The sequence below is a fragment of the Phyllobates terribilis genome, unplaced genomic scaffold, assembly GCF_046119375.1.
Source record: "Phyllobates terribilis strain yellow unplaced genomic scaffold, ASM4611937v1 Scaffold_10__3_contigs__length_209671492, whole genome shotgun sequence".
NCBI classification, from domain to species: domain Eukaryota; kingdom Metazoa; phylum Chordata; class Amphibia; order Anura; family Dendrobatidae; genus Phyllobates; species Phyllobates terribilis.
The window spans coordinates 179,154,122-179,291,471 of NW_027362770.1; the positions used below are offsets into that span (position 1 = coordinate 179,154,122).

The following is a 137,350-nucleotide window of genomic DNA, read 5'->3' on the forward strand; positions in this document are numbered from 1 at the left end:
GCTGTCGTATGTGTACAAGAGGACTAAAACCATTTCTGGCCATTATTTCACTTGTTTTCTGCATTTTTCACCTGTTTCCCCTCTGTAACCTCTAGCTCTAATTTTTCAGTTATCTTTGAGCTCACACATCATACACAGTCACACAGCCATGAGGGATCCCTGCTCTCCTGCCTATATGTATCAAATGTTATAAAGAAGCAGCAGCATGGAGGACATTATACAGCAGTACTGAGCATTGTGGCTGTGAATCCAGCTCTGGAGGACATTATACAGCAGTACTGAGCATTGTGACTGTGAATCCAGCTCTGGAGGACATTATACAGCAGTACTGAGCATTGTGACTGTGAATCCAGCTCTGGAGGACATTATACAGCAGTACTGAGCATTGTGGCTGTGAATCCAGCTCTGGAGGACATTATACAGCAGTACTGAGCAGTGTGGCTGTGAATCCAGCTCTGGAGGACATTATACAGCAGTACTGAGCATTGTGGCTGTGAATCCAGCTCTGGAGGACATTATACAGCAGTACTGAGCATTGTGGCTGTGAATCCAGCTCTGGAGGACATTATACAGCAGTACTGAGCATTGTGACTGTGAATCCAGCTCTGGAGGACATTATACAGCAGTACTGAGCATTGTGGCTGTGAATCCAGCTCTGGAGGACATTATACAGCAGTACTGAGCATTGTGGCTGTGAATCCAGCTCTGGAGGACATTATACAGCAGTACTGAGCATTGTGACTGTGAATCCAGCTCTGGAGGACATTATACAGCAGTACTGAGCAGTGTAGCTGTGAATCCAGATAGCAGCAGCATGGAAATCATTGTACAGGAGTACTGAGCAGTGTAGCTGTGAATCCAGTACAGAGGTGAGATACAACACATACAATCTATCTATCTCTGTATCTATTATCTATCTATCATCTATCTATCATCTATTATCTATCATCTATCTATCATCTATTATCTATCTATTATCTCTCTATTATCTATTATCTATCTATTATCTATTATCTATTATCTATCTATCATCTATCTATTATCCATCTATTATCTATCTATTATCTATATTATCTATCATCTATTATCTATCTATCTATTATCTATCTATTATCTATCATCTATATATCATATATCTATTACCTATCTATCATACAGTATATCTAATATCTATCTATTATCTATCTATTATCTATCTATTATCTATCTATCTATCTATTATCTATCTATCTATTATCTATCATCTATCTATTATCTATCTATTATCTATCTATCATTTATCTATTATCTAATAGTTGATCGCTTTATCTTTAGTGACCCTTTGCTCTTTCTCCTCTCTTATAGTAACTCACATATCCTGGAGACTATAAGCTCTTTGCACAGATCCTACTTTATGTTTCCTTTTTATGTAACATAAGAGCAGAATAAAGGGTTTCCACCATATCTGCCATATTTGAATGATATTGTGCTGCAATACCCGACACAACCACATTGACAAGGGGGGCGCTGTTCTAATAAATAACTGAAATAAAGGCATAAATCAGCCATTCTGAAACACGCCTCCAAAATAATATAGGTGTGACTTATCCTTTCATTAACGCACCTCCCAAGTAGCCCAGAAGTCCACATCATCATAGACATAAGGTTTATCTCGGTTGCTGGGGTCCTCGGCTCCTGTGGGCTAAAGAGCAAAAACGTCCAATCATTTCCCTTTCTTCTAGTCAGTACTTAATTTTACCTGTTTTTCCACATATAACCTGTAGGTGTCACTATTCTCAATTCTGTCAGTAAATGGGGATTTGACCCCTTACCTTCAGGGAGAAAGGAAAGTGCATGATGAACAGGTCCAGGTAATCCAGCTGGAGATCTTGCAAAGATTTTTCTAGACCCTTGCGGACGAGTTCAGGTGAAAAGAAAGTACACCAGAGCTATAGAAAAAAAAAAAAGTAATTAATTAATTATTAGAAAGATGAACGAATACATAAATATACGGAAAAGAAACACAAATGAATGAATGAAGCAATAAAAAGATAAAAATAAATCAAATAATTCTGCAATAAATAAATAAATGATAAAACATGAATGAATGAACTAACGAATGAATGCATGATTTATTTAAAAGATAAATGAGTGATCGCATGAGTAAAGGAACAAACGAAAAATAACAATAAATAACTAAATTGAAAAAAAGCAGGAATGTATGAAATGAATGAATGAATGATTTAATTATGAGAGGAATGATTTAATACATCAATGTATGAACGAGAAAAATTAGTAAATGAAAAGGACATGAATGAATGAATATAAGAATGAATTAATAAGCATTGTTTAAGTAAAAGATAAATGAATAATTAAATAAATAGAGGATCCAAAAAAAAAGGTAAAAACAAAGGAATTGATGAAATGAATGAGAAAATGAAAGATTAAATGAATGAATGTTTGACTTTACTAAAAGATAAATGACTGATTGTGATTACATAAATATAGAGGCAAAGAAAAAAATGAATAGTGAAATGAAAGAGACATAAATGAATAAATGAATGAATCAATAAATAAATGAAGCCATTAATGTAAATTATCATTAAATTTATGAAAAAATGAATGAATGAATGAATGAATGAATAAATAAATAAATCAAATAAAATATTTAAAGGCAACGTATTATCAGATTCAGCCATGAATCCAGGAGGCACAGAGTTAAGCCTGAGAACTCAGCTTACCACCGATCAGAGCCGGTGTTTCCAGCCCTGTCACCCAGATGACACGTGGGAAACGCCGGATGTTAAGGCCCCCCATTCATTTGAATAGGGTCCAAGTTCGAATTCGAATTTGGGTGCCACTCTGGTATTTGAACAAAACTTTTTTCAATTTTTGGCCAAACATGACGAGCCCAAACATCCACGGGACAGCTCATCATTATTAACCATGCATCAATGGAACATGCAAATAATCAGTGGCATACCCACCATAAAAGCAGACATAAAGGCATACAACTGCATTTACATAGTATTAAAATTCTGTTTACTCTCAGCCATCACTAGGGGGAGCTCACTGTATACAGAGATGCATGATAAGATTCAGTCTGCATCCGCCACTAGGGGGAAATCCCTGTATACGGAGATACATGATAAGATTCTGTCTGCAGCCACCACTAGGGGGAGCTCCCAGTATACAGAGATACATGATATGATTCTGTCTGCAGCCACCACTAGGGGGAGCGCCCTGTATACAGAGATACATGATAAGATCCTGTCTGCAGTCACCACTAGGGGGAGCTCCCTGTATACAGAGATACATGATAAGATCCTGTCTGCAGCCACCACTAGGGGGAGCTCCCTGTATACAGAGATACATGATAAGATCCTGTCTGCAGTCACCACTAGGGGGAGCTCCCTGTATACAGAGATACATGATAATATTTTTTCTGCAGCCACCACTAGGGGGAGCTCCCTGTAAACAGAGATGCATGATAAGATCCCATCAGCAGCCACCACTAGGGGGAGCTCCCTGTATACAGAGATACATGATATGATTCTGTCTGTAGCCACCACTAGGGGGAGCTCCCTGTATACAGAGATACATGATATGATTCTGTCTGTAGCCACCACTAGGGGGAGCTCCCTGTATACAGAGGTACATGAAAATATTTTTTCTGCAGCCACCACTAGGGGGAGCTCTGTATACAGAGATATTGTACATGGGAAGGTTCTGTTTACTTTCATTCACTACTATGGGGAGCTCAAATCAGCTATGTTTTTCTAGTTCTGGAAATTCTTATAAAAATCCAGTATTTTTGGCAGACCATAATGGCATAGTCACATGCTACGCTATCCCCCAATCTCTACTATTACTATTATGACTAAGAGTCATCACATGAGAAAACATCATACAAAGTGACTTATTCAGTAATAAAACCATAAAGTGATGGACTCTGCACACAACAGGCGACAGTACGGTATGTATGGGAGCAAGAATATCTGTCCTGCAGAGCAATGATAACAGAGAAATGTGCAAGGTCACATTCACAGATATTTCGAGAAATTCTGTAATCTACATAAACACTGGATGATCTGATTCGGTCGACAGGGTAGGGGTACTCTGATACCGGGATGGATGGGCTACTTCGGTGGGGATCACGGTTGGTCGGTTCCCGGTTCCGTGCCCTGGACCCTCAGTGAAGTGATGGGGGTGAGGATGATGGGAGTATTGTGTCCTGACGCCTCCTGTGGTCACTGGTAAAATCGGTTACCAGCGCTGTGAATGGTCACTGAGGTGATCGGCATACGGCTTGTATGAACACTATAGGTAATAATCACAAAGTAGGCACACACACACATTAAGTCTTTGTTTCAGTACCTTTCTTTTACTGATGTCCGGTAACAGGTACAATTCAGGAGGGTAACCAGGTTTTCGGTGCAGGTAGAGTTGGGGATTTGTGAGGCCTCCTCTAACACTGTGTGCGTTGTTTGGGGTCAGTCCTGCCTTAAGCTGAACCTGCCACCTTGACTTTCTTTGGGGTCCTTCTCCACAACTGACAATGAGGACCTTTCCTTGGGGCTACCAATTCTCTTTCTGGGAATATATTTGGTCTAGTTTGGCGACTCTTTCCCCTTCTTCTTCAGGGGGAGTAGATCCTCCTGATCTGTCCGGGTTTTCTATGCTATTCCTGAATTAATAGCAATCTCGGACTCCGGTGTCCGGGTGAGATAAAGGGATAATCGTTTTATCTCTTTCTTTCTCCTTCTAGTCTCCGTCCCTCTCTCTAGGGCACTTTCACAACACAGACCTGTTTCCTAGTTCAGGGCTTAACTGCTCCCCGGCCAACAGCTCTCTTCTTCATCCTTCCTTCACCCCGTTTTCCAGACTAACTGCCGCTTTGCTGTCTCCCTGGAAACTGCCTCCTCCCCTCAGACCTATGGTGGAAGGTGTTGTGTGTGCCCAAGCGTACATCTCCCCCTGCACCTATGGATCCTGTGGTAATCCCCCGCAGGGGTGCCACATTCCCCCCTAGTTAACTTTAGTCCTCCGGGACTGAAACATTTTTTTTTTTTTAACAAAGATAACATAACATTAACATTTGTAATTTGAACAGAGTCTCAAAAATAAAATTTACAATAACCAAGGAAAATGGGAAAAACGGATAACCAGTCCATACAACGCTAGTCGATCTGCTGCCGGCTGTTAAAGGGAAAGTGTTTATGCCACCACCAGTCCTGTGGCTTCGGTCCATTCTTAAAAATTTGCAAAAAGTTTCAGACGTCCAAACAGGTAAAGTCTCTTTAGGCTTAAAGATTCAAATAGACTTAATAATTCGCAATACTCAATAAAATATTTACTACGTGTGCCTCGGCGCAAGAGTCCTAGGTACTGCAGGGGCCTCTACTGGTCATAAGCACTGCAGGCCTTTTGGCCCTGGGGTCGCCTATTGGCCAAGATTTTGCTCTCCCTAGACAGCTTCTTACACCCACTCTACTCACCCCTTTTTTTATGTTGTGTACCAGTGTGTAACCTGTTTTGGTCTACTCGTCACCCTTCTATATACTGACTTTAACCACATATTTACATTTTTGAACCTATTTACATTTCCCACTTGTTATGGTTTACCCCCTGTATCTGAGTGGTGGGTGTCCAAAATTAATATGTGATGACCTGCGTAAAACTGGTATCCCACTGGTGCGTAAGCCTGGTGTGGAGTGAACACTACTTACTGACTCATGTGTTGGTCTACGTTGCACAGGTATGCCGGAGTGCCTTCCCACTCCCCTAGTGGGAATGGCAGGTACTCCGATTGCAGGATTCCCTAGCTCGGCTGCAGCAGGTGATTCTTCTGCTCTTGATCCTTCTACTGGTTGTGGGAATGTCAACATGGGAATTAAATATGCTCTTTCTATTTGAGGCCAATCTGCAGGTAACTCTCCTAAGATTGTCTTAATTATCCTTGGCGTCTCTTCTACTGGTATGGGACAAGGGATATATTCTTTTTGTTGTAAGGGTTGAGGACACTGTTGCTGTTGTTTTTCCGTTATCCTTGCTGATTAGACAGGTTTTCTGGTTGTCAAAATTGGCTGGTATTACAGTGTATGGTTCTTCTTCCCACTGATTATCTAGCTTATGAAGTCTCTTTTTCCTTTTCAAAACCAATTCTCTGGGGGTTAACTGGATTCCTTGTGCGTTTTTATTGAAATTGGTTTCTTGTCTTTCTCTGGATTTTGCTAGACTTTTCTCAACATACTCCTGTATTTTCTTGTATTGTTCTGTTCTTCTAGTATCCCAATCTGCACTTGAGGGTTCTTCCTCAGGACATACAATGCCCATTTCAAAGTCCACTGGCAATTTTCCTGGTCTCGCTCTCATCAAGTATGCCGGGGTACAATTAGTTGAGCTTATAGATGTCAATAAGATGTGGTAATTTCTCTGGCCATCTGTTTCTGTCTTCCAAGGGTAGAGTCTTCAGCAGTTCTATTACCACGTGATTCATTTTTTCGCACATTCCGTTAGTTTGGGGATGGTAAGGCGTGGTACGAATTTTCTTGCATCCATACAGGCTACAGAACTCTTGAAATATTTCCGCTTCAAAGGCAGGACCCTGATCTGTCAATACCTGTTCTGGATATCCATGTGGCCTGCAGAAATAAGCTTGAAAGGTTCTTGCAGCTGTCTTAGCTGTCAAATCCTTCACAGGAGCTACCACTAGGAATCTGGAATAGTGGTCCACCATGGTAAGAGCATAAGTATAGCCTGATCTACTGGGTGTGAGTTTGACATGATCCAAGGCTACTAGTTCCAAGGGCTGTTTGGTTATGATAGGCTGGAGTGGTGCTTTCTGGTTGTTACGATCTCCTCTTCTTAATGAGCATGGGCCACAATTTTTACACCATTTTTCTATGGAAGACCTTATGCCAATCCAATAAAATCTCTCACGTAACAGTATTTCCAGTTTTCTCCATCCAAAGTGTCCTGCTCCATTATGGTACACTTCCAATACCATTTGGACGTCTCTCTTTGGAACCACAACTTGCCATACCATTTCATGTGTCCTTGGATTGATATACCGTCTGCACAATTGGTTTTTATAGATAAATAACCTGCTTCTTTCTTTCCACAGGTATTGGGCCTCTGGGGGAGCATCCTTCTCAAGTTTGGAATCCGGTTGGGTTACCAGCCTCTTCACTAGACTCACTGCCAGATCACTATCTTGGGTCTCTTTCCATCCATAATGAGGCAGCGGGTTTAGTGCAACATCCTGACGGTTCTGGTAGATATGGGTTTCTGTCATTTTCCATTTTCTACTTTTATGGAAAGCTGGAAGCTCTATTTCCTCCAAGTCATCTGCTTCTTCTTCAAACCCTTGCAAATGTACTTGAGGGTTTCTGGAGAGGGCATCAGCATTTGCATTTCCACGGCCTGCTCGGTACTTGATGGTAAAGTCGTAATTCGATAGCCGGGCCATCCAGCGCTGCTCCAATGCACTAAATTTTGCAGTATCCAAGTGTGTTAGCGGATTGTTGTCGGTAAAGATGGTAACTTTTGAAGCTGCTAAGCAATGCTTGAACCTCTCTGTGACTGCCCAGACCAAGGCCAGAAACTCCAACTTAAAAGAGCTGTAATTTTCCCGGTTCCTCTCGGTAGGTCGAAGTCTTCTACTGGCATAGGCAATTACTCTTTCCTTGCCTTCTTGTATTTGGGACAGTACTGCTCCCAGGTCTACATTACTTGCATCCGTGTAGAGGACAAATGGTAGGTTATAATCTGGGTACGCCAAGATTCCTCACCGGTCAGGGCCTCTTGTTTCTTTCCCCTTTCCAACGGCGGCTCTGAAGACCTTCTCTTCTTAGCTTGACCTACTAGAAGATCTTGTAGGGGCGCTGCCATCTTCGTGTAGCCCTTAATAAATCTTCTGTAATACCCGACCAAACCTAAGAACTGATGTAACTCTCTGACGGTGGTCGGCCTCTGCCAGTCCTGGATAGCTGTCACTTTTTCCGGATCTGGCGCTACGCCATCCGCGCTGACCACATGCCCTAGGTATTGGACTTTTGGCTTCAGCAGGTAACATTTAGATGGTTTGAGTTTCATTCCATACTTTGTTAGAGCTGTAAATACCTCTACCAGGTGTTCCAGATGTTCTTCATAGGTTTTGGAATACACAATGACGTCATCCAGGTATAAAAGTACCGTCTCAAAATTCCGGTGTCCCAGGCAGCACTCCATGAGTCTCTGAAACGTCCCCGGTGCATTGCATAACCCAAATGGCATGCTATTGAATTCGCATAGACCCATTGGTGTTGTGAATGCTGTTTTCTCCTGGTCTTCTTCTGCAATGGAGACCTGCCAATACCCACTAGTGAGATCTAATGTGGAGAAATACTTAGCAGTCTTTAATGCAGGAAGAGACTCCTCTATCCGGGGTAATGGGTAAGCATCTTTGTGAGTGATCTTATTGACCTCCCTGTAATCCACACACATCCTCATAGTGCCATCTTTTTTTCTGACTAAGACTAAGGGGGCTGCCCAGGGACTACAGCTATATCTTATAAACCCGGCCTCCTTCATGTCCTGCAGCATCTCTTTAGCACACTGGTAGGGGTTTGGTGGGATGGGTCTATGTCTCATTTTAATCGGGGGATGATCTCCTGTGGGTATGTGATGGCGTACCCCTTTTATCCTCCCAAAATCTAATGGATGCTTACTGAATACTTGGCTAAACTCTTGTACCACCCAGTAAACTCCTTGCTTCTGGTGGTCGGGAGTGGCATCCATACCTATGTGCAACTGCTGACACCACTCCTCCAGCTGTCCCTTGGGGTTGTTGTCCTCCGCCTGACTTGACGGGGGCAAGGGCTCTAGTGTCTGTATGTTGTTATTACTGACAGTTTACAGCTTTGCTACAGTAGCATACCGGGGTAGTTTCACTTCTTCCTCACCACAATTCAACACACGGATTGGTACTCTTCCCCTGCGTACATCCACCACCCCTCTAGCTGTCAGCAGTGTAGGTCTATGCTCTGAATATATTGGTTCTACAACTGCCTGATATTCCTTTCTTCTGATACCCATAGCTGCTCGACACCATATCATCATTTCACTGTTTGGTGGTAATACAATGGGAAACGGGTCTGTTACCCGCGCACTGCTAATCTCCACCCCAGACAGATTTACCTGTTGCTTGTGAATTAAGGCACGGATTTCTCTTTGAAAGACTCTCCTCCGCCCAATGCCAGCAGTCTCTGTAATCTGTTGGAGTAAAAACATCACTTCTTCAAGGCAGTTTTCAATCACATTAGTACCAAGCACCATGTAAGGATATTTGTTATTGGGGTCATCTTCTACCACACATAACCCTTGGTCCCTCAACTCCACCCTCCCCAGCTTTATTGTCACTTCTCTAAACCCCACCTGATTCAGTGGTCGACCATTAGCTGCTAAAATGACAAGACTAGAGTCTGGGGGGCTAAGATCAGCATCAGACCAAAATTGCTTGTAAAGGATATGTGGGATAGTGATGACTTGTGACCCAGTGTCCAATAGGGCCGATGTGGGGATTCCTTCTAGCGTAATGTTGAGGTATGGGCGGCCTCCCACATACCGACTACGCCAGTCATATGGGCCCTGCCGTTTTATTCCTGGGGGTTGGCCCTGGGACCCAGGAATCTCGGGTTTAAACGACATCCTCTTGCAAAGTGGCCCGGTTTGTTGCAACAAAGGCAAACGGGTTGGCCTGAAGAATCCGTGTGGTCGGTGGCTCTGCGTCGGAATGGTGCGTTGGTCCTCTGAACGGGCGACTTGTTGATCTCCCCCACGGACGACATGGCTCTGCGTCGGAATGGTGCGTTGGTCCCCTGCACAGGCGACATGAGCTTTCTCCTCATCCACAGAACATCCTCAGGGGATTCAGCTAACTGGATTTTGCTTGGTGGCTGTGCCTCCGGTCTGGCTTGCAAGAGTTTTAACACGTAGTCCATGTTTTTAGTTGTAACACCTGATTATGTAGGTCATCAGCAGATTCGGGTGCGACAGCTTGTCCTACCGCTTCTACAGAGTTTTTAAGGGTAGGCTCTAAGTTCATGTGAGAGGTATTAACCTGCCAGGCTGGGAATGCAGGTTTTGCAGGTAACGGGTCTCGTAGTACAGTTATAGCACGGTCCTTTAAGGTATTAAAATCCACATCTGGATGATCTAGGACCCACATGTGCACCTGCTGACGGTGAAAGTCTGATCTCAACCCATTCATAAACTGTTCTGCAAGCAATTTATCTTCATCTTGCACACTTGCTGGATCTACCTGTTTTATGGACCGGAGTGCCGCTTGTAACCATAGGGCAAAGTCTCTGATGGTATCTTGCTGTCTCTGCTTGCATTGGTAGAATAGTATCCTTAGTTCAGACTGTGTGTGTTTTTCAAAAGCGTCTTTGAGCTTATCAAACACATTTTACATAGAGTCTCCATCAGCATCGCTCCAAGTCTCAGCTTCTAGCTCCGCTGCACCTATTAATTGTCCCTGCAAAACGGAGGCTCGCTGCTTTCCTGTCATCGCATACATGTCCAGCACCGCACACATTTTACGTTTGAAAGCTGCTAAGGTACCGGGTTTACCTTCATACGTCTGTAATCACTTGGCTCCCGGTACATAGGGCGAGGCAATTGGTATTATCGTGGCCATTGCTCCAGATGCTGCGGCTCCCTCACCAGCTGAGGAACTGGCTGCTGCTGCGTCTTGGGCATCCCCTCCCTCAAGGTCTCGGATATTGTTAGCTTCACTCATGACGGTGCCCCCCAGTTAACCGTTGCCGGCCGCTACGATCAACTCCTTCGGTAACCGGTGACTCTAAAAACGGCGGGGCTATCCTCGTGCTCCTTTAGCCATGCCCCGGCGACTCTCCCCGCTCTGTGACGCAGTTTAATTTCTCTATGGCGCAGTAATGACGGCCCTTTTTTTTTTTACAGTACACAAATGTAGCACCCCGAGGGCTCGGCTGCTACAGGGGTAATGCACCTCAAACCAGAGGTGTGATATTCCACTCCCGGGTAAGGATGGAGTGTGGACCAGGACTCGTTAGGCTGCATGCACCAAACACACCACACACACCCCATTTCCGAGGGACAGCTCAACGGTGCTCCCACAAGAATAGAAGTGCAGGCACGACAGCATCTGTCCCTGGCTGGAGTGGGGAGGGGAAAGTACACCCAGTGGTGTAGGAGCAGATAGGGGTGGGTCTCTGGGCATAGGTAGGAGCCCATTGGTTGCTAGTCACCTGGGCTCGGGTGTTAGAAGGAGGTATAAAAGGGGGGCACCATCTTAGATCAGGGTTCAGTTCAGAGAGGAGTTCAGCCAGAGAGGGCTGACAGGGAGCTGTGGCTCAGTCTGGGCCCAGCTCCAGAGGCAGGCCTGGACTGGAGGCCAGAAACAGCAGAAAGAGAGAGGAGAAGGAACAGAAAGGAAAGTAAGAAAGGAACTGGAACAGAGGAGAAAGGAAGCAAGGAACACAGAGAAAGGCCCAGAGACACGAGGACAGAAGGAACCCCATATGCCCAGGAGATACAGGGTGAAGGGTTGGCAGAGCATGGTACCGGAACCCAAATTGGTGGAGGCAACTAATCCTCAGCCAAAACCGGAGGTTGTGACCACATCTTGGTGCGACCCCTCACTACATCCACCAGGAAAGCATACCACATAGGGTCAGGGAAACCGGAGAGAGGTTTCGCCAACAGAAGGCCCGAGGAAGCTGGACAAAGGTGGGTCACTGGTGGGGACGGCCAGAGAAAGGAAAGGAAGGGAGCCCTGTGCCACGCTCTGGAATTGCCTGGGAGTTGGTCGAGCCCCTTGCCTGGTGAACGCAGCACGGCTCAGGCGGTCCTTCATGTGCACAAGTGACCTGGATGAGAACTGTGAGTAAAGCATTGGAAACTGCACCACACGTCTCTGTGTTTCATCGCTGCACCAGCACCATTAGTACTGGGACTCTCACACCATCACTACCATCTTCCACATTAGCTGCCCTGAGGCAATACTTCTCCCGTGGGGAGTTATCCCATTCTTGGCTGCGCATATAACATCAGCCTCAGCGGTCTGCAGCGCAGCGGCGGTCCCCACTGACCGCAATCCACGGGTGGCGTAGTCGGACAATTACAATACAAATAGACTGCCACTGGTTTAACCACCCTGGGCACGGACCGGGTCACTGCCACACGGAGACTACAACCCCCAGCGATCCGGCTCCGGGTATCCCCTGCACAGCACAGGCCCAGGGGCCGCGTCACAAGCATTCAATAAAGTCCAATTTAAGCACACAGTACCCGGTTCTTCTGGGCCCGGTATCCTGTTCGTGACGCCACTCTGATTCGGTCGACAGGGTAGGGGTACTCGGATACCGGGATGGATGGGCTACTTCGGTGGGGATTACGGTTGGTCGGTTCCCAGTTCCGTGCCCTGGACCCTCAGTGAAGTGATGGGGGTGAGGTGGTAACTGGTAAAATCGGTTACCAGCGCTGTGAATGGTCGCTGAGGTGATCGGCATACGGCTTGTCCTGCCACCTTGACTTTCTTTGGGGTCCTTCTCCACAACTGACAATGAGGAGCTTTCCTTGGGGCTACCAATTCTCTTTCTGGGCCCCTGGTCCTATACTTGGTCTAGTTTGGCGACTCTTTCCCCTTCTTCTTCAGGGGGAGTAGATCCTCCTGATCTGTCCGGGTTTTCTATGCTATTCCTGAATTAATAGCAATCTCGGACTCCGGTGTCCGGGTGAGATAAAGGGATAATCGTTATATCTCTTTCTTTCTCCTTCTAGTCTCCGTCCCTCTCTCTAGGGCACTTTCACAACACAGACCTGTTTCCTAATTCAGGGCTTAACTGCTCCCCGGCCAACAGCTCTCTCTCTGTTTCTCTCCTCCTTCACCCGTCTCTAGACTAACTGCCGCTGTGCTGTCTCCTTGGAAACTGACTCCTCCCCTCAGACCTGTGGTGGAAGGTGTTGTGTGTGCCCAAGCGTACATCTCCCCCTGCACCTATGGATCCTGTGGTAATCCCCCGCAGGGGTGCCACAGAACCCTTAATCCCTCTATACAAGATGGGCATCAGCCGAACTAATGCCTCTCTGGGTTTCTATATCGGAGAGCCGCTGCCTCATGTTTGGGAGACAATATGATTGGCAGTCCAGAGCTGCACTCATTATTCTGCTGGTGGAGTCACTGTATACATACATTACATTACTGATCCTGAGTTACATCCTGTATTATACTCCAGAGCTGCACTCACTATTCTGCTGGTGTAGTCACTGTGTACATACATTACATTACTGATCCTGAGTTACATCCTGTATTATACTCCAGAGCTGCACTCACTATTCTGCTGGAGCAGTCACTGTGTACATACATTACATTACTGATCCTGGGTTACATCCTGTATTATACTCCAGAGCTGCACTCACTATTCTGCTGGTGCAGTCACTGTGTACATACATTACATTACTGATCCTGAGTTACATCCTGTATTATACTCCAGAGCTGCACTCATTATTCTGCTGGTGGAGTCACTGTGTACATACATTACATTACTGATCCTGAGTTACATCCTGTATTATACTCCAGAGCTGCACTCACTATTCTGCTGGTGCAGTCACTGTATACATACATTACATTACTAATCCTGAGTTACATCCTGTATTATACCCCAGAGCTGCACTCACTATTCTGCTGGTGCAGTCACTGTGTACATACATTACATTACTGATCCTGAGTTACATCCAGTATTATACTCCAGAGCTTCACTCACTATTCTGCTGGTGCAGTCACTGTGTACATACATTACATTACTGATCCTGAGTTACATCCTGTATTATCCTCCAGAGCTGCACTCACTATTCTGCTGGTGCAGTTACTGTGTACATACATTACATTACTGATCCTGAGTTACCTCCTGTATTATACTCCAGAGCTGCGCTCACTATTCTGCTGGTGCAGTCACTGTGTACATACATTACATTACTGATCCTGAGTTACATCCTGTATTATCCTCCAGAGCTGCACTCACTATTCTGCTGGTGCAGTTACTGTGTACATACATTACATTACTGATCCTGAGTTACATCCTGTATTATACTCCAGAGCTGCACTCACTATTCTGCTGGTGCAGTCACTGTGTACATACATTACATTACTGATCCTGAGTTACATCCTGTATTATGCTCCAGAGCTGCACTCACTATTCTGCTGGTGCAGTCACTGTGTACATACATTACATTACTGATCCTGAGTTACATCCTGTATTATACCCCAGAGCTGCACTCACTATTCTGCTGGTGCAGTCACTGTGTACATACATTACATTACTGATCCTGAGTTACATCCTGTATTATACTCCAGAGCTGCACTCACTATTCTGCTGGTGCAGTCACTGTGTACATACATTACATTACTGATCCTGAGTTACATCCTGTATTATACTCCAGAGCTGCACTCACTATTCTGCTGGTGCAGTCACTGTGTACATACTTTACATTACTGATCCTGAGTTACATCCTGTATTATACTCCAGAGCTGCACTCACTATTCTGCTGGTGCAGTCACTGTGTACAGACATTACATTACTGATCCTCTACTGATCCTGAGTTACATCCTGTATTATACTCCAGAGCTGCACTCAATATTCTGCTGGTGCAGTCACTGTGTACATACATTACATTACTGATCCTGAATTACCTCCTGTATTTTACTCCAGAGATGCAATCACTATTCTGCTGGTGCAGTCACTGTGTACATACATTGCATTACTGATCCTGAGTTACATCCTGTATTATACTCCAGAGCTGCTCTCAATATTCTGCTGGTGCAGTCACTGTGTACATACATTACATTACTGATCCTGAGTTACATCCTGTATTATACCCCAGAGCTGCACTCACTATTCTGCTGGAGCAGTCACTGTGTACATACATTACATTACTGATCCTGGGTTACATCCTGTATTATACTCCAGAGCTGCACTCACTATTCTGCTGGTGCAGTCACTGTGTACATACATTACATTACTGATCCTGAGTTACATCCTGTATTATACTCCAGAGCTGCACTCACTATTGTGCTGGTGCAGTCACTGTGTACATACATTACATTACTGATCCTGAGTTACATCCTGTATTATACCCCAGAGCTGCACTCACTATTCTGCTGGTGCAGTCACTGTGTACATACATTACATTACTGATCCTGAGTTACCTCCTGTATTATACTCCAGAGCTGCACTCACTATTCTGCTGGTGCAGTCACTGTGTACATACATTACATTACTGATCCTGAGTTACCTCCTGTATTTTACTCCAGAGCTGCAATCACTATTCTGCTGGTGCAGTCACTGTGTACATACATTACATTACTGATCCTGAGTTACATCCTGTATTATACTCCAGAGCTGCAATCACTATTCTGCTGGTGCAGTCACTGTGTACATACATTACATTATTCATCCTGTGTTATATCCTGTATTATACTCCAGAGCTGCACTCACTATTCTGCTGGTGCAGTCACTGTGTACATACATTACATTACTGATCCTGAGTTACCTCCTGTATTATACCCCAGAGCTGCACTCACTATTCTGCTGGTGCAGTCACTGTGTACATACATTACATTACTGATCCTGAGTTACATCCTGTATTATACTCCAGAGCTGCACTCACTATTCTGCTGCTGCAGTCACTGTGTACATACATTACATTACTGATCCTGAGTTACATCCTGTATTATACTCCAGAGCTGCACTCACTATTCTGCTGGTGCAGTCACTGTGTACATACATTACATTACTGATCCTGAGTTACATCCTGTATTATACTCCAGAGCTGCAATCACTATTCTGCTGGTGCAGTCACTGTGTACATACATTACATTATTCATCCTGTGTTATATCCTGTATTATACTCCAGAGCTGCACTCACTATTCTGCTGGTGCAGTCACTGTGTACATACATTACATTACTGATCCTGAGTTACATCCTGTATTATACTCCAGAGCTGCAATCACTATTCTGCTGGTGCAGTCACTGTGTACATACATTACATTATTCATCCTGTGTTATATCCTGTATTATACTCCAGAGCTGCACTCACTATTCTGCTGGTGCAGTCACTGTGTACATACATTACTGATCCGGAGTTACATCCTGTATTATACTCCAGAGCTGCACTCACTATTCTGCTGGTGCAGTCACTGTGTACATACATTACATTACTGATCCTGAGTTACATCCTGTATTATACTCCAGAGCTGCACTCACTATTCTGCTGCTGCAGTCACTGTGTACATACATTACATCACTGTCAATCGTGTTCAGTTGAAAGTTGAAACAAAAGTCAGTTTTCCTGACAATAAAACATTAAAGTGTGTTTTGCTGGTAGAGGATATGTTCCTATATAAATGTGTAAAAAATGAATAAAAAATTATAATTATTAGTAATATTGTAATATTAATAAATTAAATTTAAAGTTCTGTATTCCATATTCCTCTGGTATGATGCCGCAAAACAAAAATAGGAAAATGAGATTTTTTTCATTTATTTTTTTATTAATTTATTAGTCTTATCTTAGAAGCTATGAGTTTGAATTTAATATACAGCATAGAATTGGTTAAAAAAACTGCTGTTGTAACCAGACACTCGCTCCTCAGTATTCGTCATGGAATGGATATTCAGGGTGTTCCTTCATTCTGGAGAAATAAAAAACAACGTAAAATAAATAAATAAAAAACATAAATCATCATTATAAAAATAATCTAGTTCTGCCTTCCAATAGTTTTGTTAGTTGCAGTCTGTCATGGAAGATTTGTCCTGTTCTCTAGGACCCCCTAAGGGACCACTTACTCTTTAAAAAGTCCATAACGTAGGTTTTTATCCAGCTCTTCTAGTGTTTTCATGTCTTCAGACGTCAGTTCAAAATCAAAAACCTGAAGAAGAGAAGACGTCCGGTTAGTGTACAGGCGGGACAGTGGGGGAAAGGTGCTTTATGGCAGCTGCAATGAATTGGAAATAATGGACTGAAAAATGCCCATAGATTTATAGGAAAAAATAGAGCCCCATTATGCTGGGAAAGGTGAGATGACTCTAGTGACCCTACCATCTCATGATAATGACTTGATGATGATATGACTCTGCTGATCTTGTCCACTAATGATAGCAAGATGTCTCTGCTGATCCTGTCCTCTAATGATAACGAGATAACTCTGCTGACCTCACTCTCTAATAATAATGAGAAGACTGCTGAACTCACCATCTAACAATAATGAGATGACTCCGCTGAGCCCGTCCTCTAATAATAATGAGATGACCCTGCTGACCCCACCCTCTAACAATAACGAGATGACTCTGGTTATGACACCCTCTAATAATAATGAGAAGACTTTGCTGATGTCACCCTCTAATAATAATGAGATGACCCTGCTGACGTCACCCTCTAATAATAATGAGATGACTCTGCTTACCCCACCCTCTGATAATAATGAGATGACTCTGCTGAGCTTACCCTCTAATAATAATAATGAGATGACTCTGCTGACCCCACACTCTAATAATAATGAGATGACTCTGATGACCCCAATCTCTGTTAATAATGAGATGACTCTGCTTATTCTGCCCCCAATAATAAGATAACTTGACTGACCCCACCCTCTAATAATAATGAGATGACTCTGCTGACCCCACCCTCTAATAATAATGAGATGACTCTGCTGACCACACCCTCTAATAATAATGAGAAGACTTTGCTGTCATCACCCTCTAATAATAATGAGATGACTCTACTGATGACTCTACTGACCCCACCCTCTAATAATAATGAGATTACTCTGCTGACTCCACCCCCTGTAATAATGAGATGACTCTGCTGACTGTGCCCCCAATAATAAGATAACCCTACTGACCCCACCCTCTAAGATTTCCACCTGTTAACTTCCTCTGCAGCATTATTCTATCTACAGCTACCGGCTCTCTGCCCGTCGCTTCCACCGGAGAGGAAATTGCATTGGACCCTCACTTGGAGTTGTCTTTCCAATACCGTCCTTACTGAATGCTCCACATTGCCGTATTCTCCTCAGGTAGGACCCATTCCTTCGAATTAGTAGCCACACTGTAGCACAACCCATTATCAGTTTTTAGACTACTAGCCCTGTCTATAAATAATGACATGACTCTACTGAACCCATCTCTCTAATGATAAAGAAAGAAATCCCTTGACAACACCCTCTAATAGTAAGATCACTCTGCTGACCCCCCACCCACCCCCACATCAAAAAATTATCAGAAGTATTGATCTACCCTGCCCTTTGATAGAGATGACCTTTGTTTTTCAGTGACATTGAAATGACCGTGATAGTTTTTGCTTTTAAAGATAGAGATGAATCTGCTGACTCTGTCCCATTCTACACAGCAAAGCTGAACATTTTGTTTTTAAAGATAGAGATGAATCTGCTGACTCTGTCCCATTCTACACAGCAAAGCTGAACATTTTGTTTTTAAAGATAGAGATGAATCTGCTGACTCTGTCCCATTCTACACAGCAAAGATGAAAATTTTGCTTTTAAAGATAGAGATGAATCTGCTGACTCTGTCCCATTCTACACAGCAAAGCTGAAAATTCTGCTTTTAAAGATAGAGATGAATCTGCTGACTCTGTCCCATTCTACAGAGCAAAGCTGAAAATTTTGCTTTTAAAGATAGAGATGAATCTGCTGACTCTGTCCCATTCTACACAGCAAAGCTGAAAATTTTGCTTTTAAAGATAGAGATGAATCTGCTGACTCTGTCCCATTCTACACAGCAAAGCTGAAAATTTTGCTTTTAAAGATAGAGATGAATCTGCTGACTCTGGCACATTCTACACAGCAAAACTGAAAATTTTGTTTTTAAAGATAGAGATGAATCTGCTGACTCTGTCCCATTCTACACAGCAAAGCTGACAATTAAACCACCTGCGCTGTACTAATAGTACAGGTTATGTTATTTTGTGTGCTCCACTGGTTAAGTTAAAATTGGAATATTTCAGTATTTTTCTTAAGATTTAGTCACATAAAAAAACAATGAAATAAAATAAACACCAAAATATACTTTTTTGATCATACATTTCCTATAGGTTTCCTGACAATATAGCGGGATATTGAGTATATAGGATGTGGTAGTTACCCCAAGGTTTTGCTTTAGGCGGGCTGCAGTGAAACTTTTGGCCAATACCACAATGCCCTTCTGGAGGATGAAGCGCATAGCGACCTCTGCTGGAGAACGGTTGTACTTTGCTGCCACATTGGCCAGGACTGGGTCTTCAAGCAGCACAGGGGAGCTCAGGTCCACCCTATAGAGGACACCAATGTCAGCAATGATACAAGGTGAAAGGATGATATGTACGCCATGACACTTACCAGTTCTTGTCTCGGTGGGACCCTAGCACACTGTACCCCACCAGGACGATATCTTTGGATTTACAGTACGCCAGCAGCTTGCTCTGACTCAAATATACGTGACACTCCACCTGTCATCCACAGGACAATATTATAAGTACTGGTCCTAATTATCAGTCCAATTCCTGCACCCCTCTCTATATGTAGCATGCATGGAGGTGATTATATAGCAGTACTGAGCAGTGTAGTTGTGAATCCAGCACGTGGGTGAAATAAAACACCTACTAGAAAGCAGCATCACTTTTTCATTTTGTGTTTGTGCCTCTGTTTTTGACACTCTTCTATCTGTTTATAATTCTGGGAGATGCAGTGAGCTGAGAACTATGATAACAGATAGTGATTAAGTAATGCATGATAAAGAATATATCATATATATAATGTGTGAGGCTGCGGATATCAGTCACAGCTATGGTTATGGCTGCACAGGGGATCTCAGTGCTGGCACATTTAAAAGAAAAGATTGTATAAAACAAACAGTCTGGTTACTTATGAGTAATTATTAGCATTAATCATTAAGCTGCAAAGTTATCAAATGTTCTAAGTGCAAAAATACACAAAAGGCAACGTGTGGCTATAGAGAGCAGAGCGTATATGTATACAGAGCAGAGCGTATATGTATACAGAGCAGAGCGTATATGTATACAGAGCAGAGTGTATATGTATATGACGCACCCCCTGGGCCATGTGCAAGGGATACCCGGAGCCGGATCTGGATAGGGGTAGTAGTCCTTGTGGCGGTGACCCGGTCCGTGCCCAGGGTGTCAAACTAAGTGGCAGTCTATGGCAGTAGATGTTAACTTGATTGTCGACTACGCCACCCGTTGAGTGCGGCTTTGACGCCGCCGCTGCAGAGCAGTCCGCTGAGGCCGGTGGTATATGTGCAGCAGTGATGGTATAACCCCCAACGGGAGGGGTATGGCCTCAGGGCAGCAGGTGTGGATGATGGGGGTTGTGATGATGCAGAAAGAAGACTCAGAGTCAGGAGATGCAGTTCAGGGTTTTTACTTACTGGTGTTCTTTTGGTCACTCTGGCCTTGAGTGACCACCCGAGCCGTGCTGCGTCCACCAGGTCCTGGACTCGGCTAACCCCCAGGCGATTCCGGAGCGTGGTCCTGAGCTCCCTTCTGACTCTCTCTCTCTCTCTGGCCGTTCCCACCAGGGATCCACCTGTGTCCGGCTCTCTCGGGTCTCTTGTTGGTTGAACCTTCCCTGGCTTCCCTGACCCTATGCTCGGTGTGCCATTCTGGTGGATTTGGTGAGGGTCGTGGCAGATCCTGCCCACGACCTCCGGTTCCTGGCTAAGGTTTGTTTTGGCCTCTGCCAGCTTGGGATCCGGTACCCTTGTCCGCCAACCCTTCACCCTTTTGTCTTTATTCTGGGGTCTTGGGGTTCCCTTCTTGTCTTTCTCTCTGGGTCCTTCTTTTCTCCTCTCTCCCTCTGCAGGCTTGGCTCTGGAGCTGGGCCCAGCCGGAGCCACAGCTCCCTGTCAGCCCTCCTGGCTGAGCTCCTCTGCTCTGCTCCTCAGGCTAAAAAGACTGAACTCACCCTGTTCTAAGATGGTGCCCACCTTATATACTCCCTCTATGTGTGAGCTCAGGTGACCAGCACCCAATGAGCTCCTATCTTTACCCAGACTACTCCCCCTATCTGCCCCTACACTACTGGGATGTTCCACCCCCCTCCCACTCCAGCCAGGGACAGACGCTGTCGTACCTGCACATATACTGGTGGGAGTACCGTTGATCTGTCCCCCGGAAATGGGATGTATGTAGTGCATGCAGCCTACTGAGCTCAGTTCCACACTCCATCCTTACCCGGGAGTGGAATACCACACCTCTGGCTCGAGGTGTAATACCCCTGTAGCAGCCGAATCCTCAGGGTGCTACATATACAGAGCAGAGCGTATATGTATACAGAGCAGAGTGTATATGTATACAGAGAAGAGCGTATATGTATACAGAGCAGAGCGTATATGTATACAGAGCAGAGTGTATATGTATACAGAGCAGAGTGTATATGTATACAGATCAGAGCGTATATGTATACAGAGCAGAGTGTATATGTATACAGAGCAGAGCGTATATGTATACAGAGCAGAGTGTATATGTATACAGAGCAGAGCGTATATGTATATGTAGCACCCCGAGGACTCGGCTGCTACAGGGGTATTGCACCTCGAACCAGAGGTGTGATATTCCACTCCCGGGTAAGGATGGAGTGTGGGACTGAGCTCAGCTAGCTGCATGCACTACACTCATCCCATTTCCGGGGGACAGAACAACGGTACTCCCACCAGATAGATGTGCAGGTACGACAGCGTCTGTCCCTGGCTGGAGTGGGAGGGGGGGAGGAACATCCCAGTAGTGTAGGGGCAGATAGGGGAGGGACTCTGGGCATAGAGGTAGGAGCCCATTGGGTGCTAGTCACCTGGGCTCACACATAGAGGGAGTATATATGGTGGGCACCATCGAGAGACAGGGTTGAGTTCAGAGGAGGAGCAGAGCAGAGGAGCTCAGCCAGGAGGGCTGACAGGGAGCTGTGGCTCCGGCTGGGCCCAGCTCCAGGGCCAGGCCTGTAGTGGAGAGGAGGAGGAAGAAAGGCCCAGAGACGCAGGACAAGAGGGAACCCTGAGATCCCACAAGTTAACGGGTGAAGGGTTGGCAGATCAGGGTACCGGATCCCAAACTGGTGGAGGCTAATGATCCTCAACCAGGAACCGGAGGTCGTGGTCAAGCTTTGTCACGACCCTCACCACATCCACCAGGAAGGCATACCACGAATAGGGTCAGGAAAGCCAGAGAAGGTTTTACCACCAAGAGGCCCGAGGGAGCCGGACAAAGGTGGATCCCTGGTGGGAATGGCCAGTAGAAAGGAAGAGAGGGGAGCTCAGGACCACGCTCTGGACTGCCTGGGAGTTGGCCGAGTCCCACACCTGGTGGATGCAGCACGGCTCGGGTGGTCACTCAAGGCCGGAGTGACCGGAGCAACACCTGTGAGTAAAAACCCTGAAACTGCATCACCTGTCTCTGAGCTTCCTTGCTGCACCATCACAACCACCATCTTCCACATCTGCTGCCCTGAGGCCATACCCCTCCCGTTGGGGGTTATACCATCCTTGCTGTACAATCCTACCACCGGCCTCAGCGGTCTGCTCTGCAGCGGCGGCCTCATAGCCGCAATCAACGGGTGGCGTAGTCGACACTTAAACAACATCTACAAAGACTGCCACGCACTTAGTTTGACCACCCTGGGCACGGACCGGGTCACCGCCACAAGGACTACTACCCCTATCCAGATCCGGCTCCGGGTATCCCTTGAACATGGCCCAGGGGGCGCGTCAACTTTGGCGTAGACGGCAGGATTACGTGCCCGCAACCACCGGGTACTGCGTGCCTGAAGAAAAGTTCACATTTACCGTAAGAAGAAGTCTCCCGCCAGTTCCGGAGGGTCCCCGCCATCGGACGTCGTCCGGAGTCGTTTCCCGCCGTTTGCCCGCCATCTGCAGCCTTTTCCCGCCATCCACGGAGTTTCCCGCCATAAAGAGACAATTCCCGCCATCTGAGACGATTTCCCGCCCTGGCAGAGCGGACGCCATTGTGGGCGTGCCAGAGGGTGGCAAGAGGCCACCTCCCATCGTGGGCCAGGTCCAAGAATGGCGCCAAAAGCGGAAACCGCCCCCACCAGCAGAGACTGCAATGATAGAGATGTCCATCAGAGTGGGGGGTCTGCCCCTGGAACTGACAATCACCAAGTTGCCCCAGGACCGCCCTCAGTATGGGCGGATCAAGAACAAAAGAGAGAGGATGGGTGCAGCCTGGAGGAGTCTGGAAAGATCGCACCCGGAGATGGAGGGAGAGTCAGGCAGCACCGACCCTATGGTCAGGAGCCTGTTGCAGGCCGCCACCCCAGAAGGCCTGGTGGAGATCCTGGCACAGCTCCCCAGAGATCGGGAGCATGCACAGACCGCGCTGGAGGGCCTGGCTCGGAAGATGGCCCGAGTGCAGCAAGAAGTGCTGGCCGAGTGGAGCAGAGAAATGGCCCTGCAGGCTGGAACCCGCCAGCAAAGGACGCCACCCGGGACGAGGAGTCTGTCCGCCTCTGAGGATGGTGCAGGAGGGATGAAGGCCGGAGACGACGCCGTGAAAGGAGCTGAAGAGATGGAAGCAGGTAAAGGGGACGTCACCACCCCAAGCCTAGTAGCCGTAAGCCTGCCCCAGCTCCCCGTCGCAGAGCCCGAAATCCCACCGACCGTGCCCGTTGCTGCACCGCCACCGCTCCAAACTAGGCCTCAAGCGGCAGGAGCCGCGACCACGCCCCCTGTGACGTCACGCGCCTTAACCCTGAGCGCGGCCAAGCAGGAAACGCCACCGGCCTGGTCGCAGGGCCGAGTACCCCCGGGCGCCGCCGTCTCCACAGTGCCCTTCACCTTTAAAGTGCCACCGGCCTGGTCGCAAGGCCTGGTGAATCCAGGCGCCGCTACCACCACCGCGCCCTCAACCTCCACAGTGCTGCCCCTAGGCGAAGACCTATTTGCGCAACATACTTGCCCGGATGGGCAGCCCTTTGAGTGGCCACCGGAATACCTCAATCCCCGATTCCGGAAGGAATGGCCCCTGTGTGAGCCCCTGATCCCGGCTCCGGCACCCGCCAAGATCACCCCACTCCCGTTGGAGGAGGCGCAGTTCGCATGGGACCCCACCGGTGAAAACCTCATGGGGTTCACCCAAGAGACCCGGGCGGCCGCAGCCCAGCGTGCGGAGTGCTGCCGACAACAACTGGAGGTCTTCAACAAAGAACGGCGAGAGAGGCGGATCCGCGAGGAGCGGCTGCAGGTCCAGAGTGCGGAGCAGAAAAGCCGGACCCGGAGAAACCCCCGTGCAGCCCACGGTCCCCGCGCCACCGGGACTGTAATCAAGTTCCAACTGGAGCACGGTTGGGGCTTTATCAGGGATCACAAAACCCCCGGCGACGTCTTCGTTACCCGCAGGGATGTCGAGTCCCACTTGCCAGAGGGACACCGTGGACGTGACCTTTACCTGGGTGATGAGGTCACCTTCACCCGGCATCAGTGTGCCAAAGGACCGTACGCCCTTCATGTGCACCGGCTGACGGAGGAAGAGCTGCGGTATGAGGAGGAACAAGAGGACCCGGACGGGTTTGAAGATTACCCTCAGGAAGGAGCAGGAGGGCATCGTTATCACTGAACGGTAAAGAGAACTGTATAAAGTTACCCGTCGGGGTACAAGAACTGTTGCCAATTTAAGAGTGGTCCCCGTTGGGACTAGTGTGAACTGTTACCTGTGTGCCCCTATCCCTGACCAGGCTGAGGACTGTGAGCAGCCATCCCTTATCCCCACAGGCTGAGGACTGTGAACAGCCATTCCCCTATTCCCACTGACCGAGGACTGAGAGCGGTCGTTCTTTCCCTTTACCTGGCCGAGGACTGAGAGCGGCCATACCCTGTACATAGTTGCGCTTGCTAAGGCGCCCCCTACCGGTTTTATAGGAAAACTGCTGTTTTCTTCCAGTGACTGTGGCACTTTACCTGGTCACAATTTGCACCGTGGCCAGAAGATTAAGAACATTTTATATGAAAAAGTTTTATATCAAAAGTTATACTGATAGAATAATATATAAGAAGTTACCTGTCATATTATATTTTCTGATAATGTTTATGATGTTTTACCTGTTAGTGTATGTTTTAAAAAGTTTGTATGTTTTAGTATGTTTTATTCTTTTACAGCCCGAGGACGTGCTGTGATTTACCAGGGGGGAATGTAGCACCCCGAGGACTCGGCTGCTACAGGGGTATTGCACCTCGAACCAGAGGTGTGGTATTCCACTCCCGGGTAAGGATGGAGTGTGGGACTGAGCTCAGCTAGCTGCATGCACTACACTCATCCCATTTCCGGGGGACAGAACAACGGTACTCCCACCAGATAGATGTTCAGGTACGACAGCGTCTGTCCCTGGCTGGAGTGGGAGGGGGGGAGGAACATCCCAGTAGTGTAGGGGCAGATAGGGGAGGGACTCTGGGCATAGAGGTAGGAGCCCATTGGGTGCTAGTCACCTGGGCTCACACATAGAGGGAGTATATATGGTGGGCACCATCGAGAGACAGGGTCGAGTTCAGAGGAGGAGCAGAGCAGAGGAGCTCAGCCAGGAGGGATGACAGGGAGCTGTGGCTCCGGCTGGGCCCAGCTCCAGGGCCAGGCCTGTAGTGGAGAGGAGGAGGAAGAAAGGCCCAGAGACGCAGGACAAGAGGGAACCCTGAGATCCCACAAGTTAACGGGTGAAGGGTTGGCAGATCAGGGTACCGGATCCCAAACTGGTGGAGGCTAATGATCCTCAGCCAGGAACCGGAGGTCGTGGTCAAGCTTTGTCACGACCCTCACCACATCCACCAGGAAGGCATACCACGAATAGGGTCAGGAAAGCCAGAGAAGGTTTTACCACCAAGAGGCCCGAGGGAGCCGGACAAAGGTGGATCCCTGGTGGGAACGGCCAGTAGAAAGGAAGAGAGGGGAGCTCAGGACCACGCTCTGGACTGCCTGGGAGTTGGCCGAGTCCCACACCTGGTGGACGCAGCACGGCTCGGGTGGTCACTCAAGGCCGGAGTGACCGGAGCAACACCTGTGAGTAAAAACCCTGAAACTGCATCACCTGTCTCTGAGCTTCCTTGCTGCACCATCACAACCACCATCTTCCACATCTGCTGCCCTGAGGCCATACCCCTCCCGTTGGGGGTTATACCATCCTTGCTGTACAATCCTACCACCGGCCTCAGCGGTCTGCTCTGCAGCGGCGGCCTCATAGCCGCAATCAACGGGTGGCGTAGTCGACACTTAAACAACATCTACAAAGACTGCCACGCACTTAGTTTGACCACCCTGGGCACGGACCGGGTCACCGCCACAAGGACTACTACCCCTATCCAGATCCGGCTCCGGGTATCCCTTGAACATGGCCCAGGGGGCGCGTCATATACAGAGCAGAGCGTATATGTATACAGAGAAGAGCGTATATGTATACAGAGCAGAGCGTATATGTATACAGAGCAGAGTGTATATGTATACAGAGCAGAGTGTATATGTATACGGAGCGGACCGTATATGTATACAGAGAAGAGCGTATATGTATACAGAATATACAGGATTATGTCTTTATCCTGTACCCCGAGTGTCAGCGTCATCATCCTGTACCCCAGTGTCATTATCCTGTACCCCGAGTGTCAGGGTCATTATCCTGTACCCCAAGTGTCATTATCCTGTACCCCAGTGTCAGTGTCATTATCCTGCAACCCCAAGTGTCATTATCCTGTACCCCGAGTGTCAGTGTCATTATCCTGTACCCCAAGTGTCAGTGTCATTATCCTGTACCCCGAGTGTCAGTGTCATTATCCTGTACCCCAAGTGTCAGTGTCATTACCTTGTACCCCAAGTGTCAGTGTTATTATCCTGTACCCCGAGTGTCATTATCCTGTACCCCGAGTGTCAGTGTCATTATCCTGTACCCCAAGTGTCAGTGTCATTATCCTGTACCCCGAGTGTCAGTGTCATTATCCTGTACCCCAAGTGTCAGTGTCATTACCTTGTACCCCAAGTGTCAGTGTCATTATCCTGTACCCCAAGTGTCAGCGTCATTATCCTGTACCCCGAGTGTCAGTGTCATTATCCTGTACCCCGAGTGTCAGTGTCATTATCCTGTACCCCGAGTATTAGTGTCATTATCCTGTACCCCAGTGTTATTATCCTGTACCCCGAGTGTCAGTGTCATTATCCTGTACCTCCAGTGTCAGTGTCATTATCCTGTACCCCGAGTGTCAGTGTCATTATCCTGTACCCCGAGTGTCAGTGTCATTATCCTGTACCCCGAGTGTCATTATCTTTTACCTCCAGTGTCAGTGTCATTATCCTGTACTCCGAGTGTCAGTGTCATTATCCTGTACCCCGAGTGTCATTATCCTGTACCTCCAGTGTCAGTGTCATTATCCTGTACCCCGAGTGTCAGGGTCATTATCCTGTACCCCGAGTGTCATTATCCTCTACCCCGAGTGTCATTATCTTTTACCTCCAGTGTCAGTGTCATTATCCTGTACCCCGAGTGTCATTATCCTGTACCCCGAGTGTCATTATCCTGTACCCCCAGTGTCAGTGTCCTTCTTCTTTGCATCTTACCTGGTTACAGACTGGTTTGTGCTTCAGTCCCGGTTTGCTCAGGAGACGTTCCAGTTGCCTCTTGTTGAAGTTGGACACCCCGATGGACTTCACCAGACCGGCCTCCTTGCATGTCTCCAGGACCTACGGTCAGATCAGAATTAATTGGGGTAAGTGTCGTCTGTCATATGGATGCTGCTTTCTTTACTATATTAAATATGTTGCCACATAGGGGCAGGACGCACTACAAACATACTGTCACACAAGGTGTGGGAAACACAAGTAGTGCAACACAAAGGGAAGAGGGAAAGGGAGCCCAGACACTAGGGAAAGGGGGGAAGTGGAGACCTCCTAGGTTGATCTATCATCACTGTGTCTCCCCTAACATCCCTATATTGGCTCTTCACCAATTGCCGCATGCGTAACTCGCCCTGACTTACCCTGGAATTTGGCTCAGGTTAGGGAAGGGAGAAGATGAACACTAGTCGACCTTCACTAAACACTATAGACAACAAGGAAGGACAAACAGAGCGAAATAGCTTAGCTGTAGATGACTCCAGACAAATGTGCACACGTCCTCAAGCTCCAGAGTGGACAAAGTACTGCTCTTGTTAAAGCCTTCACAAGTAGTAATGAATATCACCGGCACCTCCCTCTAGAACACACAGCAGGTATTTATACACCCAGGCCAGGGAGTTAATTAGTCAGAGGAAGGTAGCCGCTGGGTCCTAGAGAATGCCTCTAATAAGTTGTCTGTGATGCCAAATGTAGAGATCTCCTGCAACCAACTGCAGGGCAACTGTCTGTCACTTCTGACACACCCGTGACACATACAATACAGAACAAAAGTTTGGACACACCTTCTCATTTAAATATTTTTCTGTTTTTTCATGACTATGAAAATTGTACATTCACACTGAAGGCATCAAAACTATGAATTAACACATGTGGAATTATATACTTAACAAAAAAGTGTGAAACAACTGAAAATATGTCTTATATTCTAGGTTTCTCAAAGTAGCCACCTTTGATGACTGCTTTGCACACTCTTGGCATTCTCTTGATGAGCTTCAAGAGGTAGTCACCGGAAATGGTCTTCCAACAATCTTGAAGGTGTTCCCAGAGATGCTTAGTGTAGCGTCGGCGTCCCTGCCTCCTGCTAGGCAGAGACGCCGTTCCCCTCACCTCTCCGCTCTGTGCCCGGCGTCTTCCTCCCGCTCTGCTGGCAGCGCGCGCTGCTTCCCGGCCACTGTGTTTAGGGCGCGCGCGCTCCCCTCCTCTTAAAGGGGCCGCGCGCGCCGTCCTAAGGAGTCCCCGGCCAATGGCCAGAGGACCTCACCATATATAAGGCACCTCCTCCAAAATGGAGGTGCCCGAGCAATGTTGTTGCAAAGCCTGTCAACTCTGCTTCAGCCCTCAGGTCCCGTTACCAGATACCTGTCAGTTTCCTGCCAGATTCCTGCTTGATACCTGCCTGATACCTGTCTATCTGCTTGCATTCCTGTGGTCCGACAGTCTGCCTACCAGCACCTGCCAGTCTGTCTATGGATCAGTCTGCCCGCTCACCTGGGAGCGTTCACCTGCTACCTGCCTGCTAGCCTACCTGGAGGCTCGGCCGTCACTTGCCGTGACCACCTGCCTGTCCAGAGACTCTTGCCCGCTCACCTGGGAGCGCTCACCTGCTACCTGCCTACTAGCCTACCTGGAGGCTCGGCCGTCACTTGCCGTGACCACCTGCCTGTCCAGAGACTCTTGCCCGCTCACCTGGGAGCGCTCACCTGCTACCTGCCTGCTAGTCTACCTGGAGGCTCTGCCGTCACTTGCCGTGACCACCTGCCTGTGACGCGCCCCTGGGCCTGCTGTGCCGTGCGGCATCGCGCACACGGGGGCTTACCCGGAGCCGGATCAGATGGGGGTAGTAGTCTCGTGGCGGTGACCCGGTCCGTGCCCAGGGAGTCAGACTAAGTGGCGGGAAAATAGCAGTGGATGTTGGATGACTACGCCACCCGTTGAATGCAGCTTTGGAGCTGCCGCTGCAGGGCAGACCGCTGAGGCCGGTGGAAGGATGGTGCAGCGGGGATGGTATAACCCCCAACGGGAGGGGTATGGCCTCAGGGCAGCCGACGTGGATGATGGGGGTAGCAGGAACCACTCAGAGACGATGCGTGTAGTTCAGGGTCTTTACTGGTGACAAAGATAGACCCTCCCGGAGTACTTGCTAGCGATCGGGGCCTGGTCAGTCCTTGAGCAGATGGGATCTCCCCTGGCCAGGCGGAGTTGTAGGCCTTCCCAGCTAACTGTACTCTTCTGGCTACCTTGCTAGAGGCGGGTAAAAGTAGCCCACGTCCCTGAGTGTACCGTGTGGTGCTCACCCGTATGGCCGGTGACTCGGGGCCTTCTAATGGCTTCCGCTCCACGATGGCGGTGCTGGTCCCACGCGTGTGACCGTGCCTTCGGGTTTCTGGGCCAGAGGACCTGCAATCCCCTGCCGGTCGGTTTCTGCTGCTGGGTAAGGATTAGTCCCCACAGCCTCGGACTCCGGGTCCGGTGATAACTTCTCAGTCAGGGCGAGCTCTGCAGCTGCCAGCCCCTGACTCCTTGTAGCACTGCTCCCACAGAGCTCCTGTTGTTTCTTCCTATGCTGCTTCTCTTCTCTACTCTTGTTCTCTCTCTCTCTTCTCACTAACCCTGCCTCAGCTCCAGGTTTATATAGGGGAAGTTCTCCCAGGACTGGGCAGGAGGTGTGGCATGCATAAGATCCCTGACCAAGAGACCTCCCACCTGCTCTCAGACATAATATTGCTATTATTGTGGAGACCAGACCCCTGGGGTGCCACATTCCCCCCTAGTGAAATTTAGTACTCCGGGACTAAACATATTTTACAAAAACATAACAGGGTGTAACAACAACAATAAAATACAATAAGGAAACACATAAAGTTGGTCACGGTGTGTCCGCAACCGGGTGCAGTCTTTGAAGAAAACAAAGGTGTCCATTTCACCAAAACAGGGAGACGTAACCAGGTAGGGGTCTGTCCTGCCCCGAGTCCTTAACAGTCTTTTAGTCCGTCCTGGGTTACGCTCCAACTATACACAAAGGATTCCCGGTAAATCCACCAAAGACTCCTGTAAATAACTAGAAACACAAAATTATACACAAGCAACAATAACAGATAAACATTAATAAAATAACTTAAACACTTAGATCCTCCACCGTACGGGCAACTGGCCTCTAGTGACCCTAGTGGACCTACGAAGCTGGTTGACTGGTCCTGAGCTACAGGGTATAGGAGCTGTCAAGGGTAAACTGGGTAGCCGTCTACGGACCCTTTGGCTCACTAGGGGTATGGCAGGCTCACTATAAGCAGAGGGTTGATCCTCCTGATCTGCTTGTGTGGAGTCTTCTGCCTCCTGGACCGGCTGTTCTTCCAGCTCTACCGGTTGCTCTGTAAGTACTCGGGATGCTGGTTGGAGGAACGTGAGGACGGGTACCACAACTGCACCATTGACTTGAGTCCAGGACCGAGGGAAGTCTCCGAGCACAGTACTAACCATATCTTTCCCTTCCTCTACGGGTCGAGGGTCTTCTTGTTCCTCTTCAGGGTTCCGTAGCTGTTCGGGACACTTCTTCAGGTGATCCCGGGATACAATGGTTGTGGTTTCCCCTCCGTCTTTGCTGATGGTACAGACCTTCGGGTTGTCGTGGCTCGAGGGCAGTACGGTGTACGGGTCCTTCTCCCACTGGTCGTCCAACTTATGGAGCCGTCTTTTCCTCTTCAAGACCGGGCACCAGGGGAACAGCGGGAGCATACTGGTTGTAAGTTTTCTCTTGTCTTTCCCTAGCTTGACAGAGACTACGCTCCACGCTCTCCTGTACTTTCCGGTACTGCTGCTGCCTCTCTGTGTCCCAGTCTGCTTCTGGTGAAGTGTCCTCGGGTGTCAGGACTCCCATCTCCAGGTCAACAGGTAGCTTACCAGGTCTTGCCCTCATCAGGTAAGCCGGGGTACAGTTAGTGGAACCTACCGGGATGTGGTTGTATAGGTCCACTAGGTCGGGCAGCCTCTCGGGCCACAGACTGCGTTCTTCCAGGGGCAATGTTTTTAGAAGATCTATCACCACCTGGTTCATTTTCTCACAAAGTCCATTAGTTTGCGGATGATAGGGTGTCGTCCTTATTTTCCGGCAACCATACAGAGTGCAGAATTCTTGGAAGACCTCCGCTTCAAAGGCAGGTCCCTGATCCGTCAACACTTGGTCCGGGTACCCGTGTGGACGGCAGAAATGCTGCTGGAAGGCTCTAGCTGCTGTTCGAGCTGTTAAGTCCTTGACGGGGACGACAACCAAGAACCGGGAGTAGTGATCCACGATGGTTAGTGCGTAGACGTAGCCACTTCTGCTTGGGGTCAGTTTTACATGATCCAAGGCTACCAGTTCCAACGGCTGCCGGGTGACGATGGACTGCAGGGGAGTCTTCTGGCTGGCACGGTCCTTCCTTCTTAAGTTGCACGGGCCACAGTCTCTGCACCACCTCTCGATGGTTCCTCTCATGCCCACCCAATGGAACCGCCCGCGCAGCAGGAACTCCAGCTTCTTCCATCTGAAGTGCCCAGCTCCGTCGTGGTATGCCTCCATCACCATAGCTGCGTCTCTTCTTGGCACCACTACTTGCCAGATTAGTTCATGCGTCCGGGAGTTAACCATTCTGCGGCACAACTTCCCCTTGTAAAGGAACAGTCGACTCTTCTCAGCCCACAGTTGTTTGGCTTCCTCCGGAGCGTCTGGGTCAAGGCGTGCATCTGGCCGAGTCAGCATCTCCTTTACCAGTCGGACGGCAGGGTCACTGTCTTGCGTCTCTGCCCAGTTGTAATGAGGTAAAGGGTTGAACGTAGCGGATTTACTCCTTACACGGTGGGAATACTGGATAGTCCCATGACGGTGGAATGCGGGGAGTTCCACTTCTTCCAGTCCCTCTGAGTCTTCCCCTACGTCCGGTAGGTTTGGCATCCTGGACAGGGCGTCTGCGTTGGTGTTGGAGCGTCCTGCCCGGTATTTGATTGTGAACTCATAGTTGGACAAGCGGGCCATCCATCTCTGCTCTAGGGCACCGAGTCTTGCTGTGTCCAGGTGTGTCAACGGGTTGTTATCCGTGTACACGGTGAACCGGGAAGAAGCGAGGTAGTGCTCAAAGCGTTCGGTGACTGCCCACACCACTGCCAGGAACTCTAGCTTAAATGAGCTGTAATTTTCAGGGTTTCTTTCGGTGGGTCGCAGTTTTCGGCTGGCGTGAGCAATTACCCGTTCTTTCCCCTGCTGAATCTGGGACAGTACGGCTCCTAGCCCGATGTTACTGGCATCGGTGTAGAGGATAAAGGGTTGGCTATAATCAGGGTATGCCAGGATTTCATCCCCCGTGAGGGCCATCTTCAGCTGGCGGAAGGACTCTTCTTCCAGCTTCTCCCATCTGAAGGGCGGCTTCTGGTTCTTGGCCTTCCGGGACTGGCCTATCAGGAGGTCCTGCATAGGAGCTGCCTTTTTGGTGAAACCGGGTATGAACCTTCGGTAGTAGCCTACCAACCCGAGGAACTGCCTCACTTCCTTTACGCTGGAGGGGCTTGGCCATTCCTTAATTGCGGTGATCTTATCAGGGTCGGGAGCCACTCCGTCAGCACTCACCACGTGTCCCAGGTACTGCACCTTTGGCTTCAGGAGGTGACACTTAGAGGGTTTCACCTTCAGGCCATAACTTGCCAGGGCTTCGAACACTTCCGCCAGGTGTTTCAGGTGGTCCTCATAAGTCTTGGAATATACGATGACATCGTCCAGGTACAGCAGGACCGTCTCGAAGTTTCTGTGTCCCAGACAGCACTCCATTAATCGTTGGAAGGTTCCTGGTGCATTGCAGAGTCCGAACGGCATACAAGTAAACTCGCTAAGTCCCATCGGGGTAGTGAATGCGGTCTTCTCCTGGTCCGCCTCTGCTACAGGAACCTGCCAGTACCCGCTAGTGAGATCCAAGGTAGAGAAGAAGTTAGCAGATTTTAAAGCAGCCAAAGACTCCTCTATCCTTGGTAAGGGGTACGCATCCTTGTGTGTGATTCGGTTGATTTTCCGGTAATCTACACACATTCTCATGGTGTTGTCTTTCTTTTTGACTAAGACTAGTGGGGCTGCCCAGGGGCTACAGCTATCCTTGATTACCCCAGCATCCTTCATGTCTATAAGCATCCCCTTGGCGTGTTGGTAGTGTGCAGGGGGTACGGGTCGATACCTCTCTTTTATGGGAGGATGGTCTCCCGTGGGGATGTGGTGTTCCACCCCCTTGACTCGCCCGAAGTCTAACGGGTGTTTACTAAACACTCTCTCATACTCTTGAACCACCCGATAGACTCCCTGTTTCTGATGGGAGGGAGTGGAGTCAGTACCCAAATGTAGTTGCTGACACCAATCCTCCATTATCTTCTTAGAGCCGTTACCTTCCTCCGGGTGAGATGGAGGCAAGGGTTCCACAGACTGTATAGAATTTTGGTTGATGGTGTATAATTTGGCTAGCGTGGCATACCGGGGTAGGTACACTTCCCTCTTCCCGATATTTATTATGCGAACGGGCACCCTCCCATGGCGTACATCAACCACCCCCCGGGCTGTCAAAATGGTGGGCCTACTGTCTGAATAGGCTGGTTCTACCATTGCTTGGTAATCTCTACCTCTCAGACCAATAGCTGCCCGGCACCAAATCATCATTTCACTTTTCGGGGGTATGGCAATAGGGAAAGGGTCACACATTCTTACGCTACCAATCTCACCGCCGGAGAGTTCCACTTGTTGCCGTCGCATCAGTGCCCGGATCTCTTTCTGGAGCACTCGCAGCTGGCCGGTGCTGGCGTTCTTGGCAACCTGCTGTAAAATGAAAATCACCTCTGCAAGACAATTTTCAATCACATTAGTTCCTAGAGTTATCTTTGGGTGACTCTCACGCTTGTCAATGTCTACAATGATCAGTCCCTGTGCTGCCAGTTCGACTCTACCGATTTTAATGGTCATTTCTTTAAATCCGATCTGCGGCACGGGTTGACCATTGCTGGCAATGATACTCAAGTCGTCGTCAGGGTAGCGGGTTATATCCGAGTCATTCCAGTACTGCTTGAAGAGCACGTACGGGATGGTGGTGACCTGTGACCCGGTGTCCAGTAGGGCACTCATGGGAATGCCATCCAGTACCACAGGCAAGACTGGACGTCCTCCCACATATTTGTCGCGCCAGCTCGATGGGCCTGGTGATCTTTTTCCTGGGGGTTGGCCCTCTACCCCAGGTTGTGCCAGTTTAAAGGACAGTACCTTGCCATATGTCCGGGTTGATTGCAGCGGCGGCAGATGGGTTGTCCGTCCTCGTTGTATCGGTCGCTGGGTCTTCCTCTGGCCGGTGGGGTCCTCCTTGGTCGGCGCCACGGGATGTCCTCCGGTCCGGATGCCAGCTGGATCTTCCCTGGAGTGGAAACCTGTAAAGACTGCACAGTTCGGGTTAGCGCAGCAACGCTTTTAGCTAGCTCTTGGACCTGATGGTGCAGGTCTGGAGCCGGGTCGTTGTTCAAAGCCTGCGCATCAGCCCCCACAGGCCCTGCCGACAAGGGCGCCGCCTCCTGGTGGTAAGTGATAGCTGGGCGCCTGTGGGTCACAACGCCACCCGGTGCCGGTTCTCGGAGCACCCGGATAGCTCTGTCCTTGAACTGTGCAAAGTCCAGATGAGGATCCTGTAAGGCTATGGCCCGCAACTGGGTTCGGTGGTCATTGCAATATAGTCCCTCTATAAATTGTTCAGTTAACAGCCTGTCCTCGTTTCCCACGCTGTCGGGGTCGGTCTGCTTAATGGCTCTCAGGGCCTCTTGTAGGTTTAGTGCATAGTCCCTTATACTCTCATGTGCTCGCTGCTTGCACCCGTAGAATCTAAGCTTGATCTCGGCTGAGGTATGGGTATCAAAGGTGTCCCTCAGCCGGGTTAGTATCCCTGCGACAGTCCTCCTCCCAGGTGGCCAGGACTTTACCTCCCTTTGGGCTACCCCAGTTAGTTGGGCCACCAGGATGCTCACTTTTTGCTCTTCTGTGAGGGGGTACACCTGGAAGAGGCTATCCAGCTTTTCTCTAAAGTCATTCAGGGTATGTGACTCCCCTGAGTATTGGGGTAGCCAGGCTGCTCCCGGGATATAGGGCATGGTAAAAGGCATGACTGCAGCAGCGCTGGCGCTGGCGGGGGTTGAGGCAGTGAAGCTCTCCTCCGTATCCGACATCTTCCTCCCCCCTAGTGGACCGTGGCCTACCTTGCGATGATCCTCTTCTGTAGGCCGCGGCTCCGCAGTGGATCGTCAGGGTCGAGGACCTTCCGTCGCGCTCCTGTAACGTCAGCGTCTGCTGGGCTCCTTCCAGGACCTTACGCGACGTCTGGACGTGAGGCGGGGCTTCAGTTCTCGCGCGCTTTTGGAGTCCACGCCCCTCTTCTTCCCCCGCGGCGTCTTCAAGATGGCGTCCAACGGCGGGAAAACTCCACGGAAGGCGGGAAGAAGGCTGAAAATGGCGCCGGATGGCGGGAATCTTCACCGATGGCGGGAAGAAGGCTGAAGATGGCGCCGGATGGCGGGAATCTTCACCACAGGTAAGTTTGAACAGTCTTTTTCAGGCACGCAGTACCCGGTGGTTGCGGGCACGAAATCCTGCCGACTACGCCAAAATTTGACGCGCCCCTGGGCCTGCTGTGCCGTGCGGCATCGCGCGCACGGGGGCTTACCCGGAGCCGGATCAGATGGGGGTAGTAGTCTCGTGGCGGTGACCCGGTCCGTGCCCAGGGAGTCAGACTAAGTGGCGGGAAAATAGCAGTGGATGTTGGATGACTACGCCACCCGTTGAATGCAGCTTTGGAGCTGCCGCTGCAGGGCAGACCGCTGAGGCCGGTGGAAGGATGGTGCAGCGGGGATGGTATAACCCCCAACGGGAGGGGTATGGCCTCAGGGCAGCCGACGTGGATGATGGGGGTAGCAGGAACCACTCAGAGACGATGCGTGTAGTTCAGGGTCTTTACTGGTGACAAAGATAGACCCTCCCGGAGTACTTGCTAGCGATCGGGGCCTGGTCAGTCCTTGAGCAGATGGGATCTCCCCTGGCCAGGCGGAGTTGTAGGCCTTCCCAGCTAACTGTACTCTTCTGGCTACCTTGCTAGAGGCGGGTAAAAGTAGCCCACGTCCCTGAGTGTACCGTGTGGTGCTCACCCGTATGGCCGGTGACTCGGGGCCTTCTAATGGCTTCCGCTCCACGATGGCGGTGCTGGTCCCACGCGTGTGACCGTGCCTTCGGGTTTCTGGGCCAGAGGACCTGCAATCCCCTGCCGGTCGGTTTCTGCTGCTGGGTAAGGATTAGTCCCCACAGCCTCGGACTCCGGGTCCGGTGATAACTTCTCAGTCAGGGCGAGCTCTGCAGCTGCCAGCCCCTGACTCCTTGTAGCACTGCTCCCACAGAGCTCCTGTTGTTTCTTCCTATGCTGCTTCTCTTCTCTACTCTTGTTTTCTCTCTCTCTTCTCACTAACCCTGCCTCAGCTCCAGGTTTATATAGGGGAAGTTCTTCCCCTCCCAGGACTGGGCAGGAGGTGTGGCATGCATAAGATCCCTGACCAAGAGACCTCCCACCTGCTCTCAGACATAATATTGCTATTATTGTGGAGACCAGACCCCTGGGGTGCCACACCTGTCCAGAGACTCCTGCCCGCTCACCTGGGAGCGCCCACCTGCTACCTACCTGCTAGTCTACCTGGAGGCTCTGCTGTCACTTGCCGTGACCACCTGCCTGTCTAGAGACTCTTATCCTGCTGTCACTTGCCGTGACCACCTGCCTGTCTAGAGACTCTTACCCTGCTGTCACTTGCCGTGACCACCCGCCTGTCAAGAGACTGTCCCCGTCACTTGCCGTGACCTCCTGCCCTTCTACCCAGAGACTGTCCCTGTCACTTGCCGTGACTACCTGCCCGCCTTACCTGGGAGCCACCCGCTTCCTTACAAGGACTGCCCCTTTGTATAGTTGCTCAGAGATTCCACCTCCCAGACCCGTTACAGTTTGCTCGGGCCATGGAACCCGGTGGCACCCAAGCTCCCTCGCTCTCGGACCTATGTCATGAACTTTCCCGTCAGAGGTCCCAACAGGACTCCATCCTGAGTCACCTGCGTAGTGTTAACTCCCGCCTGGACACATTGACTGCCTCATCGGGAGCGGCATCCACTCGCACACTTACTACCCCGGCACTGCCGCTGCCCATCAATACCATGGCATCTCTTCCCGGTCCCCGCCTCTCCTCCCCGCCTCGTTTTGGCGGAGATCCCGGCCAGGCACGGGGCTTCATTAACCAGTGCACTCTGCACTTCGAACTGTTGGCACACCAGTTTTCCACCGACCGAGCTAAAGTAGCCTTCAACATGTCCCATCTCACGGGGGAGGCGCTGGCTTGGCTAAATCCTCTATGGGAGAGAGGAGACCCCCTGATGTCCAACCTGTCAGCCTTTTTCACGGCTTTCCGGAAAGTCTTCGACGAACCAGGACGGAAGACCTCATCCGCCTCATCTCGGCTACGCCTCCGTCAAGGAAATCTCACCGTGGGCCAATATGCCATACGGTTCCGTACCCTTGCTTCGGAGCTTGCCTGGGATAACGACGCCCTGGTGTCCGTCTTCTGGGAAGGTCTATCCGGTCGTATTAAAGATGAACTCGCCGGTCGGGACATTCCTACCACTCTCGACGACTTAATAACACTTGCCACCCGGATTGACATCCGGTTCCAGGAGCGCACCAAAGAGGTCACCCGTGAGAGGAGGTTTCCACGCCTTGCCCCTACCTTCCAGAAACCCGTCACTTCCTCCGTTACTCCCCAGGCGCACTCACCCGAGCCTATGCAGGTCGACCAGACCAAGATGGTCAAAACCCGTCAAGAATTACGCCGTGCCGAGGGGAGCTGCTTCTACTGTGGCAATAAGGAGCACCGGATCCGTTCCTGCCCGGAGAGGTCGGGAAACGCCTGTGTCTAGGATCGCTCAGAGAGGTCACCCTAGACAAGAGTAAACCCTCTCCATCTCTGATGCTGTCGGTCTCTATCATCTGCGGGGAGAACCGTTATTTTGAACTGGCTCAACTTGACTCTGGAGCTGCCGGAAATCTCATTTCTCAGTCCCTGGTAGAGAAATACCGCATTCCCACCAAACCTCTAGCTGTACCCTTATCTGTCGCCGCCGTGGATGGGGGCCTCTTACCACATCCCATCCAACTCATTACCGAATCCATAACTCTGCAGGTGGGAATGCTGCACTCTGAGAGCATCTTCTTTCATGTTCTGCCTGGACTCTCTCACGCCCTCTTGCTAGGCCTACCTTGGCTTCAGAAACATGCACCCGTGCTTGATTGGCAGACCGGAGAAGTCCTTCGCTGGGGACAGGACTGCCATAAGACTTGTTTAACTCCCGTTCATCCTGCCCGTCCTTCTCCTACCCCAGCCAATCTACCCGGTCTACCGGTTCCCTATTGGTCTTATGCGGACGTCTTTAATAAAAAAGAAGCAGAGACATTACCCTCTCATAGACCATACGACTGCCCAATCGACCTGATACCCGGCGCTACTCCTCCCCGTGGGCGTATTTACCCTTTGTCCGCTGCTGAGACCCGGTCCATGTCTGAATATATTGCGGAAAATCTGGCACGGGGATTTATCCGGAAATCTACCTCCCCGGTGGGAGCAGGCTTCTTCTTCGTCAAAAAGAAGGACGGCTCACTCCGTCCCTGTATAGACTATAGAGGCCTTAACCAGATCACGGTGAAAAATAAATACCCCCTCCCGCTCATTCCTGAATTATTTGACCGTCTGAGGGGGGCTAGAATCTTCACCAAGCTGGACCTCCGTGGGGCGTATAACCTGGTCCGTATCCGTCAGGGGGATGAATGGAAGACGGCATTCAACACCCGGGACGGCCACTATGAATACCTTGTAATGCCCTTCGGTCTCTGTAACGCTCCCGCCGTCTTTCAAGAGTTGGTCAATGACATCTTCCGTGACCTTCTCTACTCCTGCGTGGTGGTGTACCTGGACGACATCTTGGTCTTCTCTCTGGATCTTCTCACTCACCGGAAGGATGTTCGTCAGGTCCTGCTCAGGCTCAGGCAGAACCACCTCTACACTAAATATGAGAAGTGCCTCTTTGAGCAGACCTAGCTTCCGTTTCTGGGCTACATAATCTCTCAGACCGGCCTACGAATGGATCCTGAGAAACTGTCTGCCATCCAGAAATGGCCCCGACCAGAGGGGTTGAAGGCTATTCAGCGGTTCCTGGGCTTCGCCAACTACTACCGCCTCTTCATTCTGCACTTCTCTTCCCGGACTGCCCCTATCTCGGCGCTCACCCGTAAGGTCGCTAATCCCAGAGAATGGCCGCCCGAAGCAGAGGAGGCCTTCCTTTCCTTAAAACAAGCTTTCTCCTCCGCCCCTGTGCTGCATCGTCCGGACGGCAACAAACAATTCTTCCTGGAAGTTGACGCCTCCTCCTCTGGAGCCGGAGCGGTACTTACCCAAAAGTCGTCTTCCAGAAGAATGGTAACCTGCGGCTTCTTCTCCAAACTCTTCTCCTCTTCTGAGCGCAACTATTCTATAGGAGACCGAGAGTTATTGGCCATTAAGCTGGCACTGGAGGAGTGGCGTTACCTGCTCGAGGGGGGTCTTCACCCGGTAATAATTTACACGGACCACAAGAACTTGGCTTACCTCCAGAGTGCCCAGAGACTTAACCCGCGCCAAGCCCGGTGGTCCTTGTTCTTCGCCCGCTTTGATTTCATTCTTCATTTTTGCCCGGCTGACAAAAACATCAAAGCTGATGCCTTGTCCCGATCCTTTTTGGTCTCTAATCTTGAGGAGAAGCCTAAACACATCATCGACCCCGCCAAAGTAATGCAGGTGGCCCCCGTGAATCTAAATCGTCTTCCACCCGGTAAGACGTTCGTAACTGTACCTGATCGTGAGAAGGTCCTACACTGGTGACACTCGTCCAAGCTAGCTGGCCACGCTGGTCAGAAAAAGACCCTCCAGCTTATTACCCGGCATTACTACCCTGCACAAGGACGTAATAGACTTTCATTCAGCCTGTGTGTCCTGCGCCCGCAACAAGGTTCCAAGACACCTGCCAGCCGGCCGTCTCCTTCCTCTTCTTGTACCTGCTGCCCCGTGGCAGCATATAGCTATGGACTTTATAACGGACCTCCCTGTCTCAGCCGGTTGTACGGTCATTTGGGTGGTCGCTGACCACTTTTCCAAGATGGCCCACTTCATTCCCCTACCGGGTCTCCCGTCTGCATCTGAGTTAGCTAAATACTTTATCCATCATGTTTTCCGTCTTCATGGTCTTCCTCTCCACATTGTATCTGACCGAGGGGTTCAGGTCACCTTGGATTTTTCTTCTGCTTATCACCCACAGTCCAATGGCCAAGTAGAGCGGATCAACGAAATTTTAACCAGTTTCCTCCGACACTTTGTTAATGCTCACCATTCCGACTGGGTGGATCTCTTACCGTGGGCCGAATTTTCCTACAATAATCAAGAGAGCGAATCTTCCTCCAAATCCCTGTTTTTTGTAGTCTTCGGTCAGCATCCTCGGATCCCGTTTCCCGTCTCCACCTCGGTGGACAATCCAGCTGCGGAATCTCTCGTTAGCGAATTTTCCTCCATTTGGGAGAGTACCAGATCCGCACTTCTTCGCTCATCCGAGCGGATGAAAAAACAGGCTGACAAAAGACGTCTGGATCCACCACAATTCCATCCTGGAGATAAGGTCTGGCTCTCGTCCAAATATGTCCGGCTCAAGATTCCTTCCTACAAGTTAGGGCCTCGGTTCATCGGTCCACTGGAAGTTATCAAACAAATCAACCCAGTGGCCTATAAATTGAAACTCCCGGCTAACTTGCGGATTCCTAACTCCTTCCATGTATCTCTACTCAAACCCGTGGTACTTAATTCTTTTTCCAAGTCTACAGGTACGCCTCCTGCTCTGGTTTCCGCTGAAAACGAGTTTGAGGTAGAGAACATTCTGGGCACCAAAAGGGTAAGAGGAAAGTCCTTTTTTCTAGTCTGGTCCTGAGGAGAGAACGTGGGAGCCCCGGGAGAACATCCATGCCCCTCTCATCCTTGATAAATTTCTCTCTGGCCTAAAAAAAGGGGGGGCCTAAAGGGGGGGGTACTGTAGCGTCGGCGTCCCTGCCTCCTGCTAGGCAGAGACGCCGTTCCCCTCACCTCTCCGCTCTGTGCCCGGCGTCTTCTTCCCGCTCTGCTGGCAGCGCGCGCTGCTTCCCGGCCACTGTGCTTAGGGCGCGCGCGCGCTCCCCTCCTCTTAAAGGGGCCGCGCGCGCCGTCCTAAGGAGTCCCCGGCCAATGGCCGGAGGACCTCACCATATATAAGGCACCTCCTCCAAAATGGAGGTGCCCGAGCAATGTTGTTGCAAAGCCTGTCAACTCTGCTTCAGCCCTCAGGTCCCGTTACCAGATACCTGTCAGTTTCCTGTCAGATTCCTGCTTGATACCTGCCTGATACCTGTCTATCTGCTTGCATTCCTGTGGTCCGACAGGCAGCCTACCAGCACCTGCCAGTCTGTCTATGGATCAGTCTGCCTGCTCACCTGGGAGCGCTCACCTGCTACCTGCCTGCTAGCCTACCTGGAGGCTCGGCCGTCACTTGCCGTGACCACCTGCCTGTCCAGAGACTCTTGCCCGCTCACCTGGGAGCGCTCACCTGCTACCTGCTTGCTAGTCTACCTGGAGGCTCTGCCGTCATTTGCCGTGACCACCTGCCTGTCTAGAGAATCTTATCCTGCTGTCACTTGCCGTGACCACCTGCCTGTCTAGAGACTCTTACCCTGCTATCACTTGCCGTGACCACCCGCCTGTCAAGAGACTGTACCCGTCACTTGCCGTGACCTCCTGCCCTTCTACCCAGAGACTGTCCCTGTCACTTGCCGTGACAACCTGCCCACCTTCCCTGGGAGCCACCCGCTTCCTTACAAGGACTGCCCCTTTGTATAGTTGCTCAGACGTCCCACCTCCCAGACCCGTTACACTTAGCACTTGTTAGCCCTTTTGCCTTCACTCTGCGGTCCAGCTCACCCCAAACCATCTCGATTGGGTTCAGGTCTGGTGACTGTGGAGGCCAGGTCATCTGACGTAGCACCCCATCACTCTCCTTCTTGGTCAAATAGCCCTTACACAGCCTGGAGGTGTGTTTGGGGTCATTGTCCTGTTGAAAAATAAATGATGGTCTAACTAAAAGCAAACCGGATGGAATAGCATGCCGCTGCAAGATGCTGTGGTAGCCATGCTGGTTCAGTATGCCTTCAATTTTGAATAAATCCCCAACAGTGTCACCAGCAAAGCACCCCCACACCATCACACCTCCTCCTCCATGCTTCACGGTGGGAACCAGGCATGTAGAGTCCATCCGTTCACCTTTTCTGCGTCGCACAAAGACACGGTGGTTGGAACCAAAGATCTCAAATTTGGACTCATCAGACCAAAGCACAGATTTCCACTGGTCTAATGTCCATTCCTTGTGTTCTTTAGCCCAAACAAGTCTCTTCTGCTTGTTGCCTGTCCTTAGCAGTGGTTTCCTAGCAGCTATTTTACCATGAAGGCCTGCTGCACAAAGTCTCCTCTTAAGAGTTGTTGTAGAGATGTGTCTGCTGCTAGAACTCTGTGTGGCATTGACCTGGTCTCTAATCTGAGCTGCTGTTAACCTGCGATTTCTGAGGCTGGTGACTCAGATAAACTTATCCTCAGAAGCAGAGGTGACTCTTGGTCTTCCTTTCCTGGGGCGGTCCTCATGTGAGCCAGTTTCTTTGTAGTGCTTGATGGTTTTTTGCAACTGCACTTGGGGACACTTTCAAAGTTTGCCCAATTTTTCGGACTGACTGACCTTCATTTCTTAAAGTAATGATGGGCACTCGTTTTTCTTTACTTAGCTGCTTTTTTCTTGCCATAATACAAATTCTAACAGTCTATTCGTTAGGACTATCAGCTGTGTATCCTCCAGACTTCTGCACAACACAACTGATGGTCCCAACCCCATTTATAAGGCAAGAAACCCCACTTATTAAACCTGACAGGGCACACCTGTGAAGTGAAAACCATTTCCGGTGACTACCTCTTGAAGCTCATCAAGAGAATGCCAAGAGTGTGCAAAGCAGTCATCAAAGCAAAAGGTGGCTACTTTGAAGAACCTAGAATATAAGACATATTTTCAGTTGTTTCACACTTTTTTGTTAAGTATATAATTCCACATGTGTTAATTCATAGTTTTGATGCCTTCAGTGTGAATGTACAATTTTCATAGTCATGAAAATACAGAAAAATCTTTAAATGAGGTGTGTCCAAACTTTTGGTCTGTACTGTACATCTAAGTAACAATAATAAATCTATACAGTGACATTTCAGAATAAGCTGTCATGTGTGTGTACATTAGGAGTATCACTATTTTTGACCATTTTTCACCATTTTTCCTCTCTGCAGGGTCTGTCTCTAATTTTCAGTTGTCTCTGAGCTGGTGGGTAGAGACTAACCGCTATGATATCTCTCATATGCAGCGCACACACAGACATAAGAGATTTCTGCTGTCCTGGGTCTATCTAGCACATGCTCAGAAGCAGCAGCTGTATGAAGGACAATACATAGCAGTACTGAGCAGTGTAGCCGTGAATCCAGTTCTGAAGTGCGACGAAACACTTACTAGAAAGCAGCGGCACCTTTTCTGTTTGTGCTTGTACCTCCCTTTTTCTCACTCTTAAGTTTGAAAATCTACGAGTTAATAAGAAATCTTTGACTCTTACTTCCTATTTTCTCATATATATTATGCGCTTTGTCTGTAGGCTTTAATAGTTAATCATTTAACTTAAGTGACCCTTGGCCTTTCTCTTCACACATAGTAACTCACTTATCATGTAGACTTTAAGCTCTTCCACCCTATGTCTGAATGATATTGTGCTGCAATACCCGACTCAATCATACATACAGGGGTGGCGCTGTCCTAAATAATATGTGATATAAAGGTTTCAATCAATGCAGCACCTCCCAAGTAGCCCAGAAGTCCACATCATCATAGGCAAAAGGTGTATCCTGGTTGCTGGGGTCCTCGGCTCCTGTGGGCTGAAGAGCAAAAACGTCCAATCATTTCCCTTTCTTCTAGTCATTACTTGATTTTACCTGTTTTTCCACATATAACCTGTAGGTGTCACTATTCTCAATTCTGTCAATAAATGAGGATTTGACCCCTTACCTTCAGGGAGAAAGGAAAGTGCATGATGAACAGGTCCAGGTAATCCAGCTGGAGATCTTGCAAAGATTTTTCTAGACCCTTGCAGACGAGTTCAGGTGAAAAGAAAGTACACCAGAGCTATAGAAAAAAAATTAAAAAAATATTAATATACAAATAAAAAACACTAATGAATTAAAGATGAAAAATACAACATAAATACATAAAATAAATATAATATACATAAAAATACATAAATAAATAAAAAGAAATAATTCAGCAATAAATACATGGTAACGAATATATAAATGAATGAATGAATGTATAATTTAATTAAAAGCTGAATGATTTATTATGTGAATATACAAAAAAGTAGCAAAAAAGTAAAAGTGAAAAAAATATAAAAAAAGTTAAAATAAATAAGTAAAAAAGTAAAGAAAAAGACACTATGAATGAAGGAGTGAATGAAACAGTTAATGAAAGAACTAATTATTGAATATGTGATTTAAAAAATGAATAATGAATTAAACAAAAATAGAAACAAAATAAAAAAATATTAATATATGGATAAAAAACATGAATGAAGTAAAGATGAGAAATACAACATAATTACATAAAATAAATAAATAAATATAAAATACATAAATAAAGAATACAATTAAATTCAGTAATAAATAAATGGTAACGCATATTTAAATGAATGAATGTATAATTTAATTAAAAGCTGAATGATTGATTATGTGAATATACGAGCATAGTAAAAAAAAAAAAGTAAAAGTAAAAAATAAATAAATAAATAAATAAAAGTAAAAAAAAAAATAAGTAAAAAAGTAACGGAAAAGACACTATGAATGAAGGAGTGAATGAATCAGTAAATGAAAGAACTAATGAATGAATATGAGATTTTAAAAATGAATAATAAATTAAATAGAAATAGAAACAAAATTAAAAAAAATAATATATAGATAAAAAACACGAATGAAGTAAAGATGAAAATACAACATAAATACATAAAATGAATAAATCTAAAAAATACATAAATAAAAAATAAAACTAAATAATTTAGAAATAACTAAATGGTAGCAAATATATAAATCAATGAATGAATGCATAATTTAATTAAAAGCTGAATGACTGATTACATGAATAAATGAGCATAGTAAAAAAAAATATAAACGTAAAAAATGAAGTAAAAAAAATGAAAAAATAAAGTAAAAAGGTAAAGGAAAAGACACTATGAATGAAGGAATGAATGAGTGAATGAAAGAAATTAATGAATGAATATGTGATTTTAAAAATGAATAATGAATTAATAATATAAACAAAGGAAGAACAATAACTTGCTGAATGAATAAACAAATGAGCAAATGAATGAATGAATGAATGAATACATTAATGTATAAATGTATAAATATATGTATGATTAAAAATAAATATGAAAAAAAATAATGAATAAATGATTCATTTAAATAAATGATTGAAGTACGAATGAACGATTACATGAATAGGAACAAAGAAACATGAAAAAAAGAAAAAGGTAAAAGTAAAAATGAACGGCTAAATAAAAAGATAGGAATGAAAGAATTAATGAATGAATGAAAGAGTGATTTCATTAGAAGATACATGTTAATCTCATATAAGACAATTAGGTGATTATATGAATAAAAGGAACAAAAGAAAAAGTAGAAATGAATAATTTACTGAAAAAAAAGTAAGAAAATAAAAAGTAAAGAAAAGTAGAACAATTATAAATTATAAACAGATATATATATATATGTAAATGATCTGATGTCTCATTCCTTCACCTTCCCGGTATAGAACACGTCCTCCCTCCTGATGGCTCCGTCAGCTATTTTGGCACGAATGGCATTCCCGATCTGAACTTCATTTCCGTAGAGGTAAGCGCAATCAATGTGCCGGTAGCCAAGATCGATGGCGGCTTTTGTGGCCTCTTCCCCGAGACTTTTTGGGACCTAAACAAAAAAAAACATGAAAAAATAAAATAATTGAAAAAAAGTAAAAAAAATAAGAAAAAATAAATAAAAAATAATTAAATTAAAAATTAACAATAAATTAATTATAAATAAATAAACAAAAAAATGAAAAAATAAATAAATCAAATATCAGAGCGCAGCCATATTGGTACTGCTGGGGACAATCCTAGAAGTTGTCATATAAAGTTACACATCTCAGACTTGTCACCTTCTTCTGCTTTCACTTAACTTCCCCTTTAATTTTTACATAAAATAAGCTGCCAAATCGTTCCACACATACAGACGCCACCCTCCGATCAGATACAAACTGTGATAGGAAGTAACTTACATCCGGAGCAGCGTAGGTGCCCAGTCCTATGATGGGCATGGTGTTGCCATCATTCAGGGGGACGCGGGTGTCCTTTGTCAGGGCCATGCTGTCAGTGACGGGAAGCCTCACCTCACCTGGATTTATAGGAACGGCTGTGTGTACTGTCAACTGTGGGAGTGGATTGCATATGATACGCTGAACCCTGACTGACCGAGAAGAAAAATGTACTGAAACTGCAAAATCAACTAGAAGTACATAGGTAAAGAGGAGAAACCAGCGCCATAAAAAGAGCAGATTATCAGAGATCCAATGTATACATCAATGGGACTGATTCAATAACATAAAATTATCATTGTCATACCTACCAGCACTAAACAGCTTTCTTATATGATTAAAATTCTATTTACCTGCAGCCACCACTAGGGGGAGCTCCCTGTATACAGAGATACATGATAAGATCCTGTCTGCAGCCACCACTAGGGGGAGCTCCCTGTATACAGAGATGCATGATAAGATTCTGTCTGCAGCCACCACTAGGGGGAGCTCCCTGTATACAGAGATACATGATAAGATCCTGTCTGCAGTCACCACTAGGGAGAGCTCCCTGTATATAGAGATACATGATAAGATCCTGTCTGCAGCCACCACTAGGGGGAGCTCCTTGTATACAGAGATACATGATAAGATTCTGTCTGCAGCCACCACTGGGGGGCGCTCCCTGTATACAGAGATGAATGGTAAGATTGTGTCTGCAGTCACCACTAGGGGGAGCTCTCTGTATATTGTAATACATGATTAGATTCTGTCTGCAGCCACCACTAGGGGGAGCTCCCTGTATACAGAGATACATGATAAGATCCTGTCTCCAGACACCACTAGGGTGATCTGTATTTTTACAGGGATACTCCAGAGCTGCACTCACTATTCTGCTGGTGCAGTCACTGTGTACATACATTACATTACTGATCATGAGCTACCTCCTGTATTATAATCCAAGAGCTGCACTCACTATTCTGCTGGTGCAGTCTCTGTGCACATACATTACATTACTGATCCTTCCTGAGTTACATCCTGTATTATGCCCCAGAGCTGCACTCACTATTCTGCTGGTGCAATCACTGTGTACATACATTACATTACTGATCCTGAGTTACATCCTGTATTATACTCCAGAGCTGCACTCACTATTCTGCTGGTGCAGTCACTGTGTACATACATTACATTACTGATCCTGAGTTATATCCTGTATTATACTCCAGAGCTGCACTCACTATTCTGCTGGTGCAGTCACTGTGTACATAGATTACATTACTGATCCTGATTTACAACCTATATTACACTCCAGAGCTGCACTCACTATTCTGCTGGTGCAGTCACTGTGTACATACATTACATTACTGATCTTGAGTTACATCCTTTATTATACTCCAGAGCTGCACTCACTATTCTGCTGGTGCAGTCACTGTGTACATACATTACATTACTGATCCTGAGTTACATCCTGTATTATACTCCAGAGCTGCACTCACTATTCTGCTGGTGCAGTCACTGTGTACATACATTACATTACTGATCCTGAGTTACATCCTGTATTACACTCCAGAGCTGCACTCACTATTCTGCTAGTGCAGTCACTGTGTACATACATTACATTACTGATCCTGAGTTATATCCTGTATTATACTCCAGAGCTGCACTCACTATTCTGCTGGTGCAGTCACTGTGTACATAGATTACATTACTGATCCTGATTTACAACCTATATTACACTCCAGAGCTGCACTCACTATTCTGCTGGTGCAGTCACTGTGTACATACATTACATTACTGATCTTGAGTTACATCCTTTATTATACTCCAGAGCTGCACTCACTATTCTGCTGGTGCAGTCACTGTGTACATACATTACATTACTGATCCTGAGTTACATCCTGTATTATACTCCAGAGCTGCACTCACTATTCTGCTGGTGCAGTCACTGTGTACATACATTACATTACTGATACTGAGTTACATCCTGTATTATACCCCAGAGCTGCACTCACTATTCTGCTGGTGCAGTCACTGTGTACATACATTACATTACTGATCCTGAGTTACATCCTGTATTATACCCCAGAGCTGCACTCACTATTCTGCTTGTGCAGTCACTGTGTACATACATTACATTACTGATCCTGAGTTACATCCTGTATTATACCCCAGAGCTGCACTCACTATTCTGCTGGTGTAGTCACTGTGTATATACATTACATTACTGATCCTGAGTTACATCCTGTATTATACTCCAGAGCTGCACTCATTATTCTGCTTGTGCAGTCACTGTGTACATACATTACATTACTGATCCTGAGTTACATCCTGTATTATACTCCAGAGCTGCGCTCACTATTCTGCTGGTGCAGTCACTGTGTACATACATTACATTACTGATCCTGAGTTACATCCTGTATTATACTCCAGAGCTGCACTCACTATTCTGCTGGTGCAGTCACTGTGTACATACATTACATTACTGATCCTGAGTTACATCCTGTATTACACTCCAGAGCTGCACTCACTATTCTGCTGGTGCAGTCACTGTGTACATACATTACATTACTGATCCTGAGTTACATCCTGTATTATACTCCAGAGCTGCACTCACTATTCTGCTGGTGCAGTCACTGTGTACATACATTACATTACTGATCCTGAGTCACATCCTGTATTATACTCCAGAGCTGCACTCACTATTCTGCTGGTACAGTCACTGTGTACATACATTACATTACTGATCCTGAGTTACATCCTGTATTACACTCCAGAGCTGCACTCACTATTCTGCTGGTGTAGTCACTGTGTACATACATTACATTACTGATCCTGAGTTACATCCTGTATTATACTCCAGAGCTGCACTCACTATTCTGCTGGTGCAGTCACTGTGTACATACATTACTGATCCTGAGTTACATCCTGTATTATACTCCAGAGCTGCACTCACTATTCTGCTGGTGCAGTCACTGTGTACATACATTACATTACTGATCCTGAGTTACATCCTGTATTATACCCCAGAGCTGCACTCACTATTCTGCTGGTACAGTCACTGTGTACATACATTACATTACTGATCCTGAGTTACATCCTGTATTATACTCCAGAGCTGCACTCACTATTCTGCTGGTGCAGTCACTGTGTACATACATTACATTACTGATCCTGAGTTACATCCTGTATTATACTCCAGAGCTGCACTCACTATTCTGCTGGTGCAGTCACTGTGTACATACATTACATTACTGATCCTGAGTTACATCCTGTATTATACCCCAGAGCTGCACTCACTATTCTGCTGGTACAGTCACTGGGTACATACATTACATTACTGATCCTGTACAGATCCTGAGTTACATCCTGTATTACACTCCAGAGCTGCACTCACTATTCTGCTAGTGCAGTCACTGTGTACATACATTACATTACTGATCCTGAGTTATATCCTGTATTATACTCCAGAGCTGCACTCACTATTCTGCTGGTGCAGTCACTGTGTACATAGATTACATTACTGATCCTGATTTACATCCTATATTACACTCCAGAGCTGCACTCACTATTCTGCTGGTGCAGTCACTGTGTACATACATTACATTACTGATCTTGAGTTACATCCTGTATTATACTCCAGAGCTGCACTCACTATTCTGCTGGTGCAGTCACTGTGTACATACATTACATTACTGATCCTGAGTTACATCCTGTATTATACTCCAGAGCTGCGCTCACTATTCTGATGTGCAGTCACTGTGTACATACATTACATTACTGATCCTGAGTTACATCCTGTATTATACTCCAGAGCTGCACTCACTATTCTGCTGGTGCAGTCACTGTGTACATACATTACATTACTGATCCTGAGTTACATCCTGTATTATACCCCAGAGCTGCACTCACTATTCTGCTGGTGCAGTCACTGTGTACATACATTACATTACTGATCCTGAGTTACATCCTGTATTATACCCCAGAGCTGCACTCACTATTCTGCTTGTGCAGTCACTGTGTACATACATTACATTACTGATCCTGAGTTACATCCTGTATTATACTCCAGAGCTGCACTCACTATTCTGCTGGTGTAGTCACTGTGTATATACATTACATTACTGATCCTGAGTTACATCCTGTATTATACTCCAGAGCTGCACTCATTATTCTGCTTGTGCAGTCACTGTGTACATACATTACATTACTGATCCTGAGTTACATCCTGTATTATACTCCAGAGCTGCGCTCACTATTCTGCTGGTGCAGTCACTGTGTACATACATTACATTACTGATCCTGAGTTACATCCTGTATTATACTCCAGAGCTGCACTCACTATTCTGCTGGTGCAGTCACTGTGTACATACATTACATTACTGATCCTGAGTTACATCCTGTATTACACTCCAGAGCTGCACTCACTATTCTGCTGGTGCAGTCACTGTGTACATACATTACATTACTGATCCTGAGTTACATCCTGTATTATACTCCAGAGCTGCACTCACTATTCTGCTGGTGCAGTCACTGTGTACATACATTACTGATCCTGAGTTACATCCTGTATTATACTCCAGAGCTGCACTCACTATTCTGCTGGTGCAGTCACTGTGTACATACATTACATTACTGATCCTGAGTTACATCCTGTATTATACTCCAGAGCTGCACTCACTATTCTGCTGGTGCAGTCACTGTGTACATACATTACATTACTGATCCTGAGTCACATCCTGTATTATACTCCAGAGCTGCACTCACTATTCTGCTGGTACAGTCACTGTGTACATACATTACATTACTGATCCTGAGTTACATCCTGTATTACACTCCAGAGCTGCACTCACTATTCTGCTGGTGTAGTCACTGTGTACATACATTACATTACTGATCCTGAGTTACATCCTGTATTATACTCCAGAGCTGCACTCACTATTCTGCTGGTGCAGTCACTGTGTATATACATTACATTACTGATCCTGAGTTACATCCTGTATTATACCCCAGAGCTGCACTCACTATTCTGCTGGTGCAGTCACTGTGTACATACATTACATTACTGATCCTGAGTTACCTCCTGTATTATACTCCAGAGCTGCACTCACTATTCTGCTGGTGCAGTCACTGTGTACATACATTACATTACTGATCCTGAGTTACATCCTGTATTATACTCCAGAGCTGCACTCACTATTCTGCTGGTGCAGTCACTGTGTATATACATTACATTACTGATCCTGAGTTACATCCTGTATTATACCCCAGAGCTGCACTCACTATTCTGCTGGTGTAGTCACTGTGTACATACATTACATTACTGATCCTGAGTTACATCCTGTATTATACTCCAGAGCTGCACTCACTATTCTGCTGGTGCAGTCACTGTGTACATACATTACATTACTGATCCTGTACTGATCCTGAGATACATCCTGTATTATACTCCAGAGCTGCACTCACTATTCTGCTGGTGCAGTCACTGTGTACATACATTACATTACTGATCCTGAGTTACATCCTGTATTATACTCCAGAGCTGCACTCACTATTCTGCTGGTGCAGTCACTGTGTACATACATTACATTACTGATCCTGAGTTACATCCTGTATTATACTCCAGAGCTGCACTCACTATTCTGCTGGTGCAGTCACTGTGTACATACATTACATTACTGATCCTGAGTTACATCCTGTATTATACTCCAGAGCTGCACTCACTATTCTGCTGGTGCAGTCACTGTGTACATACATTACATTACTGATCCTGAGTTACATCCTGTATTATACTCCAGAGCTGCACTCACTATTCTGCTGGTGCAGTCACTGTGTACATACATTACATTACTGATCCTGAGTTACATCCTGTATTATCCTCCAGAGCTGCACTCACTATTCTGCTTCACAGTGACTCCACCAGCCGAATTATGATTGCAGCTTTGGAGTATAATATAGTATGTTTTCAGCATTAGATTAGTGAGGTGCTGTAGGAGATGGCAGCGGCGGCTGCTCTGGGGGCTGCAGTATAGCGGGGGAGGGGTTGTCTCCTGTATATCCTTTATCCATATCTTGCCCTTTCCATCTATATGATCAGAGATATAAAGGCTGCAGCTCCGGAGATAAGAAATGTGCTGATCGCACTGCACTTACTTCTAGAATCAAGAGGAGGCCGTAGAGTGAGTAGAAGTATTAATTTTCCCCAGCAGCACAGAGCATTTCAGGAGAGAAGTGCGCTGATTTTGACCTGTGCACTCACGTGTGTGAGGACAGAGCTTTGTGATAATGTGATTTTGAGTTTATGAATTTAATGGAGACGAATGCAAAGCCTCCAGCAGCACAGAGTATTTCAGCAGAGGATGTTATTTTCCTTCTTAAAGAGTGCTGTCCCCTTTAAAATGTTGAATGTAGGGTTTGTGATGGTCCATTTGCCTTATGGAGAGTGAGATGATATGACAGCAGGCTGTAAATGTGACAGGTATATCTCGATACGATCTTCTATATGGGAAAACAGCAGCAAAAAAACTAAACCTGTCCTGTCCTTTTTTTTGACCCTATTGATTTGGTGCGAAATAAAAATATATTGTGCCTCGATCATGATCGAGATCATCATGGAAAATTAAAAAAAAGAGCTAATAATGCAAAGCGCGCCACCTGGTGGCTCCTATTGTAAACAGCATTTACACACATTTGCGCTGTCGAAAATAATTAATACACTATCACAATACAGTTCGAGAGCTGCATCCAAGTCATCTCATCCTGGAGTGAGTATCCTGTACCCGGTATAAGATAACGATTCTGCTCCCTCTTTCCCATAAACCAGTAGCACCCCCTTCACCCTTTCCACCAATTCAGAATTGATCCCCTCAGTCCCCAAACCCATATATTGTATTTTAAGAAAATACTGATATATTTTTTCTACTTTGTTCTCATACGTTGTTGTCATTCTTTATGCACTGGATTTTTTTTTTACTACTTTTTTATGTGATTATTTTTTTACGCTAACTCTATCCCTTACCCTAAAGGAAGCCTTGAGTATAGCCTTAGCCCTAAACCTAGCTCTAACCCATACATTGTAAAAAAAAAAAGCTTAGTAATGAACGAAGACCACCTTGAATCAAGAGCAGATGATGATGAGTTTGTCATCGGTTGTAGGCGTGATGGGTTCACGTGGTGAGGTGGATTCTCTAAGCCAGTGTTGTCCAACTCTGCTCCTCAAGAGCCACCAACAGGTCATGTTTTCAGGACTATGCAGGAGATGGAATTTTTGCCTGTCTAGGTTATGCAATTATCACCTGGACAATACTGAGGAGATCCTGAAAACATGACCTCTTGGTGGCTCTGGAGGATTGAAGTTGGGGAACACTGGTCTAAGCCATAGGAAAAAAAATGTACAATGCTTACAAAGTTATAAAAGGACTAGATGGTGGCCCGATTCTAACGCATCGGGTATTCTAGAATATGTATGCGGCAGACCGGGCGCAATCAGCAGAGCGGTGTTTAAATTTGGGGCCAATCTCGCTGATTGCGGCCGATATTTAAATTTGGCGACCAAATAGGTGATTGGTCGCGGGCACCGCCAGCGACCAATCAGCGATTTTTAACACAAATGTCCGGACCTTTGTAACACCATGCTGATACTGTGAGGACATCAGCGGCTAGGGTGTGAAGGGTGGACCGGGGAGCGGCGCTGCGGGTCGGGATACTTCTGCTGCGAGCGCCCGCTCATATCCCGGTTTCTCGCAGCGGAAGTAGCCGCACAGGCAGCGCCACTGACATCCATGCAGCTAGGGTGTGAAGGGAGGACCGGGGAGCGGCGCTGACATCCAATTGGTCGCGGCCGCTATTTAAATGTACCGCACAAATCGGTGATTGGTCGCGGTCTTGGCCCGCGACCAATCATTGATCTTGCGGCCAAAGTTAAACACTACTGTGCTGATTGGTCGCGGACGCTGCCCGCGACCAATCACCGATTTGGGCGCCAAATTTAAATATCGGCCGCGACCAATCACCGATCTTGGCTCCACATTTAAACACCGCTGTGCCGATATTTAAATGTGGCGCCCAAATCGGTGATTGGTCGCGGGCAGCGTCCGCGACCAATCAGCACAGCGGTGTTTAACTTTTGCGCTAAGATCAGTGAATGGTCGGGTCCGAAGACCGCGACCAATCATCGAATCGTCTTGGTGAGGACCGGGGAGCGGCGCTGCCTGTGCGGGTACTTCCGCTGCGAGAACCCGGGACATAGCGGGCGCTCGCAGCAGAAGTATCCCAACCCGCAGCGCCGCTCCCCGGTCCTCCCTTCCGCATGGAGGTCAGCGACGCCGGCGGTCCTTCTGCTGCTAACGGCCGGGAGATGAGCGCCTCGCGCCTATCATCTCCCGGCTGCATCGCCGCTGAGCTCCGTCCCGCAGATGAGCCGCTAACGGCCGCCATCTTTTTTCAGAAATCCCGCGGCGCTGATTCACCGCTGCCGGTCCAATGAGCGACACGGGATTTCCTGGACAGACAGACAGACAGAAAGACAGACAGAAAGACGGGATAAGACGATTATATATATAGATGAAATAACAAAAACAAACATACATAAAAGGCAAAAATAAAAGGGTTGAATACAGAATCGTCTTACAGGTGGAGCGTCTGGTGGTCACGCATGTTGCATTTCCTTGGTCTGACCATGGGTTCTTCTGGATGATCTACTATATAATTGTCTTATCCCGTCTGTCTGTCTGTCTGTCTGTCTGTCCAGGAAATCCCGCGTCGCTCATTGGTCCGGCAGCGGCCAATCAGCGCCGTGGGATTTCTGAAAAAAGATGGCAGCTGTTAGCGGCTCATCTGCGGGACGGAGCTCAGCGGCGATGCAGCCGGGAGATGAGCGCCGCGAGGCGCTCATCTCCCAGCCGGTACCAGCAGAAGGACCTCGACCGCCGGACCCATCTGCGGGACGGAGATGCAGTCGGGAGATGACCGGCGCGAGGCGCTCATCTCCCGGCCGGTAGCAGCGGAAGGACCGCCGGCGTCGCTGACCTCCATACGGAAGGGAGGACCGGGGAGCGGCGCTGCGGGTCAGGATACTTCTGCTGCGAGCGCCCGCTCATGTCCCGGGTTCTCGCAGCGGAAGTACCCGCACAGGCAGCGCCCCTCCCCGGTCCTCACCAAGACGATTCGATGATTGGTCGCGGTCTTCGGACCCGACCAATCACTGATCTTAGCGCAAAAGTTAAACACCGCTGTGCTGATTGGTCGCGGACGCTGCCCGCGACCAATCACCGATTTGGGCGCCACATTTAAATATCGGCCGCGACCAATCAGCACAGCGGTGTTTAAATGTGGCGCCAATCACCGATTTGTGCAGCACACTTAAATAGTGGCCGCGACCAATTGGATGTCAGCGCCGCTCGCCGGTCCTCCCTTCACACCCTAGCCGCATGGATGTCAGTGGCGCTGCCTGTGCGGATACTTCTGCTGCGAGAACCACGGACATGAGCGGGCGCTCGCAGCAGAAGTATCCCGAGCCGCAGCGCCGCTCCCCGGTCCTCCCTTCACACCCTAGCCGCTGATGTCCCCACAGTATCCGCATGGTGTTACAAAGGTCCGGACATTTGTGTTAAAAATCGCTGATTGGTCGCTGGCGCTGCCTGCGACCAATCACCGGTTTGGGCGCCAAATTTAAATATCGGCTGCGACCAATCACCGATCTTGGCTCCACATTTAAACACCACTGTGCTGATTGGTCGCGGACGCTATTTAAATGTGGCGCCAAAATCGGTGATTGGTCGCGCCCAGCGTCGGCGACCAATCAGCACAGCGGTGTTTAAATGTGGAGCCAAGATCGGTGATTGTTCGCGGCCGAAATTTAAATTTGGCGCCCAAATCGGTGATTGGTTGTAACACCATGCAGATATTGTGGGGACATCAGCGGCTAGGGTGTGAAGGGAGGACCGGGGAGCGGCGCTGCGGGTCGGGATACTTCTGCTGCGAGCAGTCGCTCATCTCCCGGCTTATCGCAGGGGAAGTAGCCGCACAGGCAGCGGCGCTCCCCGGTCCTAACTAATACGATTCCGCTCCCCGCTCCTCACCAATACGATTCGCTCTCCGCACGCAACCAATCAGTGATCTTGGCGCTAAAGTTAAACACCGCTCTGCTGATTGGTCGCGGCCGCTGCCCGCAACCAATCACCGATTTGGGCGCCACATTTAAATAGCGGCCGCGACCAATCACCTATCTTGCCGCCACATTTAAACACTGCTGTGCCAATCCAGCCGCGACCAATCAGCGAGATTGGCGCCAAATTTAAGCAACACTCTGCTGATTGGTCACGGTCGCCGACCGCGACCAATCAGCAGTATTGTCGCCAAATTTAAACACCTCTTTGTTGATTGGTCGCGGTCGCGCAAAATTTAAACACCGCTCCCCTGATTAGTCGCGGCTGACGGCCGCGACCAATCAACAGAGCGTTGTTTAAATTTTGCGCCAAAATCGCTGATTGGTCGCGGCCGGCGGCCTCGACCAATCAGCGACATTGGCGCCAATTTTAAACCCCGCTCTGCATCGCTTTGCTGATTGGTCGCGACTAATCAGCGATTTTGGTGCCAAATTTAAACACGAGGTATAGCAATAGGGGTTCAAAAAAACCACACAAGGAAAATAAGTATTTAAAGCGAGTGTAGTACTACAAAGAGTTAAAACTTAACATTTATTGCAACTAAATAAAAAAGTAATATACAAGTCCGAAGGACCTAAAAACAAGTATAAGCCTGTCTGTGATAGTGAGTGACCCTAACAATCAATAGCTCATTATGTCCAGGAATATAGCCGTATGTGATACCCACATAGTCTACCTGTAACATCACACAGAGAATGGCGGGAATATAGTAACGGAGCTCTCAAGACAGTGTCTCAAACATATCATGTCTCAAGCCACAAGAACCTTAATACATTTACACAATTGATGGTGAGCCTTTAAACACCTATAAAATATGTGATGGAACGACCTCACCGGATAGAATGTTGGTTCTTGCTCTCTGGCTTTAAAACAGCTCCATGTGATGGGGCATCCAAAACCTTATTCAGCCTCCAGCAACTCACAGCACACCGCTCCCAACGCGTTTCATTGCCTCAGCTAATCATCAGGGGAGAAGAGGGTGTCATGCAGTATAGAAGCTGGCATCAAACGCTCAGCTTATCCATTAGACAGTGCCGATAACAGGCAGATAGGTCCTCCTTTTTGATATGCCCGGGCTGACAAACGGGCGCGTCATTTCCGGTTCCAGCCTGACGGCTTCCGGTATGTGGGACGCAGGAGCCGGCCGTGACATACAAACGTCACTTCCGGCCAGGCGGCATCCGGTATGTGGAACGCAGGAGCCGGCCGTGACACGCAAACGTCACTTCCGGCCCGCGCGTCCCACAGGAAGCCAGTGCACAGACCAGGAGAAGACGAAATAGGGGGAATAAACACAGTGTGCCCACACATAGCACACCGCGGTGGGTGGTAAAAAGAACTCCCACCCACCCAGAATCCCCCCCACACACAAGGAGGAGTGTCAGATAAAAAGAGACAACAATATAATATATGACACTCCTCCAATCACATACCATATGCCGCGCAGTCTACAATGACCACTCTAGACATACCCCAATGGTAAAGAGACTGGAGATACTTCACGGGTCAAGTCAGATCAGTGGTAATGAAACAGAGGACAAACTCGCACACATAAAGCCCAAAAAGGAGAGAGAGGTAATTTGTACAAATAGGGAGAAAACTGGGGAGGACCGCACCTCCAGAACAAGAAAGACAAGAAGAGGGAGAGTGGATGAAGGGGCATAACACCGGGGCAGATATTGAGCAAAAAATCAACATCAACCCAGTGAATACACCAAGGGGAGTAGAGACAGCAAAGGGGACTACATAGCCCTATTGATGAACTAAACAGGACTGTCCCTACCTGTCAGTGGAGGTTGGCACCCTAAAACCTGCGCAAGTGGCGCCCCCACTCCGCGGCGGCTGTCCCTACTCTCCTTGCCCTAGTTCGCCCTTTACTCATAAGAAGGACCGGTAGGACAACTGTTCATTTAGGCCCTGAGGGGCCATTGTTTGCAATCTAAAGATCCACTTGGTCTCCCTTTGGAGAATCAATTTGTCCCAGTCACCCCCTCTTGGCGGGGCAATCACTTTATCAATTCCCATGAATCGTATCACGTTTGTGTCGTTAGGATGCACATTGTTCACATGTCTCGCCAGGGGGGTGTCTCTTTTCAAGGCTATGTCCCGTAGGTGTTCCCCCACTCTTCTTCTTAGTTCTCTCCTAGTTTTCCCCACATATTCCACCCCGCACACACAAATGGCCATATAGATTATCCCCTTAGATCTGCAATTGATAAAATGTTTGACGACAAAGGTTTCTCCGGTGACATTGCTTCTAAAGTCCTTTCCTTGTATCATAACCTTACATGATACACATCCACTACATCTGAAACTACCGCTGATAGAACTTCTTAACCAATTGTTTCCCAGATGACCCGTGTAGTGGCTGTGGACCAGTCTGTCCCTAAGGGATCTGCCCCTTTTATAGGTAATCATGGGTCTTGAATCGACCACATCACCAATGTCTTCATCCATTTGGAGGATCGGCCAATGTTTGTGTAATATCTCACGAACTGTATGTGCCTGATTAGAAAAGGTAGTAATAAGTCTACATGGAGCACTATCTTTGCTCGGTTTGGGGGGTGGGTGTAGTAGGGAGGTGCGGTCACTAGCCAGAACTTCACCATAAGCCTCGGCCACCACCCTCCTAGGGTAACCCCTCTCGTAAAAACGCCGACAGAGGTCACTGGCCTGATTTCTAAAAGTGACCTCATCCGAGCAGTTTCTACGGATCCTCATGAACTGCCCCTTTGGTATACCCTTCTTAAGGAGGACAGGGTGGTTGCTTTCCCACCTAAGAAGGGAATTCGAAGCAGTTGTCTTCCTATAAGTACTTGTTACTATCTCACCATCCATACCTATCCGGATGAGGATATCGAGGAAGGGCAGCTCATGAGGACCCAACTCAAAAGTAAAATGTAGGTTGAGATCGTTGTGGTTTAATCTATCGACGAGATCCCCGAAGGATTTTTTGTCCCCTTTCCACAACACTAGGACGTCGTCAATGTATCGAACCCACAACAGGATGTTTTCACCACCCACCATAGGAATATCACTAAACACGACAGTTTCTTCCCACCAGCCCAGGTACAGATTAGCATACGATGGGGCACAGGGGCTCCCCATCGCAGTGCCCCTGAGCTGGTGGAAATACTTCCCGCCGAAGAGGAACACATTTTTTGTCAGGCAGAACTGAAGGGCCTCCATCACAAAGTGGTTATGTCTCTCAAATTGCTTGCCCCTCCCACTGAGGAAGAACCGTATCGCTTCCAAACCCCTGTCGTGAGGTATTGAGGAGTACAATGACTCAACATCAATACTAGCTAAGGTCACGTCCTTGTCCACAGTTATACTTTCTAATTTACGGAGCAAGTCATTGGTGTCGCCAATAAATGAATTAAGGCTTAGGACAAAAGGTTTGAGTACCTTCTCAAGGTATATTCCCAGATTTTGGGTTAGATTATTCACCCCAGATACGATTGGGCGTCCTTTGAGTGGATTCAGGCCCTTATGCACCTTTGGCAAGCTATAAAAAGTAGCCATTACTGGATGGACCGGGCAAATGAAATCCCTCTCTTGTTTATTCAGGACACCGTCATTTAGAGCCCCGTTAGCCACTTCCTCCAGCTGTTGGGAAAATCCCTTAGTGGGATCCCTGTTTAACATGTGGTAGCATTCAGTGGCGTTCAATATTACACTGCACATCGAGTGATAGTCACCGGTGTCCATGATTACCACATTACCGCCTTTGTCTGACGGTTTAATGGTAGTAGAATGATCATTTTCCAAAGACACCAGTGCCTGTATCTCGCGACGCGTAAGGTTATGCCTGGTCCCTCCTGCATGGTTCTCAAGGCCTCTCAAATCCTTGGTTACCATACTCAGAAACACATCAATTGGCCCCAGATCAGTCTGTGGGGGTGGCATTTTTGTACTCTTCAATTTGAGCTCAGTAAACGGGCCCTTGCCTTCCAAATTGGGGTCGGGATCACTAAGGTGAAAGAGGGTCCTAATATCGGGCAAGAGTTCATCACGTACCCCCAGTTCAGCACAGGCATATCTATCGTTCTTAATGAAGTGCTTTCGCCACTTCAGCTTGCGCACAAAAAGATTTCCATCCTTGATGGCATCAAAAGAGTTGAAGTCTGTTGTCGGTACAAAGGTCAGACCCTTACTCAAGACCTCCAATTCTGGAGAGCTGAGGCTTCTAGCGGATAAGTTAATAATCTGGGGGTTCATTATGTCAGTGTGGGGTTGCCCAGGTTGAGGCGGTTGCGCAATGGGTAACCCTCCTCTAAAAAATGAGTCCTAGGGGGGGATCTCCTGTTGCTATTGTTACTACCGCGACCCCGTCCACCCCCTCTCCCCTTCTGTCAACCTCGGTGTGATTTAGATCTGACCTCCGACTCCGATAAATCAGTGTCGGTGGACGAAAGGTCTGTGTCTGGGTATCTCGGACCCCTGCTGGAAAGAAAATTATAGGCCTTATTGTCCTATAAGCGACCAATCACCGATATTGCCGCCAAATTTAAACACCGCTTTGCTGATTGGTCGCGGTTGCCGAACGCGACCAATCAGCGATTTTGGCGCCAAATTTAAACACCGCTCTGCTAATTGCGCCCGGTCGGCCGCATACCTATTCTAGAATACCCGATGCGTTAGAATCGGGCCACCATCTAGTATATTATAAAGAGTCTCATCCAACCTCATGGTCAGGTGAGAGGAGAATGGATGATTGAATGCAAGGAAAGATGGGTGCAGGACAAAATTTTACTTTTCCCACAGTGGAATAATATGACCACCATATTTCCGAGCATACTTTTACCACCCAAGACACACTAAACGCGACTATGATATATCCATAATTTGGGTGGATTTCACATTTCTGTGGTTTCGTAAGACTGAAGATCTTGCGTCTTGGAACCACAGAAGCGATTATGTCCTCAACCACAGTTACGTCCATGGCTGGTGTTATTTAGGTTTGGCATGGAAATAATGCATTTCAATTGTGCCATGTGATGCTAGAAACGTAATGACTACCTTAGGGGCAATTACATTCTCACCTCTTTGCTAGTGATAAAAATACAAAGAGAAAGTTTGTTTTTCCTGGAACTGTCGACTCTTTGCTAATTTAATAACCTACTCGCGGAGGAGATGCTGCCAAGTGTCCCGTGATATCAGTTTTTATTTTTATCTGATCCATATCGCCTCCGTAACACTGGTCAAGGAGTACCTGCAGTGTCGGACTGGGGTGCCGAGGGTCCACCAGTAACCAACTCCAGGGCCAAGTACCGCGGATGGTGGTCCACTCCTGCACAGGGGCCCACCGGAAGATTCTCCAGACGGGGGCTGGAAGCAAGGGAACCTAGGTGGAAGCCCCACATGACCGGGATGGGCCAGGAGGGTGCAATTTTGAATTCCAAAGATAGGGATTGGGTGTATGTTGGAGGGGCGGGCATTTGGGGGAAGGGGGGGGTATAACAGGGAAAAGTGCGGGAAAACGGTCAGTCCAGAAGAGGAAGTCATTGGGGAAAGTTCCCACCCACCCCTCTTTTCTGTTGGTTTCTTTTGAATTTAATGGTGAAAGGGTGGTTTTTTATAGAGGAGGAAATAAAGGTGTAATCGATACGGGTATTATGATGGGTTATAGTAAAAATATATATAAAGTTTTAAGAGGTTTTGTCACAGTGGCTTGGCGGGGGGTGGGGTTCTTGGAGTTGGCACAGAAGTGTCGGTGGAAAGAATATTGGAAAATTACAGGCAGTGGCTTGATTAAGAGGGGTGATCTGGCATTTGGTTTTTGGGCTCTGGACGGGGTTTTACCCCGGGAGCTTTTGGTGCCTTTGAGCTGGTGATGAACGGCTGAGGGTAACATGGTGGTTCGAGTTCTGTATAGTTTATGCCAGATCTATTTTAACTCCAAGAACCCTCTCTTCTTACTTAATTTATAATAATGTTTATATGTTAATGTTGTTGTTTGTTAATAAAATGGCCGCTGTGGCCAAATTTATCCAAAGAGAAATTACTGGTGCAGTGTGTTTATTTGTTAAGGAACGTGAATGCGTGGAAAAGGGAAGGGGGCATGATGAATGAAGGAACCCGGGTTGGCCGTACACAGTCATGTTCTCCTATGGGCTAGTCCAAGCCTGAGTACCTGGGTATGACACATATATCAGCAAGACAACGACCAAGTCCAGAAGTGCATGATGGAAGCAATCCAATAAATGTAATGGCAGATGATATTCACTTCTTAAATATGGGATGACTATGGGAAGAAGTCTACCCAAGATAGTAACATATGCTGCTATATTCCGCACAATGGAAAAATATTGGCCCTGATTCATCAAAACTTTTTCGCCTAACAAATATGTTAGGAATGTTCCAAAAATATCAGATTCTGGCAAATTTTTGGGATTCAATTCTTTAATTTCTTTTGTAGGCAAGGAAGGAGTTAGATGAATAAAATACATTACACTCACCTGTCCTCGACACTCAACTATCCTTACAACGCTTCTGCACATCACCCTGGGACCTCCACGCCGATCTTTGGTTCTTCCGAGGCTTGTGTTTGGCCTCACGCGGCCACATGATGGTTCTGGGGAATCTTAGAGAATGATAAACTTTTCACTTTTGATTCGGTCAGATTTTATTATTATTTACTATTTGATTTATTATTTGGTTTTACCAAATCTGTCTTGGTTTGCACTTTCAACATAAAAAGATCACCAGGTGCAAGGTCACACCCAGTGTCTTTCCCTTTTTGGCACCCATAGAGCAACTTCAAGCCTCCAGCTATGGGAAGAGCTCATGATATATCACGCACGCTGCACTCCACCCTCACATACATTGCTCTCCAGGCCTCCGACTATGGCAGCAGAATCACTCTTCATGAATGATGGAAACCGGATCCCAATGCTTGGGTTCGGGACCTATGCACCTGAATATGTGAGTATTATAGGACGTCACAAAGACATAAATGGGAATGGGTTTAATGGGAATCTCCCAATTACAGGTGTTTATGGAATTGCTCATGTAGCTACGGGACAGATCTACATGTGATGTGGGTACATTTACTTTTCGCAGCTGTATACTTCTCCCACCTTTATCCCCTGGGTCTTCTGGTACTGTAGACTCTCAGATGTCTGGGGCACTTTGGACTATAGGGTATTTGACATTTTAATGCTGTTGTAACGTCTTTGACGTGTTCCCATTATCCCATTAATGGCATGGATTGTGTTGTGTTATGGGGGCATGGTGGCTGGCTCTGTTTTGGGGGTACTCTCTCTTTCTGTTAATTGTTAGTTATGTTATGGAGGCAATAGGACTGTTTTTGCTACAAGGACATTAGGGCTGGTACTGTTATGGGGTACTCTGTTTTTGTTATTCATTGGGTATGTTATGGAAGCACTATGGTAATTCTACGCGGGCACTGCAGATAGTGCTGCTATGGGGGCACTGTGGCTCTGGTTCTGGTATAGGCTTACTAAGATTGGTTCTGTTATGGAGGCACTCTGTCTCTTTTTGTTTATTGGCTACATTATGGAGGAACTATGACTGGCTTTGTTTTAGGGGTACTGTGGCTGGTTCTGATATGGGGGCAACATAGCTGTCTCTATTTTCAATAATCTACTATATAATTGTCCTATCCCGTCTGTCTTTCTGTCTGTCTGTCTGTCTGTCTGTCCTGGAAATCCCGCGTCGCTCATTGATCCGTCAGCGGCCAATCAGCGCCGCGGGATTTCTGAAAAAAGATGGCGGCCGTTAGCGGCTCATCTGCGGAACGGAGCTCAGCGGCGATGCAGCCGGGAGATGAACGCCGCGAGGCGCTCATCTCCCGGCCAGTACCAGCAGAAGGACCTCGACCGCCGGACCCATCTGCGGGACGGAGATGCAGCCGGGAGATAACCGGTGCGAGGCGCTCATCTCCCGGCCAGTAGCAGCGGAAGGACCGCCGGCGTCGCTGACCTCGCTGCGGAAGTACCCGCACAGGCAGCGCCGCTCCCCGGTCCTCACCAAGACGATTCGATGATTGGTCGCGGTCTTCGGACCCGACCAATCACTGATCTTACCGCAAAAGTTAAACGCTACTGTGCTGATCGGTCGCGGACGCTGCCCGCGACCAATCACCGATTTGGGCGCCAAATTTAAATATCGGCCGCGACCAATCACCGATCTTGGCTCCACATTTAAACCCCGCTGTGCTGATTGGTCGCCGACGCTGGCCGCGACCAATCACCGATTTTGTCGCCACATTTAAATAGCGTCCGCGACCAATCAGTACAGCGGTGTTTAAATGTGGAGCCAAGATCGGTGATTGACGCGGCCGATATTTAAATTTGGCGCCCAAATCGGTGATTGGTCGCGGGCAGCGTCCGCGACCAATCAGCACAGTAGTGTTTAACTTTTGCGGCAAGATCAGTGATTGGTCGCGGGCCAACACCGCGACCAATCACCGATTTGTGCGGCACATTTAAATAGCGTCCGTGACCAATTGGATGTCAGCGCCGCTCCCCGGTCCTCCCTTCACACCCTAGCCGCATGGAGGTCAGCGGCGCTGCCTGTGCGGATACTTCCGCTGCGAGAACCCGGGACATGAGCGGGCGCTCCCAGCAGAAGTATCCCGACCCACAGCGCCGCTCCCCGGCTCTCCCTTCACACCCTAGCCGCTGATGTCCCCACAGTATCCGCATGGTGTTACAAAGGTCCGGACATTTGTGTTAAAAATCGCTGATTGGTCGCCGACGCTATTTAAATGTGGCGCCAAAATCGGTGATTTTGTCGCGCCCAGCGTTGGCGACCAATCAGCGATTTTTAACACAAATGTCCGGACCTTTGTAACACCATGCGGATACTGTGGGGACATCAGTGGCTAGGGTGTGAAGGGAGGACCGGGGAGCGGCGCTGACATCCATGCGGCTAGCGTGTGAAGGGAGGACCGGGGAGCGGCGCTGACATCCAATTGGTCGCGGCCGCTATTTAAATGTGCCACACAAATCGGTGATTGGTCGCGGTCTTGGCCCGCGAGCAATCACTGATCTTGCCGCAAAAGTTTAACACTATTGTGCTGATTGGTCGCGGACTATGCCCGCGACCAATCACCGATTTGGGTGCCAAATTTAAATATCGGCCGCGACCAATCACCGATCTTGGCTCCACATTTAAACACCGCTGTACTGATTGGTCGCGGATGCTATTTAAATGCGGCGCCAAAATCGGTGATTGGTCGCGCCCAGCGTCGGCGACCAATCAGCACAGCGGTGTTTAAAAGTGGAGCCAAGATCGGTGATTGGTCGCGGCCGATATTTAAATTTGGCACCCAAATCGGTGATTGGTCGCGGGCAGCGCCTGCGACCAATCAGCGATTTTTAACACAAATGTCCGGACCTTAGTAACACCATGCGGATACTGTGGGGACATCAGCGGCTAGGGTGTCAAGGGAGGACCGGGGAGCGGCGCTGCGGGTCGGGATACTTCTGCTGGGAGCGCCCGCTCATCTCCCGGGTTCTCGCAGCGGAAGTAGCCGCACAGGCAGCCGCGCTCCCCGGTCCTCACTAATACGATTCCGCTCCCCGCTCCTCACCAATACGATTCGCTGATTGGTCGCGCTCTCCGCACACGACCAATCAGTGTTCTTGGCGCTAAAGTTAAACACCGCTCTGCTGATTGGTCGCGGCCGCTGCCCGCGACCAATCACCGATTTGGGCGCCACATTTAAATAGCAGCCGCGACCAATCACCGATCTTGCCGCCACATTTAAACACTGCTGTGCTGATTGGTCGCGGACGCCAGACGCGTCCATTCAGCGAGATTGGTGCCAAATTTAAACAACGCTCTGCTGACTGGTCGCGGTTGCCGGCTGTGACCAATCAGCAGTATTGGCGCCAAATTTAAACCCCGCTCTGCTGATTGGTCGCGGTTGCCAACCGTGACTAATCAACATTATTGGCGCCAAATTTAAACACCGCTCTGCTGATTAGTCGCGGTTGCCAGCCGCGACCAATCAGCAGTATTGGCGCCAAATTTAAACTCCGCTCTGCTGATTGGTCACGACCGCCGGCCGCCACCAATCAGCGATTTTGGCGCCAAATTTAAACCCCGCTCTGCTGATTGGTCGTGGTTGCCGGCCGCGACTAATCAGCATTGTTGGCGTCAAATTGCCGGCCGCGACTAATCAGCATTATTGCCGCCAAATTTAAACACCGCTCTGCTGAATGGTCGCGGCTGTGACCAATCACCATTATTGGCGCCAAATTTAAACACCGCTTTGCTGATTGGTCGCGACCGCCGGCCGCAACCAATCAGCATTATTGGCGCAAAATTTAAACCCCGCTCTGCTGATTGGTCACGTTCGCTGGCCGCGACCAATCAGCATTATTGGCGCAAAATTTAAACCCCGCTCTGCTGATTAGTCGCGACTGCCGGCCGTGACCAATCAGCGATATAGTCGCCAAATTTCAACACCGCTTTGCTGATTGGTCGCGATTGCCGGCCGCGACCAATCAGTGATTTTGGCGCCAAATTTAAACACAGCTCTGCTGATTGCGCCTGGTCTGCCGCATACATATTTTAGAATACCCGATGCGTTAGAATCGGGCCACCATCTAGTCTATCTATATAATTGTCTTATCCCGTCTGTCTGTCTGTCTGTCTGTCTGTCTTTCTGTCTGTCTGTCTGTCTTTCTGTCGGTCTGTCCTAGAAATCCCAGGTCGCTGATTGGTCCGGCCGCGGCCAATCAGCGATGCGGCATTTCAGAAAAACATGGCGGCCATTAGCCGCTCATGTGTGGCACAGAGGTCAGCGGCGATGCAGCCGGGAGATGCAGCCGGCTGCTCGCAGCATAAGTCCTCCGACCGCAGGCGCCGCTGACCTACATGCGGCTATCGTCGGAAGATCAGCGGCTACGGCAGCTTATTTCCCGAGGACAAGTGTGACTCCCCTCCCCTCCTTTCCCCTCCTCTCCTCTCCCCTCCCCTCTCCTCCTGTCCCTCCCCCCGCTCGATCAGGACCCCGGCACCCGGCGTCATACTTACCCCTCCCCGTGCCTGCGCAGCAGCTCCTGTGTCTTCCGCTGCAGCTCTGTGACGTCTCAGGTCAGAGGGTGACGTCTTTACACCACGCTCTCTCCTGAGCGGTCACAGCGCACAGCGAGAATATGCCGGCTATGCTGGAGTCCAGAGAAGCAGTGAGGTGAGTATTGGATTTTTTTTTTTTTTTTTATGGGGCCATAGGGGACCTGCATGGGGGGGATGTGACATCCTGCATGGGGTATTATATGCATGAGGTATTATATACGGGGGATGTGACATCCTGCATGGGGTATTATATGCATGGGGTATTATATAGGGGGGATGTGACTTCCTGCATGGGGCATTATAAGGGAGGGTCGGGAGACATATGCTAGAATACCCGATGAGTTAGAATCGGGCCACCATCTAGTCTATATATATAATCGTCTTATCTCGTCTGTCTGTCTGTCTTTCTGTCCAGGAAATTCCGCGTCGCTGATTGGTCCGGCCGCGGTCAATCAGCGACGCAGGATTTGAGAAAAAGATGGCGGCCGTTAGCGGCTCATCTGCAGGACGGAGGTCAGCGGCGATGCAGCCGGGAGATGAGCGGCGCTAGCCATTCATCTCCCCGCTGCTGGCAGCACAAGTACCCCGACGGGCGGCACCGCTGATCTCCCGACGGCAAGTGTGAAGGGAGGGACGGCGCCGCTGCCCGGTCCTCAGTAATACGGTTCACTGATTGGTCGCGCCAAATTTAAGCACCGCTCTGCTGTATGGTCGCGGTCGCCGGCCGGCTGCGACCAATCAGCAAGATTGGGGCCAAATTTAAACAACGCCCTGCTGATTGGTCGCGGCTGCCAGCCGCAACCAATCACCGATATTGCCGCCAAATTTAAACCACGCTCTGCTGATTGCTCCCGGTCGGCCGCATACATATTCTAGAATACCCGATGCGTTAGAATCGGGCCACCATCTAGTCAGCATTAATAATTAACAATTATCTTACATTAAACATCTGGATGACTCCAATAAAAGTAAATCTAATGCCACAAATTCCAACCAGTGCTGTGAACTTTATTTAATCTGGCATTTATGAAATCTAACAGATTGTATGAGGATCTGGGGGTCCTGGTTTTTAAGTGTCCTGTATGAATATAATATACATTATCCTGTGTGAAGATGACACAGTCTGGGGAAATAATTTATCTTTAATCCAGATGGAACAAAAAACGTACTGGTTACAGTCTTTGGCACCTAGTTTGGAGGTTACATGAGAGGCACTTAGCTGGGAGGTCCTCTTTAAGGTCCTCTTTTAATCTACACTGCCAATCATGAGTTAACAGGTTTCTTGTGGCATGGAAAGGGTTTAGAGTTCCTCATGGTCTATTAGCTGAGCTGCTTATTGGAACCACACCCTTCCATTATATAAACCTGTATCTGGCTTTCCTCCATGTCAGCAACAAAATCCTCACTCTGTTCTTGGTGTCATTGGAGAAAGTGTTCTGGAGAAGTCACTCTTGTCTTGAGATTGTTGTCTGTGGTTTGTTGTGAACACCTCTACATTCCCCTTTTGGCGTTCTTTCGTGTTGCTTTTCTACCTCTTTACTGTGCACCCTTTTTCCCTTTATATTTTAACCTGTGTGTCTGTCGTTTGATTGTGCCTTGGATTTCCCCTGTCTGTCCAGCCGGTGTTACCCTATTTTACTCCTTTCTCTTTCCTCCCTGAGGGAAGGGTGGGAGCAGCATAGGATTTCGTGAGAGCACAGAGTGGTAGAAGACCCAGGCATCTCCACCTTCAGGGGTAACGCTGGGGTTAGGGATTGACTAGGGCTGTGAAGATCTGAGGTTGTGGGTTGTAATAATCACCTAGGCAGGTTAACAATGCAACTATTTTTATTCCTTAAATCCATGGTCTTACAGGAATTCCAGGTAGAAGGTCACAATGGAATGTCCCCAGTTCACAAGATCCCATCCAGGGACCAATAATTCACTGCTCCCGTACCAGGCGATACCCACTGTCTCTCAACTTTTGGTTGGCCCACAGCTTTTGTATCTACCACCAGTATAGTCTTTATTCACAGTCCATGCTCCATATCAGAACTGTAGCACATGCCTCCCACTCCAGCTGGCACCAACAATCATTAAGATAGTTCCTCACATCCAGACGATTGATATCACGAAGGTAGCACATGTATCAAGCTCTAGCTGGCAACAACAGTCCTTAAGATAGTTCGTCACATCCAAACAATAGATATCACGACCATAGCACGTGTATCAAGATCCAGCCGGCAACCGATCTCCAATCTCCATAGGTCATCCATACAGGGGCACCAGGACCTCACCAACAGATTCTTGCACCTCTCGTCACTGCACCAACTGCCTCACTAAACATGTGGCTTATTGTTCTCCCTTTCCTGGAATCAGCCCCCTGGATTGGGCAGAAGTATTCACACCCTCCCCTTAAAACATTTGCTTTTAGTTCAAAGAATGAAGAAGGTTCCAGAAGCCCAGTCTCCAGCCTGTCAGCAGGCTTGTGTATTAAGGATGCCTCCTGCAGAGAGGAACAAAGACACACATGCCCCCACCAGATGCAGGACAGAAATGCTAATGTAGGTCTTATGTATACATGAGATCCAGCCCGCACGTCTTCTGTCTTCCTCTGCTTACTGTCACTGAATGGAAACATTGTTCCTGAAGCTGAACACTTTCCAGGTGAAATTAATGCACTTAACTGAAAAGCAAGCAAATCTCTAATAAACATAACAATAAGATCGACGTACCGGTGCTCCGTGCTGGAAAAAGTCTGTGGCGCGCTCCTCACAAGGGCTTCACTAGATTAAGGGACAGCATAGGGTCCCTACTCCCTGGCATTCTTAAGGTCACAGTGTGACACCCATCCTGGTATATACAACCCCCATCCTGGTATATATAACCTCCATTCTGGTATATATAACCCCCATCCTGGTATATATAACCCCCATCCTGGTATATATAACCTCCATCCTGGTATATATAACCCCCATCCTGGTATATATAACCTCCATCCTGGTATATATAACCCCCATCCTGGTATATATAATCCCCATCCTGGTAAATATGTTCCACATCCTGGTGTATGTCCCCCGTTCTGCCGCTGTTCTTTAATGCATAGAAAAAAATAAACCATTATACTCACCTTCCCTCGGCTCACCCGCCGCGCAGCGTCCTCTTCTGAAGCTGCTGACTTCAGCGTGCAAGCGACGGGAGCTTATGATGTCACTGCCATGTGCCCCAGTCACGTGCACGCCGATGTCAGCTGCTGGCCTCTGATTGGCCGGCAGCGTGTATTGTCGTTCACAGACCTGATGGGTCTCTGCGCTGCAAAGCATTTCAGCTGAATGTTCGTCCACCGAAGCACATCCAGTTGAAGCTTGTCCTGGTGTCGGCGGCCCCTCACCTGCATGGGCCCGGTCGCGGTCACGACCTCTCCCACCGTGGCTGTCTAACTTGATGACTGGATAGTAATGATCAGTACAAGTTCACTAATGTGCCGTCATCACTCTCAGTACAAAGTCCCAGATTATCAGATGCTCTAAACTATAAGACTTGCGCTGCTGTAGGGGGCGTCTTTTATTTCTCCTTCTTTGTTAATATTGCTCACTGTGCTCCTTATATTGTATTCTCCACCTGTATGCCCCATATATACTCCGCGTATGGACACAATTCATGAAAAATTTCTAATGGATTTCAAGTCAAAAAATCCCATACCTGCTGCATCTTTCATATTTTTACTAATTAATTACAATCTAACACCAGGAGCGACTGAACCTTCAGCATAAATATCACCAAATATAAGATGTTTCTAAAAAGTACAAACACTTTATACCAATTGGTTTCTTCATGGTTGTACGGGTGCTCATAGTTGAGGTACACCAAGTCTGACACTAGATGGCGATAACATTCCAAAGAATTTTATAATGCTATGAATTAAGTCCACCATTCAACCTCATTTTATATAAAATCCACAAAGACAGCGGAGTCACTGTGCACATACATTACATTACTGATCCTGAGTTACATCCTGTATTATACCCCAGAGCTGCGCTCACTATTCTGCTGGTGCAGTCACTGTGTACATACATTACATTACTGATCCTGAGATACATCCTGTATTATACTCCAGAGCAGCACTCACTATTCTGCTGGTGCAGTCACTGTGCACATACATTACATTACTGATCCTGAGATACATCCTGTATTATACTCCAGAGCAGCACTCACTATTCTGCTGGTGCAGTCACTGTGTATATACATTACATTACTGATCCTGAGATACATCCTGTATTATACTCCAGAGCAGCACTCACTATTCTGCTGGTGCAGTCACTGTGCACATACATTACATTACTGATCCTGAGATACATCCTGTATTATACTCCAGAGCAGCACTCACTATTCTGCTGGTGCAGTCACTCTGCACATACATTACATTACTGATCCTGAGATACATCCTGTATTATACTCCAGAGCAGCACTCACTATTCTGCTGGTGCAGTCACTGTGCACATACATTACATTACTGATCCTGAGATACATCCTGTATTATACTCCAGAGCTGCACTCACTATTCTGCTGGTGCAGTCACTGTGTACATACATTACATTACTGATCCTGAGTTACATCCTGTATTATACTCCAGAGCTGCACTCACTATTCTGCTGGTGCAGTCACTGTATACATACATTACATTACTGATCCTGAGTTACATCCTGTATTATACTCCAGAGCTGCACTCACAATTCTGCTGGTGCAGTCACTGTGTACATAGATTACATTACTGATCCTGAGTTACATCCTGTATTATACTCCAGAGCTGCACTCACTATTCTGCTGGTGCAGTCACTGTGAACATACATTACATTACTGATCCTGAGTTACATCCTGTATTATACTCCAGAGCTGCACTCACTATTCTGCTGGTGCAGTCACTGTGTACATACATTACATTACTGATCCTGAGTTACATCCTGTATTATACTCCAGAGCTGCACTCACTATTCTGCTGGTGTAGTCACTGTGTACATACATTACATTACTGATCCTGAGTTACATCCTGTATTATACTCCAGAGCTGCACTCACTATTCTGCTGGTGCAGTCACTGTGTACATACATTACATTACTAATCCTGAGTTACATCCTGTATTATACTCCAGAGCTGCACTCACTATTCTGCTGGTGCAGTCACTGTGTACATACATTACATTACTGATCCTGAGTTACATCCTGTATTATATTCCAGAGCTGCACTCACTATTCTGCTGGTGCAGTCACTGTGTACATACATTACATTACTGATCCTGAGTTACATCCTGTATTATACTCCAGAGCAGCACTCACTATTCTGCTGGTGCAGTCACTGTGCACATACATTACATTACTGATCCTGAGATACATCCTGTATTATACTCCAGAGCTGCACTCACTATTCTGCTGGTGCAGTCACTGTGTACATACATTACATTACTGATCCTGAGTTACATCCTGTATTATACTCCAGAGCTGCACTCACTATTCTGCTGGTGCAGTCACTGTATACATACATTACATTACTGATCCTGAGTTACATCCTGTATTATACTCCAGAGCTGCACTCACAATTCTGCTGGTGCAGTCACTGTGTACATAGATTACATTACTGATCCTGAGTTACATCCTGTATTATACTCCAGAGCTGCACTCACTATTCTGCTGGTGCAGTCACTGTGAACATACATTACATTACTGATCCTGAGTTACATCCTGTATTATACTCCAGAGCTGCACTCACTATTCTGCTGGTGCAGTCACTGTGTACATACATTACATTACTGATCCTGAGTTACATCCTGTATTATACTCCAGAGCTGCACTCACTATTCTGCTGGTGTAGTCACTGTGTACATACATTACATTACTGATCCTGAGTTACATCCTGTATTATACTCCAGAGCTGCACTCACTATTCTGCTGGTGCAGTCACTGTGTACATACATTACATTACTAATCCTGAGTTACATCCTGTATTATACTCCAGAGCTGCACTCACTATTCTGCTGGTGCAGTCACTGTGTACATACATTACATTACTGATCCTGAGTTACATCCTGTATTATATTCCAGAGCTGCACTCACTATTCTGCTGGTGCAGTCACTGTGTACATACATTACATTACTGATCCTGAGTTACATCCTGTATTATACTCCAGAGCTGCACTCACTATTCTGCTGGTGCAGTCACTGTGTACATACATTACATTACTGATCCTGAGTTACATCCTGTATTATACTCCAGAGCTGCACTCACTATTCTGCTGGTGCAGTCACTGTGTACATACATTACATTACTGATCCTGAGTTACATCCTGTATTATACTCCAGAGCTGCACTCACTATTCTGCTGGTGCAGTCACTGTGTACATACATTACATTACTGATCCTGAGTTACATCCTGTATTATACTCCAGAGCTGCACTCACTATTCTGCTGGTGCAGTCACTATGTACATACATTACATTACTGATCCTGAGTTACATCCTGTATTATACTCCAGAGCTGCACTCACTATTCTGCTGGTGCAGTCACTGTGTACATACATTACATTACTGATCCTGAGTTATATCCTGTATTATACTCCAGAGCTGCACTCACTATTCTGCTGGTGCAGTCACTGTGTACATACATTACATTACTGATCCTGTACTGATCCTGTACTGATCCTGTATTATACTGTATAATGCAGCCACCATTAGAGGGAGCTCTTGGCAGTCAGTTTTACACAGCTCCCACTCAGGTTACTTCCTGCTGTGAGGCTCCCTCTAGTGACAGCCTCAGGTAACCATTATTATATAATTTATCACATCAGGTATACTTTGACCCTTCTACAAATATATTATGAAGTTATTCATCTGAATTTGATCTTTATTGATTGCAGAAGGTTTGGGCACACATACTTGCACATCTGCATACTTTGGGTTGGACATTGTCTCCTTGTTCCCCGCTCTCACATTTTGCACCTTTTTATATGTTTTCCCTTTTGCTCCTCTACTCCTAAATTTTTTTCATCTTTACTTCCAGTTCCCAGTCGCTGAGAGTGAATCGGCCACGGAAGTCGCCATAGAAGTTGGTTTTCGACACATAGACGGGGCTTATTACTACGCCAATGAAAAAGAAGTCGGGCGGGCGATTAAGAAGAAGATCGACGATGGGACCGTAAAGAGAGAAGAGCTGTTCTACACTGGAAAAGTGAGTGCTCCCATTTACTATATAACTTTATAGTTGCTCATCCTTATCTACCTGATACATGAATAGAATGTCAGCGGGTATATATAGATCTATAAGGAGCTGAAGCATATACTGCAGTGTGATACCAAGATTTGTTTCATTGCAACTCTCTCTATAAACCTAACAGTGCCATCATAGCAGGCACCAGACCCCCCAAGATAGTTAGAATTACCCCCAAAACAGCCAAAATGACCCCCATGCTAATTTGACAAGAACAATGTAACACAACTAACAAATAATATATCATGAGGTTTCTCAAAATATAAACAAAATAACACCTTTACTGACTACTAGTGTTGAGCCACCCCCGTAGTGTTCGAGTTCGGTTCGGTTCGTCGAACACCTTCGAACACCGTTAAAACCAATGGCAGGCAAACAAAACACATAGAAACACATAGAAAACACCTTCAAAGGTGTCCAAAAGCTGACAAACTGCTCAGAAGACATAACTAACACATGGAAAAGTGACAAGTACATATAGTCATGAGAAAAGAAAAGAGGTGGAGGAGTAAAAGGAGGGGGAGACACAGATATAGGCATGTCATGCCCTTCTAAAATCCAAAAAGTGAGAAGCCGACACGGCCAGTCCGTTCCTGCCCGTGCCACCTCCGTGTCGCCGGGTTTGTGCCAGAGCCGCGGTGGACCCTGACGGCCAGCCCCCCTCTCCCAATACTGGTGCCTGTCCGCTGGTGGGTCGAGCGAGCCCCCCTGTGGTGGAGGCAGCTCTAAGCTTTTTAATTTAAATTGTCTCTCTAATTTGAATGAATACACTTTAAATCCTTTTACAAGGATCTATTGGAGGGCAAGTCTCATGCCAGCAGACGCGTAATTCCAGCTCCAGTAGCGTCCACTAAAGCTGCTGCAGTTAAAAAGCTTTTATAAGGATCGAGCTCGGCTGTCCACCGCAAGGCATCCTACCGCCAGTCCCAGCCCCTATGCCTTGGGATGCCTCCTGATGCTCTTCACTGAGTGTCCCGGGGGCCCGAACCATTAGCTTTGAAAAAATTAAGTGTCCAAACTACAGGTGGTGTAGCTTGCTTAACAGCCGGGATAATCCGCTGACTAGCAGACACTGCTACTAGGCACAAAGTATTTCCTGGGCTAGATGCAGTTAAAAATTTGTAATTAGATACTCTCGTTGGATGCTGAGAAAGCACTCCATGGAGTCTCCTGGCACGCCATATATTATTCCCTTAAAAAGCTTGGGGTAGGGGTCTAGGGGACCCTTTTATAGGCAAAATCACGGCCCTGTATCGCAATACGTCACCTAGGCTGAAGATAAATGGAACATTTTCATCACCTTTCATAATCACCAATGGGACAAGGCAGGGATGTCCTCTGTCCCCTCTCTTATACATCCTAGTGACGGAGCACCTGCTCTCATCAATTCGCCATAACCCCAATATTAGGTGGATTGAGGTGGGAGGCACCGAGTACAAGTGCTCTGCATTTGCTGATGATGTCCTAGTATATATCACTCAATCACATATATCCATCCCTGCTGTTATGGCTGAAATAGATCACTTTGTTACATGGTCGAATTTTAAAATCAATGCAGCAAAGTCTGAGGCCCTCGATGTCTCCCTCCCCAAATCCATACAGGATTCCATCCAGTCCAACTTTCCCTTTGCCTGGCCCTCACAGGGTATCAAATACTTAGGAATTCCTATTCATAGAGACCTCTCCCGTCTATGTTATCTTAATTTTGGGCCCTTTATTGAACAACTCCATACAGACCACGGTTGGCAAGTTAGAACTGTAAGATTCACTACGTGAACCACTGGTGTTTTGTAGAAAAGCACATGTACACTGTGTTCCAAATTATTATGCAAAAAGTGTTTAGGAGTGATAAGGTAAGAATTTGTTTGTTTGTCAGTTAACCTCATTGATGGTGATGTGTGTCAGGGCTCTTTATATCACTGTAAGCAATTGCAGACACCTGTGCTAATTAGTTTGGCAGGTGTGTCCAATGAAAGGCAAGACTACTTAAGAAGGCTGTCCCACATTATTAAGCAGCCTACATTTTCTGCCAAAATGGGAAAGAAAAAGGATGTGTCGGCTGCTGAGAAGCAACAAATTGTGGAGTGTTTAGGTCAAGGCATGACTACAATCAACATTGCCAGGACACTTCATCCTGATCATCGCACAATCAAAAAGTATGTAGCTGATTCACAGTACACACGTGTGAGTGCTGATAAGGGAAAATGGAGGACTCTTTCTTCCAGGCAATTACGTCAGGTTAAAAGAGCAGCGGCAAAAAAGCCTTGTCATAGCAGCAGACAAGTTTTTGAAGCTGCTGGTGCCTCGAACGTCCCCCGAACAACAAGATGCAGAGTCCTTCAGAGGTTTGCAGCTGTGCGTAAGCCATCCTGTCGACCTCCTCTATCCACTGCACACAAGCAGAAACGGCTCCACTGGGCCAAACAATACATGAAGACTGACTTCAAAACTGTTTTGTTCACCGATGAGTGCAGTGCAACGCTCGATGGTCCAGATGGATGGAGTGGAGGATGGCTGGTTGATGGACACCCCACGCAAACACGGCTACAGCGCCAACAAGGAGGAGGTGGAGTAATGTTTTGGGCTGGAATCATGGGGAGAGAGATTGTCGGCCCCTTTAGGATGCCTGAAGGGGTAAAGATGAACTCCTTAATGTATGTGGATTTTCTCAAACAACACTTCCTGCCATGGTTCAAGAAGAAGAACCGTGTATTCCACAGCAACATCATTTTCATGCATGATAATGCCCCGTCTCATGCTGCACATAACACAGCTGCACCTCTGGCTGCTATGGGCATAAAAGGGGACAAACTTATGGTGTGACCCCCATGCTCACCTGACCTCAACCCCATTCAGAACCTCTGGAGCATCATCAAAAGGAGTGTCTATGATGGCGGGAGGCAGTTCACATCTAAGTAACAGCTCTGGGAGGATATTCTGTCCTCATGGAAAACAATTGAAGCAGAAACCATCCAAAACCTGACAAATTCAATGGACGAGAGAGTTCAGAAGCTCCTTTCGAACAATGGGTCCTATGTGCAAATGTGACATCACCTAGAATAAAGTTTTGAGTTGAAAACTGTTTGATTTCAGTTTCTAATAACCAGCTAATGCTTATAATTTCAAAAATTACCATTTTTTTGTTCTTTATTAAAATGAAAAGGTTGATCGAAGAGTGTGGTGGATCTAAGAGTGTGGCAACCCAGTAGTCAGGATTACTTCGAATTCTGACAATCTGAGGGTCATGTTGCAGGTAGTGCAGCAAGAAGGCACTCATGTGTCTTGCGCATCTAGGAGACCCAAAATTATTTTCCGGGCTAGATGCAGCTAAAAATGATTATTAATTTGAAAGCTGGTGGAGCTTAGTATAGATGGCCTAATATAATCAGTACTGCAAACTGCTACAAAGCCCAAATTATTTTCTAGCCAAGATACAGATAAACATGATTCGTAATTTTAAATTTGGTGGAGTTTAGTATAGATGGAATAATAGAATCAGTACTGCACACTGCTACAAAGCCCAAATTATTTTCCAGCCAATATACAGATAAACATGATTAGTAATTTTAAATCTGGTGGAGCTTAGTATAGATGGCCTAATAGAATCAGTACTGCAAACTGCTACAAAGCCCAAATTATTTTCCAGCCAAGATACAGATAAACATGATTAGTAATTTTAAATTTGGTGGAGTTTAGTATAGATGGAATAATAGAATCAGTACTGCACACTGCTACAAGGCCCAAATTATTTTCCAGCCAAGATACAGATAAACATGATTAGTAATTTTAAAGCTTAAAACGGTTGGTAGGGTGATTTTAACCAATCATCAAGCTTTTACTCTCCCCAGGATGACACAGGGGTAGAAAAGTAGCTTCGGATCCATGATTTGTTCATCTTTATGAACGTGAGTCTGTCTACATTATCAGTGGAGAGCCGCGTGCGCTTATCTGTCAGCACACGACCAGCAGCGCTGAACACACGTTCAGACAGAACGCTGGCTGCAGGGCATGACAAGATCTCCAAGGCGTAAGTGGCGAGCTCCGGCCATTTATCCAGATTGAAAGCCCAAAAAGAGCAAGGGTCCAGTGACACAGTCATGGCTTCAATGTTTACTTGGAGATACTCCTGTACCATCGTCTCTAGGCGTTGACTATGTGTCAGACTTCTTGTCTCCTGTGGCCTTGCAAAGGATGGGCTAAAAAAGTGGTGAAATGATTCTGCAAAATTGATGTTACCAGCAGATACTGTGGTTCTGTTACGGTTTGAGTGCTGAACACTTGACGGTCCCACGGTTGGCAAGTTGGAACTGTGAGATTCACTACGTGCACCACTGGTGTTTTGTGGAAAAGCACATGTAAGATTCTGCAACAGTCTCTGCTGATACTCCTGCATGCGTGCATCCCTTTCTATGGCAGGAATAATTTCTGCAAATTTACTTTTGTACCGGGGATCTAACAGTGTGGCAACCCAGTTGTCAGGATTATTTCTAATTCTCACAATTCGAGGGTCATGTTGCAGGTAGTGCAGCAAGAAGGCACTCATGTGTGTTGCGCATCCAGGAGCACCAAGTCCCTGTTGTGTTGGTGGCGAAGTAACAATCATGCTTCCTTCCTCTGTCCTCTGACCACGCACAACAGAAATGTGATCAAGGTCTCCCTCATCTGATGAGTCTTCCATCAGTTCGTCCTCCACTTCTTCCTGGGCTCCTGCACCTTCCTCACTAGTTTGGCTGCTACCATGCGCCCTGGTAAAACCATCTCCCCCACCCTCACATGCCTGCCGCCTTGGTGCTGCCGACCGTCTGGACCTTGCAGATGTTATCCCTTCCGCATACAACTCCTCCTCCTCTATTTCCTCCACCTCCTCTTGTCGCACCACCTGACTCCGAATTCTGTTTAACATGTGCTCCAGCATGTAAATCACTGGAATAGTCATGCTGATAATGGCATCGTCAGCACTAAACATCTTCATCGCCATTTAAAAACTGTGCAGAAGGGTGCATAGGTCCCTGATCTGAGTCCACTCCTCCAGCGTGATTTGCCCCACCTCTGGATCTCGTTGGCCCAGGCTATACGTCAGAACGTATTGCACCAGGGCTTGTCGGTGCTGTCACAGTCGCTGCAACATGTGCAGAGTTGAATTCCACTGGGTAGGCACATCGCATTTTAGCCGGTGAAGTGGCAGGCCCAACGACTTCTGTAGAGATGTAAGTCGCTGAGCTGCGGGATGCGAACGGCGGAAGTGAGCACACAGCGACCGTGCCCTCTGCAGAAGGCCATCTAGTCCGGGATAGTGGGCTAAAAATTGCTGGACAACCAGGTTCAACACGTGAGCCATACAAGGCACGTGTGTGACATTGCCCCGGCGAAGGGCCGCACCCAGGTTTGCAGCATTGTCGCACACGGCCTTCCCTGGTTTCAGGTCCAGTGGAGACAACCATTCATGAAATTGGTTCTCCAGAGCTGACCACAACTCCTCAGCTGTGTGACTCACATTTCCCAGACATTTCAAAGTAAAAACCGCCTGATGACGTTGAGCCCTGCTGCCAGCATAGTAAGGAGGTGTGCAGGATCCCTTCTGTGCAGTTAGAAAGCTTGTGGCATGACCAGACAGGCTTTGGGTGCAGGTGGAGGACCGAGAGGAGGTTGAGGAGGCAGAAGCAGTGGAGGAACTTTGAGATAAAGAGGATTGACGCACAACTCGTGGGGACGGCAAGACTTGGACAGCAGCCCCTTGTCCTGCTGTCACCATAGTTACCCAGTGCCCAGTCAGCGACATGTAACGCCCCTGTCCATGCCTACTCGTCCAAGTGTCTGTGGTGAAATGCACCCTGTCACACACAGAGTTTCTCAAAGAAGCGGTGATGTTGTGTGCAACATGCTGGTGGAGCGCAGGCACACCTTTCTTTGAGAAGTAGTGCCGACTGGGCATCTGGTACTGGGGCACTGCGACGGACATAAGGTCTTGAAAATCCTCTTTGTCCACCAGGCGGAAAGGCAGCATTTCTGTAGCCAAGAGCTTGCAGATGGTGAAATTCAACCTCTTAGCTTTCTCATGGCTAGGAGGAAATGGTCTTTTACTTGTCCACATCTGAGGGACCGAGGGCTGGCTGTTGAGGGACCGGGGTTGAGAAAGGTGTCCCCGGCAAACTGCCGGTCTGTGAGGAAGATGCAGGCGGACATGTTAGGTTGCCTTGATTCAAAGGTGGTGCTATCGATGTCGGACAGCGCTGAACACCAGCTGGTGGTTCCACCTCCAAAGAAAATGATGACCTGCCAATCACGCTGGCTGTTGCGGGTAAAGAGGTGGCAGGTCTGCGTCCCAAAACAGGTGTGACTGCTGTCCCCCCAGTCACAGAGGATGAAGAGGCCGCGGATGCACAAGATATGGCAGACGGTGGTTGGCCCGGCCGGCTAGGCCGCATTGTAGCACAGTGAGCTTCCCACTGCAACTTATGCTTCATGTCCATGTGCCGGTTCATGCATGAAGTACTCAAACTATGTATTTTTTGGCCTCTACTTAGCTTTTGCTGACAAATGTTACAGATAACACGAGTTGGGTCATCTTTATCGATCTGAAACAATGCCCAGGCTATGCAAGGCTTAGCACCCATGCGACCTGAAGAGCCACAACGACTTGTGGTGAGAGGCAGAGTTGTGTTTGAGGATGCAGTTGTTGACGTGCTTCCAGTACTACGTCTCTGTCCAGGAAGGCGCAACCTGACCTCGTCGTCACTAGCATCCTCCTCTACCCCCTCTGCTGACCTCGTCGACTGGCTGACTGTGGGTTGACAGTAAGTGGGATCTCCAACCTCGTCATCATCACCCTGTGTGTTATCACACCCGTCGTCCTCAGAGCCAACCTGTTCCTGCCCTGACAAAAAACTAAAGTTGTCACTCCAATCAGGTATTTGAGTCTCATCATCGTCTTCCTCATTGTCTCCACCAACAGGAGTTACAGTTTGGGAACGAGGGTCTACATTATGGTCAGAACCTTCTGCGTCTGGTCCTGGATCCGACTCATAAAGATTCTGGGCATCAGTGCAGATCATTTCCTCGTCTGGATTCACAGAAGCGCTGGAGTCGACCTCTGATTCCCAGACTATAGTATGAGTAAACAGCTCTGCAGACTCAACCATCTGTTCTACCTCATACTCAGACGGGCAGCTGGAGACTTGGGAGCTGTGAGGAAGCAAGTGCGATTGGGGTGACACCTCTGAGGACTATAGTATTTGTGATGTTGAAGTTGATGTGGAGGAGAGCCCACTTAAAGGAGCACTTGATATCCGTTGAAGCACCTGCTGTTTTTGTGCCTCATCTGGAATTTGTAGCGATTGGCGTGGCCGTAAGAAAGGAATCTTATCACATTGTCCGCTAAAACAAGTAGACATTTTAGTTTGGCTGGAAGATGGTCTTTCTTCTGCAGATGTTACTGTTGCTTTAACACCTACCCAACGGACACAACCTTTTTTTCCCTTCCCAACACGCCTATTCCCCTTTCCACCAGCAGCAGGCCTTTTTCCACTCATTTTGGTGGTTAACTAATTCACAACTCTGGAGTTGTTTGCACAAAAAACAATGGATGGGAACCGAGCAGAGCTGAGTGGCCAAATTGTGGTATTAGGCCAAAACTATTGGCTGGGTTAGATGCAGATAAAAATTATATTGAATTTGCAACCTGATGGAGGTCAGTATAGATGGACTAATAGACCAAGTCCCACACACTGCTAGAAGCCCAAATATTTTTTTAGAGCTAGATGCAGAAAAAAATTATATTGAATTTGCAACCTGGTGGAGGTCAGTATAGATGGACTAATAGAATGATGCTATTCCCAAAAGGTTTTACTTCACTAGGTGCAGTAAAAAAATTGGTATTCTATGCACAGGTGGTATATCTTGCAACACAGATAGGCTACTCCACTGACTAACACACTCTGCAAGAGGCCAAAAAGGATTAGCTTTGCTAGATTTAGCCAAATGCTGTGAAAAAAACGCACTGGCACAGACCTGCCTGGCAAAAAGTGATAGGAACTGATGTAACCTAGCCCTCAAAAGGACTGCAATTACAATTAGTCTTTACTCCCAACCTATCTATTTTAGAGCACAGACCTGCCTGATAAAAGTCGTAGGAACTGATGTAACCTAGTCCTTAAAAGGACTGCAATCACAACTATTCCCTACTCCCAAGCTATCTGTAGATTTGTGCGAAAATTGGCTTGAAATTAACAAGGTATAGCGCACACAGCAACAGCGGTGCCGTCTAACACGCAGCTGCAGCAGTGAGAAAATGGTGGCGACGGGGAAAATGGCTTGGTCTTATAGGGCAAGGACGTGTGACATACACTGCCAATGACACATGCCCTTGCTTGTGTGAAAAAAAGCACTTCGCTCCGTGTGTGCGCTGCTGATAGGCTGACAGATTGCACCTCCCCACTGTAAATGCGGGAAAGAGAAAAAAAAATGGAGATCTTCATTGTTCCTGCAGAGATCCATCCCCTGCCCCTCCCCCCGCTGTACACTCAAATTGCGTATTAACATTGATTATCAGCATTACTGAGAAAAAATCCAGTTATGATTTTGGTGCACGAACAGTTATCGAACATAACCTCGAACTGCCGAATTTTTTTCAAATCGTTCGTGTTCGCCGAACGGCTCGAACACCGCCCAAAACAGCTCGAATTTGAGATTGGCGAACAGTTCGAGTCGAACACCGCTCATCTCTACTGACTACTGCAGGATCAAGATTATTCACCCCTTCATGACAAGTATTTTTAACACATAGTAGATTTCCTCTGGCTGTTATGACCTGCTGCCCCTCTGGCTGTAATGACCTGCTGCCCCTCTGGCTGTTATGACCTGCTACCTTCTGGCTGTTATGACCTGCTGCAGACTTGATTCATTACCAGATACCAGCTTCTGGCAGCATTCCTGAGTAATCTTAGCCCATTCCACATGAGTAATGGGCACATGGACAATTGGTCCAAAAAGAAAGATTATTGCACAAACAAGGAGGAGGATTCAAAGAGATACAAAGGCAATGAATGTTCCTGGAGATACAGATGAAAACAGATATCACAAAATCAAAGTTACAGGAGCACTGCCTACACTACCTGAACATGGTAGAAATCGGATGCTGTCACCGACTGCCACCAGATTACTACATTGGCAGGTGGTCAGAAATCCTCCTGTGGCTCCACAAACCTGCAGCAAGATCTGGTGGAAACAGCAGTGAGCTTTCAGCTTGTACAGTGAGATATATGAAACGCTGAAGGTCTCCATGCCCAAACTCCAAGGTGTCACTTCTATTTACCCACAAGCAGAAGAATGGTTGTCTTCAAAGTGATCAAAATCATATAAATAACCACAGAAGTTTGGGAATTCTGTTTTGTGGAGCATTGAAATAAAACTTGAACTTTTAGGGCCTCTGGATCAGCAATATTTATGGAGGAGAAGAATGAAGTATATGGTCAAAAAAACACTGCCTAAAGTGAAGCATGACAGTGGCTTGGGGATGCCTACAGTGAAGTATGGTGGTGGCTCACTGTTGTCTAGAGTGAAGCATGGCAGTGATTTTGTGATCTATACAGTGAAGCATGGTGATGGCTCAGTGATGCCTACAGTGTAGTGTAGCGTCGGCGTCCCTGCCTCCTGCTAGGAGGCATGGACGCCGTTCCCCTCACCTCTCCGCTCCGTGCCCGGCGTCTTCCTCCCGCTCTGCTGGCAGCGCGCGCTCCTTCCCGGCCACCGTGCTTAGGGCGCGCGCGCGCTCCCCCTCTCTTAAAGGGGCCGCGCGCGCCGTCCTAAGGAGTCCCCGGCCAATGGCCGGAGGATCTCTCCATATATAAGGCACCTCCTCCAAAATGGAGGTGCCCGAGCAATGTTGTAGCATAGTTCATCACTCTGCTTCAGCCCTCAGGTCCCGTTACCAGTTTCCAGCCAGTTACCTGCCAGTTACCTGCCAGTTTCCTGTTTGATACCTGCCTGATTCGTGTCCATCTGCTGTTATTCCTGCGGTCCGACAGTCTGCCTACCAGCCCTGCCAGTCTGTCTATGGATCCGTCTGCCTGCTCACCTGGGAGCGCTCACCTGCTACCTGCCTGCTAGCCTACCTGGAGGCTCTGCCATCACGTGCTGTGACCACCTGCCCATCCAGAGACTCTTGCCCGCACTCCTGGGAGATTCCACCAGCTACCTGCCTGTTAGCCTACCTGGAGGCTTAGCCGTCACTTGCTGTGACCACCCGCTTGTCCAGAGACTCTCGCCCGCTCACCTGGGAGCGCCCACCCGCTACCTGCCTGCTTGCCTACCTGGAGGCTCAGCCGTCACTTGCTGTGACCACCTGCCTGTCCAGATACTCTCGCCCGCTCACCTGGGAGCGTCCGCCTGCTACCTGCCTGTTAGCCTACCTGGAGGCTCTGCCGTCACGTGCTGTGACCACCTGCCCGTCCAGAGACTCTTGCCCGCACTCCTGGGAGAGTCCACCAGCTACCTGCCTGTTAGCCTACCTGGAGGCTTAGCCGTCACTTGCTGTGACCACCCGCTTGTCCAGAGACTCTCGCCCGCTCACCTGGGAGCGCCCACCCGCTACCTGCCTGCTTGCCTACCTGGAGGCTCAGCCGTCACTTGCTGTGACCACCTGCCTGTCCAGAGACTCTCGCCCGCTCACCTGGGAGCGTCCGCCTGCTACCTGCCTGCTAGCCTACCTGGAGGCTTAGCCGTCACTTGCCGTGACCACCCGTCTGTCTAGAGACTGTCCCCGTCACTTGCCGTGACCACCCGCCTGTCAAGAGACTGTCCCCGTCACTTGCCGTGACCTCCTGCCCTCTTACCCAGAGACTGTCCCCGTCACTAGCCGTGACTGCCTGCCCGCCTTCCCTGGGTGTCACCCGCTTCCTTACAAGGACTGTCCCTTTGTATAGTTGCTCTGTGGTTCCACCTCCCAGACCCGTTACATGTAGCATGGCGGTGGCTCAGTGATACGTACAGTGAAGCATTGCGGTGACTTGGTGATGCCTACAGTGAAGCATGGTGGTGTCTCGATAACTTCTACAGTGAAACATAGTGCTGACTCGGTGATGAAAACAAAATGCCTTCTGTGAGGAGCTGAAGCTTAGTAGTCGTTGGACGTTTGAACAGGAAAATTATTGCAAGCCTCAAAGTCCACCAAGGCCTGGTTTCCAAAGAAGTCCTGAAAAATTCTGACATAGTTGTCACAGTCTCCCGACTTGGACCATATAAAAAAATCTTTGGTGGGATGTTAATAAGGCAGCTGCCGCAGCAAACTCAAAAATGTTAGAAATATGGAGGCCATTGACCATGAAGAATGGGCTAAGATTGCTCAGAAACACTGGCAAAAGCTGGTGTCTGGCTACCCATCACATCTGCGGCAAGTCATAACGTCGAGAAGGGCAGTGGGTCACAACAGCCAGAGAGGCTCTACTATGTACTAAAGATGCTGGTAATGAAGGGGTGAATAATCCTAAAACTGCAGTAGTCAGTGAAGGTGTCATTTTGTACTGAATTTGGAGACACCACTTGATATATTAGTTTTGTTCAGCTATTTACATTGTTTTGCCAGTAAACCAAATTTACAGTTTTGATTGCAGCTGTAAGAGGACTGTGAATTTCCATTCCTTCTCCCGTAGCGCTTCCCTCTTCAGGTGGCCTCTTCCTGACCAAGGAACTTCAGCAGTAAATGTGTTTTTGGACACGGTCTCAAGCACATGTGGATGGATTAAGCCATCTATTCCTTGAGGAGTGGAAGTTTCTTGCTATTAGAAATGGAGGAGAGCCAACGTACTCCAGGCAGGGGTCAAATATCTGCATGTAAAACACATTACGAAGCCTCTGTGTCTTAACTTGAGCTGTTAGCTGTGGAAAGGATTTGCTGTTCATTCTCTGCCAAACATCTGCAGGTCAAAGAGTTTCTTCCACTAAATAGGCCCCATCAGATCAAGAGGACCTCTATAAGATGCCCCTCTTCCCCTATCCCCTCACAAATCCATGGAGGTTTAAGACTGAGCACTCTTGGGCCAACATGGACAACCCGTTTAAAGCTACCCTATGGCTTCCTGTCTAGATAACCACCATCTCGATACATGGAACTCTCGGTACTAAAGTGGTCACAGGAAGTTGTAAAGCAGAACATATTTCTCTTCTATTCTCAGGGTACTGCATTTCTAATATGTATATATATTTTTTTTAGTTATGGTCGACATTTCACAAATCGGAACTGGTGGAACCAAATGTGAGACAATCTCTGGAGACTCTTCAGATGGACTACATGGACCTTTTAATCATACACTGGCCCTTTTCTCTCCAGGTGGGATATTGTGACCATGCAAGAAGCATTTGTAGTATAAAATTCTATCAGGAGTGGCCTTTCGCTATATTTCTGGATAATGATGATCTGGAAAGGGTTACAAAAAACAATAAAATGCATATTCACCTCTTCTTGGTTTTCCCCAAACCTGTCCCACCAGCACAGCTCCCCACCAGGTCCTTCAATCAACTCCTTGTACTTTTTTCCCTCTGAGTTTTCTGGTGGTCAACATCGTTGACTAAGCTCTACACATCCACAAGGGACACCTGTTGATGATGTTCTTCCATTCCCGCATGACCACTTAGTGTCCAGGTGGCATGACAGGTACGGGATGAGACATGGAGAGGGGAAAATAAGTTTTAGGGTTTTCTTAAACCCCTTCCCAACAGGTTTGATTCACACTAAATTTATTTGATGGAAATTGAATCTTCTCCTAAATTGAGCAAATTGAATTTCGGGAGATTCAATGAGCTCTAATATTAATCTATTCGAAGCCTCTGATGTCACGTAACATGACTTTGAGATGAACGTCTTGCTCCAGTGCCTCGGGGTAGGGATTTCTCCACTTGGAGCTGTCTGGTTTGATGAATTGCTCTTATTTCTTAGGCAGGAGGAGATTTGATCCCTATAGATGAAAATGGGAAACTTCTTTTTGATACAAGTACAGACCTGTGCACGATTTGGGAGGTAAGTGATAGCTTTGGATGGAAACGTTGAATCACATCCTTGGTTCTGGCTTGTACGATGTAGAAAAAAAACATTGGGGGGCCAAGGGGAAGAACCATAGTAGGGTGTTATCAACAAATGGGTCAGAAAGGTACATCTTTGTAGGATAGATTTAAATGTTTCTTTTTTTTAGATTTAACTCAATATTAGATCAGTTAGGGTCATGTTATCTCCCTTGATCAGCTGATTGAACAGGTCACAGTACAGGGAAAGTGTCACAGCGCCATACATTGTGCAGTGGGAGTAAATGGTACTGCAAGCTGTCTCTCATAGAAGGGAATGGAGAGAGCTGCAATGCCATTTACTGCCACTACAAAATGCATAGCGCTGTGCCTCATTCAATAACACAACCTCTTCAATCAGCAGATCAGTGAGTCAGACACCAAGCCATCTGGTATTGATAACCTATCTAAAAGATATGCCAACAGTATCAAAGCCCCAACCTCCCAAAAAAAAGAATACTAATGTTAAATTGTAGAATTCTAGAAGTCACCACTAGAGGGAGCTTACTGTATCATTTTAATGTATATAGCGTATGTAATGAGTTCTAAAGCTCCCCCTTGTGGTGGCTGCAGACATCAAATAATTCTCCGGTTATGAAGGGGGTTTGGCTCTTTATATACATACAAAGAAATCAAGAAATAATTGCCAGTTTACCCATCAGATGTCATAAATGCATTGTAAAAGAGGAGTTGGCTAAACATCATACGTTATCCAATGAGTGTCCTTTATTCACAGGCCATGGAGAAATGTAAAGATGCCGGACTGGTGAAATCTATTGGAGTGTCCAATTTTAATCGTCGTCAGCTGGAACTAATTCTCAATAAACCCGGACTCAAGTATAAACCAGTCTTGAACCAGGTAATAAAAAAAATTAAGAATTGGATAGATCCAAAATTCTGTGTTCATGAATTTCTTATTATATCTCTATAAGGATCAAAGCTCCAAATCCTCTGCAGAGAGATGAAATAGAGAGGGACGTTAAAATTCTAACTTCCTTCAGTCACCACTAGAGTGAGCTTAGGAGCTTATCGTAGACTGCTTTACTATTGAGTTACATGTATAAACAGTCTGCAGTAAGCTCCTGAGCTCCCCCTTGTGGCGGCTGAAGGAAGTTACATCATATAATTTTAAATCTCATTTATGTTGTTTTACAGATTGAATGTCACCCATACCTGAACCAGAACAAACTGCTGGAATACTGCAAGTCCAAGGACATCTTGGTTTCTGGGTACAGTGTTCTGGGGTCACACAGACACAAGGACTGGTACGTGGTGTGTCGAGGCTTCTTTTTGGCTCTAGTTGGTTTTGTGTTAGCGTACATATGCCTTTTGGATCACTTCTCAATCCATCGTTTAGATGCTGCGGTCACTATTGACTGCAGCATCTAAGGGGGTTAAACTGTCGGAATCTGAGTTTCCCCTGTAACTAGCATGTGCTACTGGGGTCTTATGTGTCAGAGGGGCTTCAGACTCCCTCAAGCTCTGTGTCCAAAAGTGGCTGTGGCTTCTGCAATATATCTACAGCCGTGCTTCAAGATCAATATGAATTGGTGTTCGGATCACGTTGCCCTGGACTTAAAGTATATGCACAAATCATAGGATCAAAAAAACTTGGAATTTATAATCTGTCTGTTTAGTGGTGTTCTGGGTTTTTGATTTGATCAGTTAAATGTGTATAATTCTGGCTGCTTGCAACCACCACTAGGAGGAGCTCACTGCATATGGATTAATGCAGTCTGTATTCAATGGAATCTGTACAAATTTGTATGCAGAGAGCTCCCTCTAGTGGTGACAAGAGAAAGCTGCTGTAGTTGTTACTGCAATTCAGTGTCAGCCCCTCTCCTATGCTGCGTCCCATTGCAGTCAGGGACAGCTGCCTCTCTTGCCCATTCTCTGGTTGCCTGTAATGAGACACATATAACTAACTTTTATTTGTGAATTAAAAAAAAAATAATAATTTACAACCACTTCTCAGGGTGGATCAGAACTCCCCCGCTGTTCTAGAAGACCAGGTATTAGCAGAAATTGGGAAGAAATATGGTAAAACTTCGGCACACGTTGCCATTCGCTACCAAATCCAGCGTGGAGTGGTGGCCATCACAAAAAGTTATAATCCAGCAAGAATCAGAGAAAACTTCAAGGTAAAAAAATAAACCAAATTAAAAAAAAAAATATATTATTATTATTATTTATTATAGCGCCATTGGAGTCGGGAAGGAATTTTTTTCCCCAATGTGGAGCTTAGTGTTTGCCACATGGTTTTTTTTTGCCTTCCTCTGGATCAACAAGTTAGGCTATGGGTTGAACTAGATGGACTTAGTCTTCCTTCAACCTTAAAAAAAAACCTATGTTTATTTATTCCATGGCGCTTTACTTGTGATAGCTGGTATACATAATAAAAAACAAGTATAATAATCATGAACAATACAAGTCAGCAACTGGTCCAGGAGGAGAGAAGACCCTGCCCGCCAGGGCTCACAGTCTACAAGGGATGGGTGAGGATACAGTAGGTGAGAGCACAGCTGGTCGTGGAGCGGTGTGGTGGAGCGATGGTTACTGCAGGTTGTAGGCTTGTCAGAAGAGATGGGTCTTCAGGTTCCTTTTGAAGGTTTCCACGGTCGGCGAGAGCCTGATATGTTGGGGTAGAGAGTTCCAGAGTAGGGGGGATGCACGGGAGAAATCTTGCATGCGATTGTGGGAAGAGGAGATAAGAGGGGAGTAGAGCAGGAGATCTTGTGAGGATCGGAGGTTGCGTGCAGGTATGTATCGGGAGACTACAGTGCATTGTGAAAGTATTTGGCCCCCTTGAACTTTTCTACCTTTTGCCACATTTCTGGCTTCAAACATAAAGCTATAAAATTCTAATTTTTTTGGGAAGAATCAACAACAAGTGGGACACAATCGTGAAGTGGAACGAAATTTATTGGATATTTTAAACTTTTTTAACAAATTAAAAACGGAAAAGTGGGGCGTGCAATATTATTCGGCCCCCTTGAGTTAATACTTTGTAGCGCCACCTTTTGCTGCGATTACAGCTGCAAGTCGCTTGGGGTATGTCTATCAGTTTTGCACATCGAGAGGCTGAAATTCTTGCCCATTCTTCCCTGCAAAACAGCTCGAGCTCATTAAGGTTGGATGGAGGGCGTTTGTGAACAGCAGTTTTCAGCTCTTTCCACAGATTCTCGATTGGATTCAGGTCTGGACTTTGACTTGGCCATTCTAACACCTGGATACGTTTATTTTTGAACCATTCCATTGTAGATTTTGCTTTATGTTGGGGATCATTGTCTTGTTGGAAGATAAATCTCCATCCCAGTCTCAGGTCTTTTGCAGACTCCAACAGGTTTTCTTCCAGAATGGTCCTATATTTGGCACCATCCATCTTCCCATCAATTTTAACCATCTTCCCGGTCCCTGCTGAAGAAAATCAGGCCCAAACCATGATGCTGCCACCACCATGTTTGACAGTGGGGATAGTGTTTTGAGGGTGATGAGCTGTGTTGCTTTTACGCCAAACATATCGTTTTGCACTGTGGCCAAAAAGTTCGATTTTGGTTTCATCTGACCAGAGCACCTTATTCCACATGTTTCATGTGTCTCCCAGGTGGCTTGTGGCAAACTTCAAACAAGAATTTTTATGGATATCTTTGAGAAATGGCTTTCTTCTTGCCACTCTTCCATAAAGGCCAGATTTGTGCAGTGTAGGACTGATTGTTGTCCTATGGACAGACTCTCCCACCTCAGCTGTAGATCTCTGCAGTTCATCCAGAGTGATCATGGGCCTTTTGGCTGCATCTCTGATCAGTCTTCTCCTTGTTCGAGATGAAAGTTTAGAGGGACGGCCGGGCCTTGGTAGATTTGCAGTGGTCTGATACTCCTTCCATTTCAATATGATCACTTGCACAGTGCTCCTTGAGATGTTTAAAACTTGGGAAATATTTTTGTATCCAAATCCGGCTTTAAACTTCGCCACAACAGTATCTCGGAGCTGCCTGGTGTGCTCCTTGGTCTTCATGATGCTCTCTGCACCTGAAACAGAACCCTGAGACTATCACAGAGCAGGTGCATTTATACGGGGACTGGATTACACACAGGTGGATTCTATTTATCATTACCAGTCATTTAGGACAACATTGGATCATTCAGAGATCCTCACTGAACTTCTGGAGTGAGTTTGCTGCACTGAAAGTAAAGGGACCGAATAATATTGCACGCCCCACTTTTCAGTTTTTAATTTATTAAAAAAGTTTAAAATATCCAATAAATTTCATTCCACTTCACGATTGTGTCCCACTTGTTGTTGATTCTTCCCAAAAAAATTAGAATTTTATATCTTTATCTTTGAAGCCAGAAATGTGGCAAAAGGTAGAAAAGTTCAAGGGGGCCAAATACTTTCACAATGCACTGTATATCACAGATGGAGTACACAGGTTTTGGATGGCTTTGTATGCCACGGTTAGGGTGTTGAACTGGAGTCTCTGGGTAAAAGGGAGCCAGTGAAGGGATTGACAGAGAGGAGAGGCCGGGGAATAGCGGGGGGACAGGTGGATTATTCAGGCAGCAGAGTTTTGGATAGATTGGAGGGGTGCGAGAGTGTTAGAGGGGAGGCCACAGAGCAGGAGGTTGCAGTAGTCGAGGCGGGAGATGATGAGGGCGTGCACTAGTGTTTTTGCAGATTCATGGTTGAGGAATGTGCGGATCCGGGAGATATTTTTGAGTTGGAGTCGGCAGGAAGTGGAAAGGGCTTGGATATGTGGTTTGAAGGAGAGTTCAGAGTCCAGGGTTACCCCAAGGCAGCGAGCTTGCGGGACTGGGGAGAGTGAACAGCCATTGACGTTGATAGATAGGTTAGTTGGGGGGGGTGAATGAGATGGTGGAAAGATGATGAATTCAGTTTTATCCATGTTAAGTTTTAGAACTCTAACAGAGAAGAAAGATGAAATAGCGGGCAGACATTGTGGGATTCTGGTTAGTAGGGAGGAGATATCAGATCCAGAGAGGTAGATCTGTGTGTCATCAGCATAGAGGTGATACTGAAAGCCGTGAGACTCTATGAGCTGTCCCAGGCCGAGGGTGTAGATGGAGAAGAGCAGAGGTCCTAGAACTGAACCTTGGGGGACACCGACAGATAGGGGGTGAGATCATAGAATCATAGAATCATAGAATGGTAGAGTTGGAAGGGACCTCCTGGGTCATCTGGTCCAACCCCCTGCTCAAAGCAGGATTCACTAAATCATCTCAGACAGATGTCTGTCCAGCCTCTGTTTGAAGACGTCCATTGAAGGGGAACTCACCACCTCTCGTGGCAGCCTGTTCCACTCATTAATCACCCTAACTGTCAAAAAGTTTTTTCTAATATCTAATCTGTGTCTCCTCCCATTTAGTTTCATCCCGTTGCTTCTAGTCTTTCCCTGTGCAAATGAGAATAAAGATGATCCTTCTACAATGTGACAGCCCTTGACATATTTGTAGACAGCTATTAAGTCTCCTCTCAGTCTTCTTTTTTGCAAGCTAAACATTCCCAAATCCTGCAACCGTTCCTCATAGGACATGGTTTGCAGACCAGTCACCATTCTGGTCGCTCTTCTCTGAACTTGTTCCAGTTTGTCTATGTCTTTTTTAAAATGTGGTGCCCAAAACTGTACACAGTATTCCAGATGAGGTCTGACCAAAGAGGAGTAAAGACCGATAATGACTTCACGTGATCTAGACTGTATGCTTCTGTTAATACATCCCAGAATTATATTTGCCTTTATTGCTGCTGCATCACACTGTTGACTCATGTTCAGTCTATGATCTATTAGTATACCTAAGTCTTTTTCACATGTACTGTTGCTTAGCTCTATTCCTCCCATTCTGTATATGCTTTTTTCATTTTTATTGCCCAGATGTAGTACTTTGCATTTTTCCCTGTTAAAAACCATTCTGTTGGTTGCTGCCCACTGCTCCAGTTTATTTAGGTCTTTTTGAATCCTCTCTCTCTCTTCTCTAGTATTAGCTATCCCTCCTAGCTTTGTGTCATCAGCAAATTTAATCAGTTTACCCTCAGTTCCTTCATCTAAATCATTGATGAAGATGTTGAACAATACAGGTCCCAGTACAGAGCCCTGTGGTATCCCACTTGAGACATTCATCCAGCTGGATGTGAAGCCATTTACAACCACCCTTTGAGTCCGATCACTAAGCCAGTTATGAATCCACCTAACAGTTGCCTGGTCCATTGCATACTTGGTCATTTTTTCAATAAGGATGGTGTGAGATACTTTGTCAAATGCTTTGCTGAAGTCAAGATATACTATATCTACAGCATTTCCCTGATCCACCCAGTCAGTGATTCTGTCATAGAAGGAAATTAAGTTAGTCTGACATGACTTGTTAGTTACAAACCCATGCTGACTCTGGTTAATCACTTCATTCTTATCCAGGTACTTACATACATGATGTTTAATAATTTGTTCAAAGATCTTTCCTGGTATAGAAGTCAGACTCACCGGCCTATAGTTCCCTGGGTCCACCTTCTTCCCCTTTTTGAAGATAGGAACAACATTTGCTCTTCTCCAGTCTTCTGGGACTTCTCCTGTTCTCCAAGAATTTTCAAAGATTATGGAGAGTGGTTCTAAAATTTCTTCTACGATCTCCTTCAGTACTCTGGGGTGTAATTCATCTGGACCTGGAGACTTGAACTCATTTATGTTAGCTAAATATTCCCTCACAATCTTTCTGTTTACAGATAACTTGGATTCTTCTATTCCTTTAAAAGGACAGTGAAAATCAGTTGATGTTACATTTTCTTTCTGAGAGAAAACAGATGCAAAATAGGAATTAAAAAGTTCGGCCTTCTCAACATCCTCTCTTACCATTTCTCCATTTTCATCCTGTAAAAATCCTATAGCATCTTTGACTTTTCTTTTACTTTTGACATACCCCCAAAATCCTTTTTTATTGCTTTTGACATCTCTTGCAAGCCTTAATTCATTGTCAGCTTTAGCTAACCTGATACGTGCCCTGCAGGATCTGCAGACTGCATTATAATCTTCTTTAGATATGCCTCCCTCTTTCCATTTAATAAACATTTCTTTCTTTCTTTTTAGCATGTGTTTAAGTTCTGTGTTCATCCATCCTGGTTTCCTTAAATGCTTCCCATTCTTCCTCCTTTTCGGGATTGTTAACGATTGTGCTTTGAGAATCTCATTTTTAAAAATTTCCCATCCTTCCTGGACATTTTTGTCCTTAAGGACATCCAGCCATTGGATCCCTCCTATGCTCTTTCTGAGTCTCTTAAAATCTGCCTTTCTAAAATCTAACCTTGAAGTTTGAGTCTTCACATGTCTTCCTCCTCTAGTTATCCAAAATTCTATAATAGCATGATCGCTGCCTCCTAGGGTCCCAGCCACCTTTACCTCCTCAACCATTTCCTCCCTGTTTATAAGGATTAGATCCAAAGTAGCAGATCCCCTTGTTTTCTCCCCTACCTTTTGGAAGATAAAGTTGTCAGCAAGAGAGGATAAGAATTTGCTTGACCTGTTAGTTTTACTTGAGAGAGATTCCCAACAAATGTCTGGATAGTTGAAATCTCCCATGACCACTACGTCATATTTTTTGGAGAACTTGGTCATTTGATACATAAAGAGTTCATCCATATCTTCAGCTTGCCCAGGTGGCCTGTAGTAAATGCCTACAATGGTGTCCTTTCCGTTGTTCTCTCCTTGTATTCTTACCCAAACAGTTTCCACAGAACTCCCAGTCTCTGAAGCTTCAATCTCTGTGCAGATATACGCTTTTCTAACATACAATGCAACACCTCCTCCTCGTTTATCAAGTCTGTTTCTTGCAAATAAGTTGTATCCTTTTAGCCTTTTATTCCAATCATGTGTATCGTCCCACCAAGTTTCAGTGATTCCAATGACATCATATTCCTTTTCCTGCATTAGTAGTTCCAATTCTCCTTGTTTGTTGCCCATGCTTTGTGCATTTGTATAAAAACATTTTAGTTTGTGATTGGTTTCTCTTCCTCCCATATTTTTATTTAGATTTTTTTGTCTTTGTTCTTTCTTTCCACTTCCAGTAGCAGAGATCTCAATAGTATTTGTCAGCTGTATGGCTTTTTCTGGCCTTTTGCTTCCCTTCCCACATTGTTCTAGTTTAAAGCTCTTCTGATGAGTGTAGCAAGGCGACTTCCAAATACATGTTTTCCAGTCTTCGTAAGGTGCACCCCATCTCTAGCAAGTAGTCCATCGTATAGGTAATTCATCCCGTGATCCATAAATCCAAATCCTTGTTGACGGCACCATCGACGTAGCCAGTTGTTCACCTGTAGAATCTTATTCCACCTCATTGTTCCATGGTCATCCACTGGGAGGATGGATGAGAAGACCACCTGCGCTCCCAATTCTTTCACTTTCTTGCCTAAGTCTTCAAAGTCACTGCAGATGGTTTCCAGGTCCTTTCTTGCGGTGTCATTTGTCCCCACATGTATTAGCAGGAATGGGTAGTGATCTGTAGGTCTGAAGAGTCTTGATATCCTGTCAGACACATCTTTAATTTTTGCTCCAGGAAGACAGGTGTGAGGAGGTGGTGTGAGGAGGTGGTGTGTGAGTGGGAGACACTGAATGTCCGGTCTGTTAGGTATGAGGAGATCCAAGATAGGACCAAGTTTGTGATGCCGAGAGATGAGAGAATCTGTAGTAAGAGGGAATGGTCCACTGTGTCAAAGGCAGATGACAGGTCCAGGAGGAGATGGACAGAGTAGTGTCGCTTGGATTTGGAGGCTAGTAGGTCATTGATGATATTTTTTTTAAATATGGGCTCTATTTATGACCTGTTCTTGGAAATGATTGTTGGGGCATCTGCTGATTGAAGGGCATCTTTTTCATGTGTACTAGACACAGCGCCATGCTATCAATAGTGGCTGTGTTTGGTATTACAGCTCAGGGTCATTCACTTGGGACAGAGTTGCAGTGAGTAGTAATACCAGGCGCAAAAGTGTGGCGCTGTGCGTGGTATACATGAAGGAGATGCGACATCTCTGCTCAACTCAATAAAACTTTTCTTTATGGGAACCAACTTCTCTCTGCAGGTTTTTGACTTTGAGCTGACATCCGAGGACATGAAAACCATTGATAGGCTCAACAGGAACCTGCGCTACATGGAGATACCACAGTACGTAATCTTATATTTATTTTATATCATCCAGCAAATTATAAAGAAAGCGAAATCACTGCACAACAAAACTAAATGCAGACAATTTTAGTTTTTGTGTTCTTTCTTTTTCGTGCAAGGGTTTCATTTTTGAATGAGAAAAATGTAATCCCAGCATTGTTTGTTTTAGGTTTTATTTTTTGTTATTTATTGTGGTCTGTTATGGAAAAAAACATATGGAAATATGTTAAAAAAAAATAGTCGTGACCCCATTTTTTTTTTGCATCGAAACTGAAAAACATCAATTCCAGGATTTCAATTTCTTAATTTCTTTTTATGTTGTTTTTTTTTTTCATTGGTGTAATAATTTTATATTGTCATCGCTCAGACTAGTATGATATATTTTATTTTGTTTATTTTTATTTATTTAATTTATTTATTTTTATTTTGACATTTATTTATTTTTATTTATTTTATTTTGTTTATTTGCATTTATTTCATTTCTTTTATAATTTTGTTGTTTAGTTGTATTTTATTTTGTTCATTTATTTATTTTTATTTACATTTTAATTTTGTTATTTATTTGTAATATTTTTTTAATTCCGTAATTTATTTATTTATTTTTATTAATTTATTTTATTTATTTTTATTTTCTGTTACATTTTTGAACAGTGATTGAGCAGAACGGACATCTGCCAATTATCATGCGCCCTCAGCTCCTGAGCCCGCTCCATAAAATGAAAACCCGATCTACACTTGGTGTTAGAATTTGTTTCTTTGGGGCCATCCACCATTTTGTTGTTGGTTTCTGGCTGTTGGTCTTTTTCCCTTGGTGTTGGTTTGACTAAGGTCAGGTGATTGTATCACCCTTTATTACCCAGCACCTGCCTCCTAGTCCTTGCCAGACAACAGTGTTAATCCGCTAGAGTTCTGGCTAGGAGGTTTAGTAGTAGTGGTTTCTGTCTTTATTTTGTGCAGTTCTGGGATCCTCTAGTTCTGCCTGCTGAGATTCCTGTATTCCCTTTTCGTTTCTGCAGCATCCTCTAGTTTTCTGCTAGGAGGTCACCTGTTTGTTTTTTCCCAGTCCTTAGTTCTTTCGGGGTCTCCTTTCCCTCTTCCTTTAGGTCTTCTTTTGAGTTTAGTCTAGGAAACGTCGGTGGGTCTATTCGCTAGGAATAGGTTGCCCACTCCACCGTAGGGCTTCAGTCTAGTCCTAGTGCAGGGGCAGCTTTTCCCTCTCCTGCCCTAGTTCTGAGTTGCAGTTCCGTAACAATTGGGTCCTACGTCGACAAGGGATTTATAAAATTTCTGTTCTCGTTCAGTGATATATCTTCTTGCTGTCACTGAATTGAAATGACATATCTGTGAATTTAACCCAGCGGGACTTTAGGATGAAGTTTTCAGCCCCTAGAAAGTTTTCTATTTCCTTAGAGTAAGCAGAAATTGGGGAAAAGGATTGTAGAAATATAAATTAAAAAGTTTCCAAACTTTGAAAAAAAGTTTTCTGAGTCACTATTAAAAGTTTTTTTTAAGGCAGAGAAAATATAAAATATTAGATTGAATCTAAACTTTAAAACTTTATATTTTTTTTATAAGAAATGTTTAGATCTTGTGAGGATTTTTGAGCCGCGTCGATCCCTTCGGGTCTCATTGTTAACATAAATCTGTACAAGTTAAAACATTCATTTCCTTCTTGGCTGGAGGACAACCAGAGACGCAGTGCAATCACATCCCCAGATATAAACAGTTTATGAGCCGCGTCCATTAGCGCTGAGGTGTGCGGGGGAAGGAGGCGAAGAAAAGTTGCCAACAATAGATTTTGGCAACGAAAATAAAACCCCCCTTAACATTGAAAGTAATGAAAAAAAAACTCTCCGTAATCACTATCAACCTCTAACAATGAGGCTTTGTGGAATGTTCTGACTCCAAAAATCCAAACTTTTCCCCGAAAATCGAAAACGTTTATATTCCCAAAAATATCCATCTACTGATTACAACACCACAAAAGTAACATTATCCAGAGCCAGACTGACGAGTTAAAAAAATGAATTAAAAGTAATAATAAGGTCTAAGAAAAAAATAAAAAGTCATATTGTTTAAAAAAAAAAAAAAAAAAAATTAAAAAAGAGAATGAAAATAAATAAAAAAATAAAAAGTCATGTTGTTTTAAAAAAAATAAAAATGAAAAAAAAAAAAGAATGAAAATAAATTAAAAAAACTCTAAAAAATTCTATAAAGTGACGGGAAGAAAAATGTCGGATTCTAAATAATGAAGTTTACGCTCCTCCCAAAATCATAAAATAAATAATCGTACGTCTAGCGCCACCTATAAGTGACACCAGGTAAAGCATTACCCTAAAATCTAAATTTTAGCAACAAAGAATTGCAATTTTAGGGTAATACCAAAAAATTGAAAAATGAAAAATTGCAACAGCTAAGATGCCCGAACCACAATTTTTCTTTTTGAAAATTAAAAAAAATCAAAAAAAATCTGAGAATTACAACATTGATTACGTAATTCTGATTCATTTAGTATTTATTAATCAGAATCCTCACATAATCGGGTTTTCTGAGATTTTTATCCATCAGATAATAAGACGTGATGGTCTCACTTTCCTTTCTATATTTTACAGATTTGGTGCTCATCCGGAGTACCCCTTTCATGAAGAATACTAAAGAAAGCGGACTAAGCATTGCGGTTGTGCATCCTGGGAATGCCGCCATATTCAGCACATGTAATTAATCTGCTATAATCTGTTACTTTTGTTATACAGGATGATATTTCATTTTTAATGTGTAATATCTGTAATAAAAACCTAAAAGTCAACCTGTATTCGGGAAGAAACTCAACAAATCTGCATTAATCCTGGGCTGAGTGCTGCTCCCTACGGCAAAAGCGTAATTTGAGGTTGAACCCCCAATGAATCTGTAATAGACCACCGCCACTATGCCTCATAAAAAATACGGCTACATGGACCTCCTTAGGCATCAGAGCCTGGATGTAATTGCCACCTCTCTACCCCATTTAGCAATGTCCTCCCCTATTGTGTTTTTGTGAGACTGATATGCTCTACCGCATCTCGATAAGTATCTGTGCTAATAATGTCCATCCGTCTATGGTTAACTAATCCCTGACTGCTTTTAAGATGGATCTGACCTTAGATCCAAGGGAGTGACAAATTAAAACCACAGGGCACCATGGCAAACACAGTGATGTCACAGTATAGAAATAATGCACACAGTGATGTCACAGTACAGGGATAATGCACACAGCGATGTCACAGTACAGGGATAATACACACAGTGATGTCACAGTACAGGGATAATGCACACAGCGATGTCACAGTACAGGGATAATGCACACAGTGATGTCATAGTACAGGGATAATACACACAGTGATGTTACAGTACCAATAAGGATAATGCACACAGTGATGTAATAGTACAGGGATAATGCACACAGTGTTGTCAGAGAACAAGGATAATACACACAGTGATGTCACAGTACAGGGATAATGCACACAGCGATGTCACAGTGCAGTGATAATGCACACAGCGATGTCACAGTACAGGGATAATACACAGTGATGTTATAGTATTTGGATAATACACACAGTGATGTTACAGTACCAATAAGGATAATGCATGCAGTGATGTAACAGTACAGGGATAATGCACACAGTGTTGTCAGACAGCAAAGATAATACACACAGTGATGTCACAGTACAGGGATAATGCACACAGCGATGTCACAGTACAGGGATAATGCACAGTGATGTCATAGTGCTTGGATAATACACACAGTGATGTTACAGTACCAATAAGGATAATGCATGCAGTGATGTAACAGTACAGGGATAATACACACAGTGATGTCACAGTACAGGGATAATGCACACAGTGTTGTCAGAGAACAAGGATAATACACACAGTGATGTCACAGTACAGGAATAATGCACACAGCGATGTCACAGTACAGGGATAATGCACACAGCGATTTCACAGTACAGGGATAATGCACACAGTGATGTCACAGTACAGAGATAATGCACACAGTGATGTCACATTACAGGGATAATACACACAGTGATGTCACAGTACAGGGATAATGCACACAGCGATGTCACAGTACAGGGATAATACACACTGTGATGTTACAGAAGAGGGATAAAAGATACAATAATGTCACAGTACCGGGATAATGCACACAGTAATGTCACAGCACAGGGATAATGCACACAGTGATGTCACAGTACAGGGATAATACACACAGTGATGTCACAGTACAGGGATAATACACACAGTGATGTCACAGTACAGGGATAATGCACACAGTGATGTCACAGTACAGGGATAATGCACACAGTGATGTCACAGTACAGGGATAATGCACACAGTGATGTCACAGTACAGGGATAATACACACAGTGATGTCACAATACAGGGATAATACACACAGTGATGTCAAAGTGCAGGAAAAATACACACAGTGATGTCACAGTACAGGGATAATACACACAGTGATGTCACAGTTTCGGGATAATACACACAGTGATGTAACAGTACAGGGATAATACACATAGTAATGTCACAGTACAGGGATAATGCACACAGTGATGTCACAGTACAGGGATAATGCACACAGTGATGTTACAGTACAGGGATAATACACATAGTGATGTCACAGTGCAGGGATAATGCACACAGTGATGTCACAGTACAGGGATAATACACACAATATTGTCACAGTACAGGGATAATACACATAGCAGTAGCGTAGCTACCGGGGGGCCGAGGGGGCGGTGGCTCCGGGCCCCGCGCTTTGAGGGGGCACACCTGGAACTATGCTGTGCAACTGTATCTGGCATGCGCAGCACGCCAGATACGTTTATACTCCGGGCAGAGCAGGGAGACTCTGTCCCTGCACTGCCCGGGGCCGCTATGCAGGAGGGTGGGGGGGCCCTGGTGCCATCAGCAGGCCCCCCCACTCGTCACCGCCGCAAATTCACTGATAAGAGAGAGGGAGTGCGACGCTCCCTCTCTTCCATCAGTCCCCTCTGAGTCTGACGTCAGTGACGTCATCACTTGGCGCCCGGCCCGCTGTGCTGAGATGTGCGGGCCGGGTGCGGAACTCAGAGCAGCGAGGGAACGAGGAGGAGAGGTATCATGCTTATTCATTTTTTTGCTGGGATCGGGGGAGCCGACATTATACTACAGACTCTGGCTATGGGGGAAGGGCACATTATACTACAGACTCTGCTTCTGAGGTGGGGGGCACATTATACTACAGACTCTGCATGTGAGGGGGGGGATACACATTATACTACAGACTCTGCCTATGAGCAGGGGGGGGAGTTATACTACAGACTCTGCCTATGAGGGGGGGGCACATTATACTACAGACTCTGCCTATGAGGGGGGGGCACATTATACTACAGACTCTGCTTATGAAGTGGGGAGCATTATACTACAGACTCTGCCTATGAGGGGGGACACATTATACTACAGACTCTGCCTATGAGCAGGGGGGGGGGAGAGTTATACTACAGACCCTGCCTATGAGCAGGGGGGGGAGTTATACTACAGACTCTGCCTATGAGGGGGGGGGCACATTATACTACAGACTCTGCTTATGAAGTGGGGAGCATTATACTACAGACTCTGCCTATGAGGGGGGACACATTATACTACAGACTCTGCCTATGGGGGCATTATACTACAGACTCTGCCTATGGGGGGAGCATTATACTACAGACTCTGCCTATGGGGGGCATTATACTACAGACTCTGCCTATGGGGGGGGCATTATACTACAGACTCTGCCTATGAGGGGGGACACATTATACTACAGACTCTGCCTATGAGCAGGGGGGGGGGAGAGTTATACTACAGACCCTGCCTATGAGCAGGGGGGGGAGTTATACTACAGACTCTGCCTATGAGGGGGGGGGCACATTATACTACAGACTCTGCTTATGAAGTGGGGAGCATTATACTACAGACTCTGCCTATGAGGGGGGACACATTATACTACAGACTCTGCCTATGGGGGCATTATACTACAGACTCTGCCTATGGGGGGAGCATTATACTACAGACTCTGCCTATGGGGGGCATTATACTACAGACTCTGCCTATGGGGGGGGCATTATACTACAGACTATGCCTATGAGGGGGGACACATTATACTACAGACTCTGCCTATAAAGGGGGGGAGCATTATACTACAGACTCTGCCTATGGGGGGGAGCATTATACTACAGACTCTGCCTATGGAGGACGACGACATTATATTACAAACTCTGCCTATGGGGGTCAACATTATACTACAGACTCTGCCTATGGGAAGGGGGGAGCATTATACTACAGACTCTGCCTATTGGGGGAGCATTATACTGCAGACTCTGCCTATGGGAGGGAAACATTATACTACAGACTCTGCCTATGAGGGGGGGGGGGCATTATGCTACAGACTCTGTCTATGGGGGGAGATAATTATACTACAGACTCTGCCTATGAGGGGGAGGGGGCATTACTACAGACTTTGCCTATGGGAGGGGAAACATTATACTACAGACTCTGCCAATGGGAAGGGGGGAACATTATACTAAAGACTGTGCCTATGGGAAGGGGGGAACATTATACTAAAGACTGTGCCTATGGGAAGGGGGGAGCATTATACTACAGACTCTGCCTATGGGAAGGGGGGAGCATTATACTACAGACTCTGCCTATGGGGGGGCATTATACTACAGACTCTGCCTATGGGGGGAACATTATACTACAGACTCTGCCTATGGGAAGGGGGGAGCATTTTACTGCAGACTCTGCCTATGGGAAGGGGGGAGCATTATACTACAGATTGTGCCTATGGGAAGGGGGGAGCATTATACTACAGACTCTGCCTATGGGAAGGGGGGAGCATTATACTACAGACTCTGCCTATGGGAAGGGGGGAGCATTATACTAGAGACCCTGCCTATGGGGGGGCATTATACTGCAGATTCTGCCTATTGAGGGGAAACATTATACTACAGACTCTGCCTATGAAGGGAGGGGGGCATTATACTACAGACTCTGCCTATAGGGGCAGCATTATACTACAGATTCTGCCTATGGGGGGGTAATTATACTACAGACTCTGCCTATGAGGGGGGGAAGCATTATACTACAGACGTTGCCTATGGGAAAGAAACATTATACTACAGACTCTGACTATGGGAAGGGGGGGGAGCATTATACTACAGACTGTGCCTATGGGGGGGTAATTATACTACATACTCTGCCTATGGGAAGGGCGGGAGCATTATAGTACAGACTCTGCCTATGGGGGGGCATTATACTACAGACTCTGCCTATGGGGGGGATTATATTGCAGACTCTGCCTTGGGGGGCATTATACTATAAATAGGCTATTTGTACAGTGTGGGGATTACAGTTAGTGGCATACAGTGTGCGAGATAATGTGGGGTCTTTGCACAGTGTGGGGGCCATAATACAGTGTGGAAGATAATATGGGGTCTTTGTACAGTGTGGGGGCCATCATACAGTGTGGGAGATATCGTGCGGTCTTTGTATAGTGTGGGGGCCATAATACAGTGTGGAAGACAATATGGGGTCTTCGTATAGTGTGGGGGCCATCATACAGTGTGGGAGATAATGTGGGGTCTTTGTATAGTGTGGGGGCCATCATACAGCATCGGCGATAATGTGGGGTCTTTGTATAGTGTGGGGGCCATCATACAGCGTTGGCGATAATGTGGGGTCTTTGTATAGTGTGGGGGCCATCATACAGTGTGGGAGATTATGTGGGGTCTTTGCACAGTGTGGGGACCATCATACAGTGTGGGAGATAATGTGGGGTCTTTGCACAGTGTGGGGGCCATCATACAGTGTGGGAGATAATGTGGGGTCTTTGCACAGTGCGGGGGCCATCATACAGTGTGGGAGATTATGTGGGGTCTTTGTATAGTGTGGGGGCCATCATACAGTGTGGGAGATTATGTGGGGTCTTTGTGTGACACCCCAGGGGTCTGGTTGCCACAGTGATAGAGATATTACGTCTGAGAGCAGGTGGGAGGTCCTTTGGTCAGGGATCCTGTGCATGCCACACCTCCTGCCCAGTCTTGGGAGGGGAAGGACTTCCCCTATATAAACCTGGGGCTGAGGCAGGGTAGGGAGTTCTGAGAGGAGAAGACAGGGAGCAGAGCTGCTCTATGGGCTCTGCTCCACAGGCAGGCCCTGTCCAGGGGCCTGAGCCTGGAGTCAAGGAGAGTAGAGACAGAGAAGCAGCATAGGAAGAAACAGCAGAAGCTCATTGGGAGCAATATTACTACGAGTCAGGGGCTGGCAGCTGCAGAGCTCGCCCTGACTGAGAAGCTTTCTTACCGGACCCGGCGTCCGAGGCTGTGGGGACTAACTCTTACCCAGCAGCAGAAGCCGACCGGCAGGGGATTTCAGGTCCTCAGGCCCAGAAACCCGAAGGCACGGTCACACGCGTGGGACCAGCACCGCCATCGTGGAGCGGAAGCCATTAGAAGGCCCCGAGTCACCGGCCATACGGGTGAGCACCACACGGTACACTCAGGGACGTGGGCTACTTATATCCGCTTCTAGCAAGGTAGCCAGAAGAGTACAGTCAGTTTGGGAGGCCTACAACTCCGCCTGGCCAGGGGAGATCCCATCTGCTCAAGGACTGACCAGGCCCCGTTCACTAGCAAGTACTCCGGGAGGGTCTATCGTTGTTACCAGTAAAGACCCTGAATTACACCGCACCGTCTCTGAGTGGTTCCTGCTACCCCCATCATCCACATCTGCTGCCCTGAGGCCATACCCCTCCCGTTGGGGGTTATACCATCTACGCTGCACCATCCATCCACCGGCCTCAGCGGACTGTCCTGCAGCGGCAGCTCCATAGCTGCATTCAACGGGTGGCGTAGTCGTCCTACATCTACCGCTGTTACATCGCCGCTCAGTTTCACTCCCTGGGCACGGACCGGGTCACCGCCACGAGACTACAACCCTCAAGAGATCCGGCTCCGGGTAAGCTCCCGCGTGCGCAACGCAGCGCGACACAGGCCCAGGGGCGCGTCAACTTTGGCGTAGTCGGCAGGATTTCGTGCCCGCAACCACAGGGTACTGCGTGCCTGAAAAAGAGACTTTTCAAACTTACCTGTGGTGAAGATTCCCGCCATCCGGCGCCATCTTCATTCTTCCCGCCATCGGTGAAGTTTCCCGCCATCCGGCGCCATCTTCTGCCTTCTTCCCGCCATCCGTGGAGTTTTCCCGCCATTGGACGCCATCTTGAGGACGCCGCGCGGGAAGAAGAGGGGCGTGGACTCCGAAAGCGCGCGAGAACTGAAGCCCTGCCTCACGTCCGGACGTTGCGTAAGGTCCTGGAAGGAGCCCAGCAGACGCCGACGTCACAGGAGCGCGACGGAAGGTCCTCAACCCTGACGATCCACTGCGGAGCCGCGGCCTACGGAAGAGGATCATCGCAAGGTAGGCCACGGTCCACTAGGGGGGAGGAGGACACCAGGAACGGACAGCAAGATGGCGAACCGGCAGCAGACTAAGCTGCCCAGCATCGGCAGCGCCCCAGCCGTCGCGGGCCCCGACCAGCACCAGGAGAAGACGCGTGACGCAGGAGCGGTCGCGGGAGCAGGTAAGAGGAGTCTCCCTGTCCCGGACGCTGCCAGCGTCAGCCTGCTCCCGGGCCCCCTGGTGGAGCCGCTGACCCCGGGCGCTGCGAACACCGACCTGCTCCAGCCCCCGCAACAAGCCCTGCGGCCGAGCCCTCCAGCCCTGGGCACCGCCACCACCAGCCCGCGTCCAGGCCCAAAGTCGCACTCTCTGACCCCGGGCGTCATCAACGGCGACCCTCTCCAGGCCCGGTCGCAAGGCCTAGTGAACCAGGGCGCCGCTGTTCCAACAGTGCCCTCTACTTCCAAAGCACCCCCGGCCTGGTCGCAAGGCCGAGTACCCCCGGGCGCTGCCGCCCCTACGGCGCCCTCAACCTCCACAGTGCCACCCATGGGCGCAGATCTTTTCGCACAACATGCCAGCCCGGACGGGCACCGCGGACGTGATCTCTATCCGGGTGATGTGGTTACCTTCACCCGGCATAAGGGTGCCAAAGGACTGTACGCCCTCCATGTACACCGTCTGACTGAGGAGGAGCTGCAGTACTACCAATACGAGGAAGGCCAAGAGGACCCGGACGGGTCTGAAGCCTACACACAAGAAGGAGCAGGAGGATGCCGTTACTGAAGTACGGTAAAGTGGAACTGTACATAATTACCCGTAGGGGTACTTGTGTTGCTAATTAAAATATGGTCCCCGTTGGGACAAGTGTGAACTGTTCCCGTGTGTCCCCTATCCTTAACCAGGCTGAGGACTGTGAGCAGCCATCCCATCTCCCCACAGGCTGAGGACTGTGAGCAGCCAATCCTTATCCCCACTGGCCGAGGACTGAGAGCGGCCATATCTTGTAAATATTATGTGTTTCCAGTTATTTATAGGAGTCCTTGGTGGATTTACCGGGAATCCTTTGTACAGTTAGTGGAGCGTAACCCAGGATGGACTAAAAGACTGTTAAGGACTCGGGGTAGGACAGACCCCTACCTGGTTACGTCTCCCTGTTTTGGTGAAATGGACACCTTGCTTTTCAAAACTGCACCCGGTTGCGGACACGCCGTAACCATCTTATGTGTTTTTCTTATTGTATTGTTATTGTTATACCTTGTTATGTTTTTCTAAAAAAATATGTTTAGTCCCGGAGTACTAAATTTCACTAGGGGGGAATGTGACACCCCAGGGGTCTGGTTGCCACAGTGATAGAGATATTACGTCTGAGAGCAGGTGGGAGGTCCTTTGGTCAGGGATCCTGTGCATGCCACACCTCCTGCCCAGTCTTGGGAGGGGAAGGACTTCCCCTATATAAACCTGGGGCTGAGGCAGGGTAGGGAGTTCTGAGAGGAGAAGACAGGGAGCAGAGCTGCTCTATGGGCTCTGCTCCACAGGCAGGCCCTGTCCAGGGGCCTGAGCCTGGAGTCAAGGAGAGTAGAGACAGAGAAGCAGCATAGGAAGAAACAGCAGAAGCTCATTGGGAGCAATATTACTACGAGTCAGGGGCTGGCAGCTGCAGAGCTCGCCCTGACTGAGAAGCTTTCTTACCGGACCCGGTGTCCGAGGCTGTGGGGACTAACTCTTACCCAGCAGCAGAAGCCGACCGGCAGGGGATTTCAGGTCCTCAGGCCCAGAAACCCGAAGGCACGGTCACACGCGTGGGACCAGCACCGCCATCGTGGAGCGGAAGCCATTAGAAGGCCCCGAGTCACCGGCCATACGGGTGAGCACCACACGGTACACTCAGGGACGTGGGCTACTTATATCCGCTTCTAGCAAGGTAGCCAGAAGAGTACAGTCAGTTTGGGAGGCCTACAACTCCGCCTGGCCAGGGGAGATCCCATCTGCTCAAGGACTGACCAGGCCCCGTTCACTAGCAAGTACTCCAGGAGGGTCTATCGTTGTTACCAGTAAAGACCCTGAATTACACCGCACCGTCTCTGAGTGGTTCCTGCTACCCCCATCATCCACATCTGCTGCCCTGAGGCCATACCCCTCCCGTTGGGGGTTATACCATCTACGCTGCACCATCCATCCACCGGCCTCAGCGGACTGTCCTGCAGCGGCAGCTCCATAGCTGCATTCAACGGGTGGCGTAGTCGTCCTACATCTACCGCTGTTACATCGCCGCTCAGTTTGACTCCCTGGGCACGGACCGGGTCATCGCCACGAGACTACAACCCTCAAGGGATCCGGCTCCGGGTAAGCTCCCGCGTGCGCAACGCAGCGCGACACAGGCCCAGGGACGCGTCATTTGCACAGTGTGGGGACCATCATACAGTGTGGGAGATAATGTGGGGTCTTTGCACAGTGTGGGGGCCATCATACAGTGTGGGAGATAATGTCGGGTCTTTGTATAGTCTGGGGGCCATCATACAGTGTGGGAGATAATGTGGGGTCTTTGCATAGTGTGGGGCCATCATACAGTGTGGGAGATAATGTGGGGTCTTTGCATAGTGTGGGGGCCATCATACAGTGTGGGAGATTATGTGGGGTCTTTGCACAGTGTGGGGGCCATCATACAGTGTGGGAGATAACCAGGGGAGGAGTCCTGAGGAGATAATTTGCATATTCCCACTGCATTTTGGGGTAAGTGAAGAGTCTCTGCGAGCTCAAAGAACACTGGATTTTGGCTGTTGGAGCTGAAAAGAGGACATCGGTAAACCAGGGGAGGAGTCCTGAGGAGATAATTTGCATATTCCCACTGCATTTTGGGGTAAGTGAAGAGTCTCCGCGAGCTCAAAGAACACTGGATTTTGGCTGTTGGAGCTGAAAAGAGGACATCGGTAAACCAGGGGAGGAGTCCTGAGGAGATAATTTGCATATTCCCACTGCATTTTGGGGTAAGTGAAGAGTCTCCGCGAGCTCAAAGAACACTGGATTTTGGCTGTTGGAGCTGAAAAGAGGACATCGGTAAACCGCATTCCTACCGGCGCGCGCATTTTGAAGCTTTTTTTTTAAGCTTTTTTTCACTGTTTTCAGAACATTAACAATAAGAACATGGAAGAGTCCAGGAGCCATTTGGTGAGCTGCATATCCTGCTACATGTTCACAGACTTGCCAGTGGAAAAGCCAAACTTCACATGCCAGAAATGCAAGCTTGTGTCCCTGTTGGAGGAAAAGTTGCGAAATCTAGAAGAGAGGTTAACTACCTTGAAAATCATTAAGGAAGGTGAAGAGTTCTTAGACAGAGCAGAATTATCTCTTCATGATTCAGAAAGAGAAGAAATTCGAACTGCACCTGAGGAAACAGAGGAATGGAAGCATGTGACCCACAGAAGCAGGAGGATCGAGAGGCAGTCAGCACCCATACTGCTCAGGAACCAGTACCAGGCTCTCACGCAGGAGAACCATGAAGAAATACAGCAAAATAAGACTTTGCCAGCAATGAATAACCTTGTAAGCCCTCAGAATCCTCCTGGATGGAGAAAGAAGAATGTTGTGAAGAAAAAACGGAGAGTGGTGGTCATGGGGGATTCCCTGTTAAGAGGAACAGAGGCCGCTATCTGCAGACCAGACATAACCTCAAGAGAAATGTGCTGTCTTCCAGGAGCAAAAATTAAAGATGTGTCTGACAGGATATCAAGACTCTTCAGACCTACAGATCACTACCCATTCCTGCTAATACATGTGGGGACAAATGACACCGCAAGAAAGGACCTGGAAACCATCTGCAGTGACTTTGAAGACTTAGGCAAGAAAGTGAAAGAATTGGGAGCGCAGGTGGTCTTCTCATCCATCCTCCCAGTGGATGGCCATGGAACAATGAGGTGGAATAAGATTCTACAGGTGAACAACTGGCTACGTCGATGGTGCCGTCAACAAGGATTTGGATTTCTGGATCACGGAATGAATTACCTATACGATGGACTACTTGCTAGAGATGGGGTGCACCTTACGAAGACTGGAAAACATGTATTTGGAAGTCGCCTTGCTACACTCATCAGAAGAGCTTTAAACTAGAACAATGTGGGAAGGGAAGCAAAAGGCCAGAAAAAGCCATACAGCTGACAAATACTATTGAGATCTCTGCTACTGGAAGTGGAAAGGAAGAACAAAGACAAAACAATTTAAATAATAAAAATATGGGAGGAAGAGAAACCAATCACAAACTAAAATGTTTTTATACAAATGCACAAAGCATGGGCAACAAACAAGGAGAATTGGAACTACTAATGCAGGAAAAGGAATATGATGTCATTGGAATCACTGAAACTTGGTGGGACGATACACATGATTGGAATAAAAGGCTAAAAGGATACAACTTATTTGCAAGAAACAGACTTGATAAACGAGGAGGAGGTGTTGCATTGTATGTTAGAAAAGCGTATATCTGCACAGAGATTGAAGCTTCAGAGACTGGGAGTTCTGTGGAAACTGTTTGGGTAAGAATACAAGGAGAGAACAACGGAAAGGACACCATTGTAGGCATTTACTACAGGCCACCTGGGCAAGCTGAAGATATGGATGAACTCTTTATGTATCAAATGACCAAGTTCTCCAAAAAATATGACGTAGTGGTCATGGGAGATTTCAACTATCCAGACATTTGTTGGGAATCTCTCTCAAGTAAAACTAACAGGTCAAGCAAATTCTTATCCTCTCTTGCTGACAACTTTATCTTCCAAAAGGTAGGGGAGAAAACAAGGGGATCTGCTACTTTGGATCTAATCCTTATAAACAGGGAGGAAATGGTTGAGGAGGTAAAGGTGGCTGGGACCCTAGGAGGCAGCGATCATGCTATTATAGAATTTTGGATAACTAGAGGAGGAAGACATGTGAAGACTCAGACTTCAAGGTTAGATTTTAGAAAGGCAGATTTTAAGAGACTCAGAAAGAGAATAGGAGGGATCCAATGGCTGGATGTCCTTAAGGACAAAAATGTCCAGGAAGGATGGGAAATTTTTAAAAATGAGATTCTCAAAGCACAATCGTTAACAATCCCGAAAAGTAGGAAGAATGGGAAGCATTTAAGGAAACCAGGATGGATGAACACAAAACTTAAACACATGCTAAAAAGAAAGAAAGAAATGTTTATTAAATGGAAAGAGGGAGGCATATCTAAAGAAGATTATAATGCAGTCTGCAGATCCTGCAGGGCACGTATCAGTTTAGCTAAAGCTGACAATGAATTAAGGCTTGCAAGAGATGTCAAAAGCAATAAAAAAGGATTTTGGGGGTATGTCAAAAGTAAAAGAAAAGTCAAAGATGCTATAGGATTTTTACAGGATGAAAATGGAGAAATGGTAAGAGAGGATGTTGAGAAGGCCGAACTTTTTAATTCCTATTTTGCATCTGTTTACTCTCAGAAAGAAAATGTAACATCAACTGATCTTCACTGTCCTTTTAAAGGAATAGAGGAATCCAAGTTATCTGTAAACAGAAAGATTGTGAGGGAATATTTAGCTAACATAAATGAGTTCAAGTCTCCAGGTCCAGATGAATTACACCCCAGAGTACTGAAGGAGATCGTAGAAGAAATTTTAGAACCACTCTCCATAATCTTTGAAAATTCTTGGAGAACAGGAGAAGTCCCAGAAGACTGGAGAAGAGCAAATGTTGTTCCTATCTTCAAAAAGGGGAAGAAGGTGGACCCAGGGAACTATAGGCCGGTGAGTCTGACTTCTATACCAGGAAAGATCTTTGAACAAATTATTAAACAACATGTATGTAAGTACATGGATAAGAATGAAGTGATTAACCAGAGTCAGCATGGGTTTGTAACTAACAAGTCATGTCAGACTAACTTAATTTCCTTCTATGACAGAATCACTGACTGGGTGGATCAGGGAAATGCTGTAGATATAGTATATCTTGACTTCAGCAAAGCATTTGACAAAGTATCTCACACCATCCTTATTGAAAAAATGACCAAGTATGCAATGGACCAGGCAACTGTTAGGTGGATTCATAACTGGCTTAGTGATCGGACTCAAAGGGTGGTTGTAAATGGCTTCACATCCAGCTGGATGAATGTCTCAAGTGGGGTACCACAGGGCTCCGTCCTGGGACCTGTATTGTTCAACATCTTTATCAATGATTTAGATTTAAGGAATTGAGGGTAAACTGATTAAATTTGCTGATGACACAAAGCTAGGAGGGATAGCTAATACTAGAGAAGAGAGAGAGAGGATTCAAAAAGACCTAAATAAACTGGAGCAGTGGGCAGCAACCAACAGAATGGTTTTTAACAGGGAAAAATGCAAAGTACTACATCTGGGCAATAAAAATGAAAAACGCATATACAGAATGGGAGGAATAGAGCTAAGCAACAGTACATGTGAAAAAGACTTAGGTATACTAATAGATCATAGACTGAACATGAGTCAACAGTGTGATGCAGCAGCAAAAAAGGCAAATACAATTCTGGGATGTATTAACAGAAGCATACAGTCTAGATCACGTGAAGTCATTATCGGTCTTTACTCCTCTTTGGTCAGACCTCATCTGGAATACTGTGTACAGTTTTGGGCACCACATTTTAAAAAAGACATAGACAAACTGGAGCAAGTTCAGAGAAGAGCGACCAGAATGGTGACTGGTCTGCAAACCATGTCCTATGAGGAACGGTTGCAGGATTTGGGAATGTTTAGCTTGCAAAAAAGAAGACTGAGAGGAGACTTAATAGCTGTCTACAAATATGTCAAGGGCTGTCACATTGTAGAAGGATCATCTTTATTCTCATTTGCACAAGGAAAGACTAGAAGCAATGGGATGAAACTAAATGGGAGGAGACACAGATTAGATATTAGAAAAAACTTTTTGACAGTTAGGGTGATTAATGAGTGGAACAGGCTGCCACGAGAGGTGGTGAGTTCCCCTTCAATGGACGTCTTCAAACAGAGGCTGGACAGACATCTGTCTGAGATGATCTAGTGAATCCTGCTTTGAGCAGGGGGTTGGACCAGATGACCCAGGAGGTCCCTTCCAACTCTACCATTCTATGATTCTATGATTCTATGATAATGTGGGGTCTTAGTACAATGTGGGGGCCATCATACAGTGTGGGAAATAATGTTGGGTCTTTGTATAGTGTGGGGACCATCATACAGTGTGGGAGATAATGTGGGGTCTTTGAGCAGTGTGGGGGCCATCATACAGTGTTGGAGTCATCAGTTTGGAGGCTACTAAGGGGTCAGTATACTGTGTATTGGTTACTACACAGTGAGGTGGCATTATACTGTGTATAGGAGAGCATTATACTGTGTATAGGGGAGCTGTACATGGGGGAGACTCAGGAATAGTGTTGAGCGAGCACTAAAATGCTCGGGTGCTCGAAGCTCGGGCCGAGCTCGCCGTGATACTCGGATGCTCGACCCGAGCAACGAGCCCAATGTTAGTCTATGGGAGACTCGAGCATTTTTGCGGTGGCACCCCCGGCAGTCTTTTAAAAGCCTAACAAGTGCCCAAAACGATAGTGACAGTGCTCAAATGACATGGGGACAGCATGGGGATCGCCCCAGGAAGCATTTCTGACCCCCAGGTCACTGCTGTCAACAACGTGGTCAGAGGTATTAAGCCACTTTTACAGGCTCACAATAAAACGAAAGTGAAACTTTTTTCCTGTGAAATATGTTAAGGAACATCCTTTCCAGGGAAAAGACTTGTGTATAAGTTAAAATAAATGACCAAAAACAAAAATACTCCTCCACACCTTTGGCTATGTTCACAAGTAGCATTTTTTATGCGTTTTTGCACTTTTGTATTGCTTTCAACTATGACAAATGCATTCACCGGGAAATGTAATTTTAACATTTTACAACCTTATCTGGCCATGTGCTGTGTGACACATGCATAAAGTGCTGAATAGACATGGGAACAGCATGGGGAAGACCCCTGGAAGCATCTCTGACTCCCAGGTCACTGTCTAAAAGTGTGCCCATCATAAGTGATCCTTGCCACATCTGAAGATGCAGACTTGCAACTATCCCCATGCAAGTTCTAGTCCCAGGGCAGTGTTCAATTGTACCTCCCCCATTCCTTGCAATACAAGCGCAAGTATGCAGCCTGCCACCCACCCACCCCCAGGCTGCAATACCATACTGCTTGCTTGCTTGAACTTGAAATTGGGCCTTTTAGGCATGTGGAGGCGGAATCTGGCCACCACGTCATGGCTGTGTTGACGGCCTGGAATCCATACTCAGTCCCCAGCCGCCCGGCGGCCGGGTGTCCATACTCAGTCCCCAGCCGCCCCGCGGCCGAGTGTCCACACGGTCCCCAGCCGCCTGGGGGCAGTCGGGTGTCCTTAAACGGTCCCCAGCCGCCCCCATTTCTCCTTGGAACATCCCCCCACACACTTTTCTTAGCCTGGCCTGCTTTAGGCAGCATTGGACGAGCCCACCAGAGAACCAGACTCCTCCGGTGGGCCCTGACTTCTCCATCGGTGGAGTTGAGAGTGCCAAGGTGAGGAGCATGATGATGATGACAGAAGTTAGCATCTGCTATGTTTTCTTTTAATGCAAGTGTAAGTGTGCAGCCTGCCACTCACCCACCCCCAGACTGCAATTCATACTGCTAGCTTGCACTTGAAATGGGGCCTTTTAGTTTAGAGGAGGCCGAAGCTGGCCACTACCTCATGGCTGCTTCGGCAGCGAGGTATCCATACTCAGTCCCCAGCCGCCCCTATTTGTCCTGGTGTGCCTTATACATAAGATTAAGCGCGTATACCAAAACATTACCTGTGCCCTCCCCAGTGCATTTAGTGGGAAGGAGAGCCTATTCCGCTGTAGTGTGTGCATGCCAAACCCCTGTTCATGGTACATGCGAAGATGCCTCCCACCTTGCACCTGTCGTTGCAGACTTGCAACTATCCCCATTCAAGTCCTTGTCCCAGGGCAGTGTTCAATTGTACCTCTCCCATTCCTTGCAATGCAAGCGCAAGTATGCAGCCTGCCACCCACCCACCCCCAGGCTGCAATACCATACTGCTTGCTTGCACTTTAATTTGGGCCTTTTAGGCATGTGGAGACGGAATCTGGCCACCACGCCATGGCTGTGTCGGCGGCCTGGTATCCATACTCAGTCTTCAGCCACCTGGTGGCCGGGTGTCCCCGCTTGCTCCCCAGCCTCCAGGGGGTGGCCGGGTGTCCATACTCGGTCCCCAGCCACCCCTATTTGTACTGGTAACCTTTCCCACACTTTTCTTAGCCTGGCCTGCTTTAGGGGAGAATTGGCCGAGCCCACCGGACTATCAGACTCCTCCGGTGGGCCCTGGCTTCTCCATCAGGGGAGTTGAGAGTGCCAAGGTGAGGAGCATGATGAGGATGATAGAAGTTAGCATCTGCTTTGTTTTGTTGTAATGCAAGCGCATGTATGTAGTAGCGGCTAGGCCTGAGGAGGTCAGCGTTTTGGCGCATATCCTACCTCCTCCGAGGATTGCTGGATGTTTTCCTGCTACTATCCAAGTTCTATGACTCCCGTTAAAGCAAAGCTTCAGGTGATAAATGATGGATGAGGTGGTGGCAAAGGAGAAAGAGCAGGAGGAACAGGGACCATTCACATCAATATCAGGCCAGTCAACCAGATATGTCTTGTAGGATATGTTTCTGTAACAAAAGGAGCGGTTCGGCTACACAGTTATAGGGCATACAGTGAGTGCAATGCCTGCCAAAAATTTCGAGGCACTCCAATGCCCCTTGGAAATGACATGGAGGTCAGAGGGCGTTAACTAAACCTTTTTTTCCATTTATAGCAACTGGGTCTCCTGTGCACTGTTGGCCTAAGCAGTGAATGGAAGGCTTTCTAAAAATTATGAGGTACTGCAATGCCCCTTACAAGAGCCATGTGTGGCACCCCAGGGGTCTGGTCACCACAGTAATAGAGATTACGTCGGAGAGCAAGTGGGAGGTTTCCTGGTCAGGATCCCTTAAACATGCAACATCCTCCTGCCCCAGTCCTGGGAGGGGAGAATTCTGCCCTTATAAACTGGATCTGGGGTGGGGTTGAGTGAGTCAGAGAACAGAGAACAGTCAGAGTCAGAGTGAGAGCAAGGGAAAGTAACAGCAAGGATGTCACGGGTGTGTCGCCACGAAGATCGTCACGATTACACAGCCTGACTTCTCGTAGCTGAGTTTTTGGTGCTTTGTGTTTTTCGGCAGTGAGGGAGGTAACTCTCTCTCTCTCTGTGCTAGACGAGGTCCAGCCTCGCCCAGCTGCAATCAATGCTGCTGTAGTGGGACTCCTTCAAATGCCTGCCGGTCTGTTAGGGAAGTGTCGGTGAAAGCATTTCATGCAGACTAACAGAGCGGATCGTGGTATTTGGAGTTTCAGAGCTTAGTGTGTTTGGAGTGCTTTTTCCCTTCCTCGCTTTATCATTTATCTCCTTTCCCGTTGGTGTTCCCTCTGTTGTAGTTGTGTAGTTTTTGTATGCAAGGTGGTTTTGGTTTTACCCTTGTACTGTCTCGTTCGTCTAAGTACTGAGTATGGGCATATTTTTACCTGTCCCCTTTTGTTGTGATCAGGGGTCCTTCTCAGGACTAGATTACTTAGGTGCAGGGATCCTCAGGAGGTAGGGGTTACGCTGGCAGCCTGGACCTCTGTACCTTTAACAGTACCTCCAGGTAGAGGGATTAGTCAGGGCCCCAGCTTAGGGTCAGCTTAGGCCCCCTACCTCCAGTACACAGAGACAGCGTGACATTTTCACCGACCACTTAGATTTTCTCCAGCTACCATGGATCCAGTAGCCGGTCTAGCTCGGCAGTTGCAGAGTTTGTCCATGGAGCTGGCGGACGTTAGGTCCAAGGTTTTGTATCCTCAGGAGCAAGCCGGACCAGAACCTAAAGTAGCTCTCCCTGACAGGTTCAGGGGGGCGGGACAAGTTTTTTGTTTTCCGGGAGGCATGCAAGTTGTACTTTCGGCTGCGGCCTCGGTCATCGGGGAGTGAAGAACAAAGGGTGGGAATTGTCATCTCGCTCCTACAAGGGGACCCACAATCTTGGGCGTTCTCTCTTCCCCCGGGCTCCCCGGCTCTCCAGTCAGTGGATAGGTTTTTTGCTGCTCTGGGTCTTGTATATGATGACCCGGATCGGATCTCCCTTGCTGAATCTAAGTTACGTAGGATCCAGCAGGGAGATCGTCCGGCGGAGGAATTCTGTTCGGACTTCCGTAGGTGGGCCACTGACACCCAGTGGAATGACCCGGCTCTTAGGAGCCAGTTTTGTCAAGGTTTATCCGACAAATTACAGGATGTGTTGGCACAGTATGACTCTCCCGCGTCACTGGAAGCCGCTATGGCCCTTGCTATTCGCATTGACAGACGGCTTCGGGAGAGGTGCGGGATAACTCCACCCCCTGTGATGACTCCACCTCCTACAAGGTCCCCTCATATGGTGGTTCCCCTGGTCAGTCCAGAGGAGCCTATGCAATTAGGAGGGACATCATTTCGGGGGAGGGGACCGGTGGTGCACCATAAGACAGGAAGGTGTTTCTTCTGCGGGAGAAAGGGACATTTTATTGGGGGGTGTCCATCCCGTCCCTTGCAGAGTGAAGAGTCGTCGGAAAACTGTTGATCCCAGGTTGTGTGGTGGACGGCAATCTGGGAGTAGGTATTTCATCCCTAGGTTCGTCTCAGTTTCTCGTTCCGGCGGAGGTCGTGGTGGGTACGAGAACTGAGAGGATATCTGTTCTTCTGGACAGTGGGGCCGGGGCTAATCTGGTGGACGCTCGGTTTGCCCGGGTTCAAGGTATGCGATTGAGTGAGTTGGCTAAACCCATCCCCATATTCTCGATCGATGCCAGGCCTCTCGGTCAGGGAGTTTTTTGCAAGCTGTGCATAACGTAAAACTTCAAGTGGGGGCGATACATAAAGAACTGTTGTCTTGCTACGTGTTGGAGGGTCTTCCCACTCCTATATTGTTGGGCCTTCCTTGGTTAACTAAGCATAACCCGGTTATTAATTGGCAATCCAGAGAGATAAGCCAATGGAGTAAATTCTGTAATAAAAACTGCATGAATACAGTCATCGGTGCGGTTACTCCTAGGGTCTTACCTCCATTTCTGGCGGACTTTGAGGATGTATTATCAGAGAAAGGGTGTCAGGAACTACCTCCTCATCGCGAGTATGACTGTTCTGTAAAACTGCTCCCTGAGGCCAAGTTACCTAAAGCTAGGTTGTATAACCTTTCTGGTCCTGAGAGGCAGGCCATGAAGGATTATATTTCAGAAAGTCTGGCTAAGGGGCATATTAGACCTTCATCTTCACCGGTGGCCGCGGGGTTCTTCTTGGTTAAGAAGAAAGATGGAGGCCTACGCCCTTGCCTGGATTTCCGTGAACTTAATCGGATTACGATCCGAGATCCGTATCCGCTCCCACTTATTCCCGATCTCTTTAATCAGATCGTGGGCGCCAAATGGTTCTCTAAGTTGGATCTCAGGGGGGCGTACAATCTGATTAGGATGAAGGAGGGGGATGAGTGGAAGACGGCGTTTAACACTCCGGAGGGGCATTATGAGAACCTTGTCATGCCATTCGGTCTGACTAATGCCCCAGCGGTGTTCCAACACTTTGTTAATGACATTTTTCGCCGCCTGGTGGGACAGTTTGTTGTCATATATCTGGATGATATCTTAATTTACTCGCCGGATCTGGTGTCTCATCAGGAGCACGTTAGGCAGGTGTTACAGATCTTGCGGGATAATAAACTGTATGCCAAATGGGAAAAGTGTGTGTTCGCCGTACAGGAACTCTAGTTTTTAGGCTTCCTGGTTTCAGCGTCCGGTTTTCGTATGGACCCTGGGAAAGTGCAGGCAGTTCTTGAGTGGGATCGGCCAGAGAATCTTAAGGCACTACAACGTTTCCTGGGGTTTGCTAATTATTACCGGAAGTTCATTCGTAATTTCTCGTCCATGGTTAAGCCTCTCACAGACATGACTAAAAAGGGGATGGATTTTTCTAGGTGGTCTGACAAGGTTTGTCAAGCATTCTCCTCCTTGAAAAAATGTTTTGCCTCGGCACCCATACTCATTCAACCTGATGCATCACAGCCATTCATTGTAGAGGTAGATGCTTCCGAGGTAGGGGTGGGAGCAGTATTGTCACAAGGTTCGTCCCCTGGTAAGTGGCATCCGTGCGCTTTTTTCTCTAAAAAATTGTCGTCCGCTGAGAGGAATTACGATGTCGGCAATAGGGAACTCTTGGCCATTAAGTTAGCTTTTGAGGAGTGGCGCCATTTTTTAGAGGGGGCAGTCCATCCGGTCACCGTCATCACCGATCACAAGAACCTGCTATATCTGGAGTCCGCGAAATGTCTGAATCCCAGACAAGCTAGGTGGTCATTGTTTTTTACCAGGTTTAATTTTGTCGTTACATATCGTCCTGGGTCAAAAAATGTAAAGGCGGATGCCTTATCTCGTAGATTCCCTGGGGCCGGGAATACGGACGACCCGATTCCTATCCTTCAGGAGGGGGTGGTGGTTTCGGCAGTATGCTCTGAGCTTGAGGAGGAGGTATTGGAGGCTCAGGGGGACGCCCCTGTTGGACCTCCGGGGAGACTGTTTGTTCCAGATCAGTTGCGACAAAAGGTGATCGAGGTACACCATAACTCAGTTTTTGCAGGACACCCGGGGAGTAAAGCAACTGTGGATCTCCTCTCGCGTCAGTTTTGGTGGCCTAACTTACATAAGGAGGTGGTAACTTTTGTCGCGTCCTGTGGGGTTTGTGCGCGCTCTAAGACCTCACATACCCGTCCGTCTGGGGCCCTCTTACCTTTGAAGATCCCGGAGCGTCCTTGGACTCATCTGTCTATGGACTTTATTACGGACCTCCCTCCGTCTTCGGGTAAAACGGTCATACTCGTTGTAGTGGACAGGTTCAGCAAGATGGCACATTTTATCGCTCTTCCTGCTCTTCCTAATGCTAAAACTCTTGCGCAGGTGTTCATTGGGGAGATTGTGAGGCTTCACGGGGTACCCTCCGAGGTGGTGTCAGATCGGGGGTCTCAGTTTGTGTCCAAATTCTGGAAGGCGTTTTGTACACGGCGGGGGATGCATTTATTGTTCTCATCGGCTTTTCATCCTCAGACCAATGGTCAGACGGAACGTATGAACCAGAGCTTGGAGACATATCTCCGGTGTTTTGTGTCAGAGAACCAGGAGGACTGGGCTTCTTTCTTACCTCTGGCAGAGTTTGCTCTTAATAATAGGCGGAGCGAGTCCACTGGTAAGTCCCCGTTTTTTGGGGCATATGGTTTTCACCCCCAGTTTTGTACTTTCAGTAGGGGGGGCTCTTCGGGGGTTCCTGAGGAGGAACGATTTTCCTCATCCCTCGCTTCAGTATGGAGAGGGGTGCTGAAGAATCTGAATACTATGGGGAACCGATACAAACGTATGGCTGATAGGAGGAGAGTGTCTGGTCCGGACCTAAGTGTGAACGATCGGGTATGGTTGTCTACCAGGAATATAAAGCTTAAGGTTCCCTCCTGGAAACTGGGTCCCAGGTTCATCGGGCCGTACAGGATCAGTTCTATAATTAATCCGGTGGCATTCCGTCTTGACCTCCCCCCTACGTTTAAAATTCACAACGTGTTCCACAGATCATTGCTTAAGAGGTATGTGGCGCCGGTGGTACCGTCACCTTTACCTCCCCCTCCAGTGGTGGTCACTGGTAACTTGGAGTTCCAGGTATCGAGGGTCATCGATTCACGCTTTAATCGCCGGTCCCTTCAGTACCTGGTTCATTGGAAGGGGTATGGTCCTGAGGAGAGGATGTGGGTTCCTGCGTCGGATATTAACGCAGACCGATTAGTTCGGGCCTTCCACACGACTCACCCGGATAAACCTGGCCCTGAGGGTCCGGAGGCCCCTCGTAGAAGGGGGGGTACTGTCACGGGTGTGTCGCCACGAAGATCGTCACGATTACACAGCCTGACTTCTCGCAGCTGAGTTTTTGGTGCTTTGTGTTTTTCGGCAGTGAGGGAGTTAACTCTCTCTCTCTCTGTGCTAGACAGGTCCAGCCTCGCCCAGCTGCAATCAATGTTGCTGTAGTGGGACTCCTTCAAATGCCTGCCGGTCTGTTAGGGAAGTGTCGGTGAAAGCATTTCATGCAGACAAACAGAGCGGATCGTGGTATTTGGAGTTTCAGAGCTTAGTGTGTTTGGAGTGTTTTTTCCCTTCCTCACTTTATCATTTATCTCCTTTCCCGTTGGTGTTCCCTCTGTTGTAGTTATGTAGTTTTTGTATGCAAGGTGGTTTTGGTTTTACCCTTGTACTGTCTCGTTCGTCTAAGTACTGAGTGTGGGCATATTATTACCTGTCCCCTTTTGTTGTGATCAGGGGTCCTTCTCAGGACTAGATTACTTAGGTGCAGGGATCCTCAGGAGGTAGGGGTTACGCTGGCGGCCTGGACCTCTGTACCTTTAACAGTACCTCCAGGTAGAGGGATTAGTCAGGGCCCCAGCTTAGGGTCAGCTTAGGCCCCCTCCCTCCAGTACACAGAGACAGCGTGACAAAGGAGCTCTGTAGGAGCTAGGAGCTAAAGACGAGGGGCTGGAAGCTGAGCAGAGCTCGCCCTGGCAGAAGACAATAGGAACCGGACACAGGAGTCCGAAGCTGTGAGGACTTATATATCCAGCAGCAGAAACCAGCCGGCAGGGGATTTCAGGTCCTCTGGCCATAGAAGCCCGGAGGCTCAGTCACAAGCAAGGGACCAGCACCGCCGTCGTGGAGCGGAGGCTAACAGAAGGCCCCAAGTCACCAGCCATACGGGTGAGCACCACACGGTATACTCAGGGACGTGGGCTACTTCTACCCGCATACAGCAAGGTAGCCAGGAAAGAGTGCAGATAGACGGGGAGGCCTACAACTCCACCTGGCCAGGGGAACTCCTGCTTGCTCACAGACTGCCCAGGCCTCTTATGCTAGCCAGTACTCCCGGGAGGGTCTACCTTATAATCATCAGTAAAGACCCTGAACTGCACTGCAAAGACTCTGAGTCATTCCTGCTGCGCTCGTGCACCATCACCCCCATCATCCACACTCACTGCCCTGAGGCTATACTCCTCCCGAGGGGAGTTATCCCATTTTATGCTGCGCACACAACACCAGCCTCAGCGGTCTGCCTCACAGCGGTGGTACTCCCTGACCGCAATCCACGGGTGGCGCAGTCGGACAATTAACCTCAAAACCTAAGAAAGATAGCCACTGGTTTGACCAGCCTGAGCCACGGGACCGGGTCACCGCCACGGAGACTACAGACCCCAGAGACCCGGCACCGGGTATCCCACACACGTGTACACACGGCCCAGGGGGCACGTCACATGCAGTACAGCATATTACAAACATAAGTCCCATTATTGGGGAGTGGGTCTCCCATAGTATTTGCTTATGCTTTCCCAGCAAAAGCTGCCAAAAATTAGGACGGAGCAACTTGCAATGCCCCTTACAAGAGCCATGCAGTACAGCATATTACAAACATAAGTCCCATTATTGGAGAGTGGGTCTCCCATAGTATTTGCTTATGCTTTCCCAGCAAAAGCTGCCAAAAATTAGGACGGAGCAACTTGAAATGCCCCTTACAAGAGCCATGCAGTACAGCATATTACAAACATAAGTCCCATTATTGGGGAGTGGGTCTCCCATAGTATTTGCTTATGCTTTCCCAGCAAAAGCTGCCAAAAATTAGGACGGAGGAACTTGCAATGCTGGCACCCTGGTGGTATAGTGGTGGTGGAGGCTGAGGATAAGGAGAAGAAGATTAAACAGCCGAAACGAGGAAGCGTATACCCATGTGTGGGTGTGAAGCGGTGCATGTGAATACACCTCCCGAAATAACACAGTGGATTTGACTTTATGTTACTCTGCTGTCATTTGGTGGTGATGAGAAGTCTGGCCCAATCCAGCCCTTGTTCATTTTGATAAGGGTCAGCTTGTCAGCATTGTCAGTTGACAGGCGAGTGCGCTTATCAGTTATAATTCCCCCAGCGGCACTAAAAACACGCTCCGATAACACGCTAGCGGCAGGGCAGGCCAGGACCTCCAAGGCGTACAGAGCGAGTTCATTCCAAGTGTCCAGCTTGGATACCCAATAATTAAAAGGCACAGAGGAATCACGGAGGACGCTGGTACGATCGGCAAGGTACTCCCTCACCATCTTTTGAAACTTTCCACTCCTTGTGAGAGTACCGCGCGCCTCAGGGCCTGTAAGCTGGGCGGGTGTCAGAAAACTGTCCCAGAACGTTGACCAGGTTCCCCTGCCTCTGCTGGATTGGAGTTGCATCTCTCTCGCCTGTACGCCTTGGTTGGGCAACGAACTGTGACCTCTGCCACTAGCGTGTTCAGATGGGAATTTTTTTAAGAGTTCTGCAGCAAGGGCCTTCTGGTATTGCCCCATTTTTGTAGACCTCTCCACCTCAGGAATAAGAGAGTGAAAGTTCTCCTTGTAGCGGGGGGTCTACAAGTGTCACCAACCAGTAATGACTGTCACCCAACATTTTGACAACGCGAGGGTCACGGTTAAGGCAGCATAACATAAAGTCAGCCATGCGTGCAAGACTGGTAACGGGCAAGATTTCCGTGTCCTCACCAAGATGACGACTGACCATGCTCTCCTCCTCCTCCTCCTCTTCCTCCTCCCCCCTGTCCTCAGGCCACCCACGCTGAACCGACGGTATGACACTTGTACAGGTACTACCGTCTACAACGCATGATAGCAGCTCCTGTTCTTCCTCCTCCTCCTCCTCCTCTCCCTCATTGTCCCCCGATGCACGTTGGGATGAGATGAGGCTGGGCTGTGTGTAATCGCCCGCTACGGCTTCTTGATCCATCTCATCATACTCTGGCTGCAATGCCTCCTCTTTAATTCTCTGCAGAGAGCGTTGCAAAAGACAGACAAGTGGGATGCTGACACTAATGATGGCGTCATCGCCACTCACCATCTTGGTGGCCTCCTCAAAGTTTGTCAGGATGGTACATATGTCAGACATCCAGGTCCACTCCTGAGGTCTTATGTGTGGAGTCTGACCTGAATATCGACGGCCTTGTTGCAGCTGGTACTCCACAACTGCTCTCTTCTGCTCACAAATCCTTTGCAACATGTGGAGGGTAGAGTTCCAACGTGTGGGGACATCACACACCAGTCGGTGTGCCGGAAGCTGCAAACGCTGCTGCAACATAGCAAGGGCGGCAGAAGCTGTAGCCGACTTGCGAAAATGAGCTGACAGGCGGCGTACTTTCACGAGCAGATCTGGCAACTCGGGGTACGATTTAAGAAACCGCTGAACCACGAGGTTAAGCACATGAGCCAGGCATGGTACGTGTGTGATCTCACCTCGCCTCAGAGCTGCCACCAGGTTACGGCCATTGTCACACACGACCATGCCGGGATGTAGGTTCAGCGGTCTCAGCCACAGATCTGCCTGCTCTTTCACAGCTGTCCACAACTCACAAGCAGTGTGAGGTTTATCACCTAAGCTTATGAGTTTCAGCACAGCCTGTTGCCGCTTGGCGGAGGCAGTACTGCAATGCTTCCAGCTTGTAACTGATGTGGTGATATCTGAGATGGATGCTGAACATGAGGAGGAGGAGGAGGATGCGCAGGAGCTGTACACTGTGGGGGCAACTCTGACTGACATAGGGCCCGCAATCCTCGGTGTGGGGAGGATGTGTTCCGTCCCAAGGTCCGACTGGGTCCCGGCTTCCACTATGTTTACCCAGTGTGCCGTCAGAGAGATGTACCGTCCCTGGCCACAAGCACTTGTCCACGTGTCCGTTGTCAGGTGGACTCTCCCAGTAACTGCGTTGTTGAGGGCACGGCAGATGCTTTGGGACACGTGCTTGTGTAGTGCGGGGATGGCACACCGGGCAAAATAGTGTCGGCTGGGGACCGAGTACCGAGGGACGGCCACCGCCATAAGATTGCGGGAGGATTCCGTCTCCACCAGCCTAAAAGGCAGCATTTCCAATTCAAGCAGTCGTGAAATGTGCGAATTTAGGACTGTGGCCTGTGGGGCGTTAGCTGCGAATTTCCGCTTTCGTTCAAAGGTCTGGGATACGGACAATTGAACGCTGCGGTGGGACGAGGACGTGGACGTTGATGCTGTTTCTTGAGAAACTGCCATAACAAGTGAAGACTGAGAGGAGGGGGCATCTTTACATGCAGTATGAACAGGGGATTGCCTTGCACACACAACAGGGGGTTCTATTGCACGCACAACAGTGGAAGAAGCAGTGGTGACACCCGCTGACACTGGTCGTGGACCCTGGGTTTCGCCCCACAAAGTCGGGTGCTTTGCTGCCATGTGCCTGATCATGCTGGTGGTGGTCAGGCTGGTAGTTTTGTCACCCCTGCTGATGCTGGCATGGCAGGTGGAACATATGGCCTTTTTGGGGTTATCAGCAGAGTCTTTAAAAAAATTCCAGACTCTGGAAGACCTACCGCTTGTACTGGCAACGTCCCTCGTGTTGGTGTTACGGGGAACGGCTGCCTGCCTTCTGTCTGTGGCCACCACACTGCTTCTTCCTGCCTGTTGCGGTACTCTGCCTCCCTCCCCCTGTGTGCTGCTGGCCTCACTCTGCATGTCCTCCTTCCACGTTGGGTCAGTTACTAGATCATCCACCACCTCCTCCTCTTCCACTTGCGCACCACGATCCTCCTCCTCACTTCCTGGCAATTGTGTCTCGTCATCGTCCACCTCTTGTGACAGATTGCCAACGTCGACTTCATGTGGCCGTGGCTGTTCAAATATTTGGGCATCGCAACATGGGATCTTCTCTTCCACCACTTCAAGCGTATCAGGCGAGGGGCCCAAATATGGAAATGGACCAGTGAACAGCTCTTCAGAGTGTCCAAGTGTGGGATCACTTGCTGTCTGACGACACTCGGCATGGTGGGAGGAAGGAGCATCAGGGTGAGGAGGAGTATGCGGTCGAGACTCACAGCTACTAAGAGTTGACCGTGTGGAAGACAGACCGGAGGTGGTGGTGCCCAGGTAACTGGAAGTATTGTCTGCTATCCAATTAATAACCTGTTCACACTGATCAGTTCTCAATACTGGTGTTGTTCTGTGCTTCCCTAGTAATTTGGTCAAGAAGTGGGAGCGAGAAGATGTGGCTGTTGGTTGTGGCACATTTTCACCTTGGCCACGGCCCCGTCCTCTGCACGAACCATCACCAGAACGTCCACTTCCACGTCCCTTGCCACGCGCCTTGCCCATTGTAAATGAAGCAAAATAGCTTACACTTGTACTATCAATGGAAAAAGGGTAATAAAGAGTAGATTAGAACTGTGGAAGAGGAAAACCACAGTTATTGTTTACTGGGGTATACCACACTTTTTTAAATAGAGATATTTGCGGCTGAACAGTGAGCGACACACTCAAACTGCTTTTTTTTAGATACCAAAGGCCCAAAACTGGATAGTACAGCGATTTGACCCGTGGAACTGCGAAACCACACTGGGATGTCGGGCCTACACAAGACTATTTTCAACAGATATTTGTTTGTGTCACAACAGTCAGGAGACACTACTGTTTTTCTTTACGGAAAAAACTACCAAAACCTGAATAATAGAGATTTTTTACCGTGGAACAGCAAAACCACAGTTATAATTTACTGGTGTATACCAGGCTTTTTAAAATATATATATATTTGCGGCTGAACAGTGAGCGACACACTCAAACTGTTTTTTTTAGATACAAATGGCCCAAAAGTGGATAATACAGAGGTTTGTACCGTGGAACTGCAAAACCACACTTGTGTTTCTCGGGCCTACACCAGACTATTTTCAACAGATATATTTGTGTCTGAAAAATCAGGGAGACACTATTTTTTTTACAGCAAAAAATGCAAAAAGCAGGATAATAGAGATTTTTTACCGTGGAACAGCAAAAGCACACTTCTGTCTCTCTGGCCTACACCAGACTATTTTCAACAGATATATTTGTGTCTGAAAAATCAGGGAGACACTATTATTATTTTTATACAGCAAAAAATGCCAAAAACAGGATAATAGAGATGTTTTACCGTGGAACATCAAAACCACAGTAATAATTTACTGGTGTATACCAGGCTTTTTAAAATATATATATATTTGCGGCTGAACAGTGAGCGACACACTCAAACTGTTTTTTTTAGATACAAATGGCCCAAAAGTGGATAATACAGAGGTTTCTACCATGGAACTGCAAAACCACACTTGTATTTCTCGGGCCTACACCAGACTATTTTCAACAGATATATTTGTGTCTGAAAAATCAGGGAGACACTATTTTTTTTTTTTTTACAGCAAAAAATGCAAAAAGCAGGATAATAGAGATTTTTTACCGTGGAACAGCAAAAGCACACTTCTGTCTCTCTGGCCTACACCAGACTATTTTCAACAGATATATTTGTGTCTGAAAAATCAGGGAGACACTATTATTATTTTTATACAGCAAAAAATGCCAAAAACAGGATAATAGAGATGTTTTACCGTGGAACATCAAAACCACAGTAATAATTTACTGGTGTATACCAGCCTTTTTAAAATATATATATATTTGCAGCTGAACAGTGAGCGACACACTCAAACTGTTTTTTTTAGATACAAATGGCCCAAAAGTGGATAATACAGAGGTTTGTATCGTGGAACTGCAAAACCACACTTGTATTTCTCGGGCCTACACCAGACTATTTTCAACAGATATATTTGTGTCTGAAAAATCAGGGAGACACTATTTTTTTTTTTTTTTTTACAGCAAAAAATGCAAAAAGCAGGATAATAGAGATTTTTTACTGTGGAACAGCAAAAGCACACTTCTGTCTCTCTGGCCTACACCAGACTATTTTCAACAGATATATTTGTGTCTGAAAAATCAGGGAGACACTATTATTATTTTTATACAGCAAAAAATGCCAAAAACAGGATAATAGAGATGTTTTACCGTGGAACATCAAAACCACAGTAATAATTTACTGGTGTATACCAGGCTTTTTAAAATATATATATATTTGCGGCTGAACAGTGAGCGACACACTCAAACTGTTTTTTTTAGATACAAATGGCCCATAGAACTGCAAAACCACACTTCAATTTCTCTGGCCTTCACCAGACTATTTTCAACAGATATATTTGTGTCTGAAAAATCAGAGGCACACTTTTTTTTTTTTTGGGGGGGGGGGGCACCAAAAGGTTAATAAGATGGGTATTTGTACATTGTGAAGGAGGAAAAAAAAAAGAGGATTTAGATAAAAAAAAAAGGATTTTTCCTGGCCCCCGGGACCTGGAGCTAAGTCCAGCAATTTCAGCAACAGGAGCACAGAGGACTGTAATGCAGCGTTTGCTGGTATAACCACTGCTTCTCCTATACAGCCTGCCTGCCTGGTATCTGGGATGGATATTAGTCCTGAGAAGGACTGTTTGTTTGATCTGGCAGCCTTTACAGACCCTACACTAACTATTTTGCAGGATATATCTCTCTCTAAATCAGCAGCACTGACCCCACACTGGCTGATCCGGAGCGACTGTGTCCAAGATGGCGGCGCTCGGTTTTAAACACTTGAGGTGACGCTGTGCGGCCAGCCAATCACTGTAATGCCCACAACCAACATGGCTGCGGCATTACAGTGACTGGCTGGCAATCCCTGTATGTTCATTGGCTCTGTAAAGAGCGCCAAACATGCAGGGCGGAGACCCGAGCTCCCGCCCGAGTAACCCGGAAATGCTCGGTGCTCGCCGAACATCCCGAGTAGCGTGATGCTCGGGCGAGTACCGAGCAGTGTCGAGCATGTTCGCTCAACACTACTCAGGGCATTATTAAATGTTAAGTGGGTACTTATTGTTATAAGGGAACTCAGGTTATCGTGACTGTTAGAGGGGCACACAGAGGGCACAATGTGGGCACTGTTTTCTAGGGCACTTGCACACGGCATTACTATATTCTAGAGGCTTGTTTTACCATCTAGAGGGCGCACAGCAGGAGCTGTAATAGGGACACGTACAGCCGCAGCGGCTCGGTATTGGGGTATCAGCAGGTTGAGGCGTTTGTGCAGGTTGAGAATAGATGGGGAAGGGGCCTGAAATGTAAGGAGTCAGATGTGTCTTTGTTGTGATCTCTGCAGACCTGAGACTCTGAGTCATGGATGGAGAAGTCGTCGTGTCGGTCTGGGCCAGATGGAAAAGACGGGAAAAGTGAACAATTTAATCATAAAGAACGTCAGCTGTAAGTTACTATATATAACTGTGCTCTAATCTCCTATATGTTCTGCAGGACCGATATCTATCAATATATGTCACCATATGGCGGTAATATCAGTGCTGTATAGAGATTATTTTCAGTAACAGCGCGGTCTTCTGCTGAGGTTCCCCTACATCCACTCGCTGGGTGCGCCACCATAGCTGTAATCAGGGATACCTGGTAAGGGACCCACTCAGAAGTTTCGCCCCCCCTGAACCAAAGCCCTAGCTACGCCTCTGACACATAGTAATGTCACAGTACAGGGATAATTCACACAGTGATGTCATAGTACAGGGATAATGCACACAGTGATGTTACAGTACAGGGATAATGCGCACAGTGATGTCACAGTATAGGAATAATGCACACAGTGATGTCACAATGCAGCAGCAATGCACACAGTGATGTCACAATACAGGGGTAATGCACACAGTGATGTCACAGTACAGGGATAATGCACACCGTGATGTCACAGTATAGGGATAATGCACACAGTGATGACAGAGTACATGGATAATGCACACAGTGATGTCACAGTACAGGGATAATACACACAGTGATGTCACAGTACAGAGATAATACACACAGTGATGTCACAGTACAGGGATAATACACACAGTGATGTCACAGTACAGTGATAATACACACAGTGATTACACAGTACAGGGATAATGCACACAGTGATGTCACAGTACAGGGATAATGCACACAGTGATGTCACAGCACAGGGATAATGCACACAGTGATGTTACAGTACAGGGATAATGCACACAGTGATGTCACAGTACAGGGATAATGCACACAGTGATGTCACAGTACAGGGATAATGTTAGAACTCTCCTGTTAGTTTTTTTTAGTTTGCTGGTCACATGACCATTTTTGCCTATTTCATCCGGCTCCGCCCTCCTGGCCTTGCTGGACTTCATTGTATTTACTACTCTTGAGCTAGCTTGGTGCTCTGTTGCCGTTCTCTGTTAGTTTTGCTAGGTCTTCTGACCTCTATGCTTTTTGTTGTGTGTTTGTCTTTGACTGCTACTATTTCTGCTAGGAGGTGTCCAACTTATCCCAGTCCCTAGTTCTTGTAGGGATCCCTCCCTCACATCTATAGGTCTTCGTACAGACTAGCCGAGGACTTTAGCGGGTCTGATCGCAGGATCAGGTTCCCCGTTACATCGTAGGGATCTAGTTTAGTTCTATTGTAGGGATAGATCTCCTGTCTTTCCTTAGTCCCTGTAGCAGATCATAACAGTAAGTCCAGCCCTAAAAGAAAAAAAAAAAATTTCTCTAAGGAAAGACCTCCAGTTTTCCATCATGGTCTCGGTTCAAGATTTGGCTCAACGCTTGCAGGGACTCTCTCTGGAGGTGGCCAAGCTCCAACAACACGTGAGTAGCTGTTCTGGAGCACATTTTGTGGAACCAAAGGTACGTCTGCCTGATTTATTTTTTGGCGAACAACAAGATTTTTTTTCTTTTAAAAATGCTTGTTTATTGTATTTTCGTTTGAGACCCGGATCCTCTGGTGATGAATCACAGCGCATAGGGTTCATAATGTCACTTTTGCGCAAAGATCCTCAGGGATGGGCCTTCTCTCTCCAACCTAGTGATCCGTGCTTTAGATCAGTGGATAGTTTTTTTCTGCTTTGGGTTTGTTGTACGATGATCCTGATCGTGTCTCATCTGCTGAGTCTGAATTGAGACATCTGAGGCAGGGATCAGGTAATGTGGAAAAATATTGTTCTCACTTCCGTCGGTGGTCTGCCCAGGTGGGGTGGAACGATTCAGCTTTGAAAAGCTTGTTTCTTGCAGGGCTAGGTGAAAGGGTTAAGGATTTACTGATTGCTTATCCCACACCTGGAAACTTGCAGGAGGCAATGCAATTAGCTATACGGGTAGACAGGAGACTGCGTGCAAGGGTTAATGAGAGCAAATCCTCTGCTATGTCAGCTCCGAGTCCTGAGAGGGTCTGTGCTGACAATGGAGAGCCGATGAAGATTGGGTCGATGGCACCCTGCTCTCAGGAAAAAGACCGCAGGCTTTCTGAAGGCTTGTGCTTCTATTGCGGAAATTCTGGTCATTTTATTAAGAACTGTGTGCTTCGTATGAAGAAAGAAAAAAAAATGGTCAGTCATGCACGTATAGCCTGTTTAAATTCTAAAGGAGTATTCCTATCTGCCTCTACTGCTGCTCAGGATGAATTAATTGAATTTCGGGTATTTGTGGATTGTGGTTCTACTCTGAATGTGATTGATGGGGGATTCTTGGAAAAACTTAGATTAGAACCTAAAACTTTGTCATCCCCTATTGCTGTGGTTTCTGTTGATGGCTCTCCCTTGAAGAGTGTTACTCATAAGGTCTGTGAATTTCCCCTCACTATTAATGGTATTCATCAAGAGAATTTGGATTTGGTGGTATTGGATAATTTGCCTTCTCCAGTAATATTGGGGTTACCCTGGTTAAAATTGCACAATCCTGTACTGGATTGGTCTACCAATGAAATTAAGTCCTGGAGCCCTAAGTGTTATGACAAGTGTTGTAACGGGCGCATTGCTGTTGTGGATAAAGGGGAATTACCTGTACCTATTCAGGATTTTTGGAGAGTTTTTTCTGAGGAGGAGTCACAAATTTTGCCTCCCCATAGAGACTGTGATTGTACCATTGAATTTGTCCCTGGAGCGACTCTTCCTAAAAGTCGTTTATTTAATCTTACTATTCCTGAGAGAAAGGCTTTGGAGGAATACATACAGACAAGCTTGGCCGCCGGTCACATTAGGCCTTCCAAGTCTCCTGTGGCTGTTGGATTTTTTTTTGTAAAAAAAAAAGATGGCGGTTTACGTCCTTGTCTGGACTTTCGTGAGATTAATAAAATTACCGTACGCAATCCTTACCCACTGCCATTGATTCCTGATTTATTTAACCAGTTAGTGGGGGCCAAGTGGTTCTCTAAAATTGATCTCCGGGGGGCATACAATTTATTGCGCATGAAGGAGGGTGATGAATGGAAGACTGCTTTTAACACTTCTGTGGGTCAATTTGAGAATCTGGTTATGCCTTTTGGTCTTACTAATGCTCCTGCATTTTTTCAGAATCTTATTAATGACATCCTTAGACCTTTAATCGGCAAAAATGTGGTTGTGTATTTGGATGACATTCTGATTTATTCGCCTGATCTGGAGTCTCATTGGCGGAGCGTGCGTGAGGTATTACAGTTATTAATAGACAATTCGCTTTTTGCTAAGCTGGAGAAATGTGAGTTCGCTGTACAGAGAATTAGTTTTTTGGGCTACATTATCTCCAGTGAAGGTTTTGAGATGGACCCGGTGAAGGTTCAGGCTGTACAGGAATGGCCTAGGCCTATTGGTTTGAAATCGATACAGAGGTTTTTGGGTTTCGCCAATTATTACAGAAAATTCATAAAAAAAATTTCTATTATTGTCAAACCACTGACCGATCTCACCAGGAAAGGTGCTGATGCGGTTCAGTGGACTTCTGAGGCCATTGAAGCTTTTGTGTTTCTAAAGGAGAGGTTCAGCTCTGCCCCCCTCCTTATGCAGCCTGATGTGACTAAGCTGTTTTTGGTTGAGGTTGATGCTTCTTCGGTGGGGGTCGGTGCGGTGTTGTCTCAGGAAAACAAGGATGGAGTACATCCCTGTGCCTTTTTTTCAAAAAAATTTTCTGAGACTGAACTTAATTACGATATTGGTAATCGGGAATTGCTGGCGATTAAACTCGCATTTGAACACTGGCGTCATCTCTTGGAAGGTGCTGAATTTCCCATTCAGGTTTTCACTGATCATAAAAATCTGATCTATCTTGATGCTGCCAAGCGCTTGAATGCCCGTCAGGCTAGGTGGGCACTTTTTTTCTCGCGGTTTAATTTTTCCGTTACTTACATCCCGGGTACCAAGAATGTTAAAGCGGATGCTTTGTCTCGCAGCTTTTCTCCCATGGTCAGTGCTGAGGAGGAAGAGGAGAGCACTTTACAAGAAGGTGTTGTGATTGCTGCTTTGGACTCCGTTTTGGAGGATGAGATTCTTAAAGCTCAGGAGAATGCCCCATCTAACACTCCCCATGGGAGGTTGTTTGTGCCTAGGACCTTTAGGAGAGATTTGTTTGTTGAGTGTCATGAGTCTCGGTTGGCAGGTCATCCAGGAATTTCTGAGACCAAGAGACTTGTGGGTCGCAGTTTTTGGTGGCCTGGATGGCAGAAGGAAGTCATTAAGTGGGTGCGTCAATGTACTGTGTGTGCTAGATCTAAGTCTTCGCATGCTCCTGCTGCGGGGTTGCTTTGCCCTCTGGAGGTTCCTAGTGCACCTTGGACACATCTGGCTATGGACTTTATTACTGACCTTCCCCCCTCTGAAGGTTTCACGGTCATCTGGGTGGTCGTGGACCGTTTTAGCAAGATGTGTCACTTGGTTCCCTTCATCAAACTGCCTTGCGCTAAGACACTCGCTAAGGCCTTTGTCAAGGAAATTGTCAGACTACATGGTGTTCCTACTGACATTGTTTCTGATAGGGGACCTCAGTTCGTGGCTCATTTTTGACGTGCCTTTTGTGACAGGTTGGGAGTTCATTTGTCGTTTTCATCCGGATATCATCCTGAGTCTAATGGCCAGACAGAAAGGAAGAACCAGGATGTTGAGCAGTTCTTGCGTTGTTTTGTGGCAGACAATCAAGAGGGGTGGTCTGAGTTTCTGCCACTTGCTGAATTTGCTCTTAACAACCATACATCCTCTTCTGCTGGGTGTTTGCCTTTTTTTTGTTGTTCTGGGAGACATCCGTCTTTTGGATCATTCTCCAAATTGGTTTCGGCTGTGCCTGAGGAGGAGAGTTTTTCCGGTGATTTGGAGAGAGTTTGGACGGATGTGCGTGGTAATCTTCAGGAGGCTAACAAAAAATCTAAGAGGTACTTTGATAGGAAACGGCAAGAGGTTTTGTTTGCTGTTGGTGACATGGTTTGGTTGTCCTCTAAGAATCTGCGATTGAGCATTCCTTCTAAAAAATTGGGTCCCAAGTTCGTAGGGCCCTTTAAGGTGCTTCAGGTAGTTAACCAATCTGCTGTTAGGTTGGAGGTTCCTACGTCCTGGAAGATTAACCCGGTGTTTCATGTTTCTCTGTTGAAAAAAGCTGATGTGTCGGATGGTGACGCCTTTGCCACTGTTCCTCCGGTGGTGGAGGACGGGGAATATGAAATTTCCCGCATCCTAAATTCTAGACGGTATAGAGGGAGTTTGGAGTATCTCGTCGCTTGGAAGGGTTTCGGACCTGAGGATAACTCATGGGTGAGGGCGGATGATGTTTCTGCTTCCAGACTTGTCAGAGCGTTTCACAGGAGGTTTCCTGGTAAGCCTGGGCCTAGGGGATCCGGAGGATCCTCTTAGAAGAGGGGATACTGTTAGAACTCTCCTGTTAGTTTTTTTTTAGTTTGCTGGTCACATGACCATTTTTGCCTATTTCATCCGGCTCCGCCCTCCTGGCCTTGCTGGACTTCATTGTATTTACTACTCTTGAGCTAGCTTGGTGCTCTGTTGCCATTCTCTGTTAGTTTTGCTAGGTCTTCTGACCTCTATGCTTTTTGCTGTGTGTTTGTCTTTGACTGCTACTATTTCTGCTAGGAGATGTCCAACTTATCCCAGTCCCTAGTTCTTGTAGGGATCCCTCCCTCACATCTATAGGTCTTCGTACAGACTAGCCGAGGACTTTAACGGGTCTGATCGCAGGATCAGGTTCCCCGTTACATCGTAGGGATCTAGTTTAGTTCTATTGTAGGGACAGATCTCCTGTCTTTCCTTAGTCCCTGTAGCAGATCATAACAGATAATGCACACAGTGATGTTACAGTACAGGGATAATGCACACAGTGATGTCACAATGCAGCAGCAATGCACACAGTGATGTCACAATGCAGGAGTAATGCACACAGTGATGTCACAGTACAGGGATAATGCACACCGTGATGTCACAGTATAGGGATAATGCACACAGTGATGACAGAGTACATGGATAATGCACACAGTGATGTCACAGTACAGGGATAATACACACAGTGATGTCACAGTACAGAGATAATACACACAGTGATGTCACAGTACAGGGATAATACACACAGTGATGTCACAGTACAGGGATAATACACACAGTGATGACACAGTACAGGGATAATGCACACAGTGATGTCACAGTACAGGAATAATGCACACAGTGATGACACAGTACAGGGATAATGTACACAGTGATGTCACAGTACAGGGATAATGCACACAGTGATGTCACAGTACAGGGATAATGCACACAGTGATGTCACAGTATCGGGATAATGCACACAGTGATGTCACAGTTCCGGGATAATGCGCACAGTGATGTCACAGTACAGGGATAATGCACACAGTGATGTCACAGTACAGGGATAATGCACACAGTGATGTCACAGCACAGGGATAATACACACATTAATGGCACAGTACAGGAATAATGCACACAGTAATGTCACAGTACAGGGATAATACACACATTAATGGCACAGTACAGGGATAATGCACACAGTGATGTCACAGTACAGGGATAATGCACACAGTGATGTCACAGTACAGGGATAATGCACACAGTAATGCCACAGTACAGGGATGATGCACACAGTGATATCACAGTACAGGGATAATGCACACAGTGATGTCATAGTTCCGGGATAATGCACACAGTGATGCCACAGTA

General features: G+C 47.2%; 2 protein-coding genes across 3 annotated transcripts; one reads left to right on the forward strand and one right to left on the reverse strand.

The window, feature by feature from the left end:
• Positions 1-16,545: 16,545 nt before the first annotated feature.
• Positions 16,546-71,914, reverse strand: LOC141164734 (rho crystallin-like). 2 transcript variants are annotated; one of them, XM_073650244.1, is made up of 10 exons: positions 71,817-71,914; positions 63,853-63,977; positions 46,697-46,864; positions 44,916-45,032; positions 44,708-44,785; positions 27,614-27,736; positions 19,398-19,507; positions 19,165-19,330; positions 16,852-16,934; positions 16,546-16,697 (listed from the first exon to the last, which is right to left on the reverse strand). In XM_073650244.1, exons 2-10 carry the CDS (start codon positions 63,892-63,894, stop codon positions 16,655-16,657), a joined length of 930 nt encoding a protein of 309 aa, XP_073506345.1. In that variant the 5' UTR covers positions 63,895-63,977; positions 71,817-71,914; the 3' UTR covers positions 16,546-16,654. The 2 variants fall into 2 exon arrangements, with proteins under 2 accessions (XP_073506345.1, XP_073506344.1); XM_073650243.1 differs by lacking the exons at positions 63,853-63,977; positions 71,817-71,914 and adding an exon at positions 47,214-47,362 and having other exon boundaries at positions 16,547-16,697.
• On the forward strand, positions 64,164-100,653 carry LOC141164733 (aldo-keto reductase family 1 member C1-like). Its single transcript, XM_073650242.1, has 9 exons — positions 64,164-64,318; positions 75,475-75,642; positions 87,887-88,003; positions 88,610-88,690; positions 89,468-89,590; positions 89,887-89,996; positions 90,707-90,872; positions 97,808-97,890; positions 100,503-100,653. The coding sequence occupies exons 1-9, from the start codon at positions 64,181-64,183 to the stop codon at positions 100,543-100,545; spliced, it is 1,029 nt and encodes a 342-aa protein (XP_073506343.1). The 5' UTR covers positions 64,164-64,180; the 3' UTR covers positions 100,546-100,653.
• Positions 100,654-137,350: the final 36,697 nt, after the last annotated feature.

What these genes read in the sequence shown, in the direction of transcription:
- LOC141164734 (XM_073650243.1), bottom strand. Translation starts at nt 47,300, where the DNA reads ATGGCCCTGACAAAGGACACCCGCGTCCCCCTGAATGATGGCAACACC. An exon ending in TCCCACCGAGACAAGAACTG is followed by an intron (nt 19,331 to 19,397) that starts GTAAGTGTCATG and finishes TGTCCTCTATAG; the next exon opens with GGTGGACCTGAGCTCCCCTG. An exon ending in GCCTAAAGCAAAACCTTGGG is followed by an intron (nt 16,935 to 19,164) that starts GTAACTACCACA and finishes TCTCTTCTTCAG; the next exon opens with GTTTTTGATTTTGAACTGAC.
- LOC141164733 (XM_073650242.1), top strand. Translation starts at nt 64,181, where the DNA reads ATGATATATCACGCACGCTGCACTCCACCCTCACATACATTGCTCTCC. An exon ending in GGACCTATGCACCTGAATAT is followed by an intron (nt 64,319 to 75,474) that starts GTGAGTATTATA and finishes CTTTACTTCCAG; the next exon opens with TTCCCAGTCGCTGAGAGTGA. An exon ending in ATAAACCAGTCTTGAACCAG is followed by an intron (nt 89,591 to 89,886) that starts GTAATAAAAAAA and finishes GTTGTTTTACAG; the next exon opens with ATTGAATGTCACCCATACCT.